The following is a 144,179-nucleotide window of genomic DNA, read 5'->3' on the forward strand; positions in this document are numbered from 1 at the left end:
GTTCTTATGAATGTATTTATTGGCTAGTCCTAAACTTTATGCTGTCTGCTTTGGTTTTTCTTTTTAACTTAATTATAATCTTCACTTGCACTGACATCTGATCTTACACTGAGATTCCCAATGAATGGCTGCAAAAGACAAGTTCAATACAAAGAATAAGCACCAAACCATTTGTGTAACTTGTCATTGAATAATGAGGGAACATGCCACACCCGAGAATGAAACTGCTTGTCAGTCAGTTTTACAATTACTTATGGCCTTCAAAAATGGGGATGAACACAAATTAAATAACTACAGACCAGTGTCACAGCTCTTACAGTTTTCTAAAGTTCTTGAGAAATGGTTCACTCAAAAAAATAAACATTTTTTGAGAGAAACAGAAGACAATTAGGATTTAGATCTCAGCAATCCACAAGCTTAACACTTATAGAATTGGTAGAACAACTATAGCTGTAATTGAAAGAAAGGAGTATAGTTGGAGTGTGTATTGATGTATGCAAAGCATTTAACACCATAAATCATGAGTTGTTATTATCATAATTATATAAGTATGGGATTAGGGGCACAGCACACCAGTGGGTTCAAAGTTATATTTCAAACCATCAACAGTATGTACATATTAATGGGCTAAATTCTGGCTATAGCGAGTTCATATGTGGAGTCCAGCAAGGGTCCTTTCTCGGGCCTTTGCTTTTTCTTTTGTTTATTAATGACATTTGTGTATCATCAAAAATGTTAGGTTTTTTGTTGTTTGCCAATGATATCAGTATACAGTGGGGGAAATAAGTGTTTGATCCACTTCCAATTTTGCAGGTTTTCCCACCTACAAAGAACGGAGAGGTCTGTAATTTTTATCGTAGGTACACTTTAACTGTGAGAGACAGAATCTAAAAAAAAAAATAAAAAATACAGAAAATGACATTGTATAATTTTTAAATAATTAATTTGCCTTTTATTGCATGAAATAAGTATTTGATCACCTACCAACCAGCAAGAATTCTGGCTCTCACAGACCTGTTAATTTTTCTTTAAGAAGCCCTCTTATTCTGCACTCTTTACCTGTATTAATTGCACCTGTTGGAACTTGTTACCTGTATAAAAGACACCTGTGCACACACTCAATGAATCACACTCCAGCCTATCCACCATGGCCAAGACCAAAGAGCTGTCTAAGGACATCAAGGACAAAGCCCTTTTCAAAGTACTCACTATCGGCCGAAATTTTGCCAATAGAATGCTGATAATTTCTGATACTGATATTAAGCCCATGTTGTGTAGACCTTATTTCTAGCATGAAAAAATTTCGTTTACTGATAAGAGGTTGAAACATTCAGATTCACTGGTCATCCGGAAGGGTTCTGGGAATTGCTGCCGTTCTCCATTAACCCTCTGGGGCCGACGCCGTCATATACGATGGCTGGGACCAAGCTTTACTAAATTGTAAATAACTTTTTAATGATATGAGATAGAAACTTTTTTTTTGCTGACAAGTTAACTCCGCGGACTTTCGATCCACCGTCGGCCATATTGGTGCTCCTCATAGAAGATGTGTGATGACGTGCGGAATGTGAGTGCCCAATTGGAATTGTTCTCTGTCACATGGTTTCCCAAAATCCAATCGTAGGGCAGATTTACCTCATGTGATATGGCAAAGATCATTTTCAGGAGTGATACCTTACTAGTTGGCCTGTTGGAATAGCCCCCTAACTGCTCCAATTGCATTTTTGCATTTTTTTGAACTTGAAAATTCTTCTCTGTTATAAAGTTAATCAATATGAGGACAAAGCTTCAGCTTTTAGCTCATACCTTTTTTGTTAAGGGTCCAAAAAAGAACATTTTATTCATTTAAAAAATAATAATAATAATATCAGCAGATTTATCGGCTGTTGGCACATCAGCCGATTTATCGATTATCGGCATTTTTTTCATCCAAGTATCGTTATCGGCATCGGCCTCAAAAAATCCATATCGGTCGGGCTCTAATTATTTATTAGAAAGTTGAAGAAACACAAGATGACTGTCAGTCTCCCTCGGTCTGGGATTCCATGCAAGATCTCACTTCGTGAGGTAAGGATGATTCTGAGAAAGCTCAGAATTACACAGGAGGACCTGGTCAATGACCTGAAGAGAGCTAGGACCACAGTCACAAAGATTACATTAGTAACACACTACGACATCATGGTTTAAAATCCTGCAGGGCAGCAAGGTCCCCCTGCTCAAGCCAGCACATGTCCAGGCCTGTTTGAAGTTCACCAGTGACCATCTGGATGATCCAGAGGAGGCATGAGAAAAGGTCATGTGGTCAGATGACACCAAAATAAAGCTTTTTGGTATCAACTCCACTTGCCATGTTTAGAATATGAGAACAACCCCAAGAAAACCGTCCCAGCCGTGAACCATGGGGGTGGAAACATCATACTCTGGGGGTGCTCTTCTGCAAAAGGGAGAGGATGACTGCACCACATTGAAGGGAGGATGGATAGGGTCATGTATCACGTGATTTTGGCAAACAACCTCCTTCCCTCAGTAAAAGCGTTGAAGATGGGTAGTGGCTGGATCTTCCAGCATGAAAATGACCCAAAACACACAGCCAGGGCAACTAAGGAGGGGCTCCGTAAGAAGCATTTCAAGGTCCTGGAGTGGCCTAGCCAGTCTCCAGACCTGAACTCAATAGAAAATCTTTGGAGGGAGCTGAAACTTCAAACCTGAAAGATCTGGAGAAGATCTGTATGGAGAAGTGGACCAAAATCGCTGTTGCAGTGTGCAAACCTGGTCAAGAACTACAGATCAAATCAAATCAAATCAATTTTATTTATATAGCGCCAAATCACAACAAACAGTTGCCCCAAGGCGCCTTATATTGTAAGGCAAGGCCATACAATAATTACGGAAAAACCCCAACGGTCAAAACGACCCCCTGTGAGCAAGCACTTGGCAACAGTGGGAAGGAAAAACTCCCTTTTAACAGGAAGAAACCTCCAGCAGAACCAGGCTCAGGGAGGGGCAGTCTTCTGCTGGGACTGGTTGGGGCTGAGGGAGAGAACCAGGAAAAAGACATGCTGTGGAGGGGAGCAGAGATCAATCACTAATGCTTAAATGCAGAGTGGTGCATACAGAGCAAAAAGAGAAAGAAACACTCAGTGCATCATGGGAACCCCCCAGCAGTCTAAGTCTATAGCAGCATAACTAAGGGATGGTTCAGGGTCACCTGATCCAGCCCTAACTATAAGCTTTAGCAAAAAGGAAAGTTTTAAGCCTAATCTTAAAAGTAGAGAGGGTGTCTGTCTCCCTGATCTGAATTGGGAGCTGGTTCCACAGGAGAGGAGCCTGAAAGCTGAAGGCTCTGCCTCCCATTCTACTCTTACAAACCCTAGGAACTACAAGTAAGCCTGCAGTCTGAGAGCGAAGCGCTTTGTTGGGGTGATATGGTACTATGAGGTCCCTAAGATAAGATGGGACCTAATTATTCAAAACCTTATAAGTAAGAAGAAGAATTTTAAATTCTATTCTAGAATTAACAGGAAGCCAATGAAGAGAGGCCAATATGGGTGAGATATGCTCTCTCCTTCTAGTCCCTGTTAGCACTCTAGCTGCAGCATTTTTGAATTAACTGAAGGCTTTTCAGGGAACTTTTAGGACAACCTGATAATAATGAATTACAGTAGTCCAGCCTAGAGGAAATAAATGCATGAATTAGTTTTTTAGCATCACTCTGAGACAAGACCTTTCTAAGTTTAGAGATATTGTGCAAATGCAAAAAAGCAGTCCTACATATTTGTTTAATATGCGCATTGAATGACATATCCTGATCAAAAATAACTCCAAGATTTCTCACAGTATTAGTAGAGGTCAGGGTAATGCCATCCAGAGTAAGGATCTGGTTAGACACCATGTTTCTAAGATTTGTGGGGCCAAGTACAATAACTTCAGTTTTATCTGAGTTTAAAAGCAGGAAATTAGAGGTCATCCATGTCTTTATGTCTGTAAGACAATCCTGCAGTTTAGCTAATTGGTGTGTGTCCTCTGGCTTCATGGATAGATAAAGCTGGGTATCATCTGCATAACAATGAAAATTTAAGCAATGCCGTCTAATAATACTGCCTAAGGGAAACATGTATAAAGTGAATAAAATTGGTCCTAGCACAGAACCTTGTGGAACTTCATAATTAACCTTAGTCTGTGAAGAAGATTTCCCATGTACATGAACAAATTGTAATCTATTAGATAAATATGATTCAAACCACCGCAGCGCAGTGCCTTTAATACCTATGGCATGCTCTAATCTCTGTAATAAAATTTTATGGTCAACAGTATCAAATATCAGCACTGAGGTCTAACAGAACAAGCACAGAGATGAGTCCACTGTCTGAGGCCATAAGAAGATCATTTGTAACCTTCACTAATGCTGTTTCTGTACTATGATGAATTCTAAAACCTGACTGAAACTCTTCAAATAGACCATTCCTCTGCAGATGATCAGTTAGCTGTTTTACAACTACCCTTTCAAGAATTTTTGAGAGAAAAGGAAGGTTGGAGATTGGCCTATAAATTAGCTAAGATAGCTGGGTCAAGTGATGGCTTTTTAAGTAATGGTTTAATTACTGCCACCTTAAAAGCCTGTGGTACATAGCCAACTAATAAAGATAGATTGATCATATTTAAGATCGAAGCATTAATTAATGGTAGGGCTTCCTTGAGCAGCCTGGTAGGAATGGGGTCTAATAGACATGTTGATGGTTTGGAGGAAGTAACTAATGAAAATAACTCAGACAGAACAATTGGAGAGAAAGAGTCTAACCAAATACCGGCATCACTGAAAGCAGCCAAAGATAATGATACGTCTTTAGGATGGTTATGAGTAATTTTTTTCTCTAATAGTTACAATTTTATTAGCAAAGAAAGTCATGAAGTCATTACTAGTTAAAGTTAAAGGAATACTCGGCTCAATAGAGCTCTGACTCTTTGTCAGCCTGGCTACAGTGCTGAAAAGAAACCTGGGGTTGTTCTTATTTTCTTCAATTAGTGATGAATAGTAAGATGTCCTAGCTTTACGGAGGGCTTTTTTATAGAGCAACAGACTCTTTTTCCAGGCTAAGTGAAGATCTTCTAAATTAGTGAGACGCCATTTCCTCTCCAAATTATGGGTTATCTGCTTTAAGCTGCGAGTTTGTGAGTTATACCACGGAGTCAGGCACTTCTGATTTAAAGCTCTCTTTTTCAGAGGAGCTACAGCATCCAAAGTTGTCTTCAATGAGGATGTAAAACTATTGACGAGATACTCTATCTCACTTACAGAGTTTAGGTAGCTACTCTGCACTGTGTTGGTATATGGCATTAGAGAACATAAAGAAGGAATCATATCCTTAAACCTAGTTACAGCGCTTTCTGAAAGACTTCTAGTGTAATGAAACTTATTCCCCACTGCTGGGTAGTCCATCAGAGTAAATGTAAATGTTATTAAGAAATGATCAGACAGAAGGGAGTTTTCAGGGAATACTGTTAAGTCTTCTATTTCCATACCATAAGTCAGAACAAGATCTAAGATATGATTAAAGTGGTGGGTGGACTCATTTATATTTTGAGCAAAGCCAATAGAGTCTAATAATAGATTAAATGCAGTGTTGAGGCTGTCATTCTCAGCATCTGTGTGGATGTTAAAATCGCCCACTATAATTATCTTATCTGAGCTAAGCACTAAGTCAGACAAAAGGTCTGAAAATTCACAGAGAAACTCACAGTAACGACCAGGTGGACGATAGATAATAACAAATAAAACTGGTTTTTGGGACTTCCAATTTGGATGGACAAGACTAAGAATCAAGCTTTCAAATGAATTAAAGCTCTGTCTGGATTTTTGATTAATTAATAAGCTGGAATGGAAGATTGCTGCTAATCCTCCGCCTCGGCCCGTGCTACGAGCATTCTGGCAGTTAGTGTGACTCGGGGGTGTTGACTCATTTAAACTAACATATTCATCCTGCTGTAACCAGGTTTCTGTAAGGCAGAATAAATCAATATGTTGATCAATTACTATATCATTTACTAACAGGGACTTAGAATCAATCAATCAATCAACTTTTTTCTTATATAGCGCCAAATCACAACAAACAGTTGCCCCAAGGCGCTCCATATTGTAAGGCAAGGCCATACAATAATTATAAAAAACCCCAACGGTCAAAACGACCCCCTATGACCAAGCACTAGGCAACAGTGGGAAGGAAAAACTCCCTTTTAACAGGAAGAAACCTCCAGCAGAACCAGGCTCAGGGAGGGGCAGTCTTCTGCTGAGACTGGTTGGGGCTGAGGGAAAAAACCAGGAAAAAGACATGCCGTGAAGGGGGGCAGAGATCGATCACTAATGATTAAATGCAGAGTGATGCATACGGAGCAAAAAGAGAAAGAAACAGTGCATCATGGGAACCCCCCCACAATCTACGTCTAAAGCAGCATAACCAAGGGATGGTCCAGGGTCACCCGATCCAGCCCTAACTATAAGCCTTAGCGAAAAGGAAAGTTTTAAGCCTAATCTTAAAAGTAGAGAGGGTATCTGTCTCCCTGATCTGAATTGGGAGCTGGTTCCACAGGAGAGGAGCCTGAAAGCTGAAGGCTCTGCCTCCCATTCTACTCTTACAAACCCTAGGAACTGCAAGTAAGCCCGCAGTCTGAGAGCGAAACGCTCTAATGGGGTAATATGGTACTATGAGGTCCCTAAGATAAGATGGGACCTGATTATTCAAAACCTTATAAGTAAGAAGAAGAATTTTAAATTCTATTCTAGAATTAACAGGAAGCCAATTAAGAGAGGCCAACACGGGTGAGATATGCTCTCTCCTGCTAGTCCCCGTCAGTACTCTAGCTGCAGCATTCTGAACCAACTGAAGGGTTTTTAGGGAACTTTTAGGACAACCTGATAATAATGAATTACAATAGTCCAGCCTAGAGGAAATAAATGCATGAATTAGTTTTTCAGCATCACTCTGAGACAAGACCTTTCTGATTTTAGAGATATTGCGTAAATGCAAAAAGGCAGTCCTACATATTTGTTTAATATGCGCTTTGAATGACATATCCTGATCAAAAATGACTCCAAGATTTCTCACAGTATTACTAGAGATCAGGGAAATGCCATCCAGAGTAACGATCTGGTTAGACACCATGCTTCTAAGATTTGTGGGGCCAAGTACAATAACTTCAGTTTTATCTGAGTTTAAAAGCAGGAAATTAGAGGTCATCCATGTCTTTATGTCTGTAAGACAATCCTGCAGTTTAGCTAATTGGTGTGTATCCTCTGGCTTAGAAGAGAGAGACCTAATGTTTAATAGACCACATTTAACTGTTTTAGTCTGTGGTGCAGTTGAAGGTGCTATATTATTTTTTCTTTTTGAATTTTTATGCTTAAATAGATTTTTACTGGTTATTGGTGGTCTGGGAGCAGGCACCGTCTCTATGGGGATGGGGTAATGAGGGGATGGCATGGGGAGAGAAGCTGCAGAGAGGTGTGTAAGACTACAACTCTGCTTCCTGGTCCCAACCCTGGATAGTCACGGTTTGGAGGATTTAAGAAAATTGGCCAGATTTCTAGAAATGAGAGCTGCTCCATCCAAAGTGGGATGGATGCCGTCTCTCCTAACAAGACCAGGTTTTCCCCAGAAGCTTTGCTAATTATCTATGAAGCCCACCTCATTTTTTGGACACCACTCAGACAGCCAGCAATTCAAGGAGAACATACGGCTAAACATGTCACTTCCGGTCCGATTGGGGAGGGGCCCAGAGAAAACTACAGAGTCCGACATTGATTTTGCAAAGTTACACACCAATTCAATGTTAATTTTAGTGACCTCAGATTGGCGTAACCGGGTGTCATTACTGCCGACGTGAATTACAATCTTACCAAATTTACGCTTAGCCTTAGCCAGCAGTTTCAAATTTCCTTCAATGTCGCCTGCTCTGGCCCCCGGAAGACAATTGACTATGGTTGCTGGTGTCGCTAATTTAGAGGTGATTCAGCAGACGGAGTGCTTTAGTTAAGGCATGTGAAGATTACACTGTGAAACAAATCGTTATCTAGTTATCTAGATCAATCTAACTGCGCAGATTAAACAGCTAACAGATACAGCAAAACACCGCTGTCCTCCGGAACAGGAAGTGATACAATACCGCAGTGACAGCCAACCACCAGTAGAGGCCTACAGGAAACATCTGACCTCTGTAATGGCAGACAAATGTTTCTGTGTCAACTGTAAGGTCTGTTTTTCTAGGGGATCAAATACTTGTTTCATCCAATAAAATGCAAATTAATTATTTAAAAATCATACAATGTGATTTTCTGGATTCTTTTTTAGTTTCTGTCTCTCACAGTTGAAGTGTACCTACAATAAAAAATACAGACCTCTCCGTTCTTTGTCGGTGGAAAAACCTGCAAAATTGACAGTGGATCAAATACTTATTTCCCCCACTGTATATCACTCAGGAAATAATTTGTTGGAAATAACAGGAAGAATAGGAGAAGAAATGATAAAAGTGAGAAATTAGTTTAATGAAAATGACAGGCTTTGATCTGTATGGAATACATGTTGATCATTTGAATATGACCGAGAACAGGTGGTCGCTTGCCACAGTTCGTGGGATACATGAAAGAGCCCTGATGCCTTTGGATCAAATCTGGATCAAATACGCATTGCGCCTCGGCGTGTTGACACCCTTTACGCGATATGGGACATGAAAAGGCATTAACATGTATAAAGCAGGAGCAGACAATAGGTCGCCACCTATTCGATGATTTGTGTAGGATACAGCTTTGTATGGCAGGCAGGAAAAAACACAGTGAAATCCCACATGACTGTGTGCTTGGTGACTGAAAGCTGTTCATGGTGAATTTGTGTGCCAAAAGGTGGAGCGTGGCTGCTACAACAGAGAGCATACCAATAAGTTGCTTATTGGAACTAGTCAACTTAAGGATCTTGTTGACTTAAAAAATGCAATTATGTGGAAAGCTAAGCAAGTAACTTTGCCAGATGATGTCCAAAATTGATTTAGTCTTGTTACACAGGCTGTTTGCCATAGAAGAAAATATAATTTTCAGACTATTTGAATTGAATTGAAATTGAATTGAAATTGAAATTGGACTATGTTTTCACTGACAACTGTGAAACAGAAGTTTCCCTCTGTTTAGGGATGTTCAAGATGGCACCACTCAAGGCCGCCACTCAAGGCCTCCGTGTTAATAACCATTCGTAAAATTCAGGCGGTTTTCGATGGTTTTCAGTCGAGTGAGTATCCGAGAAATTGTTTAACAGCTGGGCATGTTCAAACATGTCCTGTAATGCTTCCGACAGAGGTGTTTTGCTGTGGCGCCGCGTGATGAGCGGCTGGATGCCGACACGCAAATCCGTCCGCACGTCTTTCATTACAAAATCTCCTTTAACAGTGGAATGTCCGGATAAACTGCTGATCCCGACCTCTTCTGAAACTTCTCTGCTCTCTCACGATGTCCTGGGTCAACAGAGGCTTAAATTTGGAAGTTTTCAGCTCGAAACAGGCTGACGACAGCGGCTCGGGGCGCTGCGCGCTGTCCGGCGCTGTGGGCTGTCCTTAAAGCGATAGTAACACTCCTTAATCTCTCATCAGCCATTAAAATTTTCACCGAAAACCGTCTGAATTTCTCGAATGGTGTCCACTTGGATGTGCCTTACAGTTTCTGAAAAAATTTTGATCAAGCAAAGCGCCAGTCTCTCAGGAAGTTCTTAGACAAAGGAATTCCGACGGGAGGGGTGGACCAGTGCTCACTCAAAGCCTGCCCACAGGTGAATGACGCAACAGACAGGCGTGAAAAAACTCATGCATGCGCACGAGGGTTCAAGCTTGTCTGATGTAATCGGATGTAATCGCTTGTCTGATGTGTGCCAATAGACCGGTTGGTCGGCCCGTGATGGAGGAGCCCGTCGGAAGACCGTGGCCACGGCCGGGACTAGTTCCCGCAGACCCTTTTCCGGGGGTGACGGGTCTCCTCCCTAGCGGGTCGACGCTTGCTGGGGTGAAGGCATACGGACTTCAGTGGTGGTGACAGAGTGTGATCACGGGTGAGACTGCTTTTCTTTATGTGCACGTGCATGCGTGTGGCCGGGACCACCGCGAGGAAAAACCCCGTAATGTCTTTTCGGTTTGTCTCTTGGCTTAAACACCGTAAGGTGTGAGGCTAATGCCTGGCTGTAAAGCGTTTAATTTTACTCTCTGGGAGAGAAAGAGAAAAGTCAGGTGGCGCAGCGGTTAAAGACCATCTGTTACAGAGCCGCGTGCGTGTGCTGCATCTCCCGCTGTGTCAGACACCTGATGTGTCTGTTGGCTCCAGATTGAGCCGCAGCGGTTACAATTGGCAATTAAAAGAAGCAAGAGACAACTAAAAGACCACTTTCAGGTCCGGAACAGCGCGTAAAAACTGTACAGTGTTAGGTCGGTGAAACCTTCGGTGGGCGAGCCGTAAAATTCCAATATATATTATATAAATATATTCTATAAATTCTGATATAAAAACCGATTGGAGCAGAAAACGTGATAACAGCGGAGCTAAAACGTGATAACAGCTGAAGCGCAGCGGTGTGAATGTGTCTGTGTGAATGTGTGTGTTTTTATGACTGAGAATGTGCACAACTGAATCACGGGGGCCTGTCACCAGTTTTAACCCACTGGCAGAAACGAAGCCCTGTCTGTGAAGAAGGTTGTAAGCGTTCTATGTACACCACACCTGTTTGTGAACCTACGAGTCTAGAAAGAAACCCTAAGCAAGGTCACCCACCTCTCAGATGTCGAAGTGGTGACACTTTTCAGGCTGATCGGTGACCAAACAGTGAAAAAAAGAACAACAGCCTGTTCGTTTAGATCTCCCTATGAGATAACCCCACGAACAGCTAAAATGGGTAACTGCTGTTGATCTCACAGTAAACATGACACACAACCACAGTCTAATGATTTTAGGTATATGGAGGTTAAATATCATCAAATGTCATCTAAACATTTAAGCATGTGGCAAAAACAGTTCAATTTCTCAGGGAAATTACAGCCAGAAACAACAATAGAATTAGTTGATAATATAAAGAGGAAAGTTAAGGACTCTGCAAAAAAGCAAAAAAAAAAAGTGTGGGTTAGAAAATGCACTAAAGTGGAAAAGTGAAGCCTACAGGCGGCGTGAGGCTGAGAATAAAGTCAAAAACAAACTGAAGCAGGGACAAGACAATCTTAAGAGTGTCTTTTATAATAAAAATGAAATTGATAATGAGACACCGGGAGGGAGCCAGAGGCCCCCTCCGCAGAATGCAGGCGCAGCCCTTTACCCAGCCACAGATAATACTGAAGCTACAGCAAGTGCACCTCCTCCACCTCCCTACACTCACCAGACCACAGACGATGACCAAAGATCCAGCATCACCTGAACACTTAAAAATGTGGCAAGAGACAGTTAATTTCTCGGGAAAATTACAGTTAAACTCCACAACAAAGTATTTTCATACCATAAAAGAGAACACCAGTGATTTTACAAAAAGGCAAGAGAGATGTGGAGTGAAAAATACACCAGACCAGGCTTTTGCACCAAAAACAGCAGTTTTTAAACCTGCCGGAGCAGTCATAATGATGTTTGAGGAAGAAGTGTATTTTGTAGGAAAGGGCAAAGGTCACCGCTGCAGAGCGGCCAGAGGCAAAGCCCGTGGACGTGAGATAAAGAGGAAATTGACATGGTGGAAGTGTGGGAAGAATGGACACTTTGCGTGTGAATGTACACACTCGCAAAGATCAATCAATCAATCAATCAATTTTTTATATAGCGCCAAATCACAACAAACAGTTGCCCCAAGGCGCTTTATATTGTAAGGCAAGGCCATACAATAATTATGTAAAACCCCAACGGTCAAAACGACCCCCTGTGAGCAAGCACTTGGCTACAGTGGGAAGGAAAAACTCCCTTTTAACAGGAAGAAACCTCCAGCAGAACCAGGCTCAGGGAGGGGCAGTCTTCTGCTGGGACTGGTTGGGGCTGAGGGAGAAAACCAGGAAAAAGACATGCTGTGGAGGGGAGCAGAGATCGATCACTAATGATTAAATGCAGAGTGGTGCATACAGAGCAAAAAGAGAAAGAAACAGTGCATCATCAATCAATCAATCAATTTTTTTATATAGCGCCAAATCACAACAAACAGTTGCCCCAAGGCACTTTATATTGTAAGGCAAGGCCACACAATAATTATGTAAAACCCCAACGGTCAAAACGACCCCCTGTGAGCAAGCACTTGGCTACAGTGGGAAGGAAAAACTCCCTTTTAACAGGAAGAAACCTCCAGCAGAACCAGGCTCAGGGAGGGGCAGTCTTCTGCTGGGACTGGTTGGGGCTGAGGGAGAGAACCAGGAAAAAGACATGCTATGGAGGGGAGCAGAGATCGATCACTAATGATTAAATGCAGAGTGGTGCATACAGAGCAAAAAGAGAAAGAAACAGTGCATCATGGGAACCCCCCAGCAGTCTACGTCTATAGCAGCATAACTAAGGGATGGTTCAGGGTCACCTGATCCAGCCCTAACTATAAGCTTTAGCAAAAAGGAAAGTTTTAAGCCTAATCTTAAAAGTAGAGAGGGTGTCTGTCTCCCTGATCTGAATTGGGAGCTGGTTCCACAGGAGAGGAGCCTGAAAGCTGAAGGCTCTGCCTCCCATTCTACTCTTACAAACCCTAGGAACTACAAGTAAGCCTGCAGTCTGAGAGCGAAGCGCTCTATTGGGGTGATATGGTACTACGAGGTCCCTAAGATAAGATGGGACCTGATTATTCAAAACCTTATAAGTAAGAAGAAGAATTTTAAATTCTATTCTAGAATTAACAGGAAGCCAATGAAGAGAGGCCAATATGGGTGAGATATGCTCTCTCCTTCTAGTCCCCGTCAGTACTCTAGCTGCAGCATTTTGAATTAACTGAAGGCTTTTTAGGGAACTTTTAGGACAACCTGATAATAATGAATTACAATAGTCCAGCCTAGAGGAAATAAATGCATGAATTAGTTTTTCAGCATCACTCTGAGACAAGACCTTTCTGATTTTAGAGATACTGCGTAAATGCAAAAAAGCAGTCCTACATATTTGTTTAATATGCGCTTTGAATGACATATCCTGATCAAAAATGACTCCAAGATTTCTCACAGTATTACTAGAGGTCAGGGTAATGCCATCCAGAGTAAGGATCTGGTTAGACACCATGTTTCTAAGATTTGTGGGGCCAAATACAATAACTTCAGTTTTATTTGAGTTTAAAAGCAGGAAATTAGAGGTCATCCATGTCTTTATGTCTGTAAGACAATCCTGCAGTTTAGCTAATTGGTGTGTGTCCTCTGGCTTCATGGATAGATAAAGCTGGGTATCATCTGCGTAACAATGAAAATTTAAGCAATACCGTCTAATAATACTGCCTAAGGGAAGCATATATAAAGTGAATAAAATTGGTCCTAGCACAGAACCTTGTGGAACTCCATAATTAACTTTAGTCTGTGAAGAAGATTCCCCATTTACATGAACAAATTGTAATCTATTAGACAAATATGATTCAAACCACCGCAGCGCAGTGCCTTTAATACCTATGGCATGCTCTAATCTCTGTAATAAAATTTTATGGTCAACAGTATCAAAAGCAGCACTGAGGTCTAACAGAACAAGCACAGAGATGAGTCCACTGTCCGAGGCCATAAGAAGATCATTTGTAACCTTCACTAATGCTGTTTCTGTACTATGATGAATTCTAAAACCTGACTGAAACTCTTCAAATAGACCATTCCTCTGCAGATGATCAGTTAGCTGTTTTACAACTACCCTAATTTTTGAGAGAAAAGGAAGGTTGGAGATTGGCCTATAATTAGCTAAGATAGCTGGGTCAAGTGATGGCTTTTTAAGTAATGGTTTAATTACTGCCACCTTAAAAGCCTGTGGTACATAGCCAACTAACAAAGATAGATTGATCATATTTAAGATCGAAGCATTAAATAATGGTAGGGCTTCCTTGAGCAGCCTGGTAGGAATGGGGTCTAGTAAACATGTTGATGGTTTGGATGAAGTAACTAATGAAAATAACTCAGACAGAACAATCGGAGAGAAAGAGTCTAACCAAATACCGGCATCACTGAAAGCAGCCAAAGATAACAATACGTCTTTGGGATGGTTATGAGTAATTTTTTCTCTAATAGTTAAAATTTTGTTAGCAAAGAAAGTCATGAAGTCATTACTAGTTAAAGTTAATGGAATACTCAGCTCAATAGAGCTCTGACTCTTTGTCAGCCTGGCTACAGTGCTGAAAAGAAACCTGGGGTTGTTCTTATTTTCTTCAATTAGTGATGAGTAGAAAGATGTCCTAGCTTTACGGAGGGCTTTTTTATAGAGCAACAGACTCTTTTTCCAGGCTAAGTGAAGATCTTCTAAATTAGTGAGACGCCATTTCCTCTCCAACTTACGGGTTATCTGCTTTAAGCTACGAGTTTGTGAGTTATACCACGGAGTCAGACACTTCTGATTAAAGCTCTCTTTTTCAGAGGAGCTACAGCATCCAAAGTTGTCTTCAAATGAGGATGTAAAACTATTGACAAGATACTCTATCTCCCTTACAGAGTTTAGGTAGCTACTCTGCACTGTGTTGTTATATGGCATTAGAGAACATAAAGAAGGAATCATATCCTTAAACCTAGTTACAGCGCTTTCTGAAAGACTTCTAGTGTAATGAAACTTATTCCCTACTGCTGGGTAGTCCATCAGAGTAAATGTAAATGTTATTAAGAAATGATCAGACAGAAGGGAGTTTTCAGGGAATACTGTTAAGTCTTCTATTTCCATACCATAAGTCAGAACAAGATCTAAGATATGATTAAAGTGGTGGGTGGACTCATTTACTTTTTGAGCAAAGCCAATAGAGTCTAATAATAGATTAAATGCAGTGTTGAGGCTGTCATTCTCAGCATCTGTGTGGATGTTAAAATCGCCCACTATAATTATCTTATCTGAGCTAAGCACTAAGTCAGACAAAAGGTCTGAAAATTCACAGAGAAACTCACAGTAACGACCAGGTGGACGATAGATAATAACAAATAAAACTGGTTTTTGGGACTTCCAATTTGGATGGACAAGACTAAGAGACAAGCTTTCAAATGAATTAAAGCTCTGTCTGGGTTTTTGATTAATTAATAAGCTGGAATGGAAGATTGCTGCTAATCCTCCGCCCCGGCCCGTGCTACGAGCATTCTGACAGTTAGTGTGACTCGGGGGTGTTGACTCATTTAAACTAACATATTCATCCTGCTGTAACCAGGTTTCTGTTAGGCAGAATAAATCAATATGTTGATCAATTATTATATCATTTACCAACAGGGACTTAGAAGAGAGAGACCTAATGTTTAATAGACCACATTTAACTGTTTTAGTCTGTGGTGCAGTTGAAGGTGCTATATTATTTTTTCTTTTGAATTTTTATGCTTAAATAGATTTTTGCTGGTTATTGGTAGTCTGGGAGCAGGCACCGTCTCTACGGGGATGGGGTAATGAGGGGATGGCAGGGGGAGAGAAGCTGCAGAGAGGTGTGTAAGACTACAACTCTGCTTCCTGGTCCCAACCCTGGATAGTCACGGTTTGGAGGATTTAAGAAAATTGGCCAGATTTCTAGAAATGAGAGCTGCTCCATCCAAAGTGGGATGGATGCCGTCTCTCCTAACAAGACCAGGTTTTCCCCAGAAGCTTTGCCAATTATCTATGAAGCCCACCTCATTTTTTGGACACCACTCAGACAGCCAGCAATTCAAGGAGAACATGCGGCTAAACATGTCACTCCCGGTCCGATTGGGGAGGGGCCCAGAGAAAACTACAGAGTCCGACATTGTTTTTGCAAAGTTACACACCGATTTAATGTTAATTTTAGTGACCTCCGATTGGCGTAACCGGGTGTCATTACTGCCGACGTGAATTACAATCTTACCAAATTTACGCTTAGCCTTAGCCAGCAGTTTCAAATTTCCTTCAATGTCGCCTGCTCTGGCCCCCGGAAGACAATTGACTATGGTTGCTGGTGTCGCTAACTTCACATTTCTCAAAACAGAGTCGCCAATAACCAGAGTTTGATCCTCGGCGGGTGTGTCGTCGAGTGGGGAAAAACGGTTAGAGATGTGAACGGGTTGGCGGTGTACACGGGGCTTCTGTTTAGGGCTACGCTTCCTCCTCACAGTCACCCAGTCAGCCTGCTTTCCCGGCTGCTCGGGATCTGCCAGGGGGGAACTAACGGCGGCTAAGCTACCTTGGTCCGCACCGACTACAGAGGCCTGGCTAACTGTAGAATTTTCCACGGTGCGGAGCCGAGTCTCCAATTCGCCCAGCCTGGCCTCCAAAGCTACGAATAAGCTACACTTATTACAAGTACCGTTACTGCTAAAGGAGGCCGAGGAATAACTAAACATTTCACACCCAGAGCAGAAAAGTGCGGGAGAGACAGGAGAAGCCGCCATGCTAAATCGGCTAAGAGCTAGTAGCTACGCTAAGCTAGCGGATTCCTAAAAACACGCAAAGTGAATAATGTGTAAATAATTTAGAGGTGATTCAGCAGAAGGAGTGCTTTAGTTAAGGCACGTAAAGATTACACTGGGAAACAAATCGTAATCTAGATAACTAGATCAATCTAACTGCGCAGATTAAACAGCTAACAGATACAGAAAAACACCGCTGTGCTCCGGAACAGGAAGTGATACAATACCGCAGTGAGAGCCAACCACCAGTAGAGGCAAGCAAGAGGATCATGGGAACCCCCCAGCAGTCTACGTCTATAGCAGCATAACTAAGGGATGGTTCAGGGTCACCTGATCCAGCCCTTACTATAAGCTTTAGCAAAAAAGGAAAGTTTTAAGCCTAATCTTAAAAGTAGAGAGGGTGTCTGTCTCCCTGATCTGAATTGGGAGCTGGTTCCACAGGAGAGGAGCCTGAAAGCTGAAGGCTCTGCCTCCCATTCTACTCTTACAAACCCTAGGAACTACAAGTAAGCCTGCAGTCTGAGAGCGAAGCGCTCTATTGGGGTGATATGGTACTACGAGGTCCCTAAGATAAGATGGGACCTGATTATTCAAAACCATATAAGTAAGAAGAAGAATTTTAAATTCTATTCTAGAATTAACAGGAAGCCAATGAAGAGAGGCCAATATGGGTGAGATATGCTCTCTCCTTCTAGTCCCCGTCAGTACTCTAGCTGCAGCATTTTGAATTAACTGAAGGCTTTTTAGGGAACTTTTAGGACAACCTGATAATAATGAATTACAATAGTCCAGCCTAGAGGAAATAAATGCATGAATTAGTTTTTCAGCATCACTCTGAGACAAGACCATTCTGATTTTAGAGATATTGCGTAAATGCAAAAAGCAGTCCTACATATTTGTTTAATATGCGCTTTGAATGACATATCCTGATCAAAAATGACTCCAAGATTTCTCACAGTATTACTAGAGCTCAGGGTAATGCCATCCAGAGTAAGGATCTGGTTAGATCCTTCTAGTCCCCGTTAGTACTCTAGCTGCAGCATTTTGAATTAAAGATTTTTAGCAGATTTTAACATGAATTTTGTTTATGTACATATAAGGTTGCAGGTCTTTCTTTTCTAGAAGATTATACTTGTTATAAACTTTTCCTTACTTTTATTCTGCTGTCGCTATATAGACCGATTGTGTGTAATTATTGTGAATTGTTTTAGATAAAACTGTCAAGGTCACAGTTGCTGGCTCTTCAACATTTTAAAGTGTGGAGATACTGACAAATAAGTGCACATTAATCATTAATTTTGTACGTGTGTATGAGTGTGAGTTGGTGTCCAGGGTAAAAGATGAAACTTGTTAAGATGATAACTCAAAAACAATAAATACTATCGTCTTCCTACTTTCCATATTGAATGATCATGTAACTGGGATGAAGTGGTTAAAATTTGGTTGATTTTTGTACACTGGATAAGGTGTAAAAGTTGGTTAGTTTCACCTACTTAACAGATTTTAAGTAAAGCTGATCAAGATTATATTTCAGTAAAGTGATTAATGATTGGACTTACTGTTGTGTGATATATTTTTGTGTGGTGTGGATTTGAAATTTGTGTGGGTTGATTCTTTTCTCTCTGGGGAAAAGAAGAAAATTCAGATTGACTGCTTCAATTGAACATTGCAGTATTTGGCTAATCTTGCCTCAGTAATCATGAATGAGCTCCTGTGGAACTGACCACTTAGATCAATGAGTTCCAGCAGGTATCCATGAACTTGCTGGAAACAGGCTCATCTAGGCAATGAAGACTTTGGGTTATAAAACATTTCTATGAATCAGTTCCCCAGTATACATATTAAATACTGCTAAAAGATTGAAAAATTGTTGACTGACTGATCCACTAATTATTTTTGATGACATAACAGACAGAAGGGAGCAGTGGTTGTGGTAGATTCTCTGAGGACTATTAAAAAAAAAAAAAAAAAAAAAAAACTGATTGTGAGACTGTGATTGCATACCCGGTTCTTGACCTCCGGGCTCCAAACAGCCTGACAGAAGGTTGGCGAAAGAGAGAAAAGAAAAAAGTCTCCTATCAGTCCATGGTAATTAACAGTTCCATTGAGTTCTACGTGTCTACATGTGTGTATAATATGTTGCGTGTAATGTAACACAGGTCTTCTTTGGACCTGTGGACGTTTTTGGGTTTTTATTTGAGAAGAGTTGGGTTATTTGCTTGTTTGTTGTAGCAGTTGTGGTATTTTGTTCCTGGTCTGGGGTGTTGGAGGAGGAGCGTGTACACACACAGCTGCTGAGGGAAGCTCTAAATGCTCACCTCCCTCCTCCTCTCCCTGCCGCTCCACACACACAGCTTGAGAAAATGAGAAATACTGCAGCTTTGTTTTGTTGTGCTTCAACACATAAGATACAGGGATTTTACATGTAATTGCTTACATGTAATTGATACTAGTGTTTTAAAAGTGTTTGTTACTGTTAAATTTGGAGAGATGTTTATTTGATGTAATCAATTCCAGCTTTAATGTTTTGCATTATGTTGCATTGACTTTACCAAATACTTTCAGTGTTCTATTTTTTGAAGTGTGGTTTGTTTTGGGAACAAAGTGTAATTTATCACTCCAGCCGGAGAGCAGAGCAGAAGGTTGTACAGTGTGTGAACAGTAAAACTATGTTGATTATTGTAACATGTTTATAGAGCTCCTGTTGAAAGCATTAATGTTGGTGAGGGTGAATTGACAGCAATGTAGAAGCAACAAATAATAAGAACTCAATATTTTGATCATCCTGTGTTCCGATTGAAATAATGTGAACTCTCATGAGATGCAACTAACCCCTGCTGCAAATCAAACAAGAAGCTGCAGGCTTTCATAAAGCATTGATGACCGATGAAGTGCTTATTAATTATCAGTCGATGCAGATTCAGTTAGGCCTTAAAGGATAGAGATTGTTGGACAACTTTTCACATGATTATTGTCCATTCTGACCCATAGTTATTCATGCGAACCAAACATTGTTCATGTATCAGATTCTGTCATTATTTCTATTTATATTGGTGTTTAAGCATTTGATTAATCCAACAGATCTATTCTGGGATAAATTGCTAAAAGATACTTCAGTTCACTTTCAATGATCCTGCATGTTTGTTGTTCTGTGCAATTAAAGCTCTTTTGACATGACACCTCTTAATGGGTGTTCCCCCACCCCTTGGAACCCCTGCCCAGTATGGAAGGCTGCGAGCCCATGACGGGAAAGATCCCATCTTAAACCCTGGGACAACCTAAGGCAGGCCCAGTCACAATTACTCGACCTTGTCTCTGTGACGCTCTGACTCACTAAGACATGAGGATATGGCACTGGGGTACTGTGGTGGGGTCAAATTTGCCCATATGCCTACATGGTAGGCAGTGTATTGATCTAATTGGAGTATTGGATCATTGTCAGGAATTGAATTGTCATATTAAGATTGGCCTACACGTAATAATCGATATTAATCAATGCTTATCATTCATCCAACCAATCAATCTTGGCAAATTAATGCAACACAATGTCCACCAAACCGCTGATGGTGTGTATGCCTAATCCTCAAACAAACCAGTCCTGCCCCACAGCCTTTTCAAGTGGGCAGCTGTCTTAAGTCATGGACCATGTCCCGTTTCTACGGCTGGGATGGTTGGACTTGTTAATAATCATTTTGTGACGTTTGGATTTCAGGCATATGCAAAACATTACTGCAGAGCATGTTTAATTTATGCAAAGCATAACCCGCAAGGGAATGAGAGGCTAATGCGAGGAAAATTTCCAACACCTCAATACCCGTTACAAATAATCCATATGGATTTTATTGAATTGAACCAATGTGAAGGGAAAAAATATTGCCTAGTATTGATTGATGCATATAGCAAATGGGTAGAGGTGTTCCCTGTTAAACATGCAGATGCTTTAACAGTTGCAAAGATACTTTGTAGAGACACAATTCCAAGACATGGACTACCTGAAACAATGTACAGTGATAATGGTACACATTTTGTAAATAAAATCATCCAACATTTAATAGAACATTTGAAAATAAATGCAAAAACACATTGTGCTTATCATCCTCAAAGTGCAGGTTTAGTGGAATGAGCAAATGGGACAATTAAAAGTGAGCTCAGAAAATGTATGGAAGAAACAGAAAAAAAAAAAATAGGTTTTATTGTTTGGATTTGGTGAAACTGTACATACATATAACACCCAACTCAGACTGGCCTTACGCCATTCGAAATTTTGTATGGCAGGCCCTACAGAATACCAGATTTACAGAAAAAAGCTGGGCCTGATAGTGAGGATGGGGGATTAGTTGATTATATGAGACGTGTGTTATCCCATAAGAATAATAAGGGTTTCTGGTTCCGGAGCACAGCGGTGTTCTGCTGTATCTGTTAGCTGTTTGAACTGAGCTGTTTGAGTTCTTTGAATTAACAGTCTTTTTCAAGACTTTTTTACTTTTTTTTTACTTTTTCACCGTGCTCCAACGCCTAAAGAAGACCTCTAACGGTCGAAGCATCGCGACGGAGCTCTTTTATCAGCTAACCTTCATCAGCGTTGGCAAGCTAACTAGCTTGCTAACGCTTTCGTTTTTATTTTTATTTTATTTTTTAGCACTGTTGTCGTGCTGCTCCACAGCCTGCCTAGTGGATTTTTATTTTATTTTAGCACTGTTGTCGTGCGTTACCTGTGCTGCTCCACAGCCTGTCCAGTGGATTTTTATTTTATTTTTAGCACTGTTGTCGTGCGTTGCCTGTGCTGCTCCACAGCCTGTCCAGTGGATTTTTATTTTATTTTTTACCACTGTTGTCGTGTGTTACCTGTGCTGCTCTACAGCCTGTTCAGTGGATTTTTATTTTATTTTTTACCACTGTTGTCGTGTGTTACCTGTGCTGCTCCACAGCCTGTCCAGTGGATTTTTATTTTATTTTAGCACTGTTGTCGTGTGTTACCTGTGCTGCTCCACAGCCTGTTCAGTGGATTTTTATTTTATTTTTAGCACTGTTGTCGTGCGTTACCTGTGCTGTTCCACAGCCTGTCCAGTGGATTTTTATTTTATTTTTTAGCACTGTTGTCGTGTGTTACCTGTGCTGCTCCACAGCCTGTACAGTGGATTTTTATTTTATTTTTTACCACTGTTGTCGTGTGTTACCTGTGCTGCTCCGCAGCCTGTCCAGTGGATTTTTATTTTATTATTTTATTTTATTTTATTTTTTTTTATTTATTTATTTATTTTTTTTTTTTAAGCACTGTTGTCGTGCGTTACCTGTGCTGCTCCACAGCCTGTCCAGTGGATTTTGATTTTGATTTTATTTTTTTGGGCGCTGTTGTCGTGCGTTACCTGTGCTGCTCCACAGCCTGTCCAGTGGATTTTTATTTTATTTTTTACCACTGTTGTCGTGTGTTACCTGTGCTGCTCTACAGCCTGTCCAGTGGATTTTTATTTTATTTTTTACCACTGTTGTCGTGTGTTACCTGTGCTGCTCCACAGCCTGTTCAGTGGATTTTTATTTTATTTTTTAGCACTGTTGTCGTGTGTTACCTGTGCTGCTCCACAGCCTGTCCAGTGGATTTTTATTTTATTTTTTACCACTGTTGTCGTGTGTTACCTGTGCTGCTCTACAGCCTGTCCAGTGGATTTTTATTTTATTTTTTACCACTGTTGTCGTGTGTTACCTGTGCTGCTCCACAGCCTGTTCAGTGGATTTTTATTTTATTTTTTAGCACTGTTGTCGTGCGTTACCTGTGCTGTTCCACAGCCTGTCCAGTGGATTTTTATTTTATTTTTTAGCACTGTTGTCGTGTGTTACCTGTGCTGCTCCACAGCCTGTACAGTGGATTTTTATTTTATTTTTTACCACTGTTGTCGTGTGTTACCTGTGCTGCTCCGCAGCCTGTCCAGTGGATTTTTATTTTATTATTTTATTTTATTTTATTTTTTTTTATTTATTTATTTATTTATTTTTTTTTAAGCACTGTTGTCGTGCGTTACCTGTGCTGCTCCACAGCCTGTCCAGTGGATTTTGATTTTTATTTTATTTTTTTGGGCGCTGTTGTCGTGCGTTGCCTGTGCTGCTCCACAGCCTGTCCAGTGGATTTTTATTTTTATTTTATTTTATTTTTTAGCACTGTTGTCGTGTGTTACCTGTGCTGCTCCACAGCCTGTCTAGTGGATTTTTATTTTATTTTAGCACTGTTGTCGTGCGTTACCTGTGCTGCTCCACAGCCTGTCCTGTGGATTTTTATTTAGCGCTGTTGTCGTGCGTTACCTGTGCTGCTCCACAGCCTGTCTAGTGGATTTTTATTTTGTTTTAGCACTGTTGTCGTGCGTTGCCTGTGCTGCTCCACAGCCTGTCCAGTGGATTTTTATTTTTATTTTATTTTATTTTTTAGCACTGTTGTCGTGTGTTACCTGTGCTGCTCCACAGCCTGTCTAGTGGATTTTTATTTTATTTTAGCACTGTTGTCGTGCGTTACCTGTGCTGCTCCACAGCCTGTCTAGTGGATTTTTATTTTGTTTTAGCACTGTTGTCGTGCGTTGCCTGTGCTGCTCCACAGCCTGTCCAGTGGATTTTGATTTTTATTTTATTTTTTTTGGCACTGTTGTCGTGCGTTACCTGTGCTGCTCCACAGCCTGTCCAGTGGATTTTTATTTTGTTTTAGCACTGTTGTCGTGCGTTGCCTGTGCTGCTCCACAGCCTGTCCAGTGGATTTTTATTTTTATTTTATTTTATTTTTTAGCACTGTTGTCGTGTGTTACCTGTGCTGCTCCACAGCCTGTCTAGTGGATTTTTATTTTATTTTAGCACTGTTGTCGTGCGTTACCTGTGCTGCTCCACAGCCTGTCCAGTGGATTTTTATTTAGCGCTGTTGTCGTGCGTTACCTGTGCTGCTCCACAGCCTGTCTAGTGGATTTTTATTTTGTTTTAGCACTGTTGTCGTGCGTTGCCTGTGCTGCTCCACAGCCTGTCCAGTGGATTTTTATTTTTATTTTATTTTATTTTTTAGCACTGTTGTCGTGTGTTACCTGTGCTGCTCCACAGCCTGTCTAGTGGATTTTTATTTTATTTTAGCACTGTTGTCGTGCGTTACCTGTGCTGCTCCACAGCCTGTCTAGTGGATTTTTATTTTGTTTTAGCACTGTTGTCGTGCGTTGCCTGTGCTGCTCCACAGCCTGTCCAGTGGATTTTGATTTTGATTTTATTTTTTTTGGCACTGTTGTCGTGCGTTACCTGTGCTGCTCCACAGCCTGTCTAGTGGATTTTTATTTTGTTTTAGCACTGTTGTCGTGCGTTGCCTGTGCTGCTCCACAGCCTGTCCAGTGGATTTTGATTTTGATTTTATTTTTTTTGGCACTGTTGTCGTGCGTTACCTGTGCTGCTCCACAGCCTGTCCAGTGGATTTTGATTTTGATTTTATTTTTTTGGGCGCTGTTGTCGTGCGTTACCTGTGCTGCTCCACAGCCTGTCCAGTGGATTTTTATTTAGCGCTGTTGTCGTGCGTTACCTGTGCTGCTCCACAGCCTGTCTAGTGGATTTTTATTTTGTTTTAGCACTGTTGTCGTGCGTTGCCTGTGCTGCTCCACAGCCTGTCCAGTGGATTTTTATTTTTATTTTATTTTATTTTTTAGCACTGTTGTTGTGCGTTACCTGTGCTGCTCCACAGCCTGTCCAGTGGATTTTTATTTTGTTTTAGCACTGTTGTTGTGCGTTACCTGTGCTGCTCCACAGCCTGTCTAGTGGATTTTTATTTTGTTTTAGCACTGTTGTCGTGCGTTACCTGTGCTGCTCCACAGCCTGTCTAGTGGATTTTTATTTTGTTTTAGCACTGTTGTTGTGCGTTACCTGTGCTGCTCCACAGCCTGTCTAGTGGATTTTTATTTTGTTTTAGCACTGTTGTTGTGCGTTACCTGTGCTGCTCCACAGCCTGTCTAGTGGATTTCTATTTTGTTTTAGCACTGTTGTCGTGCGTTACCTGTGCTGCTCCACAGCCTGTCTAGTGGATTTTTATTTTGTTTTAGCACTGTTGTCGTGCATTACCTGTGCTGCTCCACAGCCTGTCTAGTGGATTTTTATTTTTATTTTATTTTTTAGCACTGTTGTTGTGCGTTACCTGTGCTGCTCCACAGCCTGTCTAGTGGATTTTTATTTTATTTTAGCACTGTTGTCGTGCATTACCTGTGCTGCTCCACAGCCTGTCTAGTGGATTTTTATTTTATTTTAGCACTGTTGTCGTGCGTTACCTGTGCTGCTCCACAGCCTGTCTAGTTGATTTTTATTTTGTTTTAGCACTGTTGTCGTGCGTTGCCTGTGCTGCTCCACAGCCTGTCCAGTGGATTTTTATTTTTATTTTATTTTTTAGCACTGTTGTTGTGCGTTACCTGTGCTGCTCCACAGCCTGTCTAGTGGATTTTTATTTTATTTTAGCACTGTTGTCGTGCGTTACCTGTGCTGCTCCACAGCCTGTCTAGTGTCGGATTCCCTGTTTGGGAATCCGCTAGCTTAGCATAGCTACTAGCTCTTAGCCATTTTAGCATGGCGGCTTCTCCTGTCTCTCCCGTACTTTTCTGCTCTGGGTGTGAAATGTTTAGTTATTCCTCGGCCTCTTTTAGCAGTAACGGTACATGTAATAAGTGCAGCTTATTCGTAGCTTTGGAGGCCAGGCTGGGCGAATTGGAGGCTCGGCTCCGCACCGTGGAAAATTCTACAGCTAGCCAGGCCCCTGTAGTCGGTGCGGACCAAGGTAGCTTAGCCGCCGTTAGTTCCCCCCTGGCAGACCCCGTGCAGTCGGGAAGGCAGGCTGACTGGGTGACTGTGAGGAGGAAGCGTAGCCCTAAACAGAAGCCCTGTGTACACCGTCAACCCGTTCACATCTCTAACCGTTTTTCCCCACTCGACGATACACTCGCCGAGGATCAAACTCTGGTTATTGGCGACTCTGTTTTGAGAAATGTGAAGTTAGCGACACCAGCAACCATTGTCAATTGTCTTCCGGGGGCCAGAGCAGGCGACATCGAAGGACATTTGAAATTGCTGGCTAAGGCTAAGCGTAAATTTGGTAAGATTGTAATTCACGTCGGCAGTAATGACACTCGGTTACGCCAATCGGAGGTCACTAAAATTAACATTGAATCGGTGTGTAACTTTGCAAAAACAATGTCGGACTCTGTTGTTTTCTCTGGGCCCCTCCCCAATCAGACCGGGAGTGACATGTTTAGCCGCATGTTCTCCTTGAATTGCTGGCTGTCTGAGTGGTGTCCAAAAAATGAGGTGGGCTTCATTGATAATTGGCAAAGCTTCTGGGGAAAACCTGGTCTTGTTAGGAGAGACGGCATCCATCCCACTTTAGAGGGAGCAGCTCTCATTTCTAGAAATCTGGCCAATTTTTTGGGATCCTCCAAACTGTGACTGTCTAGCGTTGGGACCAGGAGGCAGAGCTGTGGTCTTATACACCTCTCTGCAGCTTCTCTCCCCCTGCCATCCCCCTATTACCCCATCCCCATAGAGACGGTGCCTGCTCCCAGACCACCAATAACTAGCAAAAATCTATTTAAGCATAAAAATTCAAAAAGAAAAAATAATATAGCACCTTCAATTGCACCACAGACTAAAACAGTTAAATGTGGTCTATTAAACATTAGGTCTCTTTCTTCTAAGTCCCTGTTGGTAAATGATATAATAATTGATCAACGTATTGATTTATTCTGCCTAACAGAAACTTGGTTACAGCAGGATGAATATGTTAGTTTAAATGAGTCAACACCCCCGAGTCACACTAACTGTCAGAATGCTCGTAGCACGGGCCGGGGCGGAGGATTAGCAGCAATCTTCCATTCCAGCTTATTAATTAATCAAAAACCTAGACAGAGCTTTAATTCATTTGAAAGCTTGTATCTTAGTCTTGTCCATCCAAATTGGAAGTCCCAAAAACCAGTTTTATTTGTTATTATCTATCGTCCACCTGGTCGTTACTGTGAGTTTCTCTGTGAATTTTCAGACCTTTTGTCTGACTTAGTGCTTAGCTCAGATAAGATAATTATAGTGGGCGATTTTAACATCCACACAGATGCTGAGAATGACAGCCTCAACACTGCATTTAATCTATTATTAGACTCTATCGGCTTTGCTCAAAAAGTAAATGACTCCACCCACCACTTTAATCATATTTTAGATCTTGTTCTGACTTATGGTATGGAAATAGAAGACTTAACAGTATTCCCTGAAAACTCCCTTTTGTCTGATCATTTTTTAATAACATTTACATTTACCCTGATGGACTACCCTGCAGTGGGGAATAAGTTTCATTACACTAGAAGTCTTTCAGAAAGCGCTGTAACTAGGTTTAAGGATATGATTCCTTCTTTATGTTCTCTAATGTCATATACCAACACAGAGCAGAGTAGCTACCTAAACTCTGTAAGGGAGTTAGAGTATCTTGTCAATAGTTTTACATCCTCATTGAAGACAACTTTGGATGCTGTAGCTCCTCTGAAAAACAGAGCTTTAAATCAGAAGTGTCTGACTCCGTGGTATAACTCACAAACTCGTAGCTTAAAGCAGATAACCCGTAAGTTGGAGAGGAAATGGCGTCTCACTAATTTAGAAGATCTTCACTTAGCCTGGAAAAAGAGTTTGTTGCTCTATAAGAAAGCCCTTCGTGAAGCTAGGACATCTTTCTACTCATCACTAATTGAAGAAAATAAGAACAACCCCAGGTTTCTTTTCAGCACTGTAGCCAGGCTGACAAAGAGTCAGAGCTCTATTGAGCTGAGTATTCCATTAACTTTAACTAGTAATGACTTCATGACTTTCTTTGCTAACAAAATTTTGACTATTAGAGAAAAAATTACTCATAACCATCCCAAAGATGTATCGTTATCTTTGGCTGCTTTCAGTGATGCCGGTATTTGGTTAGACTCTTTCTCTCCGATTGTTCTGTCTGAGTTATTTTCATTAGTTACTTCATCCAAACCATCAACATGCTTATTAGACCCCATTCCTGCCAGGCTGCTCAAGGAAGTCCTACCATTATTTAATGCTTCAATCTTAAATATGATCAATCTATCTTTGTTAGTTGGTTATGTACCACAGGCCTTTAAGGTGGCAGTAATTAAACCATTACTTAAAAAGCCATCACTTGACCCAGCTATCTTAGCTAATTATAGGCCAATCTCCAACCTTCCTTTTCTCTCAAAGATTCTTGAGAGGGTAGTTGTAAAACAGCTAACTGATCACCTGCAGAGGAATGGTCTATTTGAAGAGTTTCAGTCAGGTTTTAGAATTCATCATAGTACAGAAACAGCATTAGTGAAGGTTACAAATGATCTTCTTATGGCTTCGGACAGTGGACTTATCTCTGTGCTTGTTCTGTTGGACCTCAGTGCTGCTTTTGATACTGTTGACCATAAAATTTTATTACAGAGATTAGAGCATGTCATAGGTATTAAAGGCATTGCGCTGCGGTGGTTTGAATCATATTTGTCTAATAGATTACAGTTTGTTCATGTAAATGGGGAATCTTCTTCACAGACTAAAGTTAATTATGGAGTTCCACAAGGTTCTGTGCTAGGACCAATTTTATTCACTTTATACATGCTTCCCTTGGGCAGTATTATTAGACGGTATTGCTTAAATTTTCATTGTTACGCAGATGATACCCAGCTTTATCTATCCATGAAGCCAGAGGATACGCACCAATTAGCTAAACTGCAGGATTGTCTTACAGACATAAAGACATGGATGACCTCTAATTTCCTGCTTTTAAACTCAGATAAAACTGAAGTTATTGTACTTGGCCCCACAAATCTTAGAAGCATGGTGTCTAACCAGATCGTTACTCTGGATGGCATTTCCCTGATCTCTAGTAATACTGTGAGAAATCTTGGAGTTATTTTTGATCAGGATATGTCATTCAAAGCGCATATTAAACAAATATGTAGGACTGCCTTTTTGCATTTACGCAATATCTCTAAAATCAGAAAGGTCTTGTCTCAGAGTGATGCTGAAAAACTAATTCATGCATTTGTTTCCTCTAGGCTGGACTATTGTAATTCATTATTATCAGGTTGTCCTAAAAGTTCCCTAAAAAGCCTTCAGTTGGTTCAGAATGCTGCAGCTAGAGTACTGACGGGGACTAGCAGGAGAGAGCATATCTCACCCGTGTTGGCCTCCCTTCATTGGCTTCCTGTTAATGCTAGAATAGAATTTAAAATTCTTCTTCTTACTTATAAGGTTTTGAATAATCAGGTCCCATCTTATCTTAGGGACCTCATAGTACCATATTACCCCATTAGAGCGCTTCGCTCTCAGACTGCGGGCTTACTTGTAGTTCCTAGGGTTTGTAAGAGTAGAATGGGAGGCAGAGCCTTCAGCTTTCAGGCTCCTCTCCTGTGGAACCAGCTCCCAATTCAGATCAGGGAGACAGATACCCTGTCTACTTTTAAGATTAGGCTTAAAACTTTCCTTTTCGCTAAGGCTTATAGTTAGGGCTGGATCGGGTGACCCTGGACCATCCCTTGGTTATGTTGCTTTAGACGTAGACTGTGTTTCATAATTATTGTATGGCCTTGCCTTGCAATGTGGAGCGCCTTGGGGCAACTGTTTGTTGTGATTTGGCGCTATACAAGAAAAAAGTTGATTGATTGATTGATTGATAAGAATGTCATACACGCTAACAAGATACCAGACTCTGCTATTTCTGTGCAGGACCCTGAAAATCAGATCCAGATTGGTGACTGGGTGCTGATAAAGACCATTAAGAGAAAGAACTGGTCATCTCCGAGGTGGGAAGGTCCATTCCAAGTGCTGCTAACCACCCCCACTGCAGTGAAAATTGCAGAGAGGTCATCTTGGGTGCATCTATCCCACTGCAAAAGACAAAGATACCTGAAAGATCCCGAACAAGATAAGGGGAGCGATGTGCAACGGTGTTGGCTGATGGCCTATAGGCCCAGTAACGGCTGGAAGCGCATCATAACAGAGACAGAGAGTGACCAGGAGTGAACAAAGACACAGACCAGAGGTTGAAGCAGATACCAGGGTCCTGAAGCAGATGAGTAACCAGCTGTGACCAAGGAGAGGCCTGTCAACTTGAACCAGGATCAGAAGCAGACGTACTACAAGCTTGAAATACAGCACTGACGTGACCAGACCAGGATCAGAAGCAGACGTACTACATCTTTGAGAACAGGAGACAAGACAATCCTGTTCTATTCCTGTGCACCTGTGTTTGAAGAAAACGTCAAGAACAGGGCACAGGACAGAGTACATGACACATTATTTTAATTCCACTTGTTGCATGCCTTACACATACTGATGATAGTACAGATTTATGCACTACAGCTGAAGGGAAATAACATAAAAAAAGTTCCTTCAGCCCCTAAGCCCACACAAACTGCACCTTTTGAACTGTCACCAAAGAAAGAAGACATTTTAAGACCAGAACTATAGTTTCTCTCTGTCCCTTAAAAAAAAAAAAAAAAAAACACAGGGACAGAAGGAGAGAAATAGCAACAGGTTGTTCAAAACACTGTATTAACTATGGAGAGCTTGGCTTAGCTATGGAGGATGCAAACCTCGCACCCTGATGTTGATTTTGACGATTATTGCTGTGATTGTGGCATTTACTGTGTGGTGGTAAAAAAAAAAAATGAACCATGTTACAATTCAGACCAGAAGAAAGTGATACCTTTATTCAAATCTGGTGACAAGCATCTTTTTATTATCCATAGGCCTGTGTCTTTCTAGTGTCACAATTTCCAAAGATATTGGAAAAAAGAAAAAAAACTTTACAATAACAGATTGGATAAATTTATTGAACAACACAACTTGCTTAATGATAGTCAGTATGGGTTTAGATGCAATATAGGAGATTAATAAACATGTGGACCAAAGGAAAATAGTGATAGGATTATTTGTTGACATAAAAAAAAAAGACCTTTGACACAATCAATCACAACATATTATTTCAAAAGATGGAGCTTTATGGGATCAGAGAAGTAGCTTTGAATTGGATCAAAAGCTATTTACAAAACCAGAAACAGTTTGTTAAACTTGGGGACTGCTGTTCTTCATATCTGGACATCATTTGTGGAGTTCCTCAGGGTTCTGTGTTGGCACCGAAGTTATTCATATTGTATATCAATGATTTATGTAAAGTCTCGGATCTGTTTAGAGCAGTCCTCTTTGCAGATGTTACAAACTTATTTTGTTCAGGGGATAATATGCAACAATTACTAGATGATCTGGGATCAGAAATGATAAAGTTGAAGAGATGGGTCGATATGAACAAACTGTCACTAAATTGGTCTAAAAACTAAAATAATGTTATTTGGAACCCCCCCCCAAAAAAAGTAGACAAATACAATTAAACATACAGGGGGTAAATATGGAACCTGTCAAAGAGAACAAGTCATCAGGTGTGGTCATCGATGGCAGGATCAACTGGAAAGCACATATTCAACATAGTCAAAAGAAAGTATCAAAAAGTATGGCAATATTAAGCAGGACAAAGCACATTTTTGATGATAAATCACTACATACTCTGTATTGCACATTGATTGCACCTTACTTGACTTGGTGTAAGTATGGGGCAATACCTATAAAACTACAGCACAACCATTATTCAACCTTCAAAAAAGGGCATTAAGAATAAGTCATAATGCAGGTTATCAGGATCATACCAATCCACTGTTTATTACATGTTTTCATTTAAGGCTGTTTGACTGATGTATAAAGTTAAAAAAAAATAATAATATTTAAGCAAGTACCTCTCAGAATTCAAGGATATTTTATGCAACAAGAAGGAATATATAATTTAAGGGGTTTGTATCGTTTTAAAAATTGCGGGCGCAAGGATAACCAGGAAATGCTTCTGTGTCTCTATTTGTGGCCAAAAAATTGGAATAAGCTACCTGAGAAACTCCCCAACACCTTACACAGAGCAGTCATAGCTTAAATGTAGTACATTAGGATATCCACTTCAGCTGGTAGTCCTTTAGCTCTGCACGTGAACTGCTCATCAGGTGCATCCACTTCAGCTGGTAGCCCTTTAACTCTGCACGTGAACTGCTCATCAGGTGCATCCTCTTCAGCTGGTAGTCCTTTAGCTCTGCACGTGAACTGCTCATCAGGTGCATCCTCTTCAGCTGGTAGTCCTTTAGCTCTGCACGTGAACTGCTCATCAGGTGCATGGGGTTGGTGTGATGACAATGGAGGGTGAGAGACACTTCATCCATCATCACAGCTTCAGACACGCCCCCCACAAACCACCTGGAGTGCACACAAAACACAAACAGTATCTTGGCCAGGCGGTTTATGCACGATTAAAATCAGATCAAATTCCTTGTATGTGTAACTTTAATAGGCAATAAATTTGTTTCTGATTCTGATTTATTGAGTTAAACTTTGGAATGAATTGAATGAAGAAATTAAATGTACAAGTGATTATGGATTTAAAAGGATGTATGAGGATAAAATTATGAGAGAATATAGTAAGTTGGAAGAAAAGTGAATATTACTGCTGAAATGTAAGACAATCATGTTAATGTTACTGTTCATATGATGTATGGTGACTTGACAAGGAAACAGTGTTGGGGTTGGAATTGAGGTAATAAATGTATTTCTTTTTTTGTTTTATTTTATTTTATTGTGACAAGGAACAGAGAATCCATGAATTATATTCCTTCTGTTCCTTTTTGTTCATGATAAATGTTCATGTAAGCAGGCAATGAATGAAATGACATGAATATGAACAAATAAATTCCTCTCACCAAAAATGGAGGGGGTACTGTAACACCCCGCCAAATTAAAGCTGTATGTCTTGACTGCTTTATTTTTGTTGGGAAGGTGTAGTGACACGGACCCACAACAGGGGGGCATAAATGAACGGACAATAGATGAGCCAAAAATACAACACTTTACTGTTGTGAAACATGCACAACAAAAATACAGACAAACATAGAATTTGGATCACAAGCAAAATATACAAGGTGACGTGTGGGAAGGCTCGAGGATAGAAGACGTCTGTCCCGAGCAGAACCGGATCCCACACGATTTCCACTGCCACCGGACCCGAAGGATACTGGAGCCACCAAGTCCTGAGACCCCAGGTGGTCACCGTCTCCGACTGTCGGATCTGGTACTGCTGGCAGGAAGCAGAAGAACAGATGTAATGAGTGTGTGAGAAAACACACCCAGTAAACAGTCAGCAAACTGCGGCCTTTCTCTCCAGGTGGGAAAACAACACCTCCACCTCCAACGCAGTAACACACTTAGTGCAGAACCTGAGGGCTACTTAGTTTGACGTGCGGAGTGAAGTCCGTCACCCATCACGTTTCCCCAAACTCAGCGTCCTGCTGCGAGTAGAATCCTCAGGCGCTCCTGCAACAAACTCAGAGAATTACGTGCGTACGGCACAGTCAAAACGGCTGAGAGTTTACCTTAGAGGTAGACGATATCTCAGCGTCGAGGTGGAGATGTCGTCCGGCTTTTGTGTGTGTGGGTGAAGATCTGGTGATTGGTGACAGGTGTCGTAGTTGATGAGTGACAGCTGTCACTCCTGGCCATTCCTGTGAGGCGGCAGCGCCCTCTTGTGCCCGAAGCCCACATTTCAGGCAGGGCACCCTTTGGAAGTGGGCCAGCAGTACCTCCTCTTCAGCAGCCCACACAACAGGCTTTCGGGATGGCGACGGTAGAAATCAGCCAGGAGGGCCCGGTCCAAGATGAAGCTCCTCTTCACCCAGGAGCATTCTTCAGGTCCATAACCCTCCCAGTCCACCAAGTACTGGAAACCCCGGCCCTTTCGGCGGACGTCCAGGAGCTGACGCACAGTCCAAGCCGGCTCCCCGTCGATGATCCGGGCAGGAGGCGGCACCGGTCCGGGAGCACAGAGGGGTGAGGTGTGGTACAGTTTCACTCTGGAGACATGAAAAACTGGGTGGATCCGCAGTGAAGCTGGGAGTTGGAGCTTCACTGCGGATCCACCCGGTTTTTCATGTCTCCAGAGTGCAGCAGGACTGATGACTTTGAGGATCTTAAATGGTCTGATGTCTCTGTCCTTGAGTTTCAGGGAGTCCACTTGTAGAGGAACATCTTTCGTGGAAAGCCATACCTCCTGCCCGGGCTGGTATGCGGGGGCCGGGGAGCGCCGGCGATCTGCATGGGCTTTGACCCTCATCCGGGTTTTCAATAAGGCAGAATGGGCGGTGCGCCACACCCGACGGCACCTCCGTGGGTGGGCCTGGCCCGAGGGCACACCGACCTCTCCCTCCACCACAGGAAACAATGGGGGCTGGTACCCCAGACATACCTCAAATGGGGAGAGGCCGGTGGCAGAGGACACCTGGCTGTTATGTGCATACTCGATCCAGGCCAGATGGTCACTCCAGGCTGTTGGGTGCGTGGACGTCACACAGCGCAGGGCTTGCTCCAGTTCTTGGTTGGCCCGTTCTGCCTGTCCGTTGGTCTGCGGGTGATACCCGGACGAGAGGTTCATGGTGGCCCCCAGTTCCCTGCAGAAACTCCTCCAGACTTGAGAGGAGAACTGGGGACCTCGATCCGAGACGATATCCATGGGTATCCCATGCAGATGCACGACGTGGTGGACCAGCAGGTCTGCTGTCTCCTGGGCCATAGGGAGCTTTGGGAGGGCCATGAAGTGGGCCGCCTTGGAGAATCGGTCCACTATCGTGAAGATGGTAGTCATGTCCCAGGATGGCGGGAGGCCCGTGACAAAGTCCAGGCCGATGTGGGACGAGGGGCGATGGGGCACGGGTAACGGCCGGAGGAGTCCCAGTGCCCACTGATGGTCAGCTTTACCCCTGGTGCAGGTGGTGCAGGCCTGGACGTATTCCCGGATGTCGGCTTCCATGGATGCCCACCAGAAGTGCTGCCGGACCACTGCCACGGTCCTTCGCACCCCCGGATGACAGGAGAGTTTGGAACCGTGACAGAAGTCCAGGACGGCAGCTCTGGCCTCTGGTGGGACGTAGAGGCGGTTCTTCGGTCCGTTACCTGGGTCCGGGTTCCGTGCCAGGGCCTCCCGGACAGTCTTCTCCACGTCCCAGGTGAGGGTGGCCACGATAGTGGACTCAGGAATGATGGATTCCGGCGTATCCGACAGCTCGGTTTTGACTTCGACTTCGTGAACCAGGGACAGGGCATCCGATCTTTGGTTCTTGGTCCCGGGGTGGTAGATGATCCGGAAGTCAAAACGCGCAAAGAACAATGACCAGCGGGCTTGCCTGGGGTTCAGCCGCTTGGCGGTCCTGATATACTCCAGGTTCCGGTGGTCCGTGAAAAGCATAAATGGAACCGCGGCTCCCTCTAACAGATGTCTCCACTCCTCAAGAGCCTCCTTCACCGCAAGGAGTTCCCGATTGCCCACGTCATAGTTCCGTTCAGCTGGGGTCAACCTGCGTGAAAAATAGGCACAAGGATGGAGAATCTGATTGGACTCCCCGCTCTCGGACAGCACGGCTCCTATCCCTGAGTCCGAGGCATCCACTTCTACCACAAACTGGCGACTAGGATTGGGCTGCACCAGAACTGGTGCAGTTGAAAACCGGCGTTTCAACTCCCTAAACGCGGCCTCGCACTGATCCGACCAGGTAAATGGTACTTCGGAGGACGTCAGAGCTGTCAGGGGGCTAATTACCTGACTGTAGCCCTTAATGAACCTCCTGTAGAAATTCACAAAGCCGAGGAACTGTTGCAGCTTCCTACGGCTTGTCGGTTGGGGCCAATCTCTCACCGCCGCAACCTTGGCCGGATCAGGGGTGACGGAGTTGGAGGAGATTATGAACGCCAGGAAGGACAAAGAAGTGCGGTGGAACTCACACTTCTCGCCCTTCACAAACAGCCGGTTCTCCAACAACCGCTGCAGGACCTGACGTACATGCTGGACATGGGTCTCAGGATCCGGAGAAAAGATGAGAATATCGTCTAGGTATACGAAGACGAATCGGTGCAGGAAGTCCCGCAAGACGTCATTTACCAAAGTCTGAAACGTCGCGGGGGCGTTAGTGAGACCGAATGGCATGACCAGGTACTCAAAGTGACCTAAAGGGGTGTTAAATGCCGTCTTCCACTCGTCTCCCTTCCGGATCCGAACCAGGTGGTACGCGTTCCTAAGATCGAGTTTTGTGAATATTTGGGCTCCATGCGGGGGCGTGAACACCGAATCTAACAGGGGCAGAGGGTATCGGTTGCGAACCGTGATCTTGTTCAGTCCCCTGTAGTCAATGCATGGACGGAGGCCGCCGTCTTTCTTGCCCACAAAAAAGAAACCTGCACCCATTGGGGAGGTGGAGTTCCGGATCAGCCCGGCAGCTAACGAGTCCCGGATGTAGGTCTCCATTGATTCGCGTTCCGGACGTGAGAGGTTGTACAGCCTGCTGGACGGGTACTCAACTCCAGGGATAAGATCAATGGCACAATCGTACGGATGGTGTGGGGGAAGAGTGAGTGCCAGATCTTTGCTGAAGACGTCAGCAAGATGATGGTACTCCTCAGGCACCGCCGCAAGATTGGGGGGAACTTTAACCACCTCGTTAGCGGTCAAACCGGGCGGAACCGAGGATCCTAAACATTCCCGGTGACAGGTTTCGCTCCACTGAGCCACAACCCCAGATGGCCAATCAATCCGGGGATTGTGTTTAATCATCCACAGGAAGCCCAAAATTGCACGGGAGGTGGAAGGAGTCACATAAAACTCAATCACCTCCCTGTGGTTCCCAGACACTACCAGAGTTACAGGTAGTGTCTTATGTGAGATTAAAGGGAGAAGGGTGCCATCTAGTGCCCGCACCTTCAATGGTGAAGGAAGCACCACCAGAGGGAGCCCTACCTCCCTTGCCCATCTGCTGTCCAGCATATTCCCTTCTGACCCTGTGTCCACCAGTGCAGGGGCCTGAAGGATTAGATCCCCACTCAGGATCGTAACTGGGAGTCGTGCAGAAAGACAGGTTTGTCCCACGTGAATTTCTTGGCCCACTCTTAGCCCAGTTTCTAAGAGCGGGCGTTGGTGTTTAACCGTTTGGGGCAGTCTCTCTTCTGATGCTCACTTGAGCCGCAGATAAAGCACTCTTCGCGGGCCAGTCTCCTTTGTCTGTTAGTGGCTCTGACTTTAGCCCTGCTTGTGTCCATAGCATCGTCAGCAGGGGGAGCTGTCGCCACACGGAGCATTGAGGCAGCGTAGCGTGGGGAGGGTGGTACCTTTTCAGACCCGGAAGGGAGAGGGACGACGCGTACCCGACCACGTCCTTCGTCTCGCTGTCGACGGCGTTCCTCTAGCCGATTGTCTAATCGTATGACCAGATCAATAATCCCATCTAAATCCCGCGGCTCATCCTTAGCCACCAGATGCTTCGTTTACGAAGGCGGTGCGGAGTGCAGCGGTATTCCAGCCGGACCTCGCAGCCGCGATGCGAAAGTCGACCGCATACTCAGCTGCACTCCGACGCCCCTGTCTCATTGACAGCAGCGCAGTTGAAGTAGTCTCGCCTCTGTTTGGGTGATCAAATACTGTTCTGAACTCCCTCACAAACCCAGTATAAGAGGTAATGAGCAGTGAATTCTGCTCCAAAAGCGCCGTAGCCCAAGCGCTTGCCTCTCCTTGAAGCAAATTAATTACATAAGCCACCTTACTGGTGTCTGACGCCTACATCACGGGCTGCTGTGCAAAGACGAGCGAACACTGCATTAAAAAGTCCGCGCACGTCTCCACACAACCCCCGTACGGTTCTGGGGGACTTATGTATGCTTCAGGGGATGGTGTGGAGGGGTCGTTGAACGACCAGTGGAATGTCTATATTCTGCACCTGGTCAGCAGGAGGAGGAGCTGCAGCAGTGCCCTGAGTGCGCGCTTCCACTTGCGCGGTGAGAGCCTCCATCCTACGATTGAGGATGACGTTCTGCTCAGTCATTAGATCCAACCGAGTAGTAAAAGCGGTGAGGATTTCCTGCAACTCACCAATCATGCCTCCTGCAGATGCCTGTGCACCATGCTCTTCCATTGGCTGTCCAACAGATGGTGACGCCTCTCGGGATCCATGACGATTGGCCGAAATATCCTGTTGGGAAGGTGTAGTGACACGGACCCACAACAGGGGGGTGTAAATGATCGGACAATAGATGAGCCAAAAATACAACACTTTACTGTTGTGAAACGTGCACAACAAAAATACAGACAAACATAGAATTTGGATCACAAGCAAAATATACAAGGTGACGTGTGGGCAGGCTCGAGGATAGAAGACGTCCGTCCCGAGTAGAACCGGATCCCACACGATTTCCACTGCCACTGGACCCGAAGGATACTGGAGGCACCAAGTCCTGAGACCCCAGGTGGTCACCGTCTCTGACTGTCGGATCTGGTACTGCTGGTAGGAAGCAGAAGAACAGATGTAATGAGTGTGTGAGAAAACACACCCAGTAAACAGTCAGCAAACTGCAGTCTTTCTCTACAGGTGGGAAAACAACACCTCCACCTCCAACACAGTAACACACTTAGTGCAGAACCTGAGGGCTACTTAGTTTGACGTGCGGAGTGACATCCGTCACCCGTCACGTTTCCCCAAACTCAGCGTCCTGCTGCGAGTAGAATCCTCAGGCGCTCCTGCAACAAGCTCAGAGAATTACGTGTGTACGGCACAGTCAAAACGGCTGAGAGTTTACCTTAGAGGTAGACGATATCTCAGCGTCGAGGTGGAGATGTCGTCTGGCTTTTGTGTGTGCGGGTGAAGATCTGGTGATTGGTGACAGGTGTCGTAGTTGATGAGTGACAGCTGTCACTCCCGGCCGTTCCTGTGAGGCGGCAGCGCCCTCTCGTGCCCGAAGCCCGCACTTCAGGCAGGGCGCCCTTTGGAAGTGGGCCAGCAGTACCTCCTCTTCAGCGGCCCACACAACAATTTTGACTCCAATGTGGAGGTATCCAGGGAAAAAATTACACAGTGGTCTTCAACTACGAACTTTCTGACCTTAAAGCAAGCGTGCTATCCAATTGCCCACCAGGTTGCCTCGTTGTCTGAGCAACGTCTGCTGTCCAAGCAATGTCTGCCAATTACTTAATGCCACCTTAGATTTGGGCCTTGTTGTTCCACATAAATTCAACATCCATTTTAGATGTTCCATATTCATTCTGGATGTAGAATTTATGTGGTAATTATGCGAAAAGCTTACTGGATATTTATCGCAAAAGGCTAATAAATAAAAGGGTTCTAAAAAAAATTGTAATCCAATTACATTTTTTCCACAAATCTGATTGGTTAATCGTGTGAGATTTCAGATTGTATAATACTGGGGTAACGGTGGCAAAATATTTGACGGTTTCTCATTTGGATGTATTACTCTGCGCCCTGATCAGTGTTCTGATGAGATGTCATGCCCTGTCGAATATCATTCCTGTTATCCGTGCAAGTGCGCATGCACATACATGCACAGTTGCGCAGAGGACGCAGCACTTGACAGAACACCGGCCACATGTGCTGCCAACTGTTAGCTGAGAGCAAGAGAAAGTGGCTGCCACCGAAATGGGTGAATTTCAGCTACCATACGAAAGTAACGATGTGGATTCTGATACAGAATTACTGTTTCACATTTGATGGATTTGATGGATTTTCATGTTTGATGGATTGCTCCCTGCCCTGACTACTGTTGGAGCGACACTGCCTTGGCTCGACGGTAAGCCTCACCGACCGAATTACCTGCAAAAAAATAAACCCTGAAAACGATGGACATGAATTAGAATGGGAATAACCCCCTTGTGTCTGATGATTTGCGGATGTTCATGCTGTTATACGGTCGCAAATAGCAGTTTTACGGCTCTGCTAACACGTCACCGTAAAATTCCTTTTACCTCCTTTTTTTTTAAAGCTCATTTTGAGACCGTACAACCAGCATGAACATCTGCAAATCATCAGACACAACAGGGTTATTCCCTAATTATTATTGTTGACCTCTCACCAGAAAATGTAGATGTCCTCATCATTTGGAAAAATAATTTGATGTTATAAACTTAGATCAGCTTACTCCATTTCTTTTTCTTCTTCTTCTTGTATTCTTTTTACTACTTCGCAACTGTTGTGGCAGCCTGGTGGCCAAGCAATTATCAATTTTTTTTATCAATTTTATTTATATAGCGCCAAATCACAACAAACAGTTGCCCCAAGGCGCTTTATATTGTAAGGCAAGGCCATACAATAATTACGTAAAAACCCCAACGGTCAAAACGACCCCCTGTGAGCAAGCACTTAGCGACAGTGGGAAGGAAAAACTCCCTTTTAACAGGAAGAAACCTCCAGCAGAACCAGGCTCAGGGAGGGGCAGTCTTCTGCTGGGACTGGTTGGGGCTGAGGGAGAGAACCAAGAAAAAGACATGCTGTGGAGGGGAGCAGAGATCAATCACTAATGATTAAATGCAGAGTGGTGCATACAGAGCAAAAAGAGAAAGAAACAGTGCATCATGGGAACCCCCCAGCAGTCTAAGTCTATAGCAGCATAACTAAGGGATGGTTCAGGGTCACCTGATCCAGCCCTAACTATAAGCTTTAGCAAAAAGGAAAGTTTTAAGCCTAATCTTAAAAGTAGAGAGGGTGTCTGTCTCCCTGATCCGAATTGGGAGCTGGTTCCACAGGAGAGGAGCCTGAAAGCTGAAGGCTCTGCCTCCCATTCTACTCTTACAAACCCTAGGAACTACAAGTAAGCCTGCAGTCAAAGAGCGAAGCGCTCTATTGGGGTGATATGGTACTATGAGGTCCCTAAGATAAGATGGGACCTGATTATTCAAAACCTTATAAGTAAGAAGAAGAATTTTAAATTCTATTCTAGAATTAACAGGAAGCCAATGAAGAGAGGCCAATATGGGTGAGATATGCTCTCTCCTTCTACTCCCCGTTACTACACTAGCTGCAGCATTTTGAATTAACTGAAGGCTTTTCAGGGAACCTTTAGGACAACCTGATAATAATGAATTACAATAGTCCAGCCTAGAGGAAATAAATGCATGAATTAGTTTTTCAGCATCACTCTGAGACAAGACCTTTCTAATTTTAGAGATATTGCGTAAATGCAAAAAAGCAGTCCTACATATTTGTTTAATATGCACTTTGAATGACATATCCTGATCAAAAATGACTCCAAGATTTCTCACAGTATTACTAGAGGTCAGGGTAATGCCATCCAGAGTAAGGATCTGGTTAGACACCATGTTTCTAAGATTTGTGGGGCCAAGTACAATAACTTCAGTTTTATGAGTTTAAAAGCAGGAAATTAGAGGTCATCCATGTCTTTATGTCTGTAAGACAATCCTGCAGTTTAGCTAATTGGTGTGTGTCCTCTGGCTTCATGGATAGATAAAGCTGGGTATCATCTGCGTAACAATGAAAATTTAAGCAATGCCGTCTAATAATACTGCCTAAGGGAAGCATGTATAAAGTGAATAAAATTGGTCCTAGCACAGAACCTTGTGGAACTCCATAATTAACCTTAGTCTGTGAAGAAGATTCCCCATTTACATGAACAAATTGTAATCTATTAGATAAATATGATTTAAACCACCGCAGCGCAGTGCCTTTAATACCTATGGCATGCTCTAATCTCTGTAATAAAATTTTATGGTCAACAGTATCAAAAGCAGCACTGAGGTCTAACAGAACAAGCACAGAGATGAGTCCACTGTCTGAGGCCATAAGAAGATCATTTGTAACCTTCACTAATGCTGTTTCTGTACTATGATGAATTCTAAAACCTGACTGAAACTCTTCAAATAGACCATTCCTCTGCAGATGATCAGTTAGCCGTTTTACAACTACCCTTTCAAGAATTTTTGAGAGAAAAGGAAGGCTGGAGATTGGCCTATAATTAGCTAAGATAGCTGGGTCAAGTGATGGCTTTTTAAGTAATGGTTTAATTACTGCCACCTTAAAAGCCTGTGGTACATAGCCAACTAATAAAGATAGATTGATCATATTTAAGATCGAAGCATTAAATAATGGTAGGGCTTCCTTGAGCAGCCTGGTAGGAATGGGGTCTAATAGACATGTTGATGGTTTGGATGAAGTAACTAATGAAAATAACTCAGACAGAACAATCGGAGAGAAAGAGTCTAACCAAATACCGGCATCACTGAAAGCAGCCAAAGATAACGATACGTCTTTGGGATGGTTATGAGTAATTTTTTCTCTAATAGTTAAACTTTTATTAGCAAAGAAAGTCATGAAGTCATTACTAGTTAAAGTTAAAGGAATACTCGGCTCAATACAGCTCTGACTCTTTGTTAGCCTGACTACAGTGCTGAAAAGAAACCTGGGGTTGTTCTTATTTTCTTCAATTAGTGATGAGTAGTAAGATGTCCTAGCTTTACGGAGGGCTTTTTTGTAGAGCAACAGACTCTTTTTCCAGGCTAAGTGAAGATCTTCTAAATTAGTGAGAAGTCAGAACAAGATCTAAGATATGATTAAAGTGGTGGGTGGACTCATTTACATTTTGAGAAAAGCCAATTGAGTCTAATAATAGATTAAATGCAGTGTTGAGGCTGTCATTCTCAGCATCTGTGTGGATGTTAAAATCGCCCACTATAATTATCTTATCTGAGCTAAGCACTAAGTCAGACAAAAGGTCTGGGTTTTTGATTAATTAATAAGCTGGAATGGAAGATTGCTGCTAATCCTCCCCCTCGGCCCGTGCTACGAGCATTCTGGCAGTTAGTGTGACTCGGGGGTGTTGACTCATTTAAACTAACATATTCATCCTGCTGTAACCAGGTTTCTGTAAGGCAGAATAAATCAATATGTTGATCAATTATTATATCATTTACTAACAGGGACTTAGAAGAGAGAGACCTAATGTTTAACAGACCACATTTAACTGTTTTAGTCTGTGGTGCAGTTGAAGGTGCTATATTATTTTTTCTTTTGAATTTTTATGCTTAAATAGATTTTTGCTGGTTATTGGTGGTCTGGGAGCAGGTACCGTCTCTACGGGGATGGGGTAATGAGGGGATGGCAGGGGGAGAGAAGCTGCAGAGAGGTGTGTAAGACTACAACTCTGCTTCCTGGTCCCAACCCTGGATAGTCACGGTATGGAGGATTTAAGAAAATTGGCCAGATTTCTAGAAATGAGAGCTGCTCCATCCAAAGTGGGATGGATGCCGTCTCTCCTAACAAGACCAGGTTTTCCCCAGAAGCTTTGCCAATTATCTATGAAGCCCACCTCATTTTTTGGACACCACTCAGACAGCCAGCAATTCAAGGAGAACATGCGGCTAAACATGTCACTCCCGGTCCGATTGGGGAGGGGCCCAGAGAAAACTACAGAGGCCGACATTGTTTTTGCAAAGTTACACACCGATTCAATGTTAATTTTAGTGACCTCCGATTGGCGTAACCGGGTGTCATTACTGCCGACGTGAATTACAATCTTACCAAATTTACGCTTAGCCTTAGCCAGCAGTTTCAAATTTCCTTCAATGTCACCTGCTCTGGCCCCCGGAAGACAATTGACTATGGTTGCTGGTGTCGCTAACTTCACATTTCTCAAAACAGAGTCGCCAATAACCAGAGTTTGATCCTCGGCGGGTGTGTCGCCGAGTGGGGAAAAACGGTTAGAAATGTGAACAGGTTGGCGGTGTACACGGGGCTTCTGTTTAGGACTACGCTTCCTCCTCACAGTCACCCAGTCGGCCTGCTTTCCCGGCTGCTCGGGATCTGCCAGAGGGAAACTAATGGCGGCTAAGCTACCTTGGTCCGCACCGACTACAGGGGCCTGGCTAGCTGTAGAATTTTCCACGGTGCGGAGCCGAGTCTCCAATTCACCCAGCCTGGCCTCCAAAGCTACGAATAAGCTACACTTATTACAAGTACCATTACTGCTAAAGGAGGCCGAGGAATAACTAAACATTTCACACCCAGAGCAGAAAAGTGCGGGAGAGACAGGAGAAGCCGCCATGCTAAACCGGCTACGAGCTAGTAGCTGCGCTAAGCTAGCGGATTCCTAAAAACACACAAAGTGAATAATGTGTAAATAATTTAGAGGTGATTCAGCAGAGGGAGTGCTTTAGTTAAGGCACGTGAAGATTACACTGTGAAGCAAATCGTTATCTAGGTAACTAGATAATGATTTGATAATTAGAGGACTTGCTCTCCAGAGCAGAAGGTTGAAGGTTTGAGGATGGGTAACTGGTGCAAAACCTTTACCAAATCAGCATGTAGATGCATATCAGATCTACTTGAGGTAACCCTGAGAGAAAAAATGAGAAGCCAAAAGAACTTATTTGTATGATTTTTATGAAGGGTATTTTTTATTCAATGATATTACAATTTAACATAACAATTAATATTTTATTTTCAAAAATCATGGAAAACATTGGACACCTCAGGAACACAGGCCAAAGTTCCTTGTTTACATTGATCAATGAGTTATTTTAAAAAATGGGAATCAAATGAGTATTTGTCTTTTTCTTTTTTTAGCTGATCTGAAAATGGTCTTGATCCATGACTTAAAACCCACATCTGATTTCAACCGTGGGTTTCGTGATCCATGACACCTTTAGTATTCATGCAAACTATGATAGTTGTATCACCGTTCGACTGATTCCCCTGAAGATTTGTATTTATCCCCTCATGAGTTCCGAAGCATTTCAAAGTACTTGTGCCACATTGCATTAATTGCAATTAAAGGCATAAAAAAAACAACTTGTAACGTTCAGATTTAATAAAAAGTATGTCCTGTTTTTAAAAGAAAAAGTTCCACAGCAGAGAAATAAATTTCCTCAGATTTCCTGAAAGTTTTTGCTGGAATATTTTCATGCCTGATGGGAAGGAGCTCATTAATGAGACCATCCTCCAGAAATCTCTGGAGTTTGGCCCAAAGAAGTTGTGCTTCTCCACAGAGAGGAACACTTTCACACAAAGTGCTTTGCTCAAAGGCGGCTTGAATTCTATGATGGAAACAAAGATCCCGCTTTAGTCTTTCTGCCAGCTGGGAGTTGAACTTGCAACCTTGCAAAGCCATTTGCCTCTTGCCTTCTCCCCTTGTCATAGCTGTGATCAGATCAGAGTTAGCGCGAGCCTCCGTCAGCACATTCTCCTTGTCGTCTCCTCTGCACTGCTCCCTTCGAGGCCACGCCATCCTCCAGAGGAATCTCAACCCGGACAGGAAGGACAGGCTGAGTGGAGGAGACAAGGAGGGTGGTGAAGAAAGAGAACATGGAACCCTGTGAGGAAGAGCTTAAGTGAAATGGTTTCCCGTGGGAGGAGAAAGGAGAATGGAAGGAAAGAAATGAGTGGGATGAATTTCCACTCTGATTTGTGTCAGTGAGAAAAGAAGAAACGGTGCAAGAGGAAAAGAAAAGGACGGAAAGAAGAAGAAAAGCTGATAGTGAGAAGGTGCAGGAGGAGGGGGAGGAGGAGGAGATGGTGTTCCGGGAGGACGGTCGGGTTTTTAGTAACGTGGCCCTTGCTTACACGGTGCTGACGAACTTGTCATCCTGAAGGCCAAAATGATTTATTAAAGTGATGGGCGGCAGGAAGGCAAGCTCTGATTAACGAGCAGAGCGAGAGAGGACAAGCACTCCTCCATTATTCATTTCTCCAGGAGCAAAGTGGGAGCATGGCTGGTGGGGGAAGAAAAACAAGAGTGGCAGCTATTTTCTGTACGGTTGACGAGTCATTAGTCGTCATTAGCCGACAACTAATCTTTACAATAAATTAATAACATCAAATCTTAGCAGTGAAACTCTAAATTAACTTCAGTTTAAAAAAAGAAAAATAACGGAACAAGTAAAAATGGTGTTCACACAGTGAACTACAACCCCAAATCAGAAAAAGATGGGATGATTTGGAGAAGGCACAAATAATGCAATGATTCTTACATTTACTTTGACTTTTATTTTATTTCAGGTGATATGAACCCAAGATATTCCATATATATATATATATATATATATATATATATATATATATATATATATATATATATATATATATATATATATATATATATATATATATATATATATATATTGTGGGGTCAACTTCATTTCATTAGCTACTATACATCCAGAGCCAGTGTTCTGTTGAGATGAGCTCCCCCGTCGAGTTGATCCACCCGTAGTTTAAATCGACAGTTACATTTGTCGAGATGGGCTCCCCCGTCAAAACAAGGTACTTACCGCGTTTCACTTTCATTCACTAAATATATGACTCTTACCTATGGTCTTGAGGGTTAGGGTCATGACCAAAAGAACTAGATCGAAATGGGCTTCGTTAGGAAGGTGGCTGGTGTCTACCTTAGATATAGGGTGAAAAGTTTGGTCATCCGTGGGGAGCTCGGAGTAAAGCCGTTGATCCTTCGCGTTGAAAGGAACCAGCTGAGGTACTTCGGGCATCTGGTAAAGATGCACCCTGGGCGCCTCTCAGGGAGGTGTTCCAGGCATGTCCATCTGGGAGGAGACCCTGGGGAAGACCCAGGACTAGGTGGAAAGATTATATCGCCACAATGGCCTGGGAACACCTCGGGATCCCCCAGTCAGAGGTGGTCAATGCGGCCCACGAAAGGGAAGTCTGGGGTCCCCTGCTAGAGCTGTTACCCACGTGACCCAAACCCAGAGGAGCAGTTGAAGATGAGAGTGAGCGATCTTTAATTGCAATTACTATGGGGAAGATTTCTAGTGCGTGCAGACTGGGTGATTGCTCTAAGTCCAATGAGAGAAATGTTTACATTTTCTGGAAATCATAAGATTAAATAGCAACAACCAGCCTCATATACAGTACTGTTCAAAATAATAGTAGTGCTATGTGACTAAAAAGATTAATCCAGGTTTTGAGTATATTTCTTATTGTTACATGGGAAACAAGGTACCAGTAGATTCAGTAGATTCTCACAAATCCAACAAGACCATGCATTCATGATAGGCACACTCTTAAGGCTATGAAATCGGGTTATTAGTAAAAAAAAAAAAAAAAAGTAGAAAAGGGGGTGTTCACAATAATAGTAGCATCTGCTGTTGACGCTACAAACTCAAAACTATTATGTTCAAACTGATTTTTTAGCAATCCTGTGAATCACTAAACTAGTATTTAGTTGTATAACCACAGTTTTTCATGATTTCTTCACATCTGCGAGGCATTAATTTTGTTGGTTTGGAACCAAGATTTTGCTCATTTACTAGTGTGCTTGGGGTCATTGTCTTGTTGAAACACCCATTTCAAGGGCATGTCCTTTTCAGCATAAGGCATAAAGTATTTTGACATATCCAAACTGATCCATGATACCTGGTATGCGATATATAGGCCCAACACCATAGTAGGAGAAACATGCCCATATCATGATGCTTGCACCACCATGCTTCACTGTCTTCACTGTGATCTGTGGTTTGAATTTAGAGTTTGGGGGTCATCTCACAAACTGTCTGTGGCCCTTGGACCCAAAAAGAACAATTTTACTCTCATCAGTCCACAAAATATTCCTCCATTTCTCTTTAGGCCAGTTGATGTGTTCTTTGGCAAATTGTAACCTCTTCTGCACATGTCTTTTATTTAACAGAGGGACTTTGCATGGAATTCTTGCAAATAAATTAGTTTCACACAGGTGTCTTCTAACTGTCACAGCACTTACAGGTAACTCCAGACTATCTTTGATCATCCTGGAGCTGACCAATGGGTGAGCCTTTGCCATTCTGGCTATTCTTCTATCCATTTTGATGGTTGTTTTATGTTTTCTTCCACATGTCTCTGTTTTGTTTTTTGGGGGGGGTTTTTTTGTCCATTTTAAAGCATTGGAGATCATTGTAGATCATTTTTTGCACCTGCGTATAAGTTTTCCCTCTCCAATCAATTTTATAATCAAACTACGCTGTTCTTCTGAACAATGTCTTGAACGTCCCATTTTCCTCAGGCTTTCAAAGAGAAAAGCATGTTCAACAGGTGCTGGCTTCATCCTTAAATAGGGGACACCTGATTCATACCTGTTTGTTCCACAAAATTGACGAACTCACTGACTGAATGCCACACAACTATTATTGTGAACACCCCCTTTTCTACTTTTTTTGACTAATAGCCCAATTTCATATCCTTAAGAGTGTGCATATCATGAATGCTTGGTCTTGTTGGATTTGTGAGAATCTACTGAATCTACTGGTACCTTGTTTCCCATGTAACAATAAGAAATATACTCAAAACCTGGATTAATCTGTTTAGTCACATAGCACTACTATTATTTCCTTCCCTCTGTAGCCAAGTGCTTGCTCACAGGGGGTCGTTTTGACCGTTGGGGTTTTACATAATTATTGTATGGCCTTGCCTTGCAATATAAGGCGCCTTGGGGCAACTGTTTGTTGTGATTTGGCGCTATATAAAAAAAAAAATTGAATTGAATTGAATTGAACACTACTGTATGTATTTTTGTCAGACTAAGGTATCATTCTTACAGAACATAATTGAATCTAAATTAATTTCATTATATTTTCTGTGCTTCTCCAACCGAGTAACTGCCAAATCACCATTATCTTTTCACAAATATGGGAATGAAAGTCAAAAATATCATTAAAATGTAGTTTTATGTAAAACAGTATGAAAATTTTCCACCGGCCTCATGACCAGCTACAGGGAGACCCCGTAAGATTTCTTTTCATGGGCCCAAAATCCCTGGCGGGGCCCCTGGTCTAGCATACCTAAAACTTACTCCTAACCTATGAGCAATGTGCTTTAAACCTATGTGTAACATATCGAAATTATCTCCAGCTCATATTGACGCATGTAGAAGCACAGAATTTTGAATGTGTCAGCTACTGTATAATGGCGCATTGGCAGCATTTTTGATAAGTAGGCATGGCGTGACAGCTGCGTGATCGTTGTTCAAGGGACTGTTGTACATCTGCCACTGTGGAAATCAATACGTTGTCTATAAATTCAACAATAAAGCCATAAAATACATGACTTAAGCAGTTGTTTGAAACATACTCTTGTTTGTCAACGATTTACTTTTAAATTGTCAGATTATCCAATGAGTTGACAAATCTTTTCTTGTCGACTAGTCAGGTGTGGGTTAGTCATAGTCAACTGTTACAACTAGTTATCCCAGCCATAATTTGTTGTTGTAGTTACCGTGGTTTGGACTGCTATGCTGCAGAGCGGATAAGTCACCATGCAAAACATGATTTTTTTTTTTTTTTTTAATAATGGAGCTCTTTTCTTGAAAAATTCTTGAAAGGGTAGTTGTAAAACAGCTAACTGATCATCTGCAGAGGAATGGTCTATTTGAAGAGTTTCAGTCAGGTTTTAGAATTCATCATAGTACAGAAACAGCATTAGTGAAGGTTACAAATGATCTTCTTATGGCCTCGGACAGTGGACTCATCTCTGTGCTTGTTCTGTTAGACCTCAGTGCTGCTTTTGATACTGTTGACCATAAAATTTTATTACAGAGATTAGAGCATGCCATAGGTATTAAAGGCACTGCGCTGCGGTGGTTTGAATCATATTTGTCTAATAGATTACAATTTGTTCATGTAAATGGGGAATCTTCTTCACAGACTAAAGTTAATTATGGAGTTCCACAAGGTTCTGTGCTAGGACCAATTTTATTCACTTTATACATGCTTCCCTTAGGCAGTATTATTAGACGGTATTGCTTAAATTTTCATTGTTACGCAGATGATACCCAGCTTTATCTATCCATGAAGCCAGAGGACACACACCAATTAGCTAAACTGCAGGATTGTCTTACAGACATAAAGACATGGATGACCTCTAATTTCCTGCTTTTAAACTCAGATAAAACTGAAGTTATTGTACTTGGCCCCACAAATCTTAGAAACATGGTGTCTAACCAGATCCTTACTCTAGTAATACTGTGAGAAATCTTGAAGTCATTTGTCAGGTGACCCTGAACCATCCCTTAGTTATGCTGCTATAGACGTAGACTGCTGGGGGGTTCCCATGATGCACTGTTTCTTTCTCTTTTTGCTCTGTATGCACCACTCTGCATTTAATCATTAGTGATTGATCTCTGCTCCCCTCCACAGCATGTCTTTTTCCTGGTTCTCTCCCTCAGCCCCAACCAGTCCCAGCAGAAGACTGCCCCTCCCTGAGCCTGGTTCTGCTGGAGGTTTCTTCCTGTTAAAAGGGAGTTTTTCCTTCCCACTGTGCTTGCTCACAGGGGGTCGTTTTGACCGTTGGGGTTTTACATAATTATTGTATGGCCTTGCCTTACAATATAAAGCGCCTTGGGGCAACTGTTTGTTGTGATTTGGCGCTATATAAAAAAATTGATTGATTGATTGATTTTCATATTAAGCTTACATCATGATTTACTTTGCTGCCGTTGGCCTGACAGAACCAATCAGCTCAGCAACACAACTGAGCGTGGTCCTGAAAACTAGAGCATACAAATTTAATGACCCGAGGGCGCAGTGGTCGACTTCCTAAGAAGGAACTGTTTTCCTTCTGAGCCAATTAACACATCAAGCCCCACCTCCATTCTATTAGGAGGCACCATTATGAGCTTAGATCTTGGTTTTAAAAGCAATTTATAGACATGCGCTGTATCCCTGGATCTCTTCTGCCATAACCCCAAATATCGGATCAGATGATGAATGACTTTACCCGAGCCCGTTGGTCAAGTGCAAAGTCCCTGTGTGAACGTCACTGTTTGGAGGATTAACACCACAGCAGTGCCGCTCCGTGCACACTTGGCCTGGTCAGACTTCAGATGTGAAGCAGAGCACATTCTGATGAGCACTTGGCTGAGAGATTTATAACTGGAGTTGCATTCAGGAAGGGCATCAGCTCTTGTGACCCTGAGCAACTGGGGGCAGCCAAAAGTGAACAAAAACATGTGTGTGTTGGGGGGGGGGGGGGGTTGCAGGAGCAAGCGAGTGACGTTTCCATCTTGCCTCTGCAGTGAAAGTTGAGGAATGCAAAAACTTGAGTGTGTGGAAGGAGGGCCATTTGCATAAACATGTCCACAACAATGTCCAGCTGGACAGATGATAAGATTCAGGAAGTTCTCTCAGTAAGCACTGATGCCTGAATTGTCACACCATTTTGACAAATGGCAAAAGCCATTCCTGCTGGGCATAAGGTATTTTGACACCTTCAGGCCCAGCCTTCATGTGCCACCCTTCGACTAAACAGGGCACAAGCTCTGTTCTGGTTTACACACTAAATTTTGAACAGTTTGTACCATTTTGACAAAAAATAATCTGAAGAGATGACTCAAAACCAAAACAAAACAAAAAGCGTTTTCGCTTGATCAGCACAAAATTCTTCCTGAAAATTACATTTTTCTGTAAATCTGATTGGTTAATCGTGTGAGATTTCAGACCATTTCAAGCAAAATATTGAAACCGTTTCACATTTGATGTGTTGCTCCACCCCCTGACCACATTGCTGCGCAGGTGTCACTAATGGCGCTGACCTGAGACTGACAGAAACTGGTGCAGTGACAACGATCCCGAAATGCGTGGATTTAATGGCAGTGACTGGATTGATTGATGGTGATGATGAGATGAAGAAATCTGGGGGTCTGCTCACAGAATTTCCAGTTTGGCATGAAGACGCTGCTACGCTAAGCTTTGACGAGCTGACCACACGCTATCACAAGAGAAAAATAAACTGTGCAAACGATGGAATTGGATTACAACGGGAAGATCCCTGTTGTGTCTGATGATTTTAGGACGTTCATGCTGGAGTAGGCACAGACAAACCAGTGACACAGTGTCACTCCTGGCGTTTAATCCTCAGAGCACACAGCCTCTGGACAGCAACCAAATCACTGATGCTTTTGCTCTTAACCACAACAACAGGCACATTGTGCTGTTATGAAGACATCAATGGTAGGGGAAGATTTTCTCTCTGCCTGCTGTTGGCATTTTTCTCCCGAGGCTATAGGCTACATGTGGAGGTCTGTGAATATTTGTATTGAACAGTAGCCTAGGTTTGTGTGTGATTTTGGTCATTTTGTATGTCATTAGTGACTGTCGCAGATCAGAATGTGACTATGTGTACGCATGCCTGTGATTGTGACAGAGGTGTAGAGAGCTGTCATGACACACAAGCTCATAGCTCTCTCATAAAAATGCCAAGCTCCCCCACAGCACCTGCAGAAAAAAAATCTCTGGAGCCGCCACTGATCATTGAATGTGATTTTCTGATTCTGTTTTTTTGTTTGTTTGTTTGTTAAGATTGTGTCTCTCACAGTTGAAGTGTACCTACGATAAAAATTACAGACCTCTCCATTCTTTGTAGGTGGGAAAACTTGCAAAATCGACAGGGGATCAAATACTTATTTGCCTCTCTGTATATATATATATATATATATATATAGATAGATATAGATAGATAGATAGATAGATAGATAGATAGATAGATAGATAGATAGATAGATAGATAGATAGATAGATAGATAGATAGATAGATAGATAGATAGATAGATAGATAGATAGATAGATAGATAGATAGATAGATAGATAGATAGATAGATAGATAGATAGATAGATAGATAGATAGATAGATATAGATAGGTTTTTAAGGAGAGGAGAGGTGATCAGACATCGGTGGAGCATAGCACAATAAAGCGGCACAGACCCACAGTGGGCGTTTTCGCTCCTTCCTTTCAGAACCTTGGACAGCGGAGCAGCCTGAGCATGGCAAAGTGACGTGGGTGTGTTTTGCGCCATTCGCTGGTGTGGAATGATGGATGATAGAGATGTAAATGGGTGTGATTTCTAATACATTTTAACTTGTTTTGTTTTGTTTTAAAGGGGAGATGTGATCAGCTGAAAGATGCTGAAAGAGAAGAGCGAAAACGCCTGCTGTGGGGTCGTGCTTCATTACAGTGCTGCAGTCCGGCACGCCACATGTAGGGATGGAGAGTGAAATGCACTTCTGTCTTGCTGCTCCACAATTCCTCAGTGGTGTCAGCACCGCTGCTTTCAGTACGCCTTTTGCTGTTCCTACACGCCTGAAAGATATGTAGTTGGTGTTTTCTCTTCATGATGACCCACTGGAGCAGTACACTTGAATATTTTTCATGAATAAATGGAATGTTGCTTTTTTAAACGGCAGAATTTTTTTATCATGACTCACGGACTTGTCGCTCTTGAAAAGCAGCAGAGCAATGAACCAACAAAGCAGCAGGTCGGAGCACTGCTTCATTGTTTAAAGCTTCAAAGCAGAGCTTTACAGAAGTGGTTGATTACAGACCCGCTGCAGGGTCTGCATTCAGCGTAAAGAAATGATAATTTTCCAGATAAAACACCCTCAAAAACAACGGCCGCCCTGAAGGACCGATAAGGGAATCATTAAGCAAAAAGGTTATTAATGATTCTCGAAAACAACCAGTTTACGATACCAATCACTCACGGTCCCCCCGAAGAACTCTGGCACCCCCCAGGGTGGACGCACCTCACAGTCTGAAAACCACTGCTTTAGATCATTAGTGTTCATGTGAATGATGTCTGTGTCTGTCTTACAGTGAAGAGCATTTTTGGTCCTTCCAAGTTTGGAACATGGGTAGTCTTTGTGGGAAAACAACCACAATCACATCAGTGACCTGATTTGCATATTAATCAAGTCATGGATTCAGTGAGTGCATAATCATATTTTGGCTTATAGAAACTAGTGGCACACCAACACTTGACACCACCTACTGTAAAACTAACTCCAAAATATTTTCCAACTTCTCACTGCTTCTCTTTGTCCCGTCTTTTAATCAGACAGCTGATTTCCATCCACTTCAGTGTTAACAGGTTCCAAATCTTTGATATGGCTGAGTGTCTACATCTGTTTCAGGTGAAAAATTTCACCAGGAAATGCATGAAGTCAAAATGAACACATGGAGGAGGAGGCAGAAGCTGAACTCAGAGTGCAGAATAATAATGGAAGAAGGTGATAAAAATAAAATGTAGAACTCCTCCACAGCCAGGTGACATGTTCACAGTGTCACCGATCTCATCCCATCTGAGCCAGCAGGCTGCAGACCAGTAACCGTTCATTTTCACTCCACATTGGTTCTACAGAATCAGTGTTGAGTTAAAAAAAAAAAAAAAAGAAAAATAAAGAAAGACAGGAAAAGGCTCCCCAGTGCTGCAGGAGCAGCTCTTTCTTCAGGGCAGAGAGGTGTGTGGATGCTGTGTGGGAGCATTCCACCAGTCATTAGCAGATCTGCTCGTTTCCACTCTCCCACAGCAGCTAAAGTAGAATTGAGAAAAAAAAAAAAAAAAAACAGTTCCATGAATAAAAAACAGAGTGGAGATGACATTTGTGCAGTTTCTTGTCTGCAGCCGAGGCCAAGAGAAGTTCAATGTGACATTAGGTATGCTGCTGCTGCAGGTTCAGCTCACTTAAATTACTTTAATTATTCACTAGACGATCCCAACCATTAGGTCAGCTCACCACAGGAACACCACAGCAACTGAGAGAAGAACACAGTGTTACCTTAAAGTGCCAGCGCAGCTTTCATGAAATCAATTGACAGCATCAACTGACATATTGTCTATTTAAGCATAAAAATTCAAAAAGAAAAAATAATATAGCACCTTCAACTGCACCACAGACTAAAACAGTTAAATGTGGTCTATTAAACATTAGGTCTGTCTCTTCTAAGTCCCTGTTAGTAAATGATATAATAATTGATCAACATATTGATTTATTCTGCCTTACAGAAACCTGGTTACAGCAGGATGAATATGTTAGTTTAAATGAGTCAACACCCCCGAGTCACACTAACTGCCAGAACGCTCGTAGCACGGGCCGGGGTGGAGGATTAGCAGCAATCTTCCATTCCAGCTTATTAATTAATCAAAAACCCAGACAGAGCTTTAATTCATTTGAAAGCTTGACTCTTAGTCTTGTCCATCCAAATTGGAAGTCCCAAAAACCAGTTTTATTTGTTGTTATCTATCGTCCACCTGGTCGTTACCGTGAGTTTCTCTATGAATTTTCAGACCTTTTGTCTGACTTAGTGCTTAGCTCATATAAGATAATTATAGTGGGTGATTTTAACATCCACACAGATGCTGAGAATGACAGCCTCAACACTGCATTTAATCTATTATTAGACTCAATTGGCTTTGCTCAAAATGTAAATGAGTCCACCCACCACTTTAATCATATCTTAGATCTTGTTCTGACTTATGGTATGGAAATTGAAGACTTAACAGTATTCCCTGAAAACTCCCTTCTGTCTGATCATTTCTTAATAACATTTACATTTACTCTGATGGACTACCCAGCAGTGGGGAATAAGTTTCATTACACTAGAAGTCTTTCAGAAAGTGCTGTAACTAGGTTTAAGGATATGATTCCTTCTTTATGTTCTCTAATGCCATATACCAACACAGTGCAGAGTAGCTACCTAAACTCTGTAAGTGAGATAGAGTATCTCATCAATAGTTTTACATCCTCATTGAAGACAACTTTGGATGCTGTAGCTCCTCTGAAAAAGAGAGCTTTAAATCAGAAGTGCCTGACTCCGTGGTATAACTCACAAACTCGCAGCTTAAAGCAGATAACCCGTAAGTTGGAGAGGAAATGGCGTCTCACTAATTTAGAAGATCTTCACTTAGCCTGGAAAAAGAGTCTGTTGCTCTATAAAAAAGCCCTCCGTAAAGCTAGGACATCTTACTACTCATCACTAATTGAAGAAAATAAGAACAACCCCAGGTTTCTTTTCAGCATTGTAGCCAGGCTGACAAAGAGTCAGAGCTCTATTGAGCCGAGTATTCCTTTAACTTTAACTAGTAATGACTTCATGACTTTCTTTGCTAATAAAATTTTAACTATTAGAGAAAAAATTACTCATAACCATCCCAAAAACATATCGTTATCTCTGGCTGCTTTCACTGATGCCGGTATTTGATTAGACTCTTTCTCTCCGATTGTTCTGTCTGAGTTATTTTCATTAGTTACTTCATCCAAACCATCAACATGTCTATTAGACCCCATTCCTACCAGGCTGCTCAAGGAAGCCCTACCATTAATTAATGCTTCGATGTTAAATATGATCAATCTATCTTTATTAGTTGGCTATGTACCACAGGCTTTTAAGGTGGCAGTAATTAAACCATTAAACCAAAAGCCATCACTTGACCCAGCTATCTTAGCTAATTATAGGCCAATCTCCAACCTTCCTTTTCTCTCAAAAATTCTTGAAAGGGTAGTTGTAAAACAGCTAACTGATCATCTGCAGAGGAATGGTCTATTTGAAAAGTTTCAGTCAGGTTTTAGAATTCATCATAGTACAAAAACAGCATTAGTGAAGGTTACAAATGATCTTCTTATGGCCTCAGACAGTGGACTCATCTCTGTGCTTGTTCTGTTAGACCTCAGTGCTGCTTTTGATACTGTTGACCATAAAATGTTATTACAGAGATTAGAGCATGCCATAGGTATTAAAGGCATTGCGCTGTGGTGGTTTGAATCATATTTATCTAATAGATTACAATTTGTTCATGTAAATGGGGAATCTTCTTCACAGACTAAGGTTAATTATGGAGTTCCACAAGGTTCTGTGCTAGGACCAATTTTATTCACTTTATACATGTTTCCCTTAGGCAGTATTATTAGACGATACCCAGCTTTATCTATCCATGAAGCCAGAGGACACACACCAATTAGCTAAACTGCAGGATTGTCTTACAGACATAAAGACATGGATGACCTCTAATTTCCTGCTTTTAAACTCAGATAAAACTGAAGTTATTGTACTTGGCCCCACAAATCTTAGAAACATGGTGTCTAACCAGATCCTTACTCTGGATGGCATTACCCTGACCTCTAGTAATACTGTGAGAAATCTTGGAGTCATTTTTGATCAGGATATGTCATTCAATGCGCATATTAAACAAATATGTAGGACTGCTTTTTTGCATTTGCGCAATATCTCTAAAATTAGAAAGGTCTTGTCTCAGAGTGATGCTGAAAAACTAATTCATGCATTTATTTCCTCTAGGCTGGACTATTGTAATTCATTATTATCAGGTTATCCTAAAAGTTCCCTGAAAAGCCTTCAGTTAATTCAAAATGCTGCAGCTAGAGTACTGACGGGGACTAGAAGGAGAGAGCATATCTCACCCATATTGGCCTCTCTTCATTGGCTTCCTGTTAATTCTAGAATAGAATTTAAAATTCTTCTTCTTACTTATAAGGTTTTGAATAATCAGGTCCCATCTTATCTTAGGGACCTCATAGTACCATATCACCCCAATAGAGCGCTTCGCTCTCAGACTGCAGGCTTACTTGTAGTTCCTAGGGTTTGTAAGAGTAGAATGGGAGGCAGAGCCTTCAGCTTTCAGGCTCCTCTCCTGTGGAACCAGCTCCCAATTCAGATCAGGGAGACAGACACCCTCTCTACTTTTAAGATTAGGCTTAAAACTTTCCTTTTTGCTAAAGCTTATAGTTAGGGCTGGATCAGGTGACCCTGAACCATCTCTTAGTTATGCTGCTATAGACTTAGACTGCTGGGGGGTTCCCATGATGCACTGAGTGTTTCTTTCTCTTTTTGCTCTGTATGCACCACTCTGCATTTAATCATTAGTGATCGATCTCTGCTCCCCTCCACAGCATGTCTTTTTCCTGGTTCTCTCCCTCAGCCCCAACCAGTCCCAGCAGAGGACTGCCCCTCCCTGAGCCTGGTTCTGCTGGAGGTTTCTTCTTGTTAAAAGGGAGTTTTTCCTTCCCACTGTTGCCAAGTGCTTGCTCACAGGGGGTCGTTTTGACCGTTGGGGTTTTTCTGTAATTATTGTATGGCCTTGCCTTACAATATAAAGCGCCTTGGGGCAACTGTTTGTTGTGATTTGGTGCTATATAAATAAAATTGATTTGATTTGATTTGATTTATTTGACATTTTATTTAACTTATTATCAGGCAGCACTTTGCAATTATTTTATTTTCCTGTTTGTATAATGTTACAATAAATTGTTGGTTTAAACAACAAGTAAATTTAGGTTTGCATTTTGTTCCCATACTGTACAGAAAACGAACCGAACCGTGACCTCGTAACCGAGGTACATATCGAACTTTATCTTTCCAAACTTTATGTATCAATTTTTGTGTATCGTTACACCCCATCACATATCATTTTAATGACATTTATGTACAAGTTTGGTTAAGACGGTGTTGTCATGTGGACGGTGGTGCCAAACACATCACAAACATCATTACATCAAAAACAAAAACAAGGTTGAGAAGTAGTTTGGTATAGTCCATGTGCTACTGGGGTACCTGATGCACCCCTCCAACAGCTCAACAAATTGGGTATTTTTGGAAAGCTAATGTCTCCATCACACATAGTAAGAATGTGCAGGAACCAGGCTGAAACAGCAAATATTACCATCATCAGACGCAGTCAGGAGGAAAAGAGGCGTGGTCAGCTGTGTCAGAACGCAGCTACTCTACCTCATCCACACCTGCACGATGGCATCCAGAGTGCATGTAGACAAGAGGTAAGATGACACAGACTGCTGTTAGACAGCCATAAAAGGCGCTGAAGACTGCCCAGTGTCCAAACATCTGGATGGCAAACACAGGACCAGAATGGGAGCGCTGTGTTCCTTACGCGCACACGTGTGGGGCTGAAATGATCACTCAGCTGTGCGTCTGTGTGTGTGTGTTCATAACGGCTGCATGAGCCACTAAGCCTGCGCATGGCACACACGTGCTTGCATGTGCAGAGTGATTAGGTAACAAGGTGAATGTGTGGATGGTAGAGGTGGGCGGATCGATCCTAATATCGATACCAACGTCGGTATTGATATTGAACGATCCTTGTGTAAAAAGATTGATACTCAAGCTGTTTTTCTCTCCCGCACGCACTGATTGCTGCGCACGCAGATTCATCAAAGTCTACTCTCTGTCTGTAAGAGCAGTGCTGCGCTGTGTCACACAACACGGAGTAGCGCACCCTTGTATTGTGGTTTGTCAGCCCTCTACCTCAGGAGATTTTCTTTTAAGTTGTGTTGAGTGATATTTTTTAAACAAAAATGTTGATTATAATAAAGTATTTTGTTGTCACGTACAATGTTTGGCGAAATTCTATCCTAGGTCTTTTGGATCCTTTGGATCTATGAAGCTTAAATATGAAAAGGTATCGGTATCAGTATCGATATTGGCGAAACTGGGCCTGTATTTACTTGCTTTCGGATCAATACCAAAATTCCCAGTATCGCCCACCTCTAGTGGATGGAAGATTCTCAAAAGGAGGTGTGACTAGTGGATTAAACACTGTGCAAGATAGGGAGGAAGAGAGTGATATAAGGAGCAAAGATACTAGGGCAGGTGCAGATAGTGTGAGTGAATCGAAACATAAAGCAGATAGAAACAAGGTGAGAGACAAAGACATGAGGCAGGTGCAATGATGTGAAGTGAGAACAGAATCAGATATGAGTGAGGGACTACAGCGAACTATGAACTAAGCTAAACAGAATATAATACGACTATGAACAGGAACTTAGGATCAGGCATGGACATGAGAACTAACTAGAATAAATGAGAAATAAACACTAAATGCAAAACTACACCGGAACTGACGAGGAAACAAGTGGTTAAACAAACAACAGGAAAACAGTGACCACATGATAGCAGAAAACAAAAACCGACATGACCGCATAACTGATAACACAAATGAGAAAATAAACCTGTGATAAACTAATGATCAATATTGCAAACACAAACTGGCTGCAGAAAACTAGAAAGATGGCTAAAGTATACAGTAACAAAGAAACAAAGTGACAGAGCAAAACCATGAGAACAGCAGAAATAAACAACGAATAAAGCGAGAGCAGAAGGTGGACAAAAGAAAGAAACACCCTGATCAGGGCCGAGCATGACAGAGACAAGGGTAAATGATGCGCATTTTCTTTAAAGCATGTAGTACAGTGTGAATACAACCTCATATGCACCCTTTTCAGAAGAATGTTTTGACAAAATATTACTTTTTTTCACCCTCGCCCCCCCGTATCATATTAATGTATATCACCAGAAAGAGTACAATTTCAGCTTTCATATATTTTTCATAGGTTTGTGTGGCACATAATGTCAGTGATATGGGCTTTTGAAGAATGCATGCATGATATGTTGATTTTCTGCCAGTATGTCAAAATACGTATCTCGATATAAAATTTAATTAATTTTCATTTATATATCAATCAATCAATCAATTTTATTTATATAGCGCCAAATCACAACAAACAGTTGCCCCAAGGCGCTTTATATTGTAAGGCAAGGCCATACAATAATTACGTAAAAACCCCAATGGTCAAAACGACCCCCTGTGAGCAAGCACTTGGCGACAGTGGGAAGGAAAAACTCCCTTTTAACAGGAAGAAACCTCCAGCAGAACCAGGCTCAGGGAGGGGCAGTCTTCTGCTGGGACTGGTTGGGGCTGAGGGAGAGAACCAGGAAAAAGACATGCTGTGGAGGGGAGCAGAGATCAATCACTAATGATTAAATGCAGAGTGGTGCATACAGAGCAAAAAGAGAAAGAAACAGTGCATCATGGGAACCCCCCAGCAGTCTAAGTGTATAGCAGCATAACTAAGGGAAGATTCAGGGTCACCTGATCCAGCCCTAACTATAAGCTTTAGCAAAAAGGAAAGTTTTAAGCCTAATCTTAAAAGTAGAGAGGGTGTCTGTCTCCCTGATCCGAATTGGGAGCTGGTTCCACAGGAGAGGAGCCTGAAAGCTGAAGGCTCTGCCTCCCATTCTACTCTTACAAACCCTAGGAACTACAAGTAAGCCTGCAGTCTGAGAGTGAAGTGCTCTATTGGGGTGATATGGTACTATGCGGTCCCTAAGATAAGATGGGACCTGATTATTCAAAACCTTATAAGTAAGAAGAAGAATTTTAAATTCTATTCTAGAATTAACAGGAAGCCAATGAAGAGAGGCCAATATGGGTGAGATATGCTCTCTCCTTCTAGTCCCCGTTAGTACTCTAGCTGCAGCATTTTGAATTAACTGAAGGCTTTTTAGGGAACTTTTAGGACAACCTGATAATAATGAATTACAATAGTCCAGCCTAGAGCAAATAAATGCATGAATTAGTTTTTCAGCATCACTCTGAGACAAGACCTTTCTAATTTTAGAGATATTGCGTAAATGCAAAAAAAGCAGTCTTACATATTTGTTTAATATGCGCTTTGAATGACATATCCTGATCAAAAATGACTCCAAGATTTCTCACAGTATTACTAGAGGTCAGGGTAATGCCATCCAGAGTAAGGATCTGGTTAGACACCATGTTTCTAAGATTTGTGGGGCCAAGTACAATAACTTCAGTTTTATCTGAGTTTAAAAGCAGGAAATTAGAGGTCATCCATGTCTTTATGTCTGTAAGACAATCCTGCAGTTTAGCTAATTGGTGTGTGTCCTCTGGCTTCATGGATAGATAAAGCTGGGTATCATCTGCGTAACAATGAAAATTTAAGCAATGCCGTCTAATAATACTGCCTAAGGGAAGCATGTATAAAGTGAATAAAATTGGTCCTAGCACAGAACCTTGTGGAACTCCATAATTAACCTTAGTCTGTGAAGACGATTCCCCATTTACACGAACAAATTGTAATCTATTAGATAAATATGATTCAAACCACCGCAGCGCAGTGCCTTTAATACCAGTGGCATGCTCTAATCTCTGTAATAAAATTTTATGGTCAACAGTATCAAAAGCAGCACTGAGGTCTAACAGAACAAGCACAGAGATGAGTCCACTGTCTAAGGCCATAAGAAGATCATTTGTAACCTTCACTAATGCTGTTTCTGTACTATGATGAATTCTAAAACCTGACTGAAACTCTTCAAATAGACCATTCCTCTGCAGATGATCAGTTAGCTGTTTTACAACTACCCTTTCAAGAATTTTTGAGAGAAAAGGAAGGTTGGAGATTGGCCTATAATTAGCTAAGATAGCTGGGTCAAGTGATGGCTTTTTAAGTAATGGTTTAATTACTGCCACCTTAAAAGCCTGTGGTATATAGCCAACTAATAAAGATAGATTGATCATATTTAAGATCGAAGCATTAAATAATGGTAGAGCTTCCTTGAGCAGCCTGGCAGGAATGGGGTCTAATAGACTTGTTGATGGTTTGGATGAAGTAACTAATGAAAATAACTCAGACAGAACAATCTGAAAGAAAGAGTCTAACCAAATACCGGCATCACTGAAAGCAGCCAAAGATAACGATACATCTTTAGGATGGTTATGAGTAATTTTTTCTCTAATAGTTAAAATTTTATTAGCAAAGAAAGTCATGAAGTCATTACTAGTTAAAGTTAAAGGAATACTCGGCTCAATAGAGCTCTGACTCTTTGTCAGCCTGGCTACAGTGCTGAAAAGAAACCTGGGGTTGTTCTTATTTTCTTCAATTAGTGATGAGTAATAAGATGTCCTAGCTTTACGGAGGGCTTTTTTATAGAGCAACAGACTCTTTTTCCAGGCTAAGTGAAGATCTTCTAAATTAGTGAGACGCCATTTCCTCTCCAACTTATGGGTTATCTGCTTTAAGCTGCGAGTTTGTGAGTTATACCACGGAGTCAGGCACTTCTGATTTAAAGCTCTCTTTTTCAGAGGAGCTACAGCATCCAAAGTTGTCTTCAATGAGGATGTTCAACTACTGACGAGATACTCTATCTCCCTTACAGAGTTTAGGTAGCTACTCTGCACTGTGTTGGTATATGGCATTAGGGAACATAAAGAAGGAAACATATCCTTAAATCTAGTTACAGCGCTTTCTGAAAGACTTCTAGTGTAATGAAACTTATTCCCCACTGCTGGGTAGTCCATCAGAGTAAATGTAAATGTTATTAAGAAATGATCAGACAGAAGGGAGTTTTCAGGGAATACTGTTAAGTCTTCTATTTCCATACCATAAGTCAGAACAAGATCTAAGATATGATTAAAGTGGTGGGTGGACTCATTTACATTTTGAGCAAAGCCAATTGAGTCTAATAATAGATTAAATGCAGTGTTGAAGCTGTCATTCTCAGCATCTGTGTGGATGTTAAAATCGCCCACTATAATTATCTTATCTGAGCTAAGCACTAAGTCAGACAAAAGTTCTGAAAATTCACAGAGAAACTCACAGTAACGCCCAGGAGGACGATAGATAACAACAAATAAAACTGGTTTTTGGGACTTCCAATTTGGATGGACAAGACTAAGAGTCAAGCTTTCAAATGAATTAAAGCTCTGTCTGGGTTTTTGATTAATTAATAAGCTGGAATGGAAGATTGCTGCTAATCCTCCGCCTCGGCCCGTGCTACGAGCGTTCTGGCAGTTAGTGTGACTCGGGGGTGTTGACTTATTTAAACTAACATATTCATCCTGCTGTAACCAGGTTTCTGTAAGGCAGAATAAATCAATATGTTGATCAATTATTATATCATTTACTAACAGGGACTTAGAAGAGAGAGACCTAATGTTTAATAAACCACATTTAACTGTTTTAGTCTGTGGTGCAGTTGAAGGTGCTATATTATTTTTTCTTTTTGAATTTTTATGCTTAAATAGATTTTTGCTGGTTATTGGTGGTCTGGGAGCAGGCACCGTCTCTACGGGGATGGGGTAATGAGGGGATGGCAGGGGGAGAGAAGCTGCAGAGAGGTGTGTAAGACTACAACTCTGCTTCCTGGTCCCAACCCTGGATAGTCACGGTTTGGAGGATTTAAGAAAATTGGCCAGATTTCTAGAAATGAGAGCTGCTCCATCCAAAGTGGGATGGATGCCGTCTCTCCTAACAAGACCAGGTTTTCCCCAGAAGCTTTGCCAATTATCTATGAAGCCCACCTCATTTTTTGGACACCACTCCGACAGCCAGCAATTCAAGGAGAACATGCGGCTAAACATGTCACTCCCGGTCCGATTGGGGAGGGGCCCAGAGAAAACTACAGAGTCCGACATTGTTTTTGCAAAGTTACACACCGATTCAATGTTAATTTTAGTGACCTCCGATTGGCGTTACTGCCGACGTGAATTACAATCTTACCAAATTTACGCTTAGCCTTAGCCAGCAGTTTCAAATTTCCTTCAATGTCGCCTGCTCTGGCCCCCGGAAGACAATTGACTATGGTTGCTGGTGTCGCTAACTTCACATTTCTCAAAACAGAGTTGCCAATAACCAGAGTTTGTTCCTCGGCGGGTGTGTCGCCGAGTGGGGAAAAACGGTTAGAAATGTGAACGGGTTGGCGGTGTACACGGGGCTTCTGTTTAGGGCTACGCTTCCTCCTCACAGTCACCCAGTCAGCCTGCTTTCCCGGCTGCTCGGGATCTGCCAGAGGGAAACTAACGGCGGCTAAGCTACCTTGGTCCGCACCGACTACAGGGGCCTGGCTAGCTGTAGAATTTTCCACGGTGCGGAGCCGAGTCTCCAATTCGCCCAGCCTGGCCTCCAAAGCTACGAATAAGCTACACTTATTACAAGTACCATTACTGCTAAAGGAAGCCGAGGAATAACTAAACATTTCACACCCAGAGCAGAAAAGTGCGGGAGAGACAGGAGAAGCCACCATGCTAAACCGGCTAAGAGCTAGTAGCTGCGCTAAGCTAGCGGATTCCTAAAAACACGCAAAGTGAATAACGTGTAAATAATTTAGAGGTGATTCAGCAGAGGGAGTGCTTTAGTTAAAGCACGTGAAGATTACACTGTGAAACAAATCGTTATCTAGGTAACTAGATCAATCTAACTGCACAGATTAAACAGCTAACAGATACAGCAAAACACCGCTGTGCTCCGGAACAGGAAGTGATACAATACCGCAGTGAGAGCCAACCACCAGTAGAGGCAAGCAATATAGCACCAAATCACAACAAAAGGTGCCTCAAGGCGCTTCACATAAGTAAGGTCTAACTTTACCAACCCCTAGAGCAAGCACACAGGCGACAGTGGTAAGGAAAAACTCCCTCTGATGATATTGAGGAAGAAACCTCAAGCAGACCAGACTCAGAGGGGTGACCCTCTGCTTAGGCCATTCTAACAGTTACAAGGTTTTGCAAAGTTTTACAAAGCTGAAGAAACAGAAAACAGGAAATCAAACAACATAATAATATAAATAAGATGAGATGTCAACTCAGGCGTCAGTCCTCACGCCGTCAGTCGGCCTGTCCCCGCGACAGGGTCACCTCCGAATGCAGAGTAAAGCATGCAGCACATGCGTCAGGATCAGCCTGGCCCCTTGCGGTTTGGATTTGTTAGTCGCACAATTCCATGCAACGTCGTTCGTACCTCGGACAGAGAGAAAAAAAGCAGACCCAATCAGCTGGAAAAACTGCACTGAAGGTATAATTCATCAGCAGAAAGTTGAAAGAAAAACAGAGAAATTACTGAGGTGATTGCTGGCCATTAAGCTTCACGAACAGACTCAGAATTTAAATAAAGTTGAGGCAGAGACCTGTTCTGTTGCAATAAAATGACTTTAAAGGAATATGAAGCACAGTACCATACTATGCCAGTATGCTAGTCATATGTGAGGGAGAATAGATGCGTTATAAGTCTAGACTTGAAAGTCTCTACAGAATCTGACTCTTTTGTTGACACAGAGAGATTCCACAAAGCAGGTGCACGATAAGAAACAATAGGGACAAAAATAGTCCTGAGCCCTGAGAACGCAAAGCCCAGGCCGGTACGTAGGGTTTGATTATGCCAGCTAAGTGGGGAGGTGTTAGTCAATGAATAATTTTATTAGTTAATAGCAGCACCTTAAAATCCGACCTTGCAGAGACAGGATGCCAGTGAAGAGAAGCCAAAATGAGGCTTTAGAAGATTGCATTGCAACAGTGATAAGGTGGATGTCCAGTAATTTCTTAGTTTTAAACTCAAAGACTGAAATGATGGTCCTTGGTCCAGTGAGACATCTACATCAGTTTGACCAGCTAATGTTTAACCTAGGCTTGTGTGTTATACATCACACTGACAAAGTGAGGAACCTTGGGGTAATTTTTGATCCCATGCTGTCCTTTGACCTCCACATTAGAGATATCATAAAGACTGTTCTCTTCCACCTGTGAAATATAGCAAAGATTAATCCCATCCTGTCTGTGGCTGATACTGAGGCCCTGATTCATACGTTTGTCTGTTCTAGACTGGACTACTGCAATGTTCTATTCTCTAGTTTACCGCAGTCCAGCATTAGGGCTCTCCAATTGGTTCAAAATGCTGCTGCCAGACTTTTGACACGAAGCAGAAAGTTTGACCACATTACATCCATTTTGGCATCTCTTCATTGGCTTCCTGTCCCTGTGAGATCAGATTTTAAGGTTCTGTTACTAACCTATAAAATTATTCATAGACTAGCATCTCCCTACTTAGTTGACCTGCTTAAACTGTTGTGTGGGCCGCCAGAAGAGGAGGTACTGCTGGCCCACCACCAGAGGGCGCCCTGCCTGAAGTGCGGGCTTCAGGCACGAGAGGGCGCTGCCGCCACGGACACAGCCGGGGGTGACAGCTGTCACTCATTATCTCATGACAGCTGTCACCCATCTACACTTCATGATACTACTCCATAAAACCCGGACGTCATCTCCACCTCGTTGCCGAGATATCATTGACCTGTGAAGGTAATATCCTCAGCCAGAATCTAATTGTGTCTTAGTCTGAATTCATTTTGCAGCTGCTTTCCTGTGGAGTGCCTTATCAGTGAGGTTGGTGTAATCAGCGATGGCTTCGCTTCACACCCCAGCCAGATAAGTGTTGAGACAGGAGCTGCACGAGTGTGTGTAAGAGGTGGAGGTGGAATCTCCACCATTGTTGTTACTGGGTGTACACACACCCACTTCTTATTGTTTCTGCTCCTCGCCAGCATTATCAGATCTGACATTCGGAGACGGTGGCCACCTGGGGACTCGGGACTTGGCGGCTCCAGTATTCTCCAGGTTCGGTGGCGGAGGAAATCGTGTGGTTCCAGTTCTTCTCAGGACAGACGTCTTCTATCCTCGAGCCTGCTCACACGTCACCTTTGTGGATTGACTGTTTGCAAAATTCTGTATTTGTATTGTGGTTGTGCTCATTCACAACAGTAAAGTGTTCATATTCGACTCTTTCATTGTCCGTTCATTTACGCCCCTTGTTGTGGGTCCGTGTCACTACACATTCCCAACATAAACCCTACGTACCGGCCCAGGCTCTGCGTTCTCAGGACGCAGGACTACATTGTGTCCCTACAGTGAATAAAAAGTCTGTGGGCCACAGAGCTTTCTCTTATCATTCACCTGTTTTGTGGAATGATATCCCTGTAAAGATAAAACAGTCAGATTCCATAGAGACATTCAAGTTCAGATTTAAGACACATGTATTCTCCCGCTCGTATGGCTAGCATACTGGCATAGTAAGGAACTGGTTTTGTTGGGACAGTACGTCTCATGGCTAATTTGCTACTTTGCTAACTTCATATAATACAAATAATAACTTCATATCCCCAGATAATGACAATAATAATAATAACTTTATATTATATGCCATGCTTAATATTGTTCTTCTGTTTACCACACTACACGGACAGAACACAGCGTTGCTTTTACACATACTGTTTAATTCAATGCGAGCACTCACCGCAGATAAAGGTCAAAATCAAGGTTGGGTAGGATTACTTTGAAATGTAATCCAAAAGTAATCAGATTACAAGTAATCCAAATGTATGTACATACATACATGTAATCCACATGTATTCTTTCAAAGTAATCCTACCCAACCTTGGTCAAAATGCAACATCTTTCAACCAATCACACAATTTTACTGATCCACATTGAGGGGAACGGCCCGCCCATCTGGGGGCGGAGCTGGAGTGAATGTGTGTGTGTGGTCAGCATGCAAGCTGAAATAGAGATGATCTGTTCAGTGAAGGTATCTATTCAATACAACATCTAAAATTGAAGTCCGTTTCCTATCAGTTTTGAGTATTTTGAGTACGCTCCCAAGCAACCTGGGAAAAATTAGGAATTACAACCGAACACATTCTATCCCTTTAACTCATCTTATTAGCAACAGAAGCAGGTCACAGCCTCACTTCATCTAAATTCTGGGTCTGTTAGTGAAGCTCAGGGCTAGCTGCCGGCGATCACCTTAGTATTCTCTCTGCTTTTCTGTCGATTTAGCGCCGGTGAACTCATACCTAAGTTGCAGTTGTTTCTGACTGATTGATTCAGCTCTTTTTCGCTCTTTCCAAGGCACTGACGACATCGCTCAAGACTGACGGCTGCACACCACAGGACGCTGGACTGAGATGCCCTGGCTGAAGTTAATGTAGTACACTGCAATCTGCTTTTGGAATGTACTCTTCCATGAGGTCAGTTTGTGCTGTGGCCCACTGATGATGTGATGGATGGACACTGGCCCTGCACCCCAGGGTGCTGGACTTATCCCACGGTGCCCTGCCTGTGGCGCCAATGACTGCATGTTCATCTCAATAATGCACTTTGTTTTTGATGCTATTCTGGTTTTTCTTTTTCCTTTTCTTCAGCTTTGTAAAACTATGTAAAACCTTGTAACTGTTAGAATGGCCTAAGCAGTGAGTCACCCCTCTGAGTCTGGTCTGCTTGAGGTTTCTTCCTCAACATCATCAGAGGGAGTGTTTCCTTACCACTGTCACCTGTGTGCTTACTCTAGGGGTTGGTTACACCTTACTCATGTGAAGCAACTTGAGGCAGGCAGGCAGCTTTCTTGTGATTTGGCGTGGTACAAATAAAATAAATTGAATTAAAATTTAAGTTCAAGGACAAGAAGTACAAGACCAATTTCTTGAAATGGGACTAAAACCAGGTGTCATCTTTTTTAAACCTGTGAAACATCTGCGGCTAAAAACCTTGAGTGACATGAATACCATGTTCCCATTTAATTACAACCACAAAGGACAGAATAAAATCATTGGCCATTATTTATTCATCTGTCTGTCTGTCTGTCTGTTAGGAGGATTACATCATAACTACTGAATGGATTTTGACGAAATTTTCACCACAGATAGATAGGCCATAGAAGAACCCATTACATTTTGGAGGTGATCCGGATCCGGATTCTGGATCAAGTTTCACTTTATAGAGGCTTTGAAGGATTACATCAAAGCTACTTCATGGATTCTCACCAAATTTTCACCACAGATACATATTAGGCCATGGAAGACTCCATTAAATTTTGTAGGTGATCCGGATCCGAATCCAGATTCTGGATCAAGATTCACTTTATGTAGGAGTTGAAGGATTATGTCAAAACTGCTTCATGGATTCTCACCAAATTTTCACCAGATACACGTTAGGGCATGAAGAGTCCACTGAATTTCGGAGGTGATCCAGATCCAGATCCCGGATCAAAATTTCCCTTTATATAGCCTTTGAAGGATTTCTTCAAAACTAATTCACGGATTCTCACCAAATTTGCGCCATACATAGATATTAGGGCATGGAAGACTCCATTAAATTTTGGAGGTGATCTGGATCCAGATTCTGGATCAAGATTTCCTTTATAGTCTTTGAAGGATTTCTTCAAAACTACTAAACGGATTTTCACCAAATTCGCACCACAGAGAGGGCATGGAAGACTCCACTGAATTTTGGAGGTGATCTGGATCCAGATCCAGATTCTGGACCAGGGACCCCACTAATCCACTGCCAAGTAATGTCAATAGCATTAATAGCAAAATTGAACAACATCACTGAAGTTATACTTGGCTGCACAGCATCATCTGCTGGTCATTAAAGGGTATTTCAGTCATAAAATGTGGAAACCAGAATAAGAGGCCGATATATTTATTGATTGTTTATACATTTACTCACTTTTTTGACAAACGTCCCTGGAAAATTAAACTAACACTGGAAAAAGTTAAAAAGTAAACAACTGCATTGAATACTGCAAATAAACACAATCAAAACCTACAACAGCTTCACTATCACAGAAAACATGTTCTTTCTTCAACATATTAATTTATAAATGTATCAGTGCTGTATATTGTGTATAAACCAAGTAGAAAAGAACTCTTCCAGCAAACATAACTACAGTGCACTGAGACAGTATTCACAGCACTTCGCCTTTTCCACATTTTATATTACAGCCTTATGCCAAAATGGACACTTTTTTGCTTAAAAGTCTACACACAATACCCCATAATGACAATTTGAAAAAGGGTCTTTTTTTAGATTTTGCAAACATATTAAAAATAAAAAACTAAGAAATCACATGTACATAAGTATTCACAGCCTTTGCCATGAAGCTCAAAATTGAGCTCAGGTGCATCCTGTTTCCACTGATCAAACTTGAGATGTTTCTACAGCTTTCTACCTGAGGTAAATTCAGTTGACTGGATATGATTTTGAAAGACACACACCTGTCAACATGAAAGGTCCCACAGTTGACAGTGCAGGTCAAAGCACAAACCAAGCATTAAGTCAGAGCAATTGTCTGTAGACCTCTGAGACAGGATTGTCTTGAGACACAAATCTGGGGAAGAGTACAGAAATATTTCTGCTGCTTTGAAGATTCCAATGAGCACAGTGGCCTCCAACATCCATAAATGGAAGAAGTTCAGATCCACCAGGACTTTTCCTAGAGCTGGCTGCCCATCTAAACTGAGCAATCGGGAGAGAAGAGCCTTAATCAGGGAGGTGACCAAGAACCTGATGGTCACTCTGCCAGAGCTCCAGCATTCCTCTGTAGAGAGGAGAACCTTCCAGGACAACCATCTCTGCATGCAGGCCTGATTGGTGGATTGCTGCAGAATGGCCAGACGGAAGCCACTTCGTAAAAAGCCCACCTGGAGTTTGCCAAAAGTCACCTGAAGGACTCGCAGACCATGAGAAACAACATTCTCTGGTCTACTGAAACAAAGATTGAACTCTTTGGCCTGAATGCCAGGCATCATATTTTGAGGAAATCAGGCAGCATCCCTACACTGAAGCATGGTGGTGGCAGCATCATGCTGTGGGGATGTTTTTTAGCGGCAGTAACTGGAAGACTAGTCAGGATTGAGGGAAAGATGAATGTAGCAATGTACAGAGACATCCGGGATGAAAACCTGCTCCAGAGCGCTCTTGACCTCAGACTGGGGCTATGGTTCATCTTTCAGTAGGACTATGACCCCAAGCACACAGCCAAAATATCAAACGAGTGGTTTCAGGACAACTCTGTGAATGTCCTTGAGTGGCCCAGTCAGAGCCCAGACCTGAATCTGATTGAACATCTCTGGAGAGATCTGAAAATGGCTGTGCACCGACGCTCCCCATCCAACCTGATGGAGCTTGAGAGGTGCTGCAAAGAGGAATGGACAAAACTACCCAAAGATAGGTGCACCAAGCTTGTGGCATCATATTCAAGAAGACTTGAGGCTGTAATTGCTGCAAAAGGTGCATCAACAAAGTATTGAGAAAAGGGTGTGAATACATGTGATTTCTTAAGTTTTTTAATTTTAATACATTTTCAAAAACTTCAAAAACACCTTTTTTCCATGTTGTCATTATGGGGTGTTGTGAGTAGCATTTTCAGGGGAAAAATGAATTTACTTCATTTTGGAATAAGGCTGTAACAACAAAATGTGGAAAATGTGATGCGCCGTGAATACTTTCTGGATGGACCGTATGCTGTTATAATACGATGAAACAAACATGTTTATTGAGTTACCAGGTGACCTTTGTTCATTAGTCATTAGGAAAAAATAAAACATTTATCATCTGCTAGTGTGTTCAGAATGTTACATATCCAGGACAGGTTAGTATTTCTGAAGAAACTGCACTTTTTTTTTGGACTTTAAAGTTCTTTTCTGGTTATCCGAAATTGTTTTACCCCTAATACAATGTACAAGAACCCTTTCGACAGCAGAGCCAAATATTACACAACTTAATATTACCTGGGTAAAACCTCATCCCAGGCAAATCATACACAGGCACTTCAAAAAGTTCTCGGACGTACCCAGAAAACATCACAGGAGAAAGACTGTTCTTACAGTATTTCTTTCAGTGTAGTCTTCATTAGCCTTCGTGGTTAATGAAGTTGTTCACTGATGTCCAAGCTTCACTATCCCCTTGCAGAGGAAGGTCACGCCCTCAGCCTCCAGAAACCTTTGTTTCCGAGTGACGCTGAGAAATCTTTTTTAAGTGGCCTTGTATACGTCAACACAACAGGGTAGGACTCAGGTTACAAGCAGATATACAACTACTTTAAGAAGTCCTGCAGCTGATTAGTGCAACAAAAACAATAACATTTTCTGTGTCCCTCATAATCATGACTGATCTTTTACAAATTCAAAGACGGCATTTGGGCCTGTAAAACCGTAGACTATCCACATGACAATGCCAGCAGGAAATACCTAGTAACAGAATCAAGAAGGTTGGCACATTTGGAAAAAAAACAAGGATACGTATGTACACAGATTAGCAAAAATATAAAAGTCTGTTCACTTTGTAACTTCAGAGTCACAACGGTCAACTCAGCCGCAGTAAACAGGAGGCTGGTTTAGCTCTCTGTGAAAACTAAATTGAGCAATCACAGGGAAAAACAATGACCTGCAACTACTGTTTAAACACTTCTGATGGGAACACAAACATGCAGAACAGAGATAGCAGATCACAGATTTACAAAAAGTAATATCATACAGCAAACATGTCTCTGTCATAAGGCAAACACTGGTAAGACTCCTCGTCCATTCCTATCTCAGCCTGCTCACGACCACACAGTCAGATCAGTGATGCTGTAACGCAGGTCCAGAGAATCTCCATGGCAGTGTAACATGGGAAACTTAACACAGAGATTTTGGCCGGACCTTTGGAAAAAGCTGAAAAACAGAAACACAGAGAACATTATCATCTTTCTTCTGCAGTGATAGGTCCTAAGGTAACAGAACAACACTTACAGGTGTGTTCAAAGTAATAGTAGTGTGTTTAAAAAATGAGTCAAGCTCCAAGTCCTTATAGCAGTTTTTATTTCCAAACACACAAATGCATTGGGAATGCTGAACATTAATCACAACATGAAGAACAAGTGATCATATTTGTTATTATTTCATAGAAAGTGAAAGAATATTAGGCTGTTCAAAAAAATAGTAGTGTCTCCATTTTTCTTTTTGACCCTTGTTACACCCTTACAGGTGGCCCTTATTTAAGGACTAAGGCAGTAAATGTTGTGCACGCTGGCTGTAGTTCATTTCTCTCCGATCTGAGTAAAATGGGTCGTTCCAGACATTGTTCAGAAGAACAGTGTACTTTGATTAAAAAGTTGATTGCAAAAAGGGAAAACATATAAAGAAGTGCAGAAATGATAGGTTGCTCAGCTAAAATAATCTCAAAAACTTCAAATGACAACAAAACCAGAAAGACGTGAAAGAAAATAGAAAACCACCATTCAAATTGATCGAAGAATAGCTAGAATGGCAAAGACTCAGCCAATGATCAACTCCAGGGTATTAAAGAAGTTCTAAAGGTACCTGTCAGTACTGTAACAATTAGAAGATGCCAATGTGAAGCCAAACTATGGACAAGAAGCCCCCATAAAGTTCCATTGTTGAAAAAACTACTGAATTGTTTAAGAGGATACAATCTGCCAAAGAACCCATTGACCAGCTTAAAGACAAATGGCACAACATTTTGTGGACTGGTGAAAGCAAGACTGTTCTTTTTGGGTCTAGGGGCTGCAGACAGTTTGTTTAATGACCCCCCAAAACTGAATTGAAGCCACAGCACACTGTGAAGACAGTGAAGCATGGTTGAGCAAGGATCATGATATGTGGATGTTTTTCATACTATGGTGTCAGACATATTTATCACATACCAGGGATCATGGATATATCAAAATACTTGAAGAGGTCATGTTATCTCATACCGAAGAGGAAATGGGTGTTTCATCAAGACAGTGACCTCAAACACACCAGCAAGTGAGCAGCATCTTAGTCTCAGAACAATAAGATTAAAGTTATGGAGTGGCCAGCCCAATCCCGAGACCTTAATCCAATAGAAAACTTGTGAGGTGACATCAAAAATGTTTCTGACTCAGCCCATGGGCTGTTGCCAGGCAGCTGCCATCTTGCTTGGAGTTATTACGTGTTGTCAGGCATTAGATTAAATAGAAATCGATGATGCGCTGACTTAAACTTGGTTTAAAGTGATCTGAAAATGCCGTTTTGGGCAGCGTTCAGGTGCACAAACAAGCTGACAAAGGATTGTGGTGTGAGCTTTCATAAGTGAGTATTATATATAATATTAATAATGTGGGGGAAATGACTAAAATTTCTGAAAAAAGGTTAGAAAATACATTATTTTTTGTGTCGATCTGTATTCTGTAAAGTAGTGACTTCAGTTTTACTGCCCGAATGCTTTGTCGTGATAAATATCTCACCATTCGTTTTGCGATTCAGTTAGAAGTCTCACTTTCATAAATCTCAATTGATCCCTTTTTAATTCACCTTGGGTTTTTTCTTCACATCACGTTTTCCATCCTGAGATTTTCTGTAAGAGCAAATTCATAGAATGGAAATGTTTTTTTCTCAATTTGGTGGGTGACATGACAGTCACTAACTATCTTTGACATTGTATATTTTGCTACTAATATAAGAATTTTCAGAAGTGAGATTAATTTCTGTTTGATATGTTTCCCAATGTAGTGTGTCAGTTTTCTTTCATCTTGGTCTGGAAATTATTTCCCATCTTTATCTTGACTTCTGTTTGACAAACTGATGGCAGTATTTTTTTTATCTTGATATATATAAACAAAATTCATAACTCCAGGTGAACTCTTCACAACATCTGGACTGGGACTAACAAATTCATTCAAGTCTATTATATAAATAGATTATATATTAAAAATGTGTATATATATATACGTATATATATATATATATATATATATATATATATATATATATATATATATATATATATATATATAGTCTGGTACAGTCTGGTCCTCTTCTGCATTTGTTTTGACAAATAGCAGCTGTACAAATGTAGGACTGAGTTTGAATAATTGTAACAGCACAGTAATAACACGGAAAATGCAGATTAATTGTGAAACTCTCTTGAAAACATTGATCATGCCCATTGATTTCTATTTATTCCTGGTTGTCAGATGCAAACCGAGATGGTGACGCTCTGGCAACAGCCAGCGAATGAGCAGCTCACCCTGCATCTTCATCTAGTGAGTAACTAGAAATCGATGTGCAAAACCAAGAAATGCAGAGGAATTATGGAATGTAGTCCAGTGGTCCTGGGCTGGAACACCTGTTCATAGTTAACAGAAGTTGGTCGACTACATGCAACCCAGATGAAGCAGTTCTCAAAAATAGTGGTTATACAACTAAATATTAGCTCAGTGACTCACAGGAAAACTAAATCTTCAAGCATTTTCCAGTTTATACAGTAAATGTTTGCTTCTGTAAAGAAAAATACAGACACTGCTGTTTTTATGAACAGTCTGATATTCCTTTTTCTTCACTTTCCATAAAGTAATAACAAATTTTATAATGTATTCTTCGTGTTTTGATTTGGAATTGAATGTGCAGTGTTCCCAGTGCATTTGTGTGTATGAAAATGAAATCTATTATAAGCATTTTGAGCTTTACTCACTGTTTTAAACACACAGCTATTTTTTGGAACACAACTGTACAATTCAGTGCACCATTGCCTACACACAAATGTAGGATAATTTACTCAGAGTGGTAGTTATAGCCAGGAAGGGGTCAATTAAGGAACTACTTGTTTAAGGTTTAGATGGTGGTTGATATGTAGAATTTATGTTTTTTTTCTCCACGTAAACAAAATAAACAGTAAACAGTGATAAACAGAAAAATCATGAAAGTGTAGTTCCTTTATGCGGATGTTTTTCCTTTCTCCCTAACATTTAAAGAATTAGCTCTTGAAGATGGAATATCTCAATGCACCAATGACTTCCCAGCTTCTTTTTTACTAAAGTCAATCTGCGATGGAAGGCATTCTGGAAAAACTGCACAATATCCAAAGGCATTGGAAAGTAATCCCTATATGGGGCGCTGCAAAATGCTACTTTCCCCTACATGATGAGCCTTCTATTTGAGGTACTTATGAATTGTGCCCTCAACATCCCAAGCTAGTTTATGCATGATGTGATTCCATTAGCAAGCCGAATTTGTGACACGTGAAATTAATGTGGGATGATTAAGGCGAGTGTGTCAGTGGCAACACCGTCATCAGATTTGAATGAAATGTTTTTTATTAGGCAGCCTTGTATGTCTAGTAACTGTATAGTATATAAAGATTATTGTGGAGTTCAGATGTATTAAGACTTTTTGACCATCACATTGTGGTAAAAACATAACTTTGCTTTTATAGCCCATATCGTTCTAGTGGCATCTACTAGAAATGATTTCCATCGTGATAATCTGAAAGCAGTAGATGTTAGAGGTGGGCGGATCGATCCTAATATCGATAATATCGGTACCAACGCTGGTATTGATATTGAACGATCCTGTGTAAAAAGATCAATACTCAAGCACTGACTGCTGCGCACGCAGATTCATCAAAGTCTACTCTCTGTCTTTAAGAGCAGCGCTGCGCTGTGTCACACAACACGGAGCAGCGCACCCTTATATTGTGGTATGTCAGCCCTCTACCTCAGGAGATTTTGTTTTAAGTTATGTTGAGTGATACTTTTTTTAAACAAAAATGTTGATTGTGATAAGTGAAAAGTATTTTGTTGTCACATACAATATCTGTCGAAATTCTATCTTAGGTCTTTTGGATCCTTTGGATCTATGAAGCTTAAATATAAAAAAGTATCGGTATCGATATCGGCGATACTGGGCCTGTATTTACTTTTTTTATATACCAAAATTCCTGGTATCACCCACCTCTAGTAAATGTCAACACAATCTAAGATCTTTGGTAATCAATGACTACCAGATGGAATATGTGTTTGGAACAACTTTAAATTCTACTGCCATGAACACATTATGGATTATTTTCTTGAAATTTGCTTATCAATGAATAAAAGGATGGCTGATGTACTAGTAGACAATGACAGCTACTATTGAGCCACATAACTAAATAAAGAGATGACCGTGCACACTGTCACATACTTGTGAAGAATGCCAGAAAGGGTGTTGGCAAACAGGCAATTTTACTATCTGAAGTAATAAGGTTATAAGGAATACTTTGTACGGAATATGATATACTAAGACTTAGCTGTAAGTGTCATTTTGCAGCATTAGCCGGTACCAGTTATGTCAAAATTGCCTGTGGGTGCATGGACTGAATCAAAAAGTCATAACTACTGATTTAAAATTTAGGATCTCACCCCAAAGTAGTTGTTTGGAACAAAACCCTCTCTGCCACAAAGCGACGCCCACCACCAGTCGGACCCCTCAGGTTTCTGCAGGATGGTGACCATGTCTCCCTCTTTGAAGCTCAGTTCATCTGCCATCTGAGCCGGATAGCTCCACACAGCGTACAGCACCCCGCTGTTCTCCACCCCCATGGCGTCCTCCATACCTTCCAAACACAGCATTTATCCATGTTTAGCAGCTCAACACTTACCACAAAGTGACAGTTTGGATGCCCAAAGCAATTCGGATGAATAGGGTATTATAATCCAAATGTTTATGAGGACTTAGGTTCAGTACAGAAGCACAGAAGCATTTTTTAAACCACATTAAGATTATTGCGTGTTGAACAGTTTTATAAGTTCGATCTTGAAATGTTAGTCAGATGTGACCGATATAATGTGACAATTTACCTTTGAGTAAAAGAACTCCGGTAACAACAAAGAAATAGGTATTTTAGTTTGACTCTATTGTTGATGCAATTGCAAACATTGTGACATCATACAACAGCAAACAATTACATACAAATAAAATGTGCAAGTTTGCACATAAATAATAACAAAAAAATGAGACGAAACAAATACACCTACACAGCTGCTGACAGGTTACAGTAACTGGGAACAACTGATCTGACATACTGGCATTATTGCATCACCAACACCATGGAGCCACCATTCGTCCTGGATGGCAACCACCCAGGCAGACAACCAGTCCATCCCCACTTCTTGAAAGTAAGTACGTACTAAATAAATACGAGCTGCTCTTGGAATCAAACATTGTCTGGGGACAAAAACAAGGAAAATTGCAAATTATTAAAACCTAGGTGTTCTGGGCGTGTCCAGTTTTTGGGCGTGTCCAGTTAGTTGTGTCTGCACCCTTGGTTCTGGTTTGGTACGTGTGTGTGTGTGTGTGCGCGCCTGGGCCGTGTCCATCTGGTATATGTGTGAGTGTGTGTCTGCTTTCCTCCTTCGTGTCCAAGACCGGTGTGAGTCCAGTTTATGCTTGTGTGTCCGCCCTCAGTTTGTGTCTAAGTCATACGTGTGTACGAGGTCTGTTAGAAAAGTATCCGACCTTTTTATTTTTTTTTTCAGAAACCTGATGGATTTGAATCACGTGTGCTTGCAAGAGCCAACCTTGAACCTTCGTGCGCATGCGTGATTTTTTTCACGCCTGTCGGTTGCGTCATTTGCTTGTAAGCAGCCTTTGTGTGAGAATGGGTGGAGTCTCTCGTCGATTTTTCTTTGCAAGGAAATGGCGGAACGACTGGAGCAGCGCGACTGCATTAAATTTTGCCAGAAACTGGGCGACAGCCAGGTGGAAACCATTCGGATTATTCAGACGGCTTTCAGTGACGATCCTCTGGGCATCACACAGATTAAGGAGCGGTACAACCAGTTTAAAGACGTTCGCACAACGGTGGAGAGCGCGCCGCACTCCGGGTGGCCATCAACACGCTGAAATGACCGGATCATTCCAAAAGTGAACGCTGTGGTGATGTGGGTCTGTCATGTGATTATCCGAGAAATTGTGGAAGAGGTGGACATCAGCACTTTTTCGGCACATTCCACTGTGACAGATGATTTGGCCATGAAAAGAGTTGCAGTGAAATTCACAAAGCTGATGGCGCAGCAACAGCGCCTCCGTGTTGAAGCCTCACAGGACATGTTGTGACATGCACAGCTCGTCCACAATTTCTCGGATAGTCACACGACTGAAAAGCCACCGAAAGCCATCTGAATCTTCCGAATGGTGGAAGATTCTTCTGTCACAGTGGAATGTGCTGAAAAGTGCTGATGTCCACCTCTTCCACAATTTCTCGGACAGTCACACGATGGTCCCACATCATCACAGCGTTCACTTTGGAAATGATCCAGTCATTTCAGCATGTTGATGGCCAACCGGAGCGTGGCGCGCTCTCCACCGTTGTTCGGACGTCTTTAAACCAGTTGTACCGCTCCTTAATCTGTGTGATGCCCATAGGATCGTCACCGAAAGCCGTCTGAATAATCTGAATGGTTTCCACCTGGCTGTCGCCCAGTTTCTGGCAAAATTTGATGCAGTCGCGCTGCTCCAGTCGTTCCGACATTTCCTTGCAAAGAAAAAATTTACAAGAGACTCCACCCATCCTCACACAAAGGCTGCTTACAAGCAAATGACGCAACCGACAGGCATGAAAAAAATCACGCATGCGCACAAAGGTTCAAGGTTGGCTCATGCAAGCACACGTGATTCAAATCCATCAGGTTTTTGAAAAAAACAAAAAGGTCGGATACTTTTCTAACAGACCTCGTATGTTAGTATTCCGATGTCACCTCCCCCATGCCCATGTGATCTGTTCATGATCTGTCATCCATGTCTGTCACTGTGTTTGTTGTCTGTCGGTCGCGTCATCCGTCTGTGTTCCTGGTCTTTGTATTTCCTCTATGGTCATTTTGTTTCTGTGAATCTCACGTATCCCTAAGTTCCGTGTTTTCTTTTGTACTCATGTTATTGTTATGTTGGTTTTTCCCTGTGGTGTTTATCCATTTGAGCTCCAATTGTCACTGCTTGTTTGTTTATTCAGTTGTTTATCATGGTTTAGTTCTTATTTAGGTTCTGATTGCCATCTGGTTCTTTTTGTCAGTTTGCCCTTTGTTACACTCTCACATTAGTTCCACGTTTTGTGTACCTTATGTTTTGGTTTTATATTTCTTGATCCAGTTTTTGTCCACTTACCTCGTGATATTTGTTTTATCTTTTATCTCTTTGTGTTCATTTATTTCCTCTCTTGTCTCGGCTTTTCCGTCATCACTGATTTTACACCTGTTGCTAATTAGTTGAGTTTGTTTTGAAGACGCACCTGTTCCTTGTTCATTTGGTGGTCAATTGTCACAGTTACGTGTGTTGTTTGTCTCCACTTTGATCACCTTTTTGTAAGTATTTTGCTCCCCGTTGTGTTTTTGACATTCATTGGTTTAATCTTTCTTTTGTTCCTCACCCCGTCACTGATGGATTTGATTGTTTGTCACTGTGGATCGCCCCATTCGATTATTTCCACTCTGGATTATTAAAGCATCCTGGTTTTTGCCCTTCACTCCTGTGCCCTGGCTGCATGCTTTGGGGGTTCAGTTTGACTCTTCTAAGCTCCAAATCGTAACACTATGTATGTCTACATAGGTGTTGTACTCTTTATGTAAGCAGCACAACACTCAGATGTGCCTTACATGACCAGGTTCACAACATGAATGCTCTCTCTCTTTCTTGTTGCATTTACATCATCTATATTTGCTTCACTTGCCACCTCACATCACAGACACTGATGCAAATGTTATTTGTCATGGAAAAAATAAATCCCACTATTTAGCAAATCAAATCATTATTTCATGCAATGCGGTACAAATAATTTAGGGAAGTGTGGCGGGTTCTCAGTTCAAGACCACCTGTTAACATTCACCATATAATGTGGAGTTGCATCCGGAAGGGCACCCGGTGTAAAACGAGCCATATTAACATGCAGATCCATGTCGGATTTGCTGTAGCAACCCCAAGTTTGTATGCCTACAGGAACTGACTAGCTCAAATTGAAACCACCCAATACTACTGCAATACTACTGTATTTACATCACATTGAAATCATTATAACATGAGTCTTTGCTGGATAAATTATTACTCATGAGGTTTGGATAAAAATAAGGATAAAATTTGGATAAAATGGATAAAAATTATATTTATTTATTTATTGTGATCATCCAGAGTTTATAAAACTTTCATTATACTTGACAATCCATAACAAAATTACATTTCACTTATGGCTATTAAAAACACAGAAAGACCAGAAATCTCATATCTGTGCAACCACCCAGGTGGACAATCTGTCATCCCCATTTCTGAAAAGTAACTCCCTATCTGCTTCAGCCGAGTGAATCAATCAATCAATCAATTTTATTTATATAGCGCCAAATCACAACAAACAGTTGCCCCAAGGCGCTTTATATTGTAAGGCAAGGCCATACAATAATTACGTAAAAACTCCAACGGTCAAAACGACCCCCTGTGAGCAAGCACTTGGCGACAGTGGGAAGGAAAAACTCCCTTTTAACAGGAATAAACCTCCAGCAGAACCAGGCTCAGGGAGGGGCAGTCTTCTGCTGGGACTGGTTGGGGCTGAGGGAGAGAACCAGGAAAAAGACATGCTGTGAGGGGAGCAGAGATCAATCACTAATGATTAAATGCAGAGTGGTGCATACAGAGCAAAAAGAGAAAGAAACACTCAGTGCATCATGGGAACCCCCCAGCAGTCTAAGTCTATAGCAGTATAACTAAGGGATGGTTCAGGGTCACCTGATCCAGCCCTAACTATAAGCTTTAGCAAAAAGGAAAGTTTTAAGCCTAATCTTAAAAGTAGAGAGGGTGTCTGTCTCCCTGATCCGAATTGGGAGATGGTTCCACAGGAGAGGAGCCTGAAAGCTGAAGGCTCTGCCTCCCATTCTACTCTTACAAACCCTAGGAACTACAAGTAAGCCTGCAGTCTGACAGTGAAGCGCTCTATTGGGGTGATATGGTACTATGAGGTCCCTAAGATAAGATGGGACCTGATTATTCAAAACCTTATAAGTAAGAAAAAGAATTTTAAATTCTATTCTAGAATTAACAGGAAGCCAATGAAGAGAGGCCAGTATGGGTGAGATATGCTCTCTCCTTCTAGTCCCCGTTAGTACTCTAGCTGCAGCATTTTGAATTAACTGAAGGCTTTTCAGGGAACTTTTAGGACAACCTGATAATAATGAATTACAATAGTCCAGCCTAGAGGAAATAAATGCATGAATTAGTTTTTCAGCATCACTCTGAGACAAGACCTTTCTAATTTTAGAGATATTGCGTAAATGCAAAAAAGCAGTCCTACATATTTGTTTAATATGCGCTTTGAATGACATATCCTGATCAAAAATGACTCCAAGATTTCTCACAGTATTACTAGAGGTCAGGGTAATGCCATCCAGAGTAAGGATCTGGTTAGACACCATGTTTCTAAGATTTTTGGGGCCAAGTACAATAACTTCAGTTTTATCTGAGTTTAAAAGCAGGAAATTAGAGGTCATCCATGTCTTTATGTCTGTAAGACAATCCTGCAGTTTAGCTAATTGGTGTGTGTCCTCTGGCTTCATGGATAGATAAAGCTGGGTATCATCTGCGTAACAATGAAAATTTAAGCAATGCCGTCTAATAACACTGCCTAAGGGAAGCATGTATAAAGTGAATAAAATTGGTCCTAGCACAGAACCTTGTGGAACTCCATAATTAACCTTAGTCTGTGAAGAAGATTCCCCATTTACATGAACAAATTGTAATCTATTAGATAAATATGATTCAAACCACCGCAGCGCAGTGCCTTTAATACCTATGGCATGCTCTAATCTCTGTAATAAAATTTTATGGTCAACAGTATCAAAAGCAGCACTGAGGTCTAACAGAACAAGCACAGAGATGAGTCCACTGTCTGAGGCCATAAGAAGATCATTTGTAACCTTCACTAATGCTGTTTCTGTACTATGATGAATTCTAAAACCTGAGTGAAACTCTTCAAATAGACCATTCCTCTGCAGATGATCAGTTAGCTGTTTTACAACTACCCTTTCAAGAATTTGAATCATGGGTGTCCCCACCTCTGAGGTATGTATGTTCTGATCACATCCATAGAAATGCACCGCATGGCCAAAATGTCATCATTGACAGTCCCTCACCATGCACGTCTCTGCAAGTAACTGCTACCTTGAAAAAAACGTCTTTCCCCGACCCAAGGCTGTAGAGACTTAGTACCACCGGCATGTAATTCTTATCTTAGGTCACTGGTTAGCGTCCAAGTCTCATAACCATACAGTAAGACAAGGAGCTCCAGGGGCCTCATTTATAACAGCTGTTCAAATCTCGTATTTCAAATCTTGTCTTTCAGATCCTGCTACACCTTACCAACAATGCACATTTTTATAAAATAGTGCATATTTCATATAACTGATTAAATTGGATGATAAGAATTAGGCAAAAAAAAACAAAACAGCTGTTTTTAATTCTGATGCAGCAGCTTCATCAAACACATGCCTGTAAAAAAAAAAAAAAAAAAAAGCTTAAAATGCTGACATTTAAAGCATGTCAAATTGTTTCACATCAAAATTTATTGCACCCCATATTTGCCCTTTAGCATTTCACTATTATCCATTTATCCATGTGTGTAATCACCTCGTAGAAAGCTCTCACACTCCTCAAATCTCACAGCGTACGGGTCACACATCTGGGCGGCTGTGGCACCGTTGCTCTCAGTCATAGCCATGACAGCTGCTCCGTTCCTCACCAAAAACTCACACAGTGGGCGGTCGTTACATGAGGCTGCACAATGCAGTGGAGTCCTGCAGGATCAACAATAATAAAGCATGTATGCAAACAAAATAGCAAAAGATATGAGACACAGAAACACAACATTGAATGTATAACTGGTGGCAGTGATAGTGGTAGTGGACATGCATGCGACTACGCATTTATTTACCAGCCGTGGCTGTCTGGAGCACTGACGTTTGCTCCAATGCCAACCAGGAATTCCACCACTTTGTAATGGCCCCCACAGATGGCGTTATGAAGGGCAGTGATGCCTTCATCGTTGGGTTGGCTCGGGTCCTGCATCTAGAGGAAACATTAAACACAGATCACATTTATCAGCACGATTTAATCCACAGACAGCTGAGGGAGTTCAGTGAAACTAGAGATCTGTGATCAAATTCACAAAATCCATCAGGTTGTCAATTCAGGTATTTTGTCATAAAATATCTATTAGCTGGTCAACCTCTGGAAATGTAATTGACAAACATGATGTATTAAAAAGAAACGACACACACAAAAAAAACACGAGTCCAACACTCGGTGACTCCTGATGATATCTGTCTGGCATTGGGCATCACATTTCTATGAAATGCTAAAATATTGTCTCCTGTCTGGACAAGTTGTGTTACAGCTTGTCAGTGTACTTACTTACTTACGTACATCTTTTCAATGTGCTTGTGGAATCTTTCTAAATAATGAACAAATTAGTCAAGAATCCAACCGAAACCTCACCAACCACTACCCAAAAGTCACCAAGACAACCATCAGGACCAAGTGACAGCAGACAACCTTCCTTTTCGGCTGCAGCAGCAGTTTGATGGACTGAACTTGGTCAGATCGCAGTAAAGAGACTGTGCTGAAATCAGCTTTAATGCTGAATTAAATGTCACTGAAATCACAGTTTAAACCAAACACTTGTCTCCTTCTGCTACAGTAAAGATCGTGATGATGAAAGGTAAGGGTAAACCTTCAGGTACATAGTGACAGTTGCTTAGGATTCAGATTCTCACTCACTCATCTTCAACTGTTTTTCCAGGTTTGGGTGGCAGGGATTCAGCTTCTAACTATTAAAATGGAGTTTGTTCAGTGCACAGAATACATACTGAACTGAGAAACTTTTTTGTAAAAATTCTTCTGTATGCAGAAGAAGTGCACGTGTTAAATTTATGCAAATGTATTCAACATAAAAACTAAGAAATCACGTGTACACAAGTATTCACACCCTTTGCTCAATACTTTGTTGCTGCACCTTTGGCAGCAGTTACAGCCTCAGGTCTTCTTGAATTTGATGTCACAAGCTTGGTGCACCTATTTTTTGGCAGTTTTGTCCATTCCTCTTTGCAGCACCTCGCAAGCTCCATCAGGTTGGATGGGAGCTTCGGTGCACAGTCATTTTCAGATCTCTCCAGAAATGTTCAATCGGATTCAGGTCTGGGCTCTGGCAGGGCCACTCAAGGACATTCACAGAGTTGTCCTGAAGCCACACCTTTGATATCTTGGCTGTGTGCTTAGGGTCATTGTCTTACTGAAAGATGAACCGTCGCCCCAGTCTGAAGTCAAGAGCGCTCTGGAGCAGGTTTTCATCCAGGATGTCTCTGTACATTGCTCCATTCATCTTTCCCTCATTCCTGACTAGTCTCTCAGTTCCTGCTGCTGAAAAACATCCCCACAGCATGATGCTGCCACCACCATGCTTCACTGTAGGGATGGTGCCTGGTTTCCTCCAAATATGATGCCTGGCATTCACACCAAACAGCTCAATCTTTGTCTCATCAGACCAGAGAATTTTGTTTCTTATGGTCTGAGAGTCCTTCAGGTGCCTTTTGGCAAACTCCAGGTGGGTTGCCATGTGCTTGACGGAGTGACTTCTGTCTGGCCACTCTACTATACAGGCCCGATTGGTGGATTGCTGCAGAGCTGGAAGGTTCTCCTCTGTTCACAGAGGAATGCTGGAGCTCTGACAGAGTGACCTTCGGGTTCTTGGTCACCTCCCTGAGTAAGGTCCTTCTCCCCAATCACTCAGTTTAGACGGGCGCCCAGCTCTCAGAAGAGTCCTGGTGGATCTGAACTTCTTCCATTTACAGATGGAAGCAGCTGTGCTCACTGGGACCTTCAAAGCAGCAGAAATGTTTCTGTACCCTTCCCCAAATTTGTGCCTCGAGACAATCCTGTCTCAGAGGTCTACAGACAATTCCTTTGACTTCATGCTTGGTTTGTGCTCTGACATACACTGTCAACAGTGGGACCATATATATAGACATCAAGGATGATCAGTTGAAACAGGAGGTACCTGAGCTCAATTTTAAGCTTCTTGGCAAATGCTGTGAATACTTATGTACACGTGAGTGCTTAGTTTTTTTGTTGTTTTTTTTTTAAATAAATGTGCAAAATTCTCATAAAAACTTTTTCACATTGTTCTTATGGGGTATTGTGTGTCGACTTTGAGGGAAAAATGAATTTCATCCATTTTGGAATAAGACTAACATAACAAAACGTGAAAAAAGTAAAGCATTGTGAATACTTTCTGGATGCAGCGTGCTTGTTGGTATGTGCAATATGTTTGTGTTTGGTTGAACTTTGATTTTTTTTTTATCTGGATTTTTACATTTCATTGTTTTTTGTGGTCTAGTTTGATGTCTTTCCATAGGGAGCACTTCGATATCTTGATATCGATATCCTGAAGGTGCTATATAAATAAAATTGTTGGCATTGGAATTATTATGAAGTTAAAAAGATTTGGTGGAGCATGATGATGAAAATATCCTCTGTGGTAAAAGGTATGACAAATACAATATCTATAGCAGGTTTGTCTTTGGCTTTAAGTGGTCAGGTGAAAATCTTCTAACGTGCACTTAAGTCATTCATGAGATGCCAGAAAGATGCTGGGCTGCACCACAAAATCACACTGCTGTGGCCTGTTAGGACTCTTACTCAGAAAGTTGTTGAGAATGCTGCATGAGTGAAAAAACACACACACCTCCTGCACAGCCTTCTGCACTATCTCCAACTCTCCGACCAATGCTCCATCCAGCAACAGGACCAGAGGGCTGAGTCGAGCTCGTCTTCCAGAACTCGGGCGCTTCAGAGTGGGCCTCAGAATGGAATGATAATTCTGTGAGGAAAAACAGAACGGGAGCTTCGAGAAAGTGAAAAACGTCTTCAGGGAATGATAAAAAAAAGCTCTTAAATGACTGACAACAAAACATTTTAATCTTACAAGTTTTTAGAAAACATAATTCATTCCATTACATCAACTTGTTGTGACTTTAACACTTTAATATACTTTTCAGAGAGAAATACAATAATATAATAATCATTTTTCTATTTATCCTATCTCCTTCCCACTGTCGCCAAGTGCTTGCTCACAGGGGGTCGTTTTGACCGTTGGGGTTTTTCCGTAATTATTGTATGGCTTTTGCCTTACAATATAAAGCGCCTTGGGGCAACTGTTTGTTGTGATTTGGCACTATATAAATAAAATTGATTTGATTTGATTTGATTTACTGAGAATAAATAGCTGTACTTTACTCGGCATCATCATTACAACATCAGTAATATGTTGTTAACTGTTGTACTCCCATCTGTTTATGGGGTTGATTTGATTTTTGTGTCAGGTCTGTCCTTTTCTGCTTTCTCTGTCCGGTCTCCGGGTCTTTCTTATCTATATTTATACTCTAGTGTTTTTGCATCTTGGTTGTATTATAGCATCTTTTGGGGTTTGGGGTTTATTTCTATATCATGAGGTATCTGTGTCACTTGGTGTCTGCCTTTTTCCACATTGCTATATAATTGGCTTATTCAGTCACCAGTGTATGTTCTATTATCTGCTGCCCCCTTGTGTTCCCTTTTTGTTAGTACTTGTCTTGCCATCTAATCAGTACACCTGTCTCTAATTAGTTCATTTGGATATTTAAGGTCTGACTTTGGCGTTAGTTCCTTGTGGGTCCATTGTTTGTATGTTGTGTGTTACTTATCTCCTGCAACCTTCCCCGGTTGTGAGTATCTGGTTTTGTTTTGTTTTTTGCACTCCTTGTACTACTGTTTGAGTTTTACTTTTTCCTTCTCATCTCTCCTCCCGGATTCCCCTCACCCTGATTGGGTTGAGGATGTTTTTGTGTTGGAACATGTCACCACAGTGGCTTTTGTGTTGAACTCATCTGGAAAAATGAACTGCTGTGTTTTTGACTTCACCCTTGTGTCTGGGTGGACCTGCTTATTGGGGTTGTACTACTCTTCTGGTAGAACAAATCGTAACATTAACCACTGAGTATGTGTCAGCGAGAAATATTTACATGTTTTAGTTTCACAGTTTTAATGGCATCACCAGGTGCTCAGAGTCTATGTCTTACTTTGTAATCATGTGGACTGGGCGGTGGCATCGGAGGTGTTTGTACAGGTAGCGAAGAGGTGTCCTCGTCATCGGAAGAGCTGCTGCTATCGCTCCCTCGCTCAGCCTTTCTGCGGCAAGCCCTCCTATGAAAGAGCTTGTTGATGAGAAATTTGTACTGGTTTGGTTCGTACTGGGAAGCCTTCTTCAAGGGCAGAGATTGGTCCTCAGAGCTCCGCCTCTTAAGGGCACGAGGAATTTCAGCACGAATGCGGAGCAGCTCTTCCACGTTAGGGATCTCTGCTTTCTGGGCCTCTGGGGCCAACACTGGCTGCAGCCTGGTAGGGCTGAGGGGCCGAGGAACTTTAACTCGTTTTTCCATGCTACCCTCTGGAGTGCTGGGGCTCTCTGGAGTCATGTGATAGGCAAGGCCGATCTGCTCTACCTCCGCATCTACATCCCCTGGTTTCAGCACTGCCAAAACAGAGACAAACCCACTTTGATTCAGAAAAGCTGGTTTACCAAAGCACAAAAGTGGTAACAGAGTGTTGAATTGCGTGATACCTTCACTGTATAAGGGCTGCTGTCTCGTCTCAGGTGGATGTGGCTGTAGGTGCTGCACAGGCTGGTGGAACTCTCTTGGAAAAGGGCCAGCTGGTTGATAAGGCAGCATGTTATCATCATCTCCCATTGCTCTGGGCTGGGGAGCAGGTGGCATTCCCCATGTGGGGTCTTGGAGACGCATGATAAGTGACAGAGGGATGGGTTTGTGCTGGCGAGACTGAGGAGACACTGGGGGCATAGGAATACGAGAGATGATGGGCTGAGGGTGGTATGGGGAATGGACTGGAGACGAACCATCTGTCACAAAGGTGTTACGGGCAAGAGAACCATAAGAATATGGTGCAGACTGAGAACGAGGATCCTGCAGGAGGAAGTAAGAGGGGAATAAATTCTTGTTAATCCTCATCCTTAACACGGAGAGAGGTAACAGCATGCAAATGTTTTAAACAGCTGAAGATTATTTCCATAACTCTGACTTGTATTCTTCATATGACTTTCTAAACATCAACTGGGTGTAAAAATGGTGCTTTAATTGTGCATAATACTCTGCAAAGCTTTGAAACACTTTAAAACTCTGAAAAGCTGCTAGTATACAAACAATGAACGTTTATGAGTGCAATGGTAACAATATTTGTATGGGTTGAAAGATGGGACATATCATTCAACTAGGCATCAGTAGACTTGATTGGTATGTTCAATTTTTCAACAAATGAAAATATTCTTTCCATTGCACAAATGGAAAACATTCATTAGTTGTTTTATATGACACCTAAATAGATCTGCCTCATTTGATTTTATTTTTTTTACACACACACACACACACACACACACACACACACACACACACACACACACACACACACACACACACACACACACACACACACACACACACACAAAAAAAATAGGTGTTTCTTTTTAGAGCAGCTATTGGAGGTCAGCAGGACCCAGCAGTCCACTAGGGCTGGCAGGCTGCTGCTGACACACACCACTGAGAGCCTGGGGAGTTTTTAGCTGTGTGTGTAGAAACAAGTCTGCTTTCTTCAATCCAGCAAAAGCTTTTGACAAGAACTTGGCCAATTCTTAATCAGACAGAGCTTCAACAGCCCCAAACTACATGTGCTGAATTTAGCTTCTGCATATCATTGAAACATTTTTAGAAGAACAACAGTGCAAAACAGACAGGAGAAAAATGCATGGATAGTTCCAAAAACACATGTTGTTGATATCACCCATGCAATGGGACAAATAATGAATGTCATGTGGCATACAGTGCCCTCAAAGTATTGGAACACTTGGTATTTTGTGTATTTTAATATATTTATGACATTTCAAATACTAAAATACTACTGCTACTAAATACTAAAATAAATAAAAATTTCTAAACTGGTCTTCAACTCAAACTGAAGGCAAATCTCTACAACTTGATATAAATTAATTAAAAATATAAAAGCTAAGGTGATGGGTTGCATACGTAATGGAAGACTTTGGTATAATACCTGTACATAATCAGTTTTATTGCCAGGTTTCTTCAGACAAGTCAGGGGATGGATACATGAACATTTCCAAGTCACTGAATATGTCTTGAACTTTATTTACATCAGTTATGAAGAAATACAACCAGTATGGTACTCTGTGGTAAATTTGTACGGAGTAGACAGTTCTGAAAAACTGAGTAATGAGGAATGTCAGAAGGACAAAGGTATTTGCTGTTCATTTTTAATTTTTGCATGAAAAGACGAATAAAAATCATATCACGAGTAAATACAGCCACTGCCAGCTGTTGTCCTGGATTTCACTGTTACTCATGACTGAAAATCATGGCTGCTCATCCAACTTTATTAGTATACTGGTGACGTGGGCCAACAATAAACAGCCAATTCCAGGATAAACAAGATTTAGGCAAACAAGAGTGTGAAACAACCTCGTCATTACACTGGAACATTGAACTGCTTAAATCAGATCTTTGTAAGAATTTAATCAACATAAAACGAAGTTGGGGAGTGAGTGTTGGGTTCACCTTTGCTCTCACGGTTTGTCTGATATTGCTCAATGTCTGCTGTACAGGTACAGGCAACGGCTTGCTCAAACTAATTATCTAGAACAATGTGCAGAGGTGCTTATTGCCATAAGCAAAACCATCTGCCAAAAAACACAAAGAGCCAAATTCTGCAGTTGCTCCATACTGGCTCACAATACAGACTTGAATGCCTCTTCCTCTCAGTGCCACATACCTTTTTGGCACCAGGGGGTGCAGGGGGACCATCAAGGTTGGATTCTCTCCAGCTGCTGCTTGACACAGAAGGCCACACCCGCTCTGTCTCTGCAATTGCAACAAGTTGGATTTATTTATTTTAAAGGGATCATGTACTGCACGCTGCACATAGAGTTTAGTCAACTTAGGCCTTGTTCACACGGCTACAAAACAATCCTTGTTTTCATATAGTGTTCCATAAACACTGCAACATTTCAAGGATTATCTCCGTCCACACTGTTGTCTGAGTTGCATGAGACGCTGCATTGGTTGCTGTGGTGCAAGAAATGCTGCCGCCATCTTGGAGCAGTCATCGTAGTGATTCCATCACAAAGCACAGTGAAGGTTTGATTTTATAATCTTGTTTTTTTTATCTTTCTATACATTAAAGTTGCTTTGTTGTTTGTTATTTTCTCTGTTCTGTCAAGTGTCTTTTAGCACTGTGTAGACCGACATATAATGTATTATCATAAGGTGCTGAGAGGGTGATTGGCCAAGCTTCAACAAAGCTCCAAAGGCGTCAACAGTCACACACATATGGACCAGGAGGAGATTGGAACAGAGGATGTATTTCTGCTTGGGGGCACATTGAGGAGACAGTTTGGTATCGACAACCATCAGTCCAACTTGTTGTCACTGGTTGAGTTTGGGTTTCTCACAACATTACCAAACTCACCTCCCTGGACCTGCAGAAAGGGAGCACGAGGAAGAAGCTCTGCAAAACAGACCTCTTTTAGCTGGAAAAGTTCCACAAGTAAGTTTGTACATGTGTAAATATGGTTTGGGGCGAGATGTCATGCTTTTGTGTTAACTTGAGAATTTACATTTACATTACATTTTATTCTCTCTCTGCTTTGTGGAGCCTTGGAACTGTCTCTTTCTCTCTCTGACCTGATATAAAGTATATTGATACTCTGTGATATATATATATATATACGAGGTCTATTAGAAAAGTATCCGACCTTATTATTTTTTTCAAAAACCATATGGATTTGAATCACGTGTGATTACATCAGACATGCTTGAACCCTTGTGGTCATGCGAGAGTTTTTTCACGCCTGTCGGTTACGTCATTCGCCTGTGGGCAGTCTTTGAGTGAGGAGTCGTCCACCCGCTCGTCGATTTTTTTCATTGTTTAGGAATGGCTCAGAGACTGTTGCTTTGTTTGATAAAATTTTTTTCAAAACTGTAAGGCACAACTGAGTGGACACCATTCAATAAATTCAGCTGGTTTTCGGTAAAAATTTTAACGGCTGATGAGAGATTTTGGTCTGGTAGTGTCGCTTTAAGGACAGCCCACGGCGCCTGATGGCGATCTGCGCTTCGAGGCGGCAGCGTCTCGCCGTTTCAAGTTGAAAACTTCCACATTTCAGGCTCTGTTGACGCAGTAAGTCGTCAGAGAACAGAGAACTTTCAGAAGAAGTCGGCATGAGGAGTTTATTAGGACATTCCATTGTTAACGGTCATTTTGTAATGAAAGAACGTGCGGGCAGAGTCGCATGTCGGGCTGGACCCGACCGCGGGGGGTCGCGGCAGGAAAAACACCTCCGTTGGAAATCTTAACAGGCAAGTTGGAACATGCCCAAGCTGTTAAACAATTTCTCAGTTACTCACTTGTTGAAAGCCATTAAAAGCCGCCTGAATTCTACAAATGGTTTTCAACACGGAGGTGTTTTTCCTGTCGCGGCGCACACAGATTTGCCGAGTCGTCACGGAAACGACTCGGCGAATTTGCGCGCACGTCTTTCATTAAAAAAATGTCCTTAAACAGTGGAATGTCCGCATAAATTCCTCATGCCGGCCTCTTCTGAATCTTCTCTGTTCTCTCACGATGTCCTGGGTGAATTAAGCCTTAAATTAGGATGTTTTCAGCTCGAAACAGGCCGACGACAGCGCCTGAAAGCGCTGCAGGACGCCCCGCTCCGTGGGAAGTCCTTACACCGACAGAAACACTCCATAATCTCTCATCAGCCGTTAAACTTTTCACAGAAAACCAGCTTAATTTCTCGAATAGTGTCCACTCGGATATTCCTCACAGGTCCAGAAAAAATTTTGATAAAGCAACGCGCGCCGTCTCGAGCAGCGTGTGAAACAAAGGAATTCAGCCGAGAGGGCGGGACCACATCTCACTCAAGGCCTGCCCACAGGGAAATGACATCACCGACACGCGTGAAAAAACTCACGCATGCGCACGAGGGTTCAAGCATGATTGGTGTAATCGCATGTCATTCAAATCCATATAGTTAAAAAAAAAATAAAAGGGTCGGTTTATTATCTAAGAGACCTCGTATATATATATATATATATATATATATATATATACACAAGGTCTGTCCATAAAGTAACGGTCCTTTTTATTTTTTTCAAAAACTATATGGATTTGATTCATATGTTTTTACGTCAGCCAAGCTTGAACCTTCGTGCGCATGCGTGAGTTTTTCCACGCCTGTCGGTTGCATCATTCGCCTGTGAGCACGCCTTGTGGGAGGAGTGGTCCAGCCTCCTCATCGGATTTCCATTGTCAGGAAATGACGGAATGATTTGGGCTTTTTTCCATCAGAATTTTTTCAGAAACTGTTAGAGACATGCAGCTGGAAACCATTCGAAAAATTGATCTGGCTTTCGGTGAAAATTTTATGGGCTTCACAGAAAATAAGGAGTGTTACTACAGCTTTAAGGACGGCCCACAATGGCACTCGGCGCGCCGCGCTCCGAGCCGCCATCGAGAGGCAGAAACCACCAGATCATTTCTAAACGGATGGCTGTATGGCTCCGGGACCGTCGTGTGCAATTTCTCTGGTTATCACAAAAGCTGGACATCAGCCATTTTCCGGCAGATTTCACTTTTAACAAGAGATTTTGTCATGGAACGCCGCGCGGCGGCTTCGCGCGTCACGACGGAGCCGCTGATGGAGCAAGACAAAGGAACACCTCCGTTTCGGAGTGTTAGAGGACAAGTTGGGACATGCCTATCTCGGCTTTCAGTGCTTACCAGTCGAGTGAGTATAAGAGAAATTGTGGAGAGCTGGACATGTCCCAACTTGTCCTCTAACACTCCGAAATGGAGGTGTTCCTTTGTCTCGCTCCATCAGCGAATCGGTCCTGCTATATAACTTTTATCATATATATATACGAGGTCTGTGATAAAAGTAACAGACCTTATTATTTTTTTCAAAAACCACATGGATTTGAATCACGTGTGATTACATCAGACATGCTTTAACCCTCGTGGGCATGCGAGAGTTTTTTCACGCCTGTCGGTTACGTCATTCGCCTGTGGGCAGTCTTTGAGTGAGGAGTGGCCCACCCTCTCGTCATTTTTTTCATTGTTTAGGAATTGCTCAGAGACTGCTGCTTTGTTTGATCAAAATTTTTTCAAAAACTGTAAGGCACAACTGAGTGGACACCATTCGATACATTCAGCTGGTTTTCAGTGAAAATTTTAACGGCTGATGAGAGATTTTGGTCTGGTAGTGTCGCTGTAAGGACAGCCCATGGCGCCTGACGGCGATCTGCGCTTCGAGGCGACAGCGTCTCGCCGTTTCAAGTTGAAAAGTTCCACATTTCAGGCTCTGTTGACCCAGGAAGTCGTCAGAGAACAGAGAACTTTCAGAAGAAGTCGGCATGAGGAGTTTATTCGGACATTCCATTGTTAACGGACATTTTGTAATGAAAGAACGTGCGGGCAGAGTCGCATGTTGGGCCGGACCCGCGGGTGTTCGCGACAGGAAAAACATCTCCATTGGAAACCTTAACGGGCAAGTTGGAACATGCCCAAGCTGTTAAACAATTTCTCAGTTACTCACTTGTTGAAAGCCATCAAAAGCCGCCTGAATTTTACAAATGGTTTTCAACACGGAGGTGTTTTTCCTGTCGCGGCGCACACAGATTCGCCGAGTCATCACGGAAATGACTCTGCGAATTTGCGCGCACGTCTTTCATTACAAAATGTCCTTAAACAGTGAAATGTCCGCATAAAGTCCTCATGCCGGCCTCTTCTGAATCTTCTCTGTTCTCTCACGACGTCCTGGGTGAATTAAGCCTTAAATTAGAATGTTTTCAGGTCGAAACAGGCCGACGACGGCGCCTGGAAGCGCTGCGTGACGTCTCGCTCCGTGGGAAGTCCTTACAGCGACAGAAACACCCCATAATCTCTCATCAGCCGTTAAACTTTTCACCGAAAACCAGCTTAATTTCTCGAATAGTGTCCACTCGGATATCCCTCACAGGTCCAGAAAAAATGTTCATAAAGCCACGCGCGCCATCCGCAGCGGCTATTCAGACAAAGAGATTCCGACGGGTGGGGTGGAGCACGCCTCACTCAAGGCCTGCCCACAGGCGAATGACATCACCGACACGCATGAAAAAACTCACGCATGCGCACGAGGGTTCAAGCATGTCTGACGTAAAAACATATGAATCAAATCCATTTATTTTTTGAAAAAAATAAAAAGGACCACTTTTTTCATCACAGACCTCGTGTGTGTGTGCGTGTGTATATATATATATATATATATATATATATATATGAATTATATTGATACTCTGATTTATATACGTATATTTTCATTTTCCCTGATATATAACTTCTATTTATTGTTTTATATAGAAACATAATGTATTCACTAATCAATATTTTGTTTATATATGTAAATATTTTAAATATTTACATATAGCCTAATCATATATTGTCTCTTCAAATAACTAAAATAGTTGACTTTACTGCCAGTATCTGCTTCTCTATAATATATTAATGTGTATATATGTATAAGGTGTGTGTTTACAGTGTTTGCAAAATGCCTGTCTACAGTCTGGACTATATCAGAATATTCTTTTACTGTTAATCCCACTATGAATATTAAAATACGACAAACCATTTGTCCTGTATCATAGCTACATGTACAGTGAGGCGAATAAGTATTTGATCCATTGTGGATTTTCAAGTTTTCCCACCTACAAAGAATCGAGAGGTCTGTAATTTTTATCGTAGGTACTCTTCAACGGTGAGAGACAGAATCTAAAAAGTAAATGCAATAAATCACATTATATGATTTTAAAATAATTAATTTGCATTTTATTGCATGAAATAAGTACATTCAACAAAAATATAAACGCAACACGCAACTAAAAGGCCACTCTGAAAGGTGCAGTTTTATCACACAGCACAATGCCACAGATGTCGCAAGATTTGAGGGAGGCATGCTGACAGCAGGAATGTCAACCAGAGCTGTTGCTCGTGTATTGAATGTTCATTTCTCTACCATAAGCCGTCTCCAAAGGCGTTTCAGAGAATTTGGCAGTACATCCAACCAGCCTCACAAAAGTTCGTCTGAGACCAGCCACTCGGACAGCTGCTGAAACAATCGGTTTGCATAACCAAAGAATTTCTGCACAAACTGTCAGAAACCGTCTCAGGGAAGCTCATCTGCATGCTCGTCGTCCTCATCTGGGTCTTGACCTGACTCCAGTTCGTCATCGTAACCGACTTGAGTGGGCAAATGCTCACATTCGCTGGCGTTTGGCACGTTGGAGAGGTGTTCTCTTCACGGATGAATCCCGGATCACACTGTCCAGGGCAGATGGCAGACAGCGTGTATGGCGTCGTGTGGGTTAGCGGTTTTCTGATGTCAATGTTGTGGATCAAGTGGCCCATGGTGGCGGTGGGGTTATGGTATGGGCAGGCGTCTGTTATGGACGAAGAACACAGGTGCATTTTATTGATGGCATTTTGAATGCACAGAGATACCGTGACGAGATCCTGAGGCCCATTGTTGTGCCATACATCCAAGAACATCACCTCATGTTGCAGCAGGATAATGCACGGCCCCATGTTGCAAGGATCTGTACACAATTCTTGGAAACTGAAAATGTCCCAGTTCTTGCATGGCCGGCATACTCACCGGACATGTCACCCATTGAGCATGTTTGGGATGCTCTGGACCAGCGTATATGACAGCGTGTACCAGTTCCTACCAATATCCAGCAACTTCGCACAGCCATTGAAGAGGAGTGGACCAACATTCCACAGGCCACAATTGACAACCTGATCAACTCTATACGAAGGAGATGTGTTGCACTGCATGAGGCAAATGGTGGTCACACCAGATACTGACTGGTATCCCCCCCAATAAAACAAAACTGCACCTTTCAGAGTGGCCTTTTATTGTGGACAGTCTAAGGCACACCTGTGCACTAATCATGGTGTCTAATCATCATCTTGATATGGCACACCTGTGACAATATTTGAGGGAAATGGTGATATTGTGTATGTGGAAAAAGTTTTAGATCTTTGAGTTCATCTCATACAAAATGGGAGCAAAACCAAAAGTGCTGCGTTTATATTTTTGTTGAGTGTATTTGATCCAATAGATAAACAGACCTTAATATTTTTGGTACAGAAACTTTTGTTTGCAGTTCCAGAGGTCAGATGTTTCCTGTATTTCTTGACCAGGTTTGCACACTACAGCAGGGATTTTGGTCCACTCCTCCATACAGATCTTCTCCAGATCTTTCAGGTTTGGAGTTTCAGCTCCCTCCAAAGATTTTCTAATGAGTTCAGGTCTGGAGACTGGCCAGGCCACTCCAGGACCTTGAAGTGCTTCTTACGGAGCCCCTCCTTAGTTGCCCTAGCTGTGTGTTTAGGGTCATTGTTATGCTGGAAGATCCAGCCATGACCCATCTTCAATGCTCTTACTGAGGGAAGGAGGTTGTTTGACAAAATTTCATGATACATGACCCCATCCATCCTCCCTTCAATGCGGTGCAGTCGTCCTGTCCCCTTTGCAGAAAGCACCCCCAAAAATGATGTTTCCACCCCCATGCTTCACGGTTGGGACAGTGTTCTTGAGGTTGTTCTCATCCTCTAAACATGGTAAGTGGAGTTGATTCCATAAAGCTCTGTTTTGGTCTCATCTGACCACATGACCTTCTCCCATGCCTCCTCTGGATCATCCAGATGGTCACTGGTGAACTTCAAACGGGCCTGGACATGTGCTGGCTTGAACAGGGGGACCTTGCTGCCCTGCAGGATTTTAAACCATGACAGCATCATGTGTTACTAATGTAATCTCTGTGACTGTGGTCCCAGCTCTCCTCAGGTCATTGACCAGGTCCTCCTGTGTAGTTCTGAGCTTTCTCAGAATCATCATTACCCCACGAGGTGAGATCTTGCATAAAGCCACAGACCGAGGAAGATCGACAGTCATCTTGTGTTTCTTCCATTTTCTAATAATTACACCAAGTTGTTGCCTTTTCACCAAGCTCACAGCGCCTCAATTTGGAAAACGGACTGTTTCAAGTTTAGTGCACATAAACAATGTCAAATGTATATGTGTTGTCTTAATTATTACAGTAAACAAGTAATAATTGTGGATTAATTGCTGTATCTTGTCTGTGGTAATTGGAGTGTGGACGTAAGCTCGTTGTTGTTGCACTAGTGTAATGACAATGACAATAAATCTCATCCATCCATCCATCCATCCATCCAAGCTGCTTGCCTGTTGTCCTGTAGTCCATCCCAGCCTTGCACGGGTCTACAGTTTTGTCCCTGGTGTCCTCAGACAGTTCCTTGGTCTTGGCCATGGTGGACAGATTGGTGTGTGATTGGTTGAGTGTGTGAACAGGTGTCTTTTTTGCAGGTAACAAGTTAAAACAGGTGCAATTATTACAGGTAAAGAGTGCAGAATAAGAGGGCTTCTTAAAGAAAAATTAACAGGTCTGTGAGAGCCAGAATTCTTGCTGGTTGGTAGGTGTTCAAATACTTATTTCATGCAATAAAATGAAAATTTATTTTTTAAAAATCATACAATGTGATTTTCTGAATTTTATTTTTAGATTCTGTCTCTCCCAGTTGAATTGTACCTACGATAAAAATTACAGACCTCTCCATTCTTTGTAGGTGGGAAAACCTGAAAAATTGACAGTAGATCAAATACTTATTTGCCTCACTGTATGACATTTGCAGAAAAAAAGTGTGAAAAACATTTTAGTATTCAGAGAGTTAGGATTGATTAAATGCACTGACACTTCAGGGTGATTCTTTAACTACGGGCACTATTGGCCTTGTAAATGTAATTTCCACCACACCATTGCCTTACAATACAAAGCGCCTTGGGGCAACTGTTTGTTGTGATTTGGCGCTATATACATGTGCTCTGATGTCACTGTTTATCTCCATAGAAACTACCCAAACAATCTTTCATACAAACTGTTTAAAGGGACATTACAGTGTTGTGGTGGAAATTACGGCAATAGTGTGGGACAACTACATTTTGTTTAAAAAAAAAATCACAACAGTTGTATGACATTGAATATCCCAATTATGTTTTGATTATTTTACTGATATTTTATTCAGAGATATTTTAAAACATTAGAAAAAACGTTTCTTTACCATTCATTTTTATCATCGAAGATCAAAAGTCTGGGTGTGGGACAAGCACAAAACGGCAATATTTGCATATAATGATGCTGAAAAAGGTGAAAAAGTCATCATAGACTACTAGAACAAATTTCTTAACACACTTTCATTGTAAAGATAACTATAAAAGTGTGAAATTTCCCCTTTTTTCTGTTTTTCATACAATATGATCAAAGGACATAATAAGTGCCCATAGTCTAAGAATCACCCTTCATTGTGCTGCCAAACAGCACTGAGTGAAGCGAGTTGGATGACCGGTCTAAGATGGCGGTCCCATTGCTTCTCAGTGCAATAGGTACTCAATGTGGCGTCTACGCTTTATAATGTCTATGCAACAGAGAGAGAGAGAGAGAAGCTATGGTACCAGCTAAAAATGAGATAAATACAACCCCTGGCAAAAATTATGGAATCACCGGCCTCGGATGATGTTCATTCAGTTGTTTAATTTTGTAGAAAAAAAGCAGATCACAGACATGACACAAAACTAAAGTCATTTCAAATGGCAACTTTCTGGCTTTAAGAAACACTATAAGAAATCAAGAAAAAAGATTGTGGCAGTCAGTAACGGTTACTTTTTAGACCAAGCAGAGGAAAAAAATATGGAATCACTCAATTCTGAGGAATAAATTATGGAATCACCCTGTAAATTTTCATCCCCCAAATTAACACCTGCATCAAATCAGATCTGCTCATTGACATTGACCCTATGCCATGACATTGACCCTATGTGTCTTTTTGCAAGGAATGTTTTTGCAGTTTTTGCTCTATGGCAAGATGCATTATCATCTTGAAAAATGATTTCATCATCCCCAAACATCCTTTCAATTGTCCAAAATATCAACATAAACTTGTGCATTTATTGATGATGTAATGACAGCCATCTCCCCAGTGCCTTTACCTGACATGCAGCCCCATATCATCAATGACTGTGGAAATTTACATGTTCTCTTCAGGCAGTCATCTTTATAAATCTCATTGGAAAGGCACCAAACAAAAGTTCCAGCATCATCACCTTGCCCAATGCAGATTCGAGATTCATCACTGAATATGACTTTCATCCAGTCATCCACAGTCCACAAATGCTTTTCCTTAGCCCATTGTAACCTTGGTTTTTTCTGTTTAGGTGTTAATGATGCCTTTCATTTAGCTTTTCTGTATGTAAATCCCATTTCCTTTAGGCGGTTTCTTACAGTTCGGTCACAGACGTTGACTCCAGTTTCCTCCCATTCGTTCCTCATTTGTTTTGTTGTACATTTTTCGATTTTTGAGACATATTGCTTTAAGTTTTCTGTCTTGACGCTTTGATGTCTTCCTTGGTCTACCAGTATGTTTGCCTTTAACAACCTTCCCATGTTGTTTGTATTTGGTCCAGAGTTTAGACACAGCTGACTGTGAACAACCAACATCTTTTGCAACATTGCGTGATGATTTACCCTCTTTTAAGAGTTTGATAATCCTCTCCTTTGTTTCAATTGACATCTCTCGTGTTGGAGCCATGATTCATGTCAGTCCACTTGGTGCAACAGCTCTCCAAGGTGTGTTCACTCCTTTTTAGATGCAGACTAACGAGCAGATCTGATATGATGCAGGTGTTAGTTTTGGGGATGAAAATTTACAGGGTGATTCCATAATTTTTTCCTCAGAATTGAGTGATTCCATATTTTTTTCCTCTGCTTGGTCTAAAAAAGTAACCGTTACTGACTGCCACAATCTTTTTTTCTTGATTTCTTATAGTGTTTCTTAAAGCCAGAAAGTTGCCATTTGAAATGACTTTAGTTTTGTGTCATGTCTGTGATCTGCTTTTTTTCTACAAAATTAAACAACTGAATGAACATCCTCCGAGGCCGGTGATTCCATAATTTTTGCCAGGGGTTGTATTAAATGATTCATTTTCCACATTTCAGTTTGGATCTGTCTTGTGCGCATGCGTGCATTTCTCCACCATTCAAGCGGCTGGCATTAATCAGCATAAGCAGAAATATGGCCAATGCATAGTTAGCACCTTTCACTAGAATTTCTAAGCTTATATAAAGTGAAATCTTGATCCAGAATCCGGCTCACCTCTAAAATTCAATGGAGCCTTCCATGCTCTAATATCTATCTGTGATGCAATTTTTTTTTACATAATCCTTCAAAGCTTATATGAAGTGAAATCTTGATCCAGAATCCAGATCAGCTCCAAAATTTAATGTAGTCTTCCATGTCCTAATATATATCTTAGTTCTATCTGTGGTGAAAATTTCGTCAAAAACAGTGCAGTAGTTTTGATGTAATCAATCAATCAATCAATTTTTTTTTATATAGCGCCAAATCACAACAAACAGTTGCCCCAAGGTGCTCTATATTGTAAGGCAAGGCCATACAATAATTATGTAAAACCCCAACGGTCAAAACGACCCCCTGTGAGCAAGCACTTGGCGACAGTGGGAAGGAAAAACTCTTTAGCAAAAAGGAAAGTTTTAAGCCTAATCTTAAAAGTAGAGAGGGTGTTTGTCTCCCTGATCTGAATTGGGAGCTGGTTCCACAGGAGAGGAGCCTGAAAGCTGAAGGCTCTGCCTCCCATTCTACTCTTACAAACCCTAGGAACTACAAGTAAGCCTGCAGTCTGAGAGCGAAGCGCTCTATTGGGGTGATATGGTACTACGAGGTCCCTAAGATAAGATGGGACCTGATTATTCAAAACCTTATAAGTAAGAAGAAGAATTTTAAATTCTATTCTAGAATTAACAGGAAGCCAATGAAGAGAGGCCAATATGGGTGAGATATGCTCTCTCCTTCTAGTCCCTGTCAGTACTCTAGCTGCAGCATTTTGAATTAACTGAAGGCCCCCGGAAGACAATTGCATAACCAGAGTTTGATTCTCGGCGGGTGTGTCGTCGAGTGGGGAAAAATGGTTAGAAATGTGAACGGGTTGGCGGTGTACACGGGGCTTCTGTTTAGAACTACGCTTCCTCCTCACAGTCACCCAGTCGGCCTGCTTTCCCGGCTGCTACTGTGCAGATTAAACAGCTAACAGATACAGAAAAACACCGCTGTGCTCCGGAACAGGAAGTGATACAATACCGCAGTGAGAGCCAACCACCAGTCCTGCTAACAGTCAGACAGACAGACAAATAAATAAATAAATGCTGATGTTTTTATTACATCCTTGGTGGATGTAAAAGTACAAAGAGTTTTTTTTGTTTTTTAAGTCACTGCAGGCACTGAAAGAAATTCACATGACTGTTGTCCGGTTCAGAAAACTCACATTTGTCCTGGAGCGCCACACAGAAAAAGAAAAGTGTTTTTTTGTTGTTGTTGTTGTTTTTTTTTTTTTTTTTTTAGTATTATTTAAAAAAAAAAGAAAGAAAGAAAAATAAATCACATGTACATAAGTATTCACAGCCTTTGCCATGAAGCACAAAATTGAGCTGAGGTGCATCCTGTTTCCACTGATCATCCTTGAGATGTTTCTACAGCTTAATTAGAGTCCACCTGTGGTAAATTCAGGTGATTGGACAGGGCACAGAAACATTTCTGCTGCTTTGAAGGTCCCAATGAGCACAGTGGCCTCCATTATCTGTAAATTGAAGTTCAGATCCACCAGGACTCTTCCAAGAGCTGGCCGCCTGTCTAAACTGAGCAATCGTGGGAGAAGGGCTTTAGTCAGGGAGGTGACCAAGAACCCGATGGTCACTCTGTCACAGATCCAGCATTCCTCTGTGGAGAGAGGAGAACCTTCCAGAAGGACAACCATCTCTGCAGCAATCCACCAATCAGGCCTGTATGGTAGAGTGGCCAGACGGAAGCCAGCCCTTCATAAAAGGCACATGGCAGCCTACCTGGAATTTGCTAAAAGGCACCTGAAGGACTCTCAGACCATGACAAACAAAATTCTCTGGTTTGATAAGACAAATATTGAACGCTTCAGTGTGAAAACCAGGCGTCATGTTTGGAGGAAACCAGGTACTATCCCTACAGTGAAGCATGGTGGTGGCAGCATCACACTGTGGGGATGTTTTTCAGCAGCAGGAACTGGGAGACTAGTCAGGATTGAGGGAAAGATGAATGCAGTAATGTACAGAGACATCCTGGACGAAAACGTGCTCCAGAGCGCTCTTGACCTCAGATTGGGGCAACGGTTCATCTTTCAGCAGGACAGTGACCCTAAGCACACAGCTGAGATATCAAAGGAGTGGCTTCAGGACATCTCTGTGAATGTCCTTGAGTGGCCCAGCCAGAGCCCAGAACTGAATCTGATTGAACATCTCTGGAGAGATCTGAAAATGGCTCTGCACTAACACTCCCCATCCAACCTGATGGAGCTTGAGAAGTGCTGCAAAGAGGAATGGACAAAACTGCCCAAAGACAGGTGCACCAAGCTTGTTCCAGAAGACTTGAGGCTGGAATTGCTCTCAAAGGTGCATCAACAAAGTATTGAGCAAAGGATGTGAATACTTATGCACATGTGTATTTGTTTGTTTTTTGAATTTGATTTTTTTAATCAATTTTCAAAAATGTCAAAAATCTTTTTTCATGTTGTCATTATGGGGTGTTGTGAACAGAATTTTGAGGGAAAACATGAATTTACCCCATTTTGGAATAAGGCTGTAAGATAAAATCTGTAAAAAGTGAAGCTCTGTGAAAACATTCTGAATGCACTGTACCTATTAATACATTAACACGTTCCATGTGAGGTGTTTTTGTTTGGTGCAATCAGGAGGTTTTTTTTTTTTTAAATGCACATGGACACAATAAATCCAAACTGAATGCACTGTACAGAAATGTGGAAAAAAAAGATTAATTTAATATCTTTGTGTCTGCTGTGATGACAGCTTGCTAGTTGATAGTACAGGTTGTCGTCCTGAAAGTAATCGGGGTGAAGATCACTCAGCGGCTTTCGCCACAGTTTTCTACTGGCTACAAAAAAAAAAAAAAAAAAAAAAATGCATTTCATGATCCACCAAGAGAAAGTAGTTACACTTGTAACAACATCATGTTATGAGCTGCTGTGGTTTGACAGGTGGTGCTGTGATGTAATGCTTTCAAAACATTCTGTATTTCTTGTGCACACAGAGATGCAAATCCAGCATTTTCAGATGTACCCACTCTGGAACCCGTTTTCATATACTGTTGTTTTCAGCCACCCAAAACACAGTTTACGTGTGGATGAAATGCCAAACTAATTAATCAACTTTTGCAGATACACCTAAATCTGTTCCCGTGAGGAGGGGGCTAAGCAATGTCCTGATTTCACACCAAAAGTAAAACTAAAGGAGGCCAAATTCTTCCACACAGCTTGAACAGAAAGTCAACCAAGTCAACCAACTTTGTGTGTGATGTGGTTTCCTCTCGTAGGCCATATCCAGGTCTGTCTCACTCCATTTGCCAGGACTCTTTTGTCGGTGCACATCATCTGGAAAATTGGATGGAAAGTATGTGTGTGAGGTTTAATGGTACCACAAACAGAAGTTGAGAAAGTAAAATAAACAGGCAACAAGAGTGGATGTATGCCCAACTGAATGAAATTTACCGTAGCGTATTGGCTCAAATATAAGACGGTCCTGATTATAAGACAGATACTGGAAAAATACTTTCTGAAGAACAATCTTCTTTTTTAAAAAGAAATTGGTTTTATTTGAAAATAATTCAAGCAAAAGCACACAGATAGAAAAACAGGCTACATTGCGTAGGGCAGAAGTGCTTAAAAAGTACTTCAATAATACAGTTGGAAACTAGGCAGACCAGTTTGCACCAGTTTGTATTACTGCACTACCTTTTGACTCTTCAGATCATCATGTTATGTCAGCCAGTCAGTTCTCCACAGACAGAATGTCCTCCACATGCTCATCACTTGTTTTGGTAATATATTTCAGGGAGCTTTTAAACTAGTAAATGCCCAAAAGGTTCTTAGAAATTCTTGTGAAGGAATGAGGGAAGTGACTAGAGATTTTAAGAGTTTTAAAAAATAATTAACCTCTTAAACCTTAGAGTCCCCAAATTTGGGGACTTGCCCTTTTTTGGAACATTTGAACACTCATAACTAACCAACGCTGACACCAACATACACTTATTAGATAGAAGTATCCACTTCAATCACATATCAACTAACCACAGCTGAAACGCCAAGCAAATAAAGACGTAAATCGGAATTCATTTTTTGAGAAAAATAAAACCTCATTTACTCCTACCAAGTATTATTTACTTTCAATTTTTTTGCATCCACAACATCCCATAGGACCTGTCTTTTAGCTGATCCAAACTTTTGCATTTTTCACCTTGTACAAGCTGATAAAAAATAAATCATAATGTATGGGTATTTGACTTGGTGAAATATAGGCTCTAGGGCTTAAGAGGTTAACTGTGTTCTTGGTCAGAAAGAAACAAAACAAGTAGATGTTCCGTAACGTCCCTGAACCACCACTGCTCATTTTAGAGTCTGGTGAGAAGTGTCTGTCTGCAGAATGTGTGAAAAGTAGAGCTCCACTTTGTCCCAGTCCAAAGACGACAACAGCAGAAGTAAAACGCACAAGACATGTTGTCATTCTACGGCTCACTTCAAAATCTCTCCTGAAGCAGTTTGAACAGGGAAAATAACATTGGCCCAATGTTGAAGTCAAATTGCAGAGGACCTGTTTTGCACCATATTGTAACATTAGGGGAGAACCTCACTTTGACATAGAAACAGCTATGGCATGACTCCTGGGAGAACTGTAGCTGTGATTTATTGTGCTATTTAGAACATTATATGCTCATTCTTGTGGTGATCTTATTAAAGTTGTGTAGATAAATGACTGCTGTGTTAAAATCCAGCATTATGCCTCTTGGTAAGAACATGTTGGTCATCTGTTGTAATTGGACACAGCAGTCTCGTTTGAGGGCGGGCACTAAAGGGGTAAAATATGACGCATATGGTGTAATTTCTCTTCTTCCAGGGAAAAAAAACACGGCATTTTTAATGATTTTTTCAGCAAATTACAAACAAAGTGAAAATGCAAAGAAAAAGTGACAATGTGGTGGGAAAGTGGACATGCGTTGCAGTTTGTTTATGACCCGGAGCACAAACATGTCAAGGTGGTTTTGCAGGCAAGAGCACGGAGCTACTCTGGTTAGCTGTGTAGGCTAACACTTACTGACACAACATTTCCCATTTGCCTTGTCTTCCCTTCTCCTCTGGGAACAAAAAAAAAAAAAACACTTTTCGCAACTGCTAAGTGATCATATCCCACGATATCACGCAGGGTTCAAACGAGACTGCGGTGCCCTATTTGTGGATAAAAGCAGAGTCAAAGACAATCATAGGGACACACTCATTTCACAGTTACTTGGTGCCACCTACTTTTTATATGACAAGTACAGTCTGCAATTATTTTTTTCGTGTTTTGGAAGATGACCCCAAGTTTTTCAGATGTATTTCCAAGAAGGAAAAAAAAAACACATTCAGGCCAATACAGCAATTACATTTTAATATATTTGTTTGAAGAGGATGAGTTGCACATTTTAAATAGCTTATTACACGTTTACACAGTATTTTTGTTTAAGTCCTGAAAGTAGGTTATTTGTTTACCTCTGTTCCTAAATGTATCTGTCTGTTACCAGAATTGATGCTACAAGGTTAAGTAGCTACGGTTAGACCAAACTTCTAAAATATGACAGAGAATTTATAGACTACCACCAAACAGCTGAATACAAGACAGTTACTCACCTGGTTGCCTGAAACCACCACTATTTCGACTGAGGGAGTTGAAAGCTGGATAATTCAAGGACAGAGGAGACGGACTTCTGTCTCGCCGTGGTGACCTGCGGCCCATCTGGCTGTTGTCATAGGGGGTTAGAAGATTGGACGATGGGTACAGTGCTGACTGAGATGAAACAGATGTAGGACTTGGAGCAGGACTAACATCCATGCAACTAATTGAACCTCGTGGGCTTTGGTCATAATGATAATTGGAAGTGCGCCTTTGGGAGCGAGGTGATAGTTGCAATGGGAACTGAGGTGAAGTGGGTGTAGCACTTGGGCTAGGACTGCTGTCCACATAACTAATCGAACCTCTTGGGCTGCGGTCATAACGAGAAGGGGAATTGCGCCTCCTGGAATGAGGGGACTGTTTAGGACTTATCTGGTCGTAATTGTAGCTGTCGGATCCAATGTGAGAGAGGGGGGAGTGTGTTCCCGTACGGATATTGGGGGATAAGAGTAAGGTAGTTGAGAACGCAGTAGGGGACACTGTATTTTTATCACTGGAGGTGACAGACTTGTAGGGACGTGATGAAGATGTGGTTGGAGAATAAGGCATGGAGCTGCCATTACTGATGGTACCTGACTCTTTTTTAGGGACAGGGCTTTTGGGGAAATCAGACTGAGGCTTCTCCCACGGGGTCAGAGAGATAGTCTGCAGAGAAAACACAACAAGATGTTACATTATTATCGCTTACTGAGGCGTTGCTGGGCCGGTAGCATAGATTTACATTTACGCTACCTGTCTACACCTGCCCGAAGTAGCAGGCGGGTATCCCAATACCCGCCTGCTGTGCATAAAATGATGACATCATAGCGCGCAGCCCAAGAATTGTCCACAGAGGAAAAGATGAAAAGGTGAGAAGTGTGTGTTGGTCCCAATATGGATATTACAGATGATTTTCTCATGGATAGTCCAACAATGAACAGCAGCCAAAGCAGCCAGCTTGATGAGGATGCCCTGGCGAATTTGGAGAGCAGCGCGCGCCAGCAAACACGACAACACTTAAAGTGTGACAACTTTTTATGTACGCGTTTGCTGAGTGTCGTGCGTTTTGAAATGAGTATCTCAGTAAGTGATAATAATGCAAATAACAAGCAGTTGTCGTGTGGTATGCATTGTCTGAGTCCCTCCGTCCATGCCCAGTCGCCCGCAATTGCTAGATATGACAGAATATCTGTCATTTTGGGCGACTGGGCCGCTTGGTACTACATTCTCTTTGAGTCAATGGAAGAAGAAATATGTGTAGTTTTTGTGTGCATGTGTCTTGTTTCCATTAATTCTGAGAAATTACTAATTCCAATGAACAGTGACTCCAGAATCAGTTAGAAATTTGTTTGCCTGTTCCTGTCTTTGCATGTGTTGTCTAGGATTCATACTCAGATCACGAGAAGCTCGGGATGCTGACCTGACCTAGATGCAGTCAGCTCACCTTCAACATGGACTATTTACACAACAGTCATATCACTGGAGATCAGACACACATCAAAAGGGTGTACTAAGAAATTAATTTAGTGTTACCAAGGTATATAAAACCTACATACATAAGCCACCTTGACACTTGCGCAAATTTAATCCCCTCACTGCTGCGCAAGTCGCTGTGCCAATGTGACCTGCTTTGTGCCACTGGATGCCGCGTTATATAAAATAATTATTTTGTAGTTTATTAATCATTTGCTCTCAGACGTTGGCTGATGAAACCACCTTTTATCGCTCCAGGAATCAGAGAAATTATCTACAGCTGCAGCTTTTCTATTGTGCTTCATGAGGTGGAGAACTCATTTGGAATCGTCTAAAAGGTAATTATTTGTAATATTTATATTGTATTGGTTTGGTAAAACAGTTGCATTGTCATTCCTTCTTAAGAATTTGATAATGTATCTGTAAAATGTTTGTCTATTGCGGATGTAACATCTCGTCATAATCGTTCAGATGTGCTGCGGCAGTGAGACGCATTGACACACAGTGTTTTTGAATAGATTGCGCAATGTTCATGACTAGTTCCCAAAATTAATGCATGCAAGAGATTTTGAACATTTCAAAATTTTCTTTGACCATTTGCACACAGCCGAGCACAGCTCATGCACAGTTTACAACGTGTTTACTCTCTGGCACACCAGAATTTGCGCCAGTGCAAAGATCAAATTCGTGCAAGTGTCAAGGGACCAAGAGTCTTCCAAGACAGAAATGTGGCTCTCTCTTAACCTGGCTATAGCACCATGGTAACTTATGCTGCAAATTTAACCTGGTCTGCTGCTGGTTATGTTCACAGTTTCAGCTTCAGTCAGCTGTTGGAACAATAAATGGAGAATTATTAGTGTTTCATCATACTTCAGTCTCTTTTCTGTTGTTTATGAATTAATAAAATATCAAATGACAAGGATCTATTTTAGCTGTTATATAAAACAATGAATGTTTTTACATTCTTTCAATGGTACGAATATTTCATGAGGTGAAGCCAGAACATACATTCCAGCTTTCACCTCTTCAAATATTCGTACCATTGAACTCATAAACATTCATTATTTGTATAATGTCACATTGTAAATTAGTAATGGTGCAACAGGTTAGGGTTACTTGTGGGATTTTGTCAAAAGTAGATATTTTTCAAATACAAAAAGTAAAAAAAAAATGTATACTTTTCACACATAATATTCAATCTATAAGAGCAGCCATGCCACCCAGTGCTGGGAGACCACTGAAGAACACCAGAAGTTGCACACAGGTTTCTCTACCTACATACAACTGGAGTTTCATCAGGAAAGAACATCCAAATCCCAATGTCAGATCTACTGTGCTGACCCTGACCCGACCCTGTTGTTTTTAGCTGTAATAACTCTTCATAGCTCTCCAGAGTCATATCCTGTTCCTCTTCACTGAAATTTGCTGTACGTGACCCGTCTATTTTTGCTAAACAACAGTCAAATTATGTGTTACACGCCCTCAATTATGGAAACACACACAGTGCCTGAAGCAGAAATCCAAGTCTGACAAATAAAGCTGACATCCACCACCGGGATACCAATTACCTCTGGTTTGTTAAACCTGTTCACACAAAGAAAGCCTGGATATACTTGCAGTCTGACCCAGATTTGTTAAGGTGCTAAATACATGAGCCCCTGTGACCGTTTGTAACCATATAAAAAAAGTTGCATGTGTATTCGGAAATCTAAAGCAAAATAAGATGAAAAACATTCAACTTTTTCAACTTTCAACTTTTAACCCGAAGGAAATTATTTTGCCAGAATACAGAAACAGTATCCAGTAAACAATGTTTTTTTGTTGTTGTTGTTTTTTTTTTTTACAAATTTACTCTGAATAACTGAATAACTCTGAATAGCTCTGTTCATTATGTATTCATCCTGCAGAAATGTGAGGAATTATACAGTTTGATTGCCACAGGTAGGAAAGACCTCCTGTGGCGTTCTGTGGTGCACCTCAGTGGTCTCAGTCTATGACTGAAGGTGCTCTGATAGGACATCAATGTGGCATGCAGGGGCTGGGAAGTGCTGTCCAGGATGCTGAGCAGCTTCCTCAGCATCCTCCTCTCTGACACCACCACAGACTAAAGCTCAACCCACGGGACACAGCCAGCTCTCCTGATGAGCTTGTTGAGTTGAGTCCAGCACCCTACAGCATAGAAGATGATGCTGGAGACCACCAAGTGATTAAACATCGGCAACATATTTCTGCAGACCCTGAAAGATCTGAGCCTTCTAAGGTAGTACAGTCAGCTCTGACCTTCTTATACACACAAGATAAAAGATTTTATTCTCAGTCACAAGCACAACAGTTACACTTTCTCAAATTCTTCATTACAGGTGGACAAATCCTAAAAAAGTACTTTCATACAGATCTCTGATCCCAAATGTGGAAAGAAAAGTTTTTTGTTCATTTTTTTTTTCCCCCTGTCTGCATATATAGTAATGTTAAATGCCACACTGGCAGAACCATTTATGTACATTAATACACATATATGCAATTTATTCTTGCAAGACAGAAGGTATGTAGTGCGTGAGTGAACGTGGTGTGTGTGTGTGTGTGTGTGTGACCCCCCCATCCGCCCTTCCCAATCAGCCTACACCTTCCTACTCAAAGCCAACCGACAACTTCTATCAGGAAGGGCCGACCCCCAAAACAACACGAAGACAAACAAGAACGAAAGACAAGTGGTGAAGGCAATGACTGAAGTGATTAGAAGTGACACATCAAGGACACAGGGCCCCAACCATACAACTTACCAGGACAACCAACCACACATGAACAAGTAGTGACAGTAACAGTCTGTTGTCTAATTAGTGAGCATCCATACTCTAATCTAGGACACCGGAGTCTTGATCCCCTTAAGAGTGCCCAAAACCAAATTCTGGTCACGGCCACAAACACACAACATCCACGCACTGAGACACAGATCACAGCTAAATATCCGATCACTACTGTGGCTGGTGTGTTGGGCCAAGACAAAAGTACAGAACCTTACCATATGACGTGAACCACCCTGGCACGTCAGAAGCCATATGGCCGACTGCACGCAACGATGAAGATGGGCCCAGAATGCAGGGCCCCAGGAGAAAAAGGGCAGCGGAAGGGCACAGGGGCCAGGAAGGGCAGCCACCAGAGCCACCGGGGCAGCACAACGAACCACCAGGGGAATGGCCCGGCTGCACCAGAATGTACCCCCCATACCCAAGGGAAGCACATAGGGCGCTGGCATGGGCCCACCAAAAGGGGGCCCCAGACCCACACCACCTGGACCACAGCCCCCAAAGGGAGGAGCAAGAGGCGGCAGGGATGGGGGGCAAAGGAGCCGCAGCCACCAAACCCAAAGTATGGGCAGGGACCACTGAGCCACACGAGGGTGGGGCCTGGCCCCCAAACAAGAGGCGAGACCCAACCCCCCGGACCAGGAAGCACACGAGGTCCCCCCAACGCCCAAGACCTCCCCATCAGCCAGACCTCCCCAAGCTCCCCCCAGCTCCCAGTCCATCCCCCCACCCCAGACACCAAGCCCAAGATTGGGCGATCGCCCAAGTGAGAGAGCGGGGCAACACCCCACGCCACGGAGACCACAGCTCCCCAACCCCCAGCAGCTGTCCACCCCCCAGTGCAGATCATGCAGATCTCTGATCCCAAATGCGGAAACAAAAATCTGATTTGGTGTGTTCATATGAAACAAGAGGATGAAATCTGTCATATGGAGGCAAAATATATCTATACAGAGTCACATGTCACTTCAGCTGATCATGTATTGAAGGATTATTAACCGAGAGAGAGGTCTGTACGGGGAAATATCAGGCCGAGGTGCTGATAGTGCGAAAAACACTGAGGTCTGACATCGCCATACAGACCAGGCAAGCAAGGTTAATAATTTGTTTATTATATGGCAACGCAAACTTACAGTGTCACCTGAATACGCTGCGGATGGTGTTGGGCTCGTTCACTTTCTTCACCTCCATAAAGAACGTGCTAACAGATGGTCCGGTCGCTAGCTGGTTAGCTTTCAATCTATGTGTTTTGTCCGATGCTGTTTAGATATTTATGTAATATGTTCATGTCTGACTTGGTTTTCTAATCCTATTTTTAGCTTCCTGGTTTGCAACGAAAATACACGTTGTGGACAGGTAACCATCCAATATGGGAAAATATCTGACCAGTAATCAGCCAATCAGAAAGCGCATAGCATTGCAGCCATGTAATAAGTTACTTTATTCCCCCATCCACCGTGGCATTAAAAGAAAAGAATTGAATTAAATTTAAATGTGCTCACTGAGTTTAATAATACTATTACAGTAAAACAAATGGGTTCTGTAGAAGCAATGACTGATTTCAAATTCAGGATGGAGGAACAGAAAGAAAGTTTGAGAACTAATTGTGTGTGTGGTGTGTGTGTGTGTGTGTGTGTGTGTGTGTGTGTGTGTGTGTGTGTGTGTGTGTGTGGTGTGTGTGTGTGTGTGTGTGTGTGTGTGTTGTGTGTGTGTGTGTGTGTGTGTGTGTGTGTGTGTGCGTGTGTACCTCAGAAGCAGCCTTTTTGTTGTTGGAGGACGAGGCCTCCGTCAGCAGAGAGTTGAACTCTCTGGACAGCTCATCTGCTGTGGCCAGTGATGCGTTCAGGTCATCGTTTATGCTCTGGACTAAATATACATCACACAAGCATAACAGATGATTAAAGAACAAATAATCACCATGTGCACAAAGACACAACTTCAAGAGTGAGCTGTGGTGCACTCACAAAGCATGCTGCTGCCAAGACTCGTCTGAGAACTCATGTCTTCAAGGAATCAGCGTTTTGCTCCTGAAAGAAGGAAGACCTCAAAGCCGTTAGCACACAACCTTTGTCTTCAGCACTTTAGACAGTTTTACGAGTTTCTGCACGTTACTGAGTCACTGCCATAAAGCGACTGGGGCCTCTGGGTTCTTTTCATTCCAGTTGATGCAGCCTTCACGGTGAAACCAACTGATGTCTTCAAATTACCATCACTCCTCCCCGTCCCTCCTTCTGCTGGCCTCCTGCCTTCAGGTTCTATGTGATGGCATTTTGGGATTACGTAACATGAACGACCTGCATGTCTGAACAAGCAACAGTTTCTTCATACGTTGGTAACAGCCTGATCAAATATAATCCATGCAAAAGAGAAAGGGTTTGTGCAGCCGGTCGTGATTTATTTGGGCAGGGTCAACCCTTAACACGGACTCTGTGGCACTGGGTGTTCCAGTTTAAAATCATGTATGACTGGTCGGTTTGCACAACAATTTCAGACAGACGGGTGCAGTGCATGGGCCAGCCAAGAAGATGAGAGATTATTGTAACGCTCACCCACAGCCACGAACCATTTCCACTGACTGACTGACATATTCATTCTCTGTACTCACTCCAATCAAGGGTCGGGGTGGGGGGTCATAAGGCTAGAGACAGGATACGACCTGGACAAGAGGCCAGTCTACCTGACTGGCCTCTTGGTGCATCTGGAAAGTATTCACAGCCCTTCACTTTTTCCACATTTTTTTATGTTACAACCTTATTGCAAAATGGATGAAATTAATTTTTCCCCCTCAAAATTCTACTCACAACACCCCATAATGACAACATGAAGTGCTGTGAATACATTCAATCAATCAATCAATCAATTTTTTTTTTATATAGCGCCAAATCACAACAAACAGTTGCCCCAAGGCGCTTTATATTGTAAGGCAAGGCCATACAATAATTATGTAAAACCCCAACGGTCAAAACGACCCCTGTGAGCAAGCACTTGGCTACAGTGGGAAGGAAAAACTCCCTTTTAACAGGAAGAAACCTCCAGCAGAACCAGGCTCAGGGAGGGGCAGTCTTCTGCTGGGACTGGTTGGGGCTGAGGGAGAGAACCAGGAAAAAGACATGCTGTGGAGGGGAGCAGAGATCGATCACTAATGATTAAATGCAGAGTGGTGCATACAGAGCAAAAAGAGAAAGAAACAGTGCATCATGGGAACCCCCCAGCAGTCTACGTCTATAGCAGCATAACTAAGGGATGGTTCAGGGTCACCTGATCCAGCCCTAACTATAAGCTTTAGCAAAAAGGAAAGTTTTAAGCCTAATCTTAAAAGTAGAGAGGGTGTCTGTCTCCCTGATCTGAATTGGGAGCTGGTTCCACAGGAGAGGAGCCTGAAAACTGAAGGCTCTGCCTCCCATTCTACTCTTACAAACCCTAGGAACTACAAGTAAGCCTGCAGTCTGAGAGCGAAGCGCTCTATTGGGGTGATATGGTACTACGAGGTCCCTAAGATAAGATGGGACCTGATTATTCAAAACCTTATAAGTAAGAAGAAGAATTTTAAATTCTATTCTAGAATTAACAGGAAGCCAATGAAGAGAGGCCAGTATGGGTGAGATATGCTCTCTCCTTCTAGTCCCCGTTAGTACTCTAGCTGCAGCATTTAGAAATAACTGAAGGCTTTTTAGGGAACTTTTAGGACAACCTGATAATAATGAATTACAATAGTCCAGCCTAGAGGAAATAAATGCATGAATTAGTTTTTCAGCATCACTCTGAGACAAGACCTTTCTAATTTTAGAGATATTGCGTAAATGCAAAAAAGCACTCCTACATATTTGTTTAATATGCACTTTGAATGACATATCCTGATCAAAAATGACTCCAAGATTTCTCACAGTATTACTAGCGGTCAGGGTAATGCCATCCACAGTAAGGATCTGGTTAGACACCATGTTTCTAAGATTTGTGGGGCCAAGTACAATAACTTCAGTTTTATCTGAGTTTAAAAGCAGGAAATTAGAGGTCATCCATGTCTTTATGTCTGTAAGACAATCCTGCAGTTTAGCTAATTGGTGTGTGTCCTCTGGCTTCATGGATAGATAAAGCTGGGTATCATCTGCGTAACAATGAAAATTTAAGCAATACTGTCTAATAATACTGCCTAAGGGAAGCATGTATAAAGTGAATAAAATTGGTCCTAGCACAGAACCTTGTGGAACTCCATAATTAACCTTAGTCTGTGAAGAAGATTTCCCATTTACATGAACAAATTGTAATCTATTAGATACATATGATTCAAACCACCGCAGCGCAGTGCCTTTAATACCTATGGCATGCTCTAATCTCTGTAATACAATTTTATGGTCAACAGTATCAAAAGCAGCACTGAGGTCTAACAGAACAAGCACAGAGATGAGTCCACTGTCCGAGGCCATAAGAAGATCATTTGTAACCTTCACTAATGCTGTTTCTGTACTATGATGAATTCTAAAACCTGACTGAAACTCTTCAAATAGACCATTCCTCTGCAGATGATCAGTTAGCTGTTTTACAACTACCCTTTCAAGAATTTTTGAGAGAAAAGGAAGGTTGGAGATTGGCCTATAATTAGCTAAGATAGCTGGGTCAAGTGATGGCTTTTTAAGTAATGGTTTAATTACTGCCACCTTAAAAGCCTGTGGTACATAGCCAACTAACAAAGATAGATTGATCATATTTAAGATCGAAGCATTAAATAATGGTAGGGATTCCTTGAGCAGCCTGGTAGGAATGGGGTCTAATAAACATGTTGATGGTTTGGATGAAGTAACTAATGAAAATAACTCAGACAGAACAATCGGAGAGAAAGAGTCTAACCAAATACCGGCATCACTGAAAGCAGCCAAAGATAACGATACGTCTTTGGGATGGTTATGAGTAATTCTTTCTCTAATAGTTCAAATTTTGTTAGCAAAGAAAGTCATGAAGTCATTACTAGTTAAAGTTAATGGAATACTCAGCTCAATAGAGCTCTGACTCTTTGTCAGCCTGGCTACAGTGCTGAAAAGAAACCTGGGGTTGTTCTTATTTTCTTCAATTAGTGATGAGTAGAAAGATGTCCTAGCTTTACGGAGGGCTTTTTTATAGAGCAACAGACTCTTTTTCCAGGCTAAGTGAAGATCTTCTAAATTAGTGAGATGATCTTCTAGATCTAGATTAGTGAGATTAGTGAGATTCCTCTCCAATTTACGGGTTCTCTGCTTTAAGCTACGAGTTTGTGAGTTATACCACAGAGTCAGGCACTTCTGATTTAAAGCTCTCTTTTTCAGAGGAGCTACAGCATCCAAAGTTGTCTTCAATGAGGATGTAAAACTATTGACGAGATACTCTATCTCACTTACAGAGTTTAGGTAGCTACTCTGCACTGTGTTGGTATATGGCATTAGAGAACATAAAGAAGGAATCATATCCTTAAACCTAGTTACAGCGCTTTCTGAAAGACTTCTAGTGTAATGAAACTTATTCCCCACTGCTGGGTAAAATCAGAGTAAATGTAAATGTTATTAAGAAATGATCAGACAGAAGGGAGTTTTCAGGGAATACTGTTAAGTCCTCTATTTCCATACCATAAGTCAGAACAAGATCTAAGATATGATTAAAGTGGTGGGTGGACTCATTTACATTTTGAGCAAAGCCAATAGAGTCTAATAATAGATTAAATGCAGTGTTGAGGCTGTCATTCTCAGCATCTGTGTGGATGTTAAAATCGCCCACTATAATTATCTTATCTGAGCTAAGCACTAAGTCAGACAAAAGGTCTGAAAATTCACAGAGAAACTCACAGTAACAACCAGGTGGACGATAGATAATAACAAATAAAACTGGTTTTTGGGACTTCCAATTTGGATGGACAAGACTAAGAGTCAAGCTTTCAAATGAATTAAAGCTCTGTCTGGGTTTTTGATTAATTAATAAGCTGGAATGGAAGATTGCTGCTAATCCTCCGCCTCGGCCCGTGCTACGAGCATTCTGACAGTTAGTGTGACTCGGGGGTGTTGACTCATTTAAACTAACATATTCATCCTGCTGTAACCAGGTTTCTGTAAGGCAGAATAAATCAATATGTTGATCAATTATTATATCATTTACCTACAGGGACTTAGAAGAGAGAGACCTAATGTTTAATAGACCACATTTAACTGTTTTAGTCTGTGGTGCAGTTGAAGGTGCTATATTATTTTTTTTTTTGAATTTTTATGCTTAAATAGATTTTGCTGGTTATTGGTGGTCTGGGAGCAGGCACCGTCTCTACGGGGATGGGGTAATGAGGGGATGGCAGGGGGAGAGAAGCTGCAGAGAGGTGTGTAAGACTACAACTCTGCTTCCTGGTCCCAACCCTGGATAGTCACGGTTTGGAGGATTTAAGAAAATTGGCCAGATTTCTAGAAATGAGAGCTGCTCCATCCAAAGTGGGATGGATGCCGTCTCTCCTAACAAGACCAGGTTTTCCCCAGAAGCTTTGCCAATTATCTATGAAGCCCACCTCATTTTTTGGACACCACTCAGACAGCCAGCAATTCAAGGAGAACATGCGGCTAAACATGTCACTCCCGGTCCGATTGGGGAGGGGCCCAGAGAAAACAACAGAGTCCGACATTGTTTTTGCAAAGTTACACACCGATTTAATGTTAATTTTTGTGACCTCCGATTGGCGTAACCGGGTGTCATTCCAGATGCACTGTGAATAATCAAAAATTAATGAATCCAGAATTTTGATTTATTAATATTATTTATTTGTGTTTTGATTTTTGAAGTCACTTATTAAAGTCATTTGTCATGAAGAAATGTCAAATTTTAACTCGTGAAATGTGAGCATTTCTGTTTGTGTAAACACCTTTTAAATGCTTGCACACAAAATGAGAACTGGTTTAAATGGCTTTGAAGTTACTTCAAATGTGACCTGACCCATGCGTTTCCGGGGTGTGCACACTAACATCAGTAAGATGTCATGTAAATCAGTTCAGAGGTGTTTATCTGGTTGCAAAAAGAGCATTTTTAGATTTACAAGTGTTTACAAAATACATGAAATATATTCAATTTATACAGAAATAAAAGGTTTCGGAGCGTTTAACACCATCTTGGATTATTTTGTTTGAACAAGAACCCAGCTGACGTCACACTGCCTTTCTTTACTCTGATTGGCAGTTGTCTTTCCCAGCATGCAGATTGGGGGAAGCCCCCACATGATCTACGATGTCTCTACCAAATGTAGGCCATATGCACACAAGTACATTACAATTAAATGTATTACATTTTATAGAAAATTAACCTTCTAAATATAAAACAAAAACTTAAAATAATAGATACTCCATCATTTCATCTGCTTAGCAGTAATTTATTAATTTTCAGAGTATTTGTCAAAAGCCATGGCAGGCCAAAACATAGACCACAGGTTCCATGTTGTGTAGCCTTCATTGAGAGCGATAGCAAGAAAGAAGATAATCACAAAAGTCCAATTATCTCCACTCGAACATAGTAGACCAGTATTATCTTTCTTCATACATATCTTCACTGTGTGACATTTCATTGAAACGGTCTAGGAGGAGCTGTGATTAAAGTACTCATGGACAGACAGATATACAAGATCATCCCAAAAGAACCCCTGCATCCCCCACCTCAACCACCACTAAAAAAAATAATAATTATTATTATTATTATTTGCAGTAGGTAGAATCAGGATATTGGGCTGTATACAGCAATTAAAGTGCATTATTTATACATAGGGTGTTTTTAACAGATGCAATAAGCATGTATGTATGTATTACATAGATGGTTCAGTCTTACATGGCTCTTGTATTTCATAGTAGAATATTTATTAAAAATAAAACAGTTCTTCATATATGGTTCAATGTTTTAACTTTTTGGTTTTGGTAAACTTAAATGCCATCCTAAAATAAAAATGCACGTGAAGTAAGTCTGCCCTACGATTGGATTTTGGAAAACCATGTGACGGTGAACCAATTCCGATTGGACACTCACATTGCACACATCATCACACAGCTTCTATGAGGAGTACAAAGTTGGCCGATGGCTTTTCAGCAAAAAAAAAAGAGTAAGTTTCTACCTCATATCAAAGTTATTTCTAATTTAGTAAAGCTTGGTCTTAGCCGTCGTATACGACGACGTCAGCCCCAGGGGGTTAAGAATGCACTTTGAATGCCGTTCAAGTGCAGTTCGATCATCACCCGAAGTTTGGGTGGAAGGCGATCAAGGGGAGAGGCGTGAGAGAGACAGAGCGCTGTGGTCCCCTATCTTTTGAAGACCTATCGTGTTTCTCTGCTGGATGACAAATGACACCCAGCCTATAAACATGTAAACCAGGGTCCTCTTACTATTGCATTACTTTATCGCATGTAACCACATGTGATTAGATTATTATGGCCATCAGATCATTGACGTGCATACCCACATGCCGCCACCAGTAATAGCTACCAGTCTGGGGTGCAGCACAGTGAACCCATATTCAGGGGACTCTGAATTACATGTGTCACTCCATATATTGGATAACATATGTAATCCAGAGAAGAGGTAAGGCAAGGCTTGATATTAAAGCATTATACAGCGGCCACCCTCCCATCACCTGCGCATGCGAGATCCATCTGGAGCTGTACCAAAGGTTATTATTTATCATAGTTATATTGTAATGGCTTGGTAAACCAGTTGCATCATTCCTTCTAATGAGTTAGGTGATGTATGTCATAATTACAGCTGTGACACCACGTTCAGATGCGCTGTGCTGCACCACTCCACTGAGATGCACTGACTTGCTGTGGCACAGCAGCGCATCGCAGAGCAACTGCACATGGTGTTACAGCTATGATACACATAATATTACAGGTACATCTAACTCATAGGAGGCATGGCAATGTATCTGTAATATCATGCTTATGAAAAATGTAACACTTTGTTCAGATGAGCGGCGCCACGCTGAGGTACTGTGATGCAATGACCCGCAGTAACGCAGTGTTTTTGGTTTGATTGCACAATGAGCACATCTAGTTCACAAAATGAATGCATGCCACAGACTTTGCACATTACAATATTTCACCTTCTAAAAAAACACACTCTGGCCACAGATTGTCAGCCATACAGAAGGGTGTTTACATTCACGACTGCACCCTCACAACTTTAAGTTCCAAGTTCAGCTTTCCTTTCAGGTATACCTTAAAATCAGCATACAGTCAGGTCCAAAACGAGTAGCAAATACACTGGCTACACGCTTTCTGTCATGCTTAGTCAATGCTTCACTATGCCCATAATTCCCTTTGGTCTTTGAGTTTTTGCTTGAATTTGTGTTCCATCTTGAACCTTACATTGACTCTGGTGACAGTTCTCCAAGTGTCAGAGTCAAAATTCACTGCAGACCCTTCTGTTGACCTCACAACCTCAGACAACTCACTCTGCATAAGTTCCCTCATCCGGACGCAGGGATGCCAAAAAGGGGAAAATAAGGAGAAGGATTCTAGGGGCCCATGATTGACAGGGGCCCAGAGAGGCCAGTAATACAATTATAATACTGACAAAATAATATGGGGTGTGGCTCAGTAAGATTTCTTTTCATGTGGCCCAAATCCCTGGCAGCACCCCTGTCCGGACGCCGTCTACTTGTTGAGGGAGCAGCTGTAACTTCACCTGTTTCTGGTTTTTACATTCTAGGTGTCTCACAGGTGATTCATCTTGGGCTACCACGCTCCACAAACTGTCACATGCACTATTTTGTGTGCTGACACAGGTCTTCGACATCTCAGCTTCCTCTTGAGTTGACTATTTGTTTCAGGAGGGTTGATACATCGATACTGTCAAAGTTGACGGGTGGCAACTTACTCAAGTCTTTCACCATGAAGACTGGCACGTCCAACCCTTCTTTTGTAGTAGCTTGACCGTATCTTCTGTTTTGTTCCTTTTTCTTTGGTCCTTTGCTCTTATGGGAAGTGCTTTTGTCCACACACAGGTCAAACAGCTTTTTCTTGGAGTTCTTGATCTCCTCATCAACATATTTTGTCACACAAAGCTGTACAATCATGTTTAGAGGCAACAAATCCAGCTTGCTGGTCAAGAAGCACAGCAACCCGCCAGTGAGACAGCTATGTTCGTTTACACCTAATGCTGTATTACCGTCTGGTCTGGCGCCACAGCCCACCATTTTCAAATGAGCTGACTTTCACTGCCTCCAAACGAGCGTAATATAAGTCACTTCTGATACATGAATACAGAAGAATTACTTTCCCACACTGTCTTCAATACATTACCTCACTGCTAACCATACCATAAGCACTGGGTTGTAAACAACAAATTTTGCAAAAAAATCATAATCTTATTGCCAAGCTAACTCGGTGTCACAGACTGAATAGTCCCCCTAAAAATTGGTCCCCGTTTGCATACTGTGCATGTGTCATTTTGGAGTGTCGGCAGTGATTCACCCATTATCACTCCGTTTCTGCTTCAAACTGCACTTTAGTCATCATCTATCTCAGCGACAGATATCTGAAGCTTTTGTACAACAATCATTTCCACATAAATTCAGCATTATTTCATAATAAAAGACAGGGGAAGTGATTGAAGCACTACACTGAGTCTGACTCTCTACATCCAAACTGATCAAATGGAATATTGTTATTATTAACCATCAAATGACAAAGTAAAGCCTCTTAAATCATTCTAAAGTCAGTTTTAAGCAGAAATGAGACAGAAACAAGGCGATAATCTGTTAGTCTCTGCTGACACTCTGAAATGATGCATGCACAGTATGCAAAAGGGAACCTATTTTTAGGAGGGACTGTTGGGTCTGCAACGCTGTCATCAAACCTTTACAGCTAAAAACCTAAAAAATTTACAATATTATGACACAGCTGAGAAATGTGCATTACAGATATTATTTTGGTACAAGTAGACAGCTTGTTGTCACTATGAGAAAATTGTACCTTAATTAAAAAAAAAAAAATGAAGTAAGGAAAGTAAAAGTTTAAATTACAGCTTCAAAGAGTTGAACATTTAGAAATGTCCATCTATCTATTTATATTTGCTGCTGCTGAAGGTTGTGGGTGGGCGTGACCCACTCTGAGTACTAATTAGGAGAGAGTAACCGAACCAGCACGTCTTTGGACTGCAAAGAAAAATAGAGAAGCAGACAAAACCACACAGAACAGCCCAGATCCAGTTTAAAGTACCAGTGTTCTGTCTCAAATATGAGTCTCGGAAATGTTTTTCCACATGCTGTGTCAGTCATCTTCCTTTCTTAAGCCAACCATAAACTACAAAATAATACCTGGCACCATGTATAGAGTGATTATTTTGTGGTGATTGTGCATGTGAGTGAGGCCGGACCACTTCTCTGAGCATGTTTAAAAATCCTGAAATGCAACTCAGTGTTTGAGAACTGCCAAGTCCAAATGGATTTACCCAACACGACCTGTTTGTATATGTCAATGAGTGATATAAACCAATATTGACTTAGAAATGCTCATGTATCATCTCCTGACTTGTCAAAATAACTGGCAGTAAAAGTGATGACTTGTATGAACAATAATCCTTATAATTGCTTAATTATTACTACTATTATTATTACTAGAGCACCGCACTCGTAGAAACCTCCGCCAACACGTTTCCAATTCTACAAATTATTACATTGGACACAATTTCAAGGTCAAAGTTAGATGTGTCTTTTCATAAGCTAAATTAGATGTGATCAAATATCAGTGTTAGGGTTGTATTTAGTTCATGCACTTGAATCAAAGGGTTTTTTTTTTTTTTTTTTTTTTTTGTGGTGGTATCAGGTTTTTTTCTCAACTTTTTTCAGTTTCCGAATTGTTTTTCAGATAATTTTTACAGAACATTAGTTATCTCTGCTACGCACAATTTGTCATTGCTTTTTGGCACCTGGTTTCCAACTGATAACTGAAGAAAGACAAACAGGCACAAAATTGGACCCTCCATTCAGTTTTGGTGGTGTTGGTAAATCCATAACAGAAAAATGAAAGTGACTGAGGCACATTTGATTGAGATATATTATGGTTATTTTTAGGGTGGGGGGAAAGAGTAAGATTAGGTTATGGTTAAGGTTAGGGTCAGGGTGAGAGTAGGGTTAGTAATAGTGAGTTTAAAAAAAAAAACCCATCATGAAGATTTGACTCATTTCGTGACGGGAGCATGAAAAGAAAAATCGTGAAATTTCCAGGATATCTTCATTTTGGATTTGGCGTGGTGCACGCTGGGATTGCTTGGGGACATCCCGCATCGTCTGCCTACTGGAACGTGTTGTAGAAGTTCTGATCCTCCAGTGTGATCTAGTAATTAAGTCATAAAACCTCCAGAATCTAATCATCGTACTCATTTGTCATGCCAATGTGTGCCTGAGCCTTAGAGTATCATGGGTGGGGCTGATTATTTTATTTGTCTGCTGATTAAAGACCAGGACTCCTGTCTGTTGTTGGGGCACGAAAAGAGAATCATCTGCCGTTTCACTGTGTGCAGTTATTATTAGTTATGTGCGGTTTTCTGTGAGGCAGCACACGATAGAGATGGGTGATACCGGGAATTTTGGTATTCATCCGATACCAAGTAAATACAGGCCCAGTATCGCCGATATTGATTCCAATACCGATACTTTTTCATATTTAAGCTTCATAGATCCAAAGGATCCAAAAGACCTAGGATAGAATTTCGCCAAACATTGTACATGACAACAAAATACTTTATTATCACAATCAACATTTTTGTTTAAAAAAATATCACTCAACACAAAACAGAGGGCTGACAAACCACACTACAAGGGTGCGCTGCTCCGTGTTGTGTGACACAGCGCAGTGCTGCTCTTATAGACAGAGAGTAGACTTTGATGAATCTGCGTGCGCAGCAGTCAGTGCGTGCGGGAGAGAAAAATACTTGAGTATCAAACTTTTTACATGAGGATCGTTCAATATCAATACCAGCGTTGGTATCGATATTATCGATATTAGGATCGATCCGCCCACCTCTAGTGCACAATCTTCTGGTGTCAACTGGACTATTAATATTTCCCAGTTTGCCGGTTCATGAAGTGAAGTCCATGTAAAAGGAAAAAATAAAAAGTAATAATAATAATCCTCCATTGTTGTGGGATTTGACTGATTCCTCTAAATACGTACCACTGTTAGCTGGCAAGCTTACGGTCTGTGTAAAAAAAAAAAAAAAAATCATTGTACTCATTTGTCATAGTGTGTCCAAGCCTGAGAGTATAGTGGGTGGTGATTATTATTATTATGATTATTATTTTATTTTTATTATTGTCCCTGCACCCTTCTTTTTTACACAGACCGTAAGCTTGTCAGCTGATAACAGCAACATTTAGAGGAATGATCCTTATAATCAGTCTAATGGAGGATTATTATTATGTTTTCTTTTACACGGCTGTAACTTCACTTTGTGAAGCAGGAGGTCCAGTCAACGTCAGAGGGTTGTGTTCTGTCCCACAGACAACGAGGAACTAATAACTGCACACTGTGAAATGTAAAATAATTCACTTTTCTTGCCCCAACAACAGACGTGAGTCCTGGTCTTTAATCAGCAGACAGGTGAGTTATGATTAACATTTTTATATGGCTTTGACAGAGGCTGATGAATAAATTGTGGACTCGCTCCTTAAAAAAATAATAATATTAATCAGCCCCACCCATGATACTCTCAGGCTCAGGCACACACTGGCATGATAAATGAGCACGATGATGAGATTCAGCAGGGTTTTATGACTTAATTACTTAGTGCAGCAGATAAGAGAATATTTAGAGCGGAATCCTGCAAATGGTGATAAAAGCATCAAATTCGGCAGAAATAGTCCTCAGACAATCTCTAGATTCTCTTTTGAGAAAAAAAAAAACGATTGGCCACTTGAATTTTCACTTGGCGAATTACACAGGAGTCAAAATTATAAGATGCTCCACTCATATTGAAACCTATGCCACATTATTTGCCTGATCATAAAGATTCTAAAAAGGTATAGTTTGGATGGTCTGTAACTGAATTCTAAGGAGTTATGGGATAAAAACAGCAAGAATGGTAAATGGACTGCATTTATATAGCGCTTTTCCATCTGCATCAGACGCTCAAAGCGCTTTACAATAATGCCTCACATTCACCCCGATGTCAGGGTGCTGCCATACAAGGCGCTCACTACACACCAGGAGCAATAGGGGATTAAAGACCTTGATTTTCCAGTCAGGCGGGGATTTGAACCCAGGATCTTCTGGTCTCAAGCCCAACACCTTAACCACTAGACCATCACCTCCCCTAATCACCTCCCCTAAGCAAGAATGGTGACAAAGGTCAGTGTCTTTTTGTACAGCGGTCAAAAGTTAAAGTTGCTCAAATTTTGGTAAAAAGTGAAGCAAATTACTAGTTGAGTTAACACAGTTTTAAAAAGGAATAGTTTGGACCATGTATCATCCTTACTTTATCACGTTACGGGGTAACATATGTCACATGTCATAGAATCCAATAGACGTAGACCTTGTTTGACCTTTACTTTGGGGACCAAGCATTCAGCACTGTCAAAACTATTCCATTTATTAATGCTATTAGCTCAACCAATAATTTGCATCACTTTTTACCAAAATTGGAGCAACTTTAACTTTTGACCCCTGTACAAAATGAAACTGAGCTTTGTCACCATTCTTGCTGTTTTTATCCCGTAACTCCATAGAATTCAGTCACAGATAGTCCAAACTATACCTTTTTGGAATATTTATGATCAGCCAAATAATGTGATAATAATGTGATAACTTTATAAATAATAATTTTGACCTCTGTGTAATTGTTCAATTGACCCCTACCTGACCACCGATTGAAAAGTCAAGTTGCCAATCTTTTTTTTCAAATGAGGAGTGTCTAAGGAGTATTTCTGCCGATGCTTTTATCACCATTTGCATGAGTGTTTCAGTTATCTGCTGCACTATAGATCACACAGGACGATCAGAACTCCTACAACACGTTCCTGTAGGCGGATGATGTGGGATGTTCCCAAGCAATCCCAGCATGCACTGCGCCAAATCCAAAATGGAGGTATCCATGAAATGGTCTATAAGCACAGTGAGGAATATGAAGAAAATGAAAAGCTTAGAGACTATGCTGTCAAAGAAAAGCCTAAAATCAGCCAAGGTGCCCGCAAAACACGCCTAGCAAACTATAATATTTGCACTTGTGATTCATGTTTTCTCTTGTTTTATTTTAATGCTTAAGTTATAAGGTAATAAATAAGAGCGGTTTTGCTTAAACATGTGCCAATTCATATTATTAGCAAGCAATATTTAACTCCTAATAGTACAAAGACTTTTACAAAACACAACACAGTTATAAAGAATATTGTCTAATTATTGCAATTGTCAATGTCACAAAAAAAAAATTAAAAAAAAAAAATATATATATATATATATATATATATTCTTCATCCATTTTACACACGCCTAGTACACAAGCAAAATTACAGGTAGGTGTTTGCCTGTGTATACACCAGTCAACATGCCCTTATGTTCTATGAATTCAATTAATTTTATTTATATAGTGCCAAATAACAACAAGGCTGCCTCAAGGCTCTTCACACGAGTAAGGTCTAACTTCATACCCCTATTTGGCAGGGTGCCGTTCCTTCCCGTTTCATCCTGAATAGCAAATCGGGGCGTATGTTGAAGCATCACAGTAACTCCTTGATGCATCTTTTGTCAATCTTGAACAAACTTGGAATATGCAGTATTTAGAACCATCATCAGCACCAGTTTTGAAACCAGGGTGAAATTTCGAGCTGTTCAAAAATTTCATCCCGATTTGCCAAAACGGCTTCATTAGATCATAGTCTTAACAGCTTCAGTCATGTTCAAACATCTTTAAATGGGGTAGTCCTTGTGAGTACAACTTGACTTGTGCGACTTTGCTCCACTGGGGTAAAAATTTGAAGCAAAAGCAGTGTTTGTTGCAGTCCTGGCTGAGAACACAGCCGGGACGCAACTTTACTTTTGCTTTTGATGGGTTTGCCAGCTATGCGCTTTATATAACCCAGCCAGTTGTCAGGTTTGCACTTTATAAGCCAGCCTGATATGTTGGAGTAAGCCATTTCATCGCGTTTTGGTACTTTTTCTGGATCTTGGGGGATTTGTAATAGAACGGTCTATGGAATAGGGGTCTTACCAACACCTTTACCAATCTATGAGGTGGTAGATCTAGTAACGCACATCACGTGCTCCAAAACTTGAACTAAGAAATAAAGAAAAGCCCCTTCACAGAATAAGCAATACTAAGCCACTTTTCTTTATGCTTCCACTCTGTTTACATGTGTACGTACCCTGCACAGCACAAACAGACATGGCAATAATATCAACTCTTTCTTCCAACTCTGGATAACACACAAAAGAACACTTCTGAAACGCCTGGTCCTTTTGTCTGGGCTCCTTCATATCCTCCCTTCCCTCAGTCCGGGTATTACTCCACCAGTACCAGTTAAAGCTGAGGAATGGAAAGCACTCCGAGATAAGCTCTGCCCACTGACCTCTGTAGAGAATAAGGTCACAGACTCACATTCCATGCCACGCCTGTCGGTCAGGTATTCCCTTCAGCCACAGTCTGGAACAGCTGCTTATCTCAATTAGGAGTGGCTCATACAAAAAGATTACACTCATAGTGCAGGTCACTGAACTCTCTTCCTGCCGAACAATTCACACTCCCCACACCCTTCCCTTCTTGCAAACAATGTCTGCACACTTACAGTGCTATCTCATATTCTGAAATCTTAAAACGTCCTATTTCTTTACACATACTATTCTCAAATGTTGCTTTTTCCCTGTGGTTTAGATTATGTTTGTACTGTTTAATTTATGTAGACGAAGCTGTTTTCACCAAATCTGCTTGTTGAGTTGGTTGATTTGTTGTCAGATTTAAATAAATTAACAAGGGTTTGTATCTCTCCCTTATAAAATGATACAATACGTATCTAGGTACATGGGCTACGATGTACATGGGCTATACAGGTACCATTCTCACAGTCGGCGTGACGTCACACGTGACGTCATTTCTAGACGCCATCTTTGTTTGGGGGAAATGTGAGCACGTCCGCAAAGTTTGTTGTCGCTCTACTTCCAAGTTTGTTTTTTGATAATGTATCAGTATGAAGAGAATTTGCCACCTGAGTTGGCAGGAATCCGAAAATACTCATATAAGATTATTGCAGACGACTGGTTAGACGATCCTAAACAAATTACAAAGATGTCTAACCCATCCTTCATCAAGAGTCCTCCTGAGTATTCTTTTTTATATATAAGAATATATTAATAATTCTATCAGTTAAGCCCTGGTCACACGGCACTATACCAAAGGACAACAAAACAAGAAATCTGGATTTATGTTGACTTTTGCAGACATCGTTTAACCGTCACCCAGCTTTGTTTCTGTAGCTGGCGCTTTGTCAGAATTTTCAAACTGTTGAAAAATGTGAACGAATCCTGAGGACAACCTCAATTCATCATAAATCATAAATATTAACACAAAAAGTACTTGCGAGATGAAATGGGAGAACACAGATAGCACGACTAGACTTGGGACTCCATCGTTTCTTTTTGTTGATAGTCCTATCTGTGTTTACAGCGGCCCTGTTGATTGCAGCGAGCCATTTCTCATGCCTGCATTTCTCAGATGGTATAATACGTATAGAACTGCCATTCGGGATAACACTTGGTTGGCTGTACAACCCGGAACACGACAACTTTTGGGCATTTTTGTGCTGCTTTCGATTTACCGAAGTCACTCAGTTCCCCCAAACAAAGATAGTGGCTCGCTTCCGGCTAGGAAGTTCCCGGATGTCTGAGTGCAAGAATGTGATTTGTGAAGGAGCAATTTGATTTGATGGGATTTATGTTGTATTTTCCACATAAAAATGCCATAGCACCATGTCCAAAGACAGCAGTGGGACAGTAAGTACTGTGTGCACAATTTATTAAATTGGACACAAAAAGACAAGTGCTAAAAACAACTAAATCTTCTCTTTTCATGACAGTTGCTGCCATGAACAGCCACACTTGATTGTGGACTCTGAGTACGGGGTGTTCAAACAAGCTGGAATTCCAACTTAAGGGGCATTTGTATGTGTGTGTCAGCAGTGAGTCACCGATTATCACCTCATTACTGCTTCAAACTGCACTCCACTCATAATCTACCTCAGCGACAGATGTCTGAAGCTTTTCTACAACAATTATTTCCACCTAAATTCAGCATTATTTCAGAATAAAAGGCAAGCGCCAGAGCAGCACATTTGAGTCTGACTCTGAGTCTGACTCTCTGAGTCTGACTCTCTACACCCAAAGCAATCAAAGGGAATAATGTGATTATTAACCATCAGATGACAAAGTAAAACCTTTTAAATCATTCTAAAGTCAGTTTTAAGCAGAAACAAGGTGATATCTGTTAATTGCTGCTAGATGGGGGGGGGGGGCTCAGTCTAGGAGAGTGCTGAGTCCCTGACACTGGGTACAAATGTAATGCACCATTAGCATAACACACAAGTTCCCCGTTCCACAGAAGAAGGATTTTCATACAAAAAAGAAAAAAAAAAAGCTGTCATACTATAATTTTAGTGAGATCAGTTTCATGTCTTCTTAAAAACAAACAAACAAAAACTCAGCCTCTGTTCCACTTGCACAAAGCTGTATAACCGGCAATGCAACAAACAAAAGGTACACTATGTTGATTCTCCAATCACAGCCACAGAGGTCTTGGTGGCTTCCCACACTAGTGTCCTTTTTTCATGGTTTCTTAGATTTTGAAATCTGCTTACTCCAGACAGCGTTATCATACAGTACCATTCTGTCAAGATAACACGCCTCCAGCAGCATCGTTGCAGCTACATGTAGTTGTTTTGTCTTTTTCCTACAGCGAGTAACTGAAGGTGAAGGTCACAAAAAGAACCACTTCTAAGTATTGAAATACAGAACTACTAATCATTTAACAAAAACACTTGAAGTAACCCATCGCCGGCCGTGGCTGCTGCTTTTTTCTATTCATAAGTTGCTGATCTGCCGTTGCACTTTGGCTACTTTTTAAAAAAGCAGTTCCTTGTACTGTAAATGTTTTCCTTCTTTCCACTTCTTTCCCACCACTTAAATTATAACACCGTGGATTTTATATCTAACAGCAGACGTATGAATGATATGAAAACATGAAGCGATGTCTGAAAAAACTACTTATGCTGGATCTATAAAACACATCATGTCAGAAAGCGCAGTAAAGACTGAAGACAATGATGATTTGGCAACAGAAATGTCAGGGTGCATTTAACTATGACTACAAGTGCTCCCTCCCTTTTACACTTATTTTTCAATAAATCTCACTACTCATACACAGCTACACCTTGTTTCTATTGACCTGCTTCCTAGACATCCATTCTCAAGTATCCGTCCCTGCAGATGACTCACACCAGCATGTCCTACCACCAACAGGTGTGAATAAAACAGCTCACAACTGACTTTTACACAACTGACATGCACTGAAAAAAGAGAAACATCAGTGCACTTCAAAGTACTTATTTACATTGGTCTAATGGAAAATTGTGGTTTCCAGTTTAAATCTGCTGGAATCACTTTACCAAATCATAAATATACATTGTGAAAAACTAAAAAGATTAGCTGTAACAAATTACATCAATTTTTTAAGTTGATCCAAAGTATCATTTTTTTCAGTGTGTATGTTATATGATACAATTTAAAATCTTTTTGGTGAGAGCCTCAGTCAGAATTGGGGCGCTTTCATGCAGGAAATGATTGCTAAAATTATGCTCCATCTTTACAGTGGCGCGGGGCCACGAGACGATGATTATTTGAAATGAACAGTTAGAATGTCTGGATTGTGAAAGCAGGTTAAGGACGAAGTACACGTGGGAGTTACTGTGTAACTGGTGTAAAACATCAGCAATCCGTCACTGCACTGCAGAGAGGATCACCAACAGTCAGCTCCGTTTGTGGTTTCCCTCTGCTGCACCCGCCACCACAAACTTTCCAAAAATAAACTTTCTTCAAGTAAAAAGATAAAACATCAACTGCTTTGATAATGGGGAGATTCTTATACGTTTAAGAAGAAAAATGTCACTTTAACTAATAATAATAATAATAATAAATTTTATTTGTAATGCACTTTACATTTGACACCAAATCCCAAAGTGCTACAGTATAAAACAGAAGAACACAGAAGACTATAAATCAATGTAAAAGCAATAAAACAGTAACTGTTATGTGGGCCGCTGAAGAGGAGGTACTGCTGGCCAACCACCACCAGATGGTGCCCTACTTGAAGTACGGGCTTCAAGCACAAGAGGGCGTCATAGCAACCGGGAGTGACAGCTGTCACTCGTCATCAGCACCAGCTGTCACTCATCCACATCACCACCACCATAAAGGCCGGACTGCAACTCCACCTCCCCGCCGACAGCTGGAGACGGTGGCCACCTGGGGACTCAGGACTTGGCGGCTCAGGTGTTCTTCAGATTCGTTGGCGGTGAGGGCCGTGTGGGATCCGGCTCGGTTCTGGACGGGCGTCTCCTATCCACGAGCCTGCCCACACGTCACCCAACGTGTAATTGACTGTAGTTCCAAACTTGTTATTGTCTGTATTCCGTTGTGCACAATTTACAACATTAAATTGTTACTGTTTGGCTTATCCATTGCCCGTTCATTTACGCCCCCTGTTGTGGGTCCGTGTTCCTACACTTTCACAACAGTAACAATAAAATCAAAATAAGAACGATAAAACAGCAGCAGTTATTTAGCTAAAGGCCAGCGTAAAAAGGTAGGTTTTGAGTCCTTTTTTAAAAGCATCCATGGTCTGTGGAGCCCTGAGGTGGTCTGGGAGGGCGTTCCATAGACGGGGAGCAGCCACTGAGAAGGCCCTGTCACCCATGGTCTTGAGCCGTGTCCTGGGCATGGCTAGACAGTGCTGTTGGCCTGACCGGGTCCTAGTGGAAGTGTGTGGTGTGAGCAGTTCAGTGAGGTAAGTGGGGGCCACACCGTGGAGACAGTGATGAGTGTGCAGAGGGACTTAATATTGAATATGGCAGTGAATGGGGAGCCAGTGGAGGGAGTGAAGAATGGGGGTGATTTGCTCATGCCTGTGCACCCTCATCAGGACCCTGGCAGGACTTTAACTTGGTCCAGTTTCATGAAAGTGAAGATTTCAGAATCAGAATAGCTTTTATTTGCCAAGTATCTAAAAAAATACAAGGAATTTGACTTCGGTGAGCTGCACTCCTCTGTATGGCATGTATAAATATACACCAAACACTGAATAACTCACAGTATTTCCTCTTTTGTTTTTATCTTAATTGCTGCACACCGAGTGGTTAAAATTTATGAACCTTTTCAAACATGCACAAAAGATTTAAAACAGATAACTGTAGTTTCCAAACTAATCTGATGTAAACCTGACTCTTTACTACAGCTAAATTAGAGACAACCAGGATTTAGTTTGCTCTGTATCAAGGTAGTAATTATAATACATTGGCATTGCCAGTGTATTATAATAAATCAAAAAATGGCAATGCTACAGCAGTTCAAGTTCAAGATTCTTCGGTTCAAGGAAACCACGTACTGCTGCCCAAAATACAGTAGACATTAACAAATGTAACCAGACTTATCAATAAACTTAACTCAGTATTTACGATGCGAGTTGCGTACAGCTCCAGAAATTAACAACCCCAAATCAGAAAAAAAAGTTGGAACTGTCTGGAAAATGCAAATTAATATAAGATAAGATAATCCTTTAATAGTCCCACAGTGGGGAAATTTATGATGTTACAGCAGCACAGGGACAGTCACAGAATGACAGTGCAAGTATGCAAAAATAAGGTAAAAGAAAAATAATTACCAAAATAAGGACGTCGAGTTCTGTGCAGAATAGAATACATAAGCACAAAGAATGTTTTGTAATATTGCACATGAGCATTCAAGTGATGTGAGTGAACAAGTATTATTGCACAGAATGTGTAGTATTATTGCAAATGGCTGAAATAAATAAAATGAATGTAAATAAATGACACAGCGATTCTGACATTTACTTTAAATTTTATTTCCTGCATGAATCCCAGATATTTCATGTTTTGTAGGGTCTTTGTTAATACACATCCATATTATCATATATTTCCCAGCTGGCAGGGGAATGCCTCGGGATTCCCCCAGGAATAGTTACAGGACGTGGCTGAGGATAGGTAAATCAAATTAAATCAACTTTATTTATAAAGCCCTTTAAAAAAAACAGTTGCAGCTGAAACAAAGTGCTGTACACAAGGGGACATAAAAGGCAACAAACCACAAAGTACAAATAAAAAACAAGCCCCCCCCAAAAAAAAAAAATTAAACTAAAACAAGTAAAAACAGTTAAAACAACCAAAACAGATGGAGAATCTCATTCTGGGTTAAAAGCCAGTACATAAAAGTGGGTTTTAAGATTAGTTTTAAAAACAGAAAATGAAGAGGCCTGCCTGATGTGGAGTGGTAACTCGTTCCACATCTTTGGAGCCACAGGTAAATGTGAACTGAGCTAATTATTCTTCTGCTACTGCGACCCAGAGCCAATTAAGCAGCAGAGAATGAATGAACGAGTTCACAGATAAATTCCTGCATTTAAGGCCTGTAACATATTCCAAAAATTGGTTGGAAGCTAAAACATTTAATGCTTTGGAATGTTGCTGTTCCTTCTCACAACACTTTGGCATTGAGGAAACCAAGTTATTAAGTGTTTCAAGTGTCATTTTGCTCCGTTCTTCCTACAAACATGTTATGCTGCGTTCACAGGCCCTGTCACACCTTGACGATTTAGCCAGCGTATGCCAGTCGTATTAAAAAATGCTGGCATAAGTCCAATAAGTTAAGGTTAATGATCAATGGGCTGCATTTATATAGCGCTTTCCATCAGAATTGCCTTTATTGTCACTGTAATTTGCATTACAACGAGATTTGAGTGCAACTCCATCTGCATAAGACGCTCTAAGTGCTTAACAATAATGCATCATATTCATCCCGATGTCAGGGTGCTGCCACACAAGGCACTCACTACACATCGGGAGCAACCCGGGGATTAAAGACCTTGCCCAAGGGCCCTTAGTGATTTTCCAGTCAGGCTAGGATTTGGACCCTAGATCCTCTGGCCTCAAGCCCAATGCTTACCACTAGACCATCACCTCCCCTGGGTAAGTTTTTTATAAGTTAAGAGCACGTTGAAACACGCTGAAGCCGCTGATGTACATCCTAATACACTGAGCTCCTCAAAAATTTTGGGCATGCTGAAAATTTTCAGCGCATGCCAGTGTGTGACTCATACATCCCACACATGCGGGACATAAGTTCGAGGTAAGTTATGTGATTGTTGGAACATGTTTCTTGTAATTTACTCATAAGTCTAAATGCGTTCATTAATGCTGTCCACTGATTGGCTGAAACTAGTCCTCATGTGGACTGTTTCATTCACACAGTGTATCTGACCTGTTCACTGTTCATTTCAGTCCACTTCACCATCACAGATGGACATGAATCCACATCAAGCTCCTGATTTTTGAAAATGACGTCTGAAATCCTTTCATTCGCGGCTGGAAAACGTAGCATTTAAAGCAAATCTGTCTGTGATTTTTTCGGCTCCAGGTGCGTTTCTCACGCCGGTCTGTCGAGCTGTGATGATTCAAAGTGTCGTCGCTGTATGTGTGATCATCAGATCACCTGATCGATCAGGGTGATCATGCCTGATTAATGCGGTGTTTAACATTTGAAGTCCTCATCGCTGTCGTTGATCACCACGCCGACAGATCACACAGCACTTCATTCAGATCACACCTGATCGCGGTCGACTGGCACTTTTAAATCATCATGTTTAAGTCATCACAGCATTTCATTATTCAGGTCTGTGATGACCTGATCAGTGGACGTGATCAGAAATCAGTGTTTTAAACATTTAAAGAGACAGCACTTCATTCTTTCATGGCAGCGTTTCCCCACAGCCAGCCCACTCATCAGCATTCTGTATGCAATGAAAATGGTCCACCAAGATTAAAATGAAAATAAAATAATGTTAATTACTCGGGTTCTGACACACACCACAACCGTGCAGTACCAACCCGAACCACTGGGTGGAAACGGGGCTGTCAGCATACGCTGGCTAATCGTCAAGGTGTGACAGGGCCTTAAGCGGCAGACAGTAAACAGGTTGTTCCATTATTTTCAATGAAAAATTCCTCCAACTCTGGCTGTGAGCACGGCGCCACAACACTGCAATGGCACTTGCAGTCAAAAGTTTACTTTTGGTAAACATGAAAAATGTATGTAAGTACATATGCAACCTCATATAAGTGTGTGTGTATAGTACAATGTGCATGTATGTAACCTCATAATAAGTCAACTTTAAGCTGCTGTTAGATACAGGCCTTATTGTGTTACCTATAAACCTCTGTTGTATCTTTCAGTTCAGTAAATTATTGTTCTTATCGTTAGTGTTGAAAAAAAAAGGTGTCTCGCTTCATCACCTACAGTCTGTTGCTGCATATGACAGTTTTTTCTGTAAAGGCAGCATGAAGGTGTGGAACACTACAGGGTTGTCATTGTTCAGGTGACAGTTATTCTGTAAAGGCAGCATGAAGGTGTGCTTTGTGTCATTGTTGCATTATTCTTTGGAATATTCTCCACACATTCTCTGTTCAGGACTGCAGGCAGACCAGTCCAGTACTGCCAGCTCTCTCTTCTTTAACAACATGCTTTTGTAATATGTGCAGATGTGGTTTTGCACTGTCTTGTTTAAAAATGCATGGATACCCTTTGAAAAGTTGTCTTGAATGCAGATATGTTGCCTCAAAATTGCAGTGTACTTTTCTGCATAAATGCTTTCATCATAGTAGCATAAATAACCTTTATCAAGTGCACTGACACAACCCCATACCATGACAGACCCTGGCTTTTGAAGTTGTTTCTAATAACAGGCTGGGTGGTCCTTTTCATCTTTGATCGGGAGCACACACTGTCATTTCTTCCAAAAAAGATCTGAAATACTATTTTGTCTTACCACAATACACATTTTCACAGTGTGATTGTCCAAACCACATGGCTCTGAGCCCACAGAAGTCTGCATAAAGCTTATTTTTGTACAGTAAAGCTTTAAGTGGCATTTTTTAAATGTAACTCCATAACTTTAGTGCTTGACAAAAGTTTCCCACAGTAAACCCTTGTCCATGTGGTTATATCAGCTATTGATGAATGACAGTTCTTGACATAATGTCATCAAAGGGATCAGAGGTCGTGGGTGTTTGCTTAAGCTTGCACCCTTGCCCTTTACGTACTCAAATTCCTCCAGATTCCTTTAATCATTTAATGATATTATGCACCGTAGACGAAGAAATGTGCAAATTCCTTCCTATCTTTCTTTGAGGAACACTGTTTTTTTCAATATTTTAATAATTTTCTCAAGAATTTGTTGTCAAACAACTGGGAGATCCTCTTGCATCCTTTGCTCATCAAAGACTCAGCATTTGTGAATACTGCTTTGAACCAAACCATGATCACAATCACTTGCTGATGTCACCTGTTTGAAATCATTATTTAGAATGTTTTTTACCTTATTACCAGCCCTAAATCACCCCATCCCAAAGCTTATTGGAATGTGTTATAGGCCTGAAATTCAGCAATGGATCTACAGTGCATCCAGAAAGTATACACAGTGCTTCACGTTTTCAGCATTTTGTTATGTTACAGCCTTATTCCAAAATGGAGTAAATAAATTTTTTTTCCCCTCAAAATTCTACCCACAACACCACATAATGACAATATGAAAAATGTTTTTTTTCTTTTGCAAATGTATTCAAATAAAATACTAAGAAATCACATGTACATAAGTATTCACATAATTTGCGCAATACTTTGTTGATGCACCTTTGGCACCTTTATGTTGATCACACAAGCACTCTAAAGACTCTGACCTTTGTTCTCTGGCAAAGATATCAGCATTGCCAGAGGACCCACAGAAATGAATCTCACTGCAGAGACAAGTCAATATCTCTACAAGTTCAACAAATTCACCACATGCAGATGCACCTCTGATGGTCTGATCTAAGAAGTCATTAAAAGTGTGGATCTTTGTCTTGATCCAGGACAATCACAAATGCAGACACTCCAGTTCCTCACTCAACTTCTCAAGTGCTACAGTCGGGGTATGTAATGAATTTGCAAAGGTCACAGCATTGCCCATGAATTCAAAGTCATTAAAGCTTTCCTTGCCAACAAAGGCACCTAAGCCAATGGTTTCCAGCATAGGAAACCACTATTCACAGGGAAACCTCAGCGAGGTTTGCAGATTCTGCACAGCATGCAGACATCTGGGTATGATATTACTGGGTATGATATCCATCAACTTGTTGGGACTCAAGCTCATTCTCAGGATGCCTCAGAGAGCAGCCCATTCACAAAAATCCAATATATTTTATTTCGGGCATGTAGTCAGTTGATACTCGTAGAGCAAGGATGTGGTCAATTGTTGACTTACTGGGTGTAATGCTACCCCCTGCTTTGCTGAGCAGCAAGTAAATAGGACTGAAAATTGTTCAAAATACTCCGTGCAACCACCCTTCTGCACACACAGAAAGCACTGTAATACTTTTGTTTTTTTTTAATCCAGGCAATCATCCTTTCTATTCCAGAATGGGACAATAAATCCTTTGTTCCAGTCCAGAGGGATGATATCCATGTCCCAGATTGACATAAAGGTTGTCTGTAATGCCAGGAGAACATCTCCACCCACCTGGAGAAGCTCTGCTCCAATGCTTCAGATCTCTAGACGTTTCAGTTGTTTCACAACCTTTGTGATCTTGACAAAGATCACAAAGGTGTTCACAAAGGCAGCTCTCAGTTCACTGGGGAATTAGCCACAAGAACCCTGCCACTAGAGATGTCAAACAACCCACCAGGAGAATCAGCTTTATACACCTCCCCAAAGTAGGCGGCCCAGTAGGTCATGAATCCACAGATCGTGAGCCACCTGATTCCTCTAACAAACACATCCTTGTCCACTCTGAGGATTCCGAAAGGTGAATCTCACAGACCCGGTGGCAGATTTGCCTGTGTTTATTTTGTGACTAACTCTGCATCAAGAACATCCATGCATCCATCTATTTTCTATACCTGCTTATTCCAATTAAGGATCAGAACGGGGTTGGGCATAACAGTTTGGTCTATACTAAATTTTCACTGTAAATGTGTTTCAAACTAAACATAGGGCATTATATTAATTGGCTATGGAAGCACCTTAACATGAACATTGTAAAATGTAGAGTCCAGTCCATCCTCTCCAGTTTATCATAATTCATAAACAATAACTCTTATAGTATTTTACCTCTCCAAATGAATAGGGCTTATAATGTGGGTATACTGATTAAAATTTGGTGAATTTGATGCACCAGATCAACTCAGAAAACAACTTTTTTTTGTTACGAAATGTCTCCAAGACCTTCATGCTCATGGTTGGATGGAATTTAGGAACCGGTGTGGATGAACTGATATGCCTTTTGTCAGCCACCTCAAAGACGAGTCTGGGCTTCCTGCAGCTTATCGTCGCATGCATGATGGAATTCAAGAGTTGGTGTGGTTTTAAAGCTGCATGTAACGTCATATGAATTTGTTTGTTAGCTTCTGTTATTTCTAAGAAAAGGTCTGGTCTGGCCACTGCTGCTGTTTTATTATGGAGCAGTGATAAACCAGTGATAAGTACACCATTTTAAAATAGATTCAAACTGGCTAAGTGTGACTATCCTTAGATACTTTGATTTTTTTTTTTTTCCATCTGAAATGATACAAGTAATTTAATGACATGGTGTCATGGTTCATGTCTCTACTGTTTGTTTTCTGCTGTCTTGGTCACTGTTATTCTTGTGTTACCTTCTGCATACTTAATTTCTGAGTATTTATGTTGTATTTTCGAGTGAATTCTCCTCAGTGTTGGTGTTCTCCTCCTACTTTTAGTCTGACAGAGTTACTCCTTGTGTAATTTGTTGTCTTAATTTCTTCTCATGGGCACTCAGGTGTTGGGTTTCAGGTGCACGCTCACACATCACACCCTTCATACGGCAACAGTGCACAGCCCTTCAGTCCGGTGCCAGATTGACTTTCATGCCTACTCTGTCACATTTGTTTCTTGTGTTTAATCACCAGTTGCTGACCTACACTGCCTGGTGTGATTTTTAACAGTGTGCATGTGCTCTGCCTGTTTCTCTGGACTCCATGTTTGCTGTTGCCCTCTGAATTCTGTTCCTGTGTGTCGACATTCCACCTGTGTCCTCAACCCAGCTGCCAGCCTCTTCCCACATGGACCACATTAGTGAATGGACTGCTGATTCTATACATGTTTTTACGATGCTTATATCTCCAGCTGCAAATAAGACTGTTTTGGCTTTTCACCAGTGTGGTTTTCTGCTTAGGGGTTTTTTTTCCTATAAAGGCTCAAGGCTGATTTGATGACTTTGTTTTGATAATATGAAGGACTACCAGATACAAGAACTACACAGCGTTTTAAATGCTTTAATCGTTCCACACTTCCACCCTAGTGTTGTAACTTTTGTACCAACATTAAAACATAACAAGCGCACTCATTCCATTCATGATAACACGGTAGCTGCCAAGAAAGCAGCTGTAATAATGTAACTAGTTTGAGAGATAACAACCAGTTTCAGCAGACAGACACTTGACTATGAGTCCATGAAATGTATTTGGACAAAGTATATTTACCTTCAATTCACCCCTGAGGGTAAAAGACAAAAAAAAAAAAAAGGTACGCAATCAATGTTCTAAAAGATCTTAAAGAACAATGAAAAATATAAGGGACCCTTGACCATGGTCCCGAACAACAAAATTTAAGTCCCTTTTCTGTTGTTTATAAATCAAATGATAAGATCTATTTTAGCCGCTATATATATATATATATATATATATATATATACGAGGGCTGTCAATAAAGTAACGGTCCTTTTTATTTTTTTCAAAAACTATATGGATTTCATTCATATGTTTTTACGTCAGACATGCTTGAACCCTCGTGCGCATGCGTGAGTTTTTCCACGCCTGTCGGTGACGTCATTCGCCTGTGACCACTCCTTGTGGGAGGAGGTGTCCAGCCCCTCGTCGGAATTCCTTTGTCTGAGGAGTTGCTGAGAGACTGGCGGGTTGTTTGATCAAAATTTTTTCTAAACCTGTGAGACACATCGAAGTGGACACGGTTCGAAAAATTAAGCTGGTTTTCAGTGAAAATTTTAACGGCTGATGAGAGATTTTGAGGTGAGACTGTCGCTTTAAGGACTTTTCACGGTGCGAGACGTCGCGCAGCGCTCTCAGGCGGCGTCATCAGCCTGTTCAAGCTGAAAACCTCCACATTTCAGGCTCTATTGATCCAGGACGTCGTGAGAGAACAGAGAAGTTTCAGAGGAAGTCGGTTTCAGCATTTTATCCGGATATTCCACTGTTAAAGGAGATTTTTTTAATGAAAGCGTGCGGACGGTTCCGCCGTCGGGACGCAGCCGCCGCGACACTCCGCCACAGGAAAAACACCTCTGTTGAAAGCCTTAAGGACAAGTTGGAACATGTCCTGCCTGTTAAACAATTTCTCATATACTCCATCCACTGAAAGCCATCAAAGCCGCTGGATTTACAAATGGTTATCAACACGGAGGTGTTTTTCCTGTGCCGCCGCACTGCGTCGGCTGCGTCCCGACGCGCGGATCGTCCGCACGTCTTTCATTAAAAAAATCTCTTTTAACAGTGGACTATCCGGATAAAATGCTGAAACCGACTTCTTCTGAAACTTCTCTGTTCTCTCACGACGTCCTGGTTCAATAGAGCCTGAAATGTGGAGGTTTTCAGCTTGAACAGGCTGATGACGCCGCTGAGAGCGCTGCGCGACGTCTCGCACCGTGAAAAGTCCTTAAAGCGACAGAATCGCCTCAAAATCTCTCATCAGCCATTAAAATTTTCACTGAAAACCAGCTTAATTTTTCGAACCGTGTCCACTTCGATTGGTCTCACAGGTTTAGAAAAAATTTTGATCAAACAACGCGCCAGTCTCTCAGCAACTTCTCAGACAAAGGAATTCCGACGAGGGGCTGGATGACTCCTCCCCAAGGAGTGCTCACAGGCGAATGACGTCACCGACAGGCGTGGAAAAACTCACGCATGCGCACGAGGGTTCAAGCAGTCTGACGTAAAAACATATGAATGAAATCCATATAGTTTTTGAAAAAAATAAAAAGGACCGTTACTTTATTGACAGCCCTCGTATATATATAAGCCTAATCTTAATCTTTAAACCTAATCTTAAAAGTAGAGAGGGTGCCTGTCTCCCTGATCTGAATTGGGAGCTGGTTCCACAGGAGAGGAGCCTGAAAGCTGAAGGCTCTGCCTCCCATTCTACTCTTACAAACCCTAGGAACTACAAGTAAGCCTGCAGTCTGAGAGCGAAGCGCTCTATTGGGGTGATATGGTACTATGAGGTCCCTAAGATAAGATGGGACCTGATTATTCAAAACCTTATAAGTAAGAAGAAGAATTTTAAATTCTATTCTAGAATTAACAGGAAGCCAAAGAAGAGAAGCCAATATGGGTGAAATATGCTCTCTCCTTCTAGTCCCTGTTAGTACTCTAGCTGCAGCATTTTGAATTAACTGAAGGCTTTTCAGGGAACTTTTAGGACAACCTGATAATAATGAATTACAATAGTCCAGCCTAGAGGAAATAAATGCATGAATTAGTTTTTCAGCATCACTCTGAGACAAGACCTTTCTAATTTTAGAGATATTGCGCAAATGCAAAAAAGCAGTCCTACATATTTGCTTAATATGCGCATTGAAGGACATATCCTGATCAAAAATGACTCCAAGATTTGTCACAGTATTACTAGAGGTAAGGGTAATGCCATCCAGAGTAAGGATCTGGTTAGACACCATGTTTCTAAGATTTGTGGGGCCAAGTACAATAACCACAGTTTTATCTGAATTTAAAAGCAGGAAATTAGAGGTCATCCATGTCTTTATGTCTGTAAGACATTCCTGCAGTTTACTAATTGGTGTGTGTCCTCTGGCTTCATGGATAGATAAAGCTGGGTATCATCTGAGTAACCAATGAAAATTTAAGCAATGCTTTCTAATAATACTGCCTAAGGGAAGCATGTATAAAGTGAATAAAATGGTCCTAGCACAGAACCTTGTGGAACTCCATAATTACCTTAGTCTGTGAAGAAAGACTCCCCATTTACATGAACAAATTGTAATCTATTAGACAAATATGATTCAAACCACCGCAGCGCAGTGCCTTTAATACCTATGGCATGCTCTAATCTCTGTAATAAAATTTTATGGTCAACAGTATCAAAAGCAGCACTGAGGTCTAACAGGACAAGCACAGAGATGAGTCCACTGTCTGAGGCCATAAGATCATTTGTAACCTTCACTAATGCTGTTTCTGTACTATGATGAATTCTAAAACCTGAAACTCTTCAAATAGACCATTCCACTGCAGATGATCAGTTAGCTGTTTTACAACTACCCTTTCAAGAATTTTTGAGCGAAAAGGAAGGTTGGAGATTGGCCTATAATTAGCTAGATAGCTGGGCCAAGTGATGGCTTTTTAAGTAATGGTTTAATTACTGCCACCTTAAAAGCCTGTGGTACATAGCCAACTAATAAAGGATAGATTGATCATATTTAAGATCGAAGCATTAATTAATGGTAGGCTTCCTTGAGCAGCCTGGTAGGAATGGGGTCTAATAGACATGTTGATGGTTTGGAGGAAGTAACTAATGAAAATAACTCAGACAGAACAATTGGAGAGAAAGAGTCTAACCAAATACAGCATTACTGAAAGCAGCCAAAGATAACGATATGTGTTTGGGATGGTTATGAGTTATTTTTCTCTAGTAGTTAAAATTTTATTAGCAAAGAAAGTCATGATGTCATTACTAGTAAAGTTAAAGGAATACTCGGCTCAATAAGCTCTTACTCTTTGTCAGCCTGGCTACAGTGCTGAAAAGAAACCTGGGGTTGTTCTTATTTTCTTCAATTAGTGATGAGTAGTAAGATGTCCTATCTTTACGGAGGGCTTTTTTATAGAGCAACAGACTCTTTTTCCAGGCTAAGTGAAGATCTTCTAAATTAGCAAGACGCCATTTCCTCTCCAACTTACGGGTTATCTGCTTTAAGCTGCAAGTTTGTGAGTTACCACAGAGTCAGGCACTTCTGATTTAAGGCTCTCTTTTTCAGAGGAGCTACAGCATCCAAAGTTGTGCTCAATGAGGATGTAAAACTATTGACGAAATAATCTATCTCACTCACAGAGTTTAGGTAGCTACTCTGCACTGTGTTGGTATATGGCATTGGAGAACATAACAAAGAAGGAATCATATCCTTAAACCTAGTTACATCGCTTTCCGAAAGACTTCTGCTGTAATGAACCTTATTCAATCCTTATTCATATACCCATTGCTGGGTAGTCCATTAAATTAAATGTAAATGTTATTAAGAAATGATCAGACAGAAGGGGGTTTTCAGGGAATACTGTTAAGTCTTCAATTTCCATACCATAAGTCAGAACAAGATCTAAAGTATGGTTAAAGTGGTGGGTGGACTCATTTACATTTTGAGCGAAGCCAATTGAGTCTAATAATAGATTAAATGCAGTGTTGAGGCTGTCATTCTCAGCATCTATGTGGATGTTAAAATCGCCCACTATAATTATCTGAGCTAAGCACTAAGTCAGACAAAAGGTCTGAAAATTCACAGAGAAACTCACAGTAACGACAAGGTAGACGATAGATAACAACAAATAAAACTGGTTTTTGTCTGGGTTTTTGATTAATTAATAAGCTGGAGTGGAAGATTGCTGCTAATCCTCCCCCTCGGCCCGTGCTACGAGCATTCTGACAGTTAGTGTGACTCAGGGGTGTTGACTCATTTAAACTAACATATTCATCCTGCTGTAACCAGGTTTCTGTAAGGCAGAATAAATCAATATGTTGATCAATTATTATCTCATTTACTAACAGGGACTTAGAAGAGAGAGACCTAATGTTTAATAAACCACATTTAACTGTTTTAGTCTGTGGTGCAGTTAAAAGTGCTATATTATTTTTTCTTTTTGAATTTTATGCTTATATAGATTTTATGGTTATTGGTGGTCTGGGAGCAGGCACGTCTCTACGGGGATGGGGTATTGGGGGGATGGCAGGGGGAGAGAAGCTGCAGAGAGGTGTGTAAGACTACAACTCTGCTTCCTGGTCCCAACCCTGGATAGTCAAGGTTTGGGGGGTTTAATAAAATTGGCCAGATTTCTAGAAATGAGAGCTGCTCCATCCAAAGTGGGATGGATGCCGTCTCTCCTAACAAGACCAGGTTTTCCCCCAGAAAGCTTTGCCAATTATCTATGAAGCCACCTCATTTTTTTGGACACTACTCAGACAG

General features: G+C 41.5%; 1 protein-coding gene and 2 long non-coding RNA genes across 6 annotated transcripts; 2 read left to right on the top strand and 1 right to left on the bottom strand.

The window, feature by feature from the left end:
• The first annotated feature begins 50,968 nt into the window (after positions 1–50,968).
• Positions 50,969–72,793, top strand: LOC117508756. Of its 2 annotated transcripts, none has more exons than XR_004560189.1 (3): positions 50,969–50,980; positions 52,076–52,085; positions 72,529–72,793. It is a non-coding gene; the product is annotated as an uncharacterized LOC117508756 (long non-coding RNA). The 2 variants fall into 2 exon arrangements; XR_004560188.1 differs by lacking the exons at positions 50,969–50,980; positions 52,076–52,085 and adding exons at positions 60,158–60,169; positions 61,738–61,741.
• Positions 70,966–112,858, bottom strand: ppp1r13l (protein phosphatase 1, regulatory subunit 13 like). Of its 3 annotated transcripts, none has more exons than XM_034168582.1 (12): positions 112,654–112,858; positions 112,437–112,555; positions 106,391–107,078; positions 104,015–104,101; positions 90,271–90,359; positions 88,037–88,397; positions 87,495–87,946; positions 86,123–86,302; positions 83,315–83,448; positions 83,011–83,177; positions 76,773–76,966; positions 70,966–72,285 (listed from the first exon to the last, which is right to left on the bottom strand). In XM_034168582.1, the coding sequence occupies exons 1-12, from the start codon at positions 112,688–112,690 to the stop codon at positions 72,250–72,252; spliced, it is 2,544 nt and encodes an 847-aa protein (XP_034024473.1). In that variant the 5' UTR covers positions 112,691–112,858; the 3' UTR covers positions 70,966–72,249. The 3 variants fall into 3 exon arrangements, with proteins under 3 accessions (XP_034024473.1, XP_034024474.1, XP_034024475.1); XM_034168583.1 differs by having other exon boundaries at positions 86,123–86,281; positions 112,654–112,857; XM_034168584.1 differs by having other exon boundaries at positions 86,123–86,257; positions 112,654–112,856.
• Positions 72,819–73,164, top strand: LOC117508755. The gene is made up of 2 exons (XR_004560187.1): positions 72,819–73,001; positions 73,135–73,164. It is a non-coding gene; the product is annotated as an uncharacterized LOC117508755 (long non-coding RNA).
• Positions 112,859–144,179: the final 31,321 nt, after the last annotated feature.

The sequence above is a fragment of the Thalassophryne amazonica genome, chromosome 4 (assembly GCF_902500255.1).
Source record: "Thalassophryne amazonica chromosome 4, fThaAma1.1, whole genome shotgun sequence".
NCBI lineage: Eukaryota > Metazoa > Chordata > Actinopteri > Batrachoidiformes > Batrachoididae > Thalassophryne > Thalassophryne amazonica.

Excerpts from the sequence above, each read along its gene's own strand:
- ppp1r13l (XM_034168582.1), bottom strand. The coding sequence starts at position 112,690 with ATGAGTTCTCAGACGAGTCTTGGCAGCAGCATGCTTT. Across the intron at positions 83,178-83,314 it reads GCTCCAGACAGCCACGGCTG|GACTCCACTGCATTGTGCAG; the intron begins GTAAATAAATGC and ends TTGATCCTGCAG. Across the intron at positions 72,286-76,772 it reads TTCCAAACAACTACTTTGGG|CTTTTTCCAAAGGTCCGGCC; the intron begins GTGAGATCCTAA and ends TCTGTTTTTCAG.